This window comes from Macrotis lagotis, chromosome 1 (genome assembly GCF_037893015.1).
Source record: "Macrotis lagotis isolate mMagLag1 chromosome 1, bilby.v1.9.chrom.fasta, whole genome shotgun sequence".
NCBI classification, from domain to species: domain Eukaryota; kingdom Metazoa; phylum Chordata; class Mammalia; order Peramelemorphia; family Peramelidae; genus Macrotis; species Macrotis lagotis.
Window position 1 is genome coordinate 863,708,789 of NC_133658.1, and position 108,639 is coordinate 863,817,427.

General features: G+C 47.8%; 6 protein-coding genes across 9 annotated transcripts; 3 read left to right on the forward strand and 3 right to left on the reverse strand.

The window, feature by feature from the left end:
* Positions 1 to 981: 981 nt before the first annotated feature.
* Positions 982 to 2,575, reverse strand: GPR3 (G protein-coupled receptor 3). The gene is made up of 2 exons (XM_074191545.1): positions 2,496 to 2,575; positions 982 to 2,018 (listed from the first exon to the last, which is right to left on the reverse strand). Exon 2 carries the CDS (start codon positions 2,005 to 2,007, stop codon positions 1,033 to 1,035), a length of 975 nt encoding a protein of 324 aa, XP_074047646.1. The 5' UTR covers positions 2,008 to 2,018; positions 2,496 to 2,575; the 3' UTR covers positions 982 to 1,032.
* Positions 2,576 to 28,429: 25,854 nt separating this feature from the next.
* Positions 28,430 to 31,728, forward strand: CD164L2 (CD164 molecule like 2). The gene is made up of 5 exons (XM_074191560.1): positions 28,430 to 28,517; positions 29,007 to 29,180; positions 29,911 to 29,988; positions 30,145 to 30,189; positions 31,571 to 31,728. Exons 1-5 carry the CDS (start codon positions 28,430 to 28,432, stop codon positions 31,726 to 31,728), a joined length of 543 nt encoding a protein of 180 aa, XP_074047661.1.
* Positions 31,729 to 49,394: 17,666 nt separating this feature from the next.
* Positions 49,395 to 59,019, forward strand: FCN3 (ficolin 3). Its single transcript, XM_074216689.1, has 8 exons — positions 49,395 to 49,497; positions 52,686 to 52,790; positions 52,944 to 52,988; positions 53,682 to 53,717; positions 54,243 to 54,370; positions 55,936 to 56,065; positions 57,865 to 57,999; positions 58,741 to 59,019. The coding sequence occupies exons 1-8, from the start codon at positions 49,395 to 49,397 to the stop codon at positions 58,980 to 58,982; spliced, it is 924 nt and encodes a 307-aa protein (XP_074072790.1). The 3' UTR covers positions 58,983 to 59,019.
* A 4,702-nt stretch (positions 59,020 to 63,721) lies between these two features.
* Positions 63,722 to 78,352, forward strand: MAP3K6 (mitogen-activated protein kinase kinase kinase 6). The gene is made up of 29 exons (XM_074216697.1): positions 63,722 to 64,010; positions 65,866 to 66,005; positions 66,908 to 66,931; positions 67,198 to 67,388; positions 67,528 to 67,696; positions 68,153 to 68,259; positions 68,783 to 68,950; positions 69,119 to 69,231; positions 69,488 to 69,647; positions 69,731 to 69,881; positions 69,973 to 70,080; positions 70,403 to 70,452; positions 70,591 to 70,686; positions 71,092 to 71,173; positions 71,255 to 71,388; positions 71,532 to 71,659; positions 72,056 to 72,192; positions 73,761 to 73,866; positions 74,132 to 74,289; positions 74,406 to 74,598; positions 74,690 to 74,825; positions 75,092 to 75,242; positions 75,507 to 75,692; positions 76,109 to 76,214; positions 76,412 to 76,592; positions 76,687 to 76,796; positions 77,067 to 77,149; positions 77,804 to 77,880; positions 78,042 to 78,352. The coding sequence occupies exons 1-29, from the start codon at positions 63,722 to 63,724 to the stop codon at positions 78,103 to 78,105; spliced, it is 3,798 nt and encodes a 1,265-aa protein (XP_074072798.1). The 3' UTR covers positions 78,106 to 78,352.
* SYTL1 (synaptotagmin like 1) lies at positions 72,191 to 88,343 on the reverse strand. Of its 4 annotated transcripts, none has more exons than XM_074217990.1 (14): positions 88,211 to 88,343; positions 85,713 to 85,861; positions 85,266 to 85,320; positions 85,114 to 85,165; positions 84,657 to 84,708; positions 82,294 to 82,508; positions 81,920 to 82,048; positions 81,592 to 81,758; positions 81,407 to 81,509; positions 80,820 to 80,978; positions 80,190 to 80,268; positions 79,932 to 80,031; positions 79,598 to 79,803; positions 72,197 to 79,114 (listed from the first exon to the last, which is right to left on the reverse strand). In XM_074217990.1, exons 1-14 carry the CDS (start codon positions 88,336 to 88,338, stop codon positions 78,975 to 78,977), a joined length of 1,734 nt encoding a protein of 577 aa, XP_074074091.1. In that variant the 5' UTR covers positions 88,339 to 88,343; the 3' UTR covers positions 72,197 to 78,974. The 4 variants fall into 4 exon arrangements, with proteins under 4 accessions (XP_074074093.1, XP_074074092.1, XP_074074091.1 ...); XM_074217989.1 differs by having other exon boundaries at positions 72,198 to 79,114; positions 84,657 to 84,732; XM_074217992.1 differs by lacking the exons at positions 85,114 to 85,165; positions 85,266 to 85,320 and having other exon boundaries at positions 72,191 to 79,114; positions 88,211 to 88,302.
* An 8,085-nt stretch (positions 88,344 to 96,428) lies between these two features.
* Positions 96,429 to 104,850, reverse strand: TMEM222 (transmembrane protein 222). Its single transcript, XM_074217993.1, has 6 exons — positions 104,645 to 104,850; positions 101,269 to 101,353; positions 99,217 to 99,248; positions 98,359 to 98,455; positions 98,141 to 98,271; positions 96,429 to 96,516 (listed from the first exon to the last, which is right to left on the reverse strand). Exons 1-6 carry the CDS (start codon positions 104,848 to 104,850, stop codon positions 96,429 to 96,431), a joined length of 639 nt encoding a protein of 212 aa, XP_074074094.1.
* Between the last annotated feature and the right edge of the window lie 3,789 nt (positions 104,851 to 108,639).

The following is a 108,639-nucleotide window of genomic DNA, read 5'->3' on the forward strand; positions in this document are numbered from 1 at the left end:
AACCCTGCAAGAGGGTGGGGTGTCCATCTGCCCACTATGGATGTGGAAGAGAGAAGAAATTTTGGGGGGGAGGGTGGGGAATAAGACGCCCATGTCAACTCTTGGTACTGCAGGCTGCAGTTTCCACTGGTGGACACCAGAGGACAGCACAAGCCCAAAGAAGACTGGAGCCAAGGAACTTGTCCAGAATTCTCCATTCCTTAGGAGGATGGCTTAAAAAAATAAACCCCTAGAAAGCTGGTGTGTGTGTGTGTGTGTGTGTGTGTGTGTGTGTGTGTGTGTGTGTGTGTGTGTGTGTGTGTGTGTGTGTGCTCCCCCTGGCCCTGCAGTCCCCTAGGGGTGGAGGGTGACAGGTCGAGTGATGAAGGGGGGGCTCTGGTGTCTCTGATCTATCTTTGTTTAAAAACATCAGAACTAACAAAATAAATAGTTTCTGTCTCCCTCCCCCCTCCCCCTTCCAAAGAATAAAGGTATATGGGTGATGGGGATTGGTTTGCAAGGTCAAGGTCCCTTCCCTCCATCCCTCCCCCCCAATAAATAGATCCACCGACACAAGCAAATAAATAAATAAATATCCAAATAAATAAATATTTAGGTAAATAAATAGGGTCTTTGTATGTGAATATCCATAAATCTCCTTCTCCCATTTCTTCTCCTTGTCTCACTGTCTGTCTCTCTCCAGCTGGTCCAGGGCCACAGGGTCTACCAAGGTCCATCACACACAAAACTTAAAAAGAGTTTCTAGCCTAGACACAGAAAAGGGGGTGGGGAGAGGACTAGACTAAGACACAGCATTTCCCAACTCCATTGGCTGGAGCTTTTGGGGGGGGTCCTGGGGAGAGCTGGGATTGGCAGAGAGGGAACCCTTCCCAATCAGACAAAGCATTCCAGCAGAATCCTGTGCCTGGAGGGGAGGGGGGCAGACTGAGGCTGGTACAGAACCGTCAGAGCCGCATCCTCCTGCAGGTACAGGCCCAGAAGGGAGGCAGGAGGGCAAGCAGACCAGCGGGGAGAGGCTGCAAGGGCCCCGGACTAGACGTCACTGGGGGAGCGGGAGCGGAAGGGGGACTTGGAGGAGGAGCAGCAGCAGCAGACGGCCCACAGGACTTTCTGGATGTCGTGATTTCGGAAGGCGTAGATGGCCGGGTTGAAGAGAGAGTTGGAGGTGGCCGGGAGCAAGGTGAGATAGGTGTAGAGCAGGGGCGAGTGGGAGTCACCCAGCAGGCAGTAGACGGCCAAGGGGAGCCAGCAGGCGGCAAAGGCCCCCAGGACCACGGCGAGGGTGGCGATGCCCTTGCGGGTGGCCACGTAGTGGGAGGCGGGCAGCAGGTGCCGTTGGAGGGCGATCTGCTGGGCGTGGCGGCAGACGATCCGGCAGATCTGGGCGTACAGCTGTAACATCACCCCGAACACCATGAAGAAGACCACGGCCAGGACCACCAGGTGGTTCTTGGTCAGGGGGCTCACCACGCCACAGGAGGCCGGCTCGTCCAGGCAGTTCCAGGCCAGCACGGGCAGCAGGCCCAGGCCCAGGGCCGCCCCCCACACCAGCACCAGCATGGCATAGGTCCTCGTCACCGTGGTCTCCGAGTAGTAGGTGAGCGCGTTGTAGAGGGACAGGTAGCGGTCCACGGTGATGGCCAACAGGCTGTAGATGCTGGCCGTGAAGGCCGTGACCAGGACGCCCACCAGGACCAGGCTCAGGACCGGGGAGCCGATGCAGTACTTGGAGGCGAAGTGCAGGATGAGGCCCAGGCCGGCCAGCAGGTCCGCGGAGGCCAGGCTCCCGATGAGCAGGAACATGGGGGCCCGGAAGGCCGGGGTGCCCACGATGATGGCCACCACCACGGCGTTCTCGCAGAACACCAGGGTCCCGGAGATGCACAGCGCCACGTCCCAGGCCGTGGGGAGGGGCAGAGGGGAGGCCGGGCCGGCGCCCCCGGGGGCCTCCACGCCGCTCTCGTTCCCGGGGGCCGGCCAGTCCGGGGGGCCTCCTCCCCCCTGCATCGCGGCCCCTGCTGGAAGAGAAGGTCAGATGAGACTCGGGGGTCCGGAGGGGGGAGGGGGAGGGGAGGAGGCGGGGTGCCCCCTCTTCCCGATGCCGGGGGCCAGCCCTCGCCCTGGCTTCCCTTGGGGGCGAGGGCAGAGTGCTCTTGGCGAGGGCTCCCCTCAGGTGAACTCGGGGTGTCCCCCCCCCCCGCCTCGCGCCTGGCCAAGGAAGGAGAAGGGGGGGTCCCCGAGGGAGGAGGCGGGGTGGGCGCCCCTCCTCGGCCCCCTCCCCGGGTGAGGATGCTCTGAGCGCAGCCCTGCCCCCTCCACCGGACCCCTGTGTTTCCAGGCCAGGCGCCCCCTCCCCTCGGCCCCGGCCCGACCCCCGGGTGCTGCCCCTCCTCGGCCGCCGCGGGCTCTGGGACCACCGCCCCCCGCACCTGTCCTGGCCGCCGGGGCGCCCTGGCCCCCCGCTGCCGGGGCTCCTGCGGAGCCGGGCCACTCACCAGTCCCGGGGTCCCCGCCGCTGCCGCCGCCGCCGCCGCCGCGGGCTCTGGGCTCGGGTCCGGGGGGCCCCCGCCTGGCGGAGCGGAGCGCGGCGTGACTCACCCGGCCCCGCCCGCGGCCGCCCGCTCGCTGACGTCAGCGCCCGGCCCGGCCAATGGGCTTCGCGGGAAGCGGCGCAGCGCGCGCCGCGCCGCGTGAGAGTGAGGCCGCGCGCCGGCGGCTCCCCATTCATAAAAAGGGCCCGGCCCCGCCCCCTCCCGCCGCGTCCTTGAGGCAGCGCCCTCTGCGGGCCGGGCCAGGGGGCGGGGCGGGGCGCGCGGGGGCGGGGGCGCGCGGGGGGGCGCGGAGCCCGTGACGTCACGGTGACGCCACTGCGGGCTCCGCACCTGGGGGGCGCGGGGGGGGGGGGGCAGGACGGAGAGCCGGAGCGCCGAACCTGGGGGACCCTCCAGGGCAAGGTCAAGGAGAGGGGGGCCCTGGGACGTCAACGACGTCGGAGCCGCGAGAGCCCCCAGAACCCAAATGTCAACGACAGCAGAGACTGTCAGGACTGGGAGCGACCTTAGCACACAAGGTCAAAGACGTGAGGGACCCGGGACCCCAGAATGTCAAAGCCGAGAGATGTGGGGGCTGGAAGCGGCCCCAGAACTGATAGTGTTAGAGCTGGGGGGGGTCCTGGAACCCAGAAAGTCGGAGCTGGGGGCACCCTCCGAGCTAAGGTCAAAGAGGAGAACGGACAATGACGCCAGAGCCAGGAGGGGTCCTGGAACCCAGAAAGTCGGAGCCGGGAGAACTCTGTTTTTTTTATTGTTTGGGTTTTTTTGCAAGGCAATGGGGTTAAGTGACTTGCCCAAGGTCACACAGCCTGGTCATTATGAAGTGTCTGAGGTCGGATTTGAACTCAGGTCCTCCCGACTCCAGGGCCGGTGCTCTATCCACTGCGCCACCTAGCCGCCCCTGGGGAGATCTCTTAGAACCCAAGATGTCAAAGATAGGAGAGACTTTAGAACAGAGAATGTCAGAACTGGGAGCAGCCTTACAATACAAGGTCAAAGATACCTTAGAACCCAGAATATCAAAGGTGAGAGAATATGAGAGCTGGCAGTGGCCCTAGAACTGACAATGTTAGAGCTGGGAGGGGTCTTAGAACCCAGAATGTCAGAGATAGGAGAGTCCTTAGAACCCAGGATGCCAAAGTGGAAAGGGTCTTTAGAACAGAGAACCTGAGAGCCAGTAGGGCCTTTAGAACACAGAATGTCAGAGATGGGAAGGTCCTTAGAACAGAGAATGTTAAAATCGGGAGGACTTTAGAGCAGAGCATCAGAACTGGAAGAAACCTTAGAATACAATGTCAAAGGGGTGACTAGGTGGCGCAGTGGATAGACCACCGGCCCTGGAGTCGGGAGAACCTGAGTTCAAATCCAGCCTCAGACACTTAATAATTACCTAACTGTGTGGCCCTGGGCAAGCCACTTAATCCCATTTCCTTGCAAAAAACTGAAAAAAAAAATACATCAAAGATGAAAGGTACCTTAAAACCCAGAAAGTCAGAGCTGGGAGAACCCCTAGAATCCAGGATGTCAAAACCGAAAAGGTCCTTAGACAATGTGGGAACATGTTTGACCAGTGCCAGAGCTGGTAGGGCCTTTAGAGCATAGAATGTCAAAACTGGGAGGAACCCTAGAACAGAGAATGTCAGAGCTGGGGGGAGCTTTAGAACACAGACTATCAAAGGTGGGAGACCCTTAGAACATGGAATGTTAAAACATAGAAAGTCAGAACCAGAAAGAACTTTGGGATGTAGAATATCATCTGTTTCATTCCTGTCATTTTACAAAATGAGCACATCTTGAAGGAAGGAATGACTTAAATTAGTTCACAAGAACAGGTTAACAGAGAGCCAGAACTAGACCCCAGGTCTCTCAAGCCCAGATCCTGATTTTTATGAGATAATAAAGTGTAGGCTGGGGTAAAGGGAAGATGGGAGAAGAAACGGAAGTGAGCTTCTGGGAAGATTCACAAACCACACCCCTGTTCCTGTCCTCGGCTGGGAGAGTAGAGAGGGGCTCACCAATCCTGATAATTCTTTTGTTTTTAGATTTTTTTTTTCAAGGCAATGGGGTTAAGTGACTTGCCCAAGGCCACACAACTAGTTAATTATTAAGTGGCTGAGGCCAGATTTGAACTCAGGTACTCCTGATTCCAAGGCCAGTGCTCCTTCCACTGTGCCACTTAGCCACCCCATAATCCTGATAATTCTTGACCATAACTGGCGCTAGAATAAATCTCCTCATCTTACAGATGAGGACAAAGAAATAATAATTGACATTTACAAGTTTTAAGGTTCCTAATGCATCTTACACACACTATTCTGTTTCATAGAACATTCCTGAGAGATAAGTAAAACTAGAATGTTTTTATTTTCCCCATTTTACAGAAGAATTGTAGTCTGAGACTCAGAAAAAACAGAAGGTACTTAACCAAGGTCACTGAGTTAGCAAATGATAAAAACCAAGACTAGGATCAATAAAGTGAATTGTTAAGAGGCAAATATGGCAAAATAAAAAGAGCTTTGGATTTTTTTTTACTTTGATCTTGACTGTTCCTTAGTAACCTCCATAGGACTCAGTTTCCTTATCTATAAAATAAGAGGCATAGAATTAGGATTATTGATCTAGAGACAGAAGGGACTTTATTGGTCATCTAGTCCAACTCGCTTATTATATACTGCCTACTGTATTTTCAGGGGCACTCTACTAAGCACTTTACAAATATGATCTTATTTGATCCTTGAAATATCCCTGAGAAGTAAATGCTGTTATTATGCCCTTTTACATTTGAGGAAACTGAGGCAGACAAGAGGTTAAATGATTTGCCCATGGTCACATTGCTATTAAGTGTCTGAGCATGATTTGCACTCAGGTCTTTCTGATTCAAGCCCAGAAATCTAAGAATCAGAGATAATTAAATGACTTCCCACAGTTACAGTGGGGAGTGATATGGTCAGATCCATGCTTACATCATTTTCAGTTCCAAATTTTATAATTCTGTGGCTTCTACCACTCCCTAATTAGTTCCCAAGGTAGGACACTATGTCAATGAGGTCTGATGGGCCACAATGCCAGTCACAGGGTGACAGTATGATCAATAAAGGTGACCCAGAGTGATGGCAATAGTGATGAAAGGTGCCCAGTTGTTCCCCACACTCTTTTCCCTCCTCATCTCACTTCTCTCAATGAGCAGCTGCCTTCAAACCAATAACCCTAGTGCTTTCCCATATAAGCCTTCCCTGCCCTCTCTGAGTCCCTGTGAGGCAGGGCATCCCTATGGATTAAAGCCAGGCTGACAGTCAAGAAGACCAGGGTTTGAATCTTCCCAGGGACAATATTACCTTGACCTTACCAAGTCAACTTTGTTTCCTCATCTGTAAAATGAAGGGGTTAGATTATGACCTCTAACGTCCAGCTCAGAATCTTGAAGTTACTCTCCATTTCCTCATTTAGAGACTAACTACCTTAATGTGTCGTTTTTTGGAGGGCAGGGTCTGTTTTGATTTGAATCTCCAAGGCTTGGCATGTTAGAGATTTGAGCTTAGATCTTTCTGACTGCAGTAGGTCTGGCAACACTCTTCAAATGCTTGTAGAATTGAGCTGATAGGGTCCCTGGAATGACGGTGGCAGTGAACTTCTGAGATGGTATTATGAATAAGGCAATAATGATGCTGCCTGGGGGAGGTGGGGAGTCATGGAGCTGACAGATGCTGTGGGATGGCTGCTGCTGGTGACATCACTCCTTTGGCACCTGTACATTGGATAGTCCTAGAAGAATTCCGGCCTTTCTTCCCTTCTTCCCTTCCTCCCCTTGGCCCTTGGTCTGGGCAAGATTTCAGGGACTCAATTATTCATGGTCTTGGAAAGCCAGTATTGTTGGGGAGAAAGAGGGAAAGGCCACTTCCCCGAAGGAGCTAGCTAGATGGGAAAAGGGTGTATATCAGGGAAGGAAGCTGAGAAGAGCATGAGAACCCAGAATCCTGATTCTCTCTGGCTGAAGATGGGGAATCTAAAGACCCAAGATTCTGCAGTTATTCTTTTTGACATGTCTGTGTGGAAGAAGTGGGGCTGGAGGGGACCAAAATGAATCTTACTTTGGCACTCCTAGCATTTAGGAAACTCATTCTGATGTCCCCCACCTCCCCCCATACACAGTTTCCCAGCTGTCCCAGAAGTGGCCAAACCCTTCGCCTTTCCTGCTGCCCCAGAGTTCAGCCTTGGCCTCAGTCCCCAGGGAGTTGGGGGTGGGGGTGGGCAGGAGACAAAACAGCAGTGACTCCCTTGGTCCTGGCTCACCAGCTAGCTTCCTTCCCCACTAGTTCACCATAGCCTCAGCCCCTGTCCTATATGGATGGGGGAGGGGGGTGGGGAAAACAGAAAGGCAGAAGGAGAGGTGATGCTTTCTGTGCCCAAGGCAGTAATATTTCTCCCGGGGACAATGGGGCACATAGTAATATTATAATACTACAATGAACATGATAATTTATATACCAAAAAAACCCTTAAGGATATTTGCAGTCCTCAAACAACCCTGTGATTTAGGTTCTATTATTTGCCCTATTTGACATGTGGGGAAACTGAGGCTCAGAGAGATTAAAATAGTAGTTAAGTATTTAATGATAAATATTAAACACTTACTATGTGCAAAGCATTTAGTCTAAGTACTGGGGATACAAGACAGTCCCCTGCCCTCAATAATCTTACGTTTGAATGAGGAAAAAGTAGCATGTACAAGGGAGTTAAAATAGTTATGAATAGTGGATAGGTAGTGTAGTAGATAGAGCACTGGGTCTGGAGTCAGGAAGACCTGAGTTCCAATCCAGATTCAGAATCTTACTAGCTGTGCGATCCTGGGCAAGTCACTTCAACATGTTTGTCTCAGTTTCCTCATCTGTAAAATGAACTGGAGAAGGAAATGGCAAACTTTTCCAGTATCTTTGTCAAGGAAACCCTAAATGGAGTCACAGAGAGTCAGACGTAACTGAACAACATGATTTGGAAATGGCCAGGAAGTGTTTTGAATGCCTGTTTTCCCAAAAGATAAGGGTTGAAAGTTCACAGCCTCCCAAGGGAAAGAGTCCAAGAACTGGCGGGAAGGGAAGGAGAAGACAGTCAAGGGCAGCCAGGGTATAAGTAGCATCTTTTCAAAATGAAGTTTCTAAGAAAGGATTTTAACCCAGTCTTCCTGATTCCAAATCTAGAACTCTACCCCACTATGCCCCAGTGTTATGGGATATACAAGGGGTAGATTCAAGAGGGGTGAGTCTACCTTTGTATGCTTGACTGCATCCGGCCAGAAAGAATCTCCTGCTCTTCTCAGCTTCCTTGACTGCATCTCTGTATCTCTGCTGGTCTCTTCCTGGCCATTAGCAATTCACATCTTTCAGTACATAAGATTTGCCAAGCATTTCCCTCATGACAACCATATGAGACAGGTTGTACGATACACAGTCCTCATCTCTTTGGGGACCTAACAGTCCTCAGAAGCTCTCACACAGAGGGAGACGGAAAGAAGAAAATTTGTGAACTGCCACCAAGAGAAAATTGTCCTGATCTCTGGCAGAACAGAGAGGACAGGTAAGTCAGATTACTTAGAGAAGACCTTCACGAAAGACCGGAAGGTACACAATAGGACAGAGATGTGTCAGTATCTATATACAAAAATATAGTCCTGAAATCCCTTTTCTCCCTGGTTGCCTTCTGGGAAATGAGGAATGCACAGTCACTGACATTAGACAGAGTCTAGGATTTTTGAGACTTCATGACCAAGGTGGTTCCAGGTGGTTGAGGTCCAAGATTCTATCTGCTAGTGAACAAGGCAAGAAGTGCCTATCTGCTAGTGAAGTGCCTCACTAAAGCTGAGACTTTATCTATGGCATCCAAAGATCTCTCTGTTCTTATGCCAGAAGGAGAAAAACAGTAGTGGTCCCCTTTGGCCTAGACTACCCACCTCCCTTCAACACCGAGCCTCAGCCTGACCAATATGGTGGAGGGATTAGGGAGTGTAGAACCCGGAGCAGAGAGACAGGACCAGAACAGCAGAGACTGGCAGCTATTGAAAATTCCACTGGCTGGTGAGGTGAGGGGAAAATGGCGCTCTGCCACCATGTTTCTTTTGCTTCCCCTTGCTCACAGTCTTTGATCCTAAGGTAGAGTCCTCAAAATGCAACCTCTTTATTCTGGAACAGAGATGAGCGTTGTGATCATTCTCCACTGCACCCCACCCTATCCTTAAAATCTGGGAGGAGAAACAGAAGGTTTAGGAGATGGTTGTGGACAAATGATTCCATATATTTTTTCAATATTTAATAAATGGTGTGGCCACAGTATGTTGAGTCCCTGTGTACTGTTTATGGAGGGGTGATTGACTGAGAGAAGGGATTTCAGAAGTGGGTGAGGATACTCTATTTGTATACAGACTGTACATATTTTTGTTATTTGGAGCAATATTCTAAATCATCCCTCAGCTTAAATTATGAAACCATTAAATGACTGCTAATTATTTGAATGATTAATGAATGATAAATATTAAGTAACAGGCACTATGTAGCAGCAAGGGAGAATGGAGAAGGGAGTTGTTCAGATAGTGGTTCTCTAACTTTTTGGTCTCAAGACCCCTTTATATTCTTAGAAATTATTGAGAGGGACAGTGAGGTGGTGCCATAATGCCTAGAGTACTGGGCCTGGAGCCAGGAAGACTCATCTTCCTGAGTTCAAATCTGGCCTCAGGCACTTATTTCCTGTGGCAACTCACTACCCTGTTTGCCTTGGTTTCCTCATCTGTAAAATGAGTTGGAGAAGGAAATGCCAAATCACTCCAGTATCTTTGCTGAGATATCTCTAAATGGGGCCACTAAAAGTCAGACATGTCTGAAATGACTCAACAACAACTCCCAAGAACTTTTTTAAGGTGGTTTATACTATAGGTATAATAGGTAGATACCATAGGTAGATAATTGAAATATTAGATTTGCTCCATAGACATAATTACTATAGTTACATACTGGCCTTCCATAGATTTACAGAAGCCAACTTGATGAAGTGAACTTCCTATCACATTGTCTTTACTGCAGTATCCTCAAAGGTCTCAAGGGATACTCACAATATTTCACTTGTCATCCTCAGGTGACAATTTTAATCCTTATTGTTCAGACAAGACAATAGACTCAGGGAGGACAGTTCATCTATGTTGACAGTGCTAGGCATTGTTTGAAGCAGAATTTAAACACATGGTCTACTGACTTCAAGTTTGTCATTCAGCACATTACACTCAAGCTTCCCCTCCTCATCTAAGGCACTGTCACCTTCCCAAACCAGGAGAGGAGAGTAAAGGGCCTGACCTGCGCTTCTGGAGTGGACCCACCTTCTAGGGAGCTGGATATTGGAAAATCTTGGGACCTAAGGCATTCTCTATCCATTTCCCTTTCTATCCTGGCAGCTCAAGGGCAGTAACAGAGAGGAGAAAAAAGAATGAAAGGGAGAGAGAAAGACAAAGAGACAGACAAATGAAGGTAGAACCAGAGACAAATGAAAGAGAAAGGAAGGAAGGAAGGAAGGAAGGAAGGAAGGAAGGAAGGAAGGAAGGAAGGAAGGAAGGAAGGAAGGAAGGAGAAAAGAAAGAGTAAGAAGGAAGAAAAAGAAAGAAAGCAAGGAAGGAAGAAAGAAAGAAAGGAAGAAAAAAAGAAAGAAAGAAAGAAAGAAAAGGAAGGAATGAAAGAGAAAGAAAAGGAGGAAGGAAGAAAAGGAAAGAAAGAAAGAACAGAAGCGTTTGGTTTTAGACATATATTCATAGGATTGTTGGGCTTTAGTTTCTTTGTATAGTAAATGGGGGGTCAGAGTTGGGCTTTGAGCCAGGGCCATAAATATAGGATTAGACTTTGAGTTAAGACCTGAGTCCAGATGAAGCCTTGTGATTCAGCAAAGTAAGGAACTGCAGCTTTAGCTCATCCTGAGATGCTCCATAGCCTGATATATCTTCAACACTATGGACAGCAGCCATGGAGCATTGAGGCTAGACAGGACTTGATTCTGGCTAGGACAGAGTTTCTGAAAGTTCTCTTTCTGCCAGAGAAATGGGAATTGGGGCATATACTACTTCCAATGTCTCCTCTAAGTTCTTGGAGCCCTGAGTAGAGAGAATAATGGAAGGGGACAAAAGACCTGGGTTCAAATCCCTGCTCTAATTATTTAGAGGTTGAGTCATCTTAGGCAAATCCCTTTCCCTCTCTAGGTCTTATTTTTTTATTTGTAAGAGGAGCAGGTTGTTCATGTTCCAAAATATTAAAAATATTCATAGCAGCTCTTTTTGTAGTGGCCAAGAATGGGAAATTGAGGGGATGCCCATCAATTGGGGAATGGCTAAACAAGTTATGGTACATGAATATTATGGAATATTATTGTTTTATAAGAAACTATAAATGATTGGATTCTAGAGAAGCATGGAAGGAATTACAGGATCTGATGCTGAGCGAAGAGAGAACAATGTACACTATCAACAACACTGTGAGATGATTAACTCTGATGGAAGCAGCTCCTCTCAGCAGTTCAGAAAGCTAGGACGACTGTATTAGACTGGCTATGGACAATGTTATCCCCATCCAGAGGAAGAAAAATAAACCAAAACAAACAAACAAAAAACTCTTCCAAATTTGATGAACACTACATTCATTTCTTTCCTATCTCATGGTTTTCTCTTTCTCCTTAATCTTAATTCCTGATACTGAAAATGACTAATCTGTAAACATGTTTAACATAAATGTGTATGTACAATATTCACCTGATTGTTTATTGTTGAGGGGAGTGGGGTGGGAAGGGAGGGTGGCAGGAAACTATGTAAACTAAAAATATCCTATGCAAAAAAAAAAAAAGAGGAGGGGATTGAACAAGATGATCTCTGAGATAATTTCCAGTTGGAACTCAGGAGGATCTTAGAGGTCATCTAGGTAAGCCCCATTGTTTAATTTACAAGGAAACTAAAACCCACGAATCAATCTATGTCTGAAACTATGTTTGTCTCTCTGTGTCTCTGTGTCTCTCTCTCTCTCTCTCTCTCTCTCTCTCTCTCTCTTCACTCTGCTCTTTCTCTTATTCTTTTCATCTCAGTGTCAAATATGCAAAGATCTATTTCTCTCTTCCTCTCTTTCTCTGTCTCTCTCCTTTCTTTTTCTTTTTATTAATCATTCCCTTTCTCCATTTGTGTCTGTCTAGGTCTCTCTCTTGGTGTGTCTCTCTGTCTCTGTCGCTCTTCCTTCTCTCCCCCTCTTTACCTCTCTTTCTCTGAGCTCATGAACTTTCAAAATTCCCTTCTACTGTCTGCCATTCTTTTCTCCTTTGGTTTAGTCTCTGAAGGAAAGGTGACCTTCTGGCTAAGGTCAACTTTCTGCTTGTGCCTTTGGTTGCGTCTCCTCCGGTTCTTTTTGTTTCCTCCTTTGATCTGTATTTCATCTTCAGTCTCTCCTTATCCATTGAATCCTTCCTCACTGCCTTCAAATATACTTCTGCTCTTAAAAACCCTAGTCACTTCATCTTTCCATCCTCTCAAGCTATCATTCCATATCTTTCTTCCCTTTACCAGAAGAAATCCCTCAGTTGTCTCTATTTATCTACCTCCTTGCAGCTGACTCCCAAATTGACCTAGCCTGTCCTGATTTCTCTTGTGAATTCCATACCCAAAAGACACCTGCCTCCTGGACATCACCATCCGGAGACAACTTGAACTCAATACATTTGTCCAATATTTGTCCATTTTCATTCTCCCTAGCTCCGCCCAACATCCTAACTTCTTGATTTTATTTGAATATTATCCAAGCAAGTTTGCTATCTCAGAGTTATTCTTGATTTTTAAAAAAATAGTTTTTATGACTTTTGTTTTTATATCAAAATAATTTTCCAACATATCACATCTTCAAAGGATCTTTCCCCCACCCTGTAATATAGAAAATTAGTTTGCAACCAGGGACAATTTGGGGCTGTCTGCAATGGAGAATACCATCTGTATCCAGAGAAAGAATTGTAGAGTTTGAACAAAGACCAAGGACTATTACCTTTAATTTAGGAAAAAACCTGATATCTTATTGTCTGATCTTGTTATCTCTTAAATTTCATGTTTCTTCCTTAAGGATATGATTTCTCTCTCATCACATTCAATTTGGATCAATGCATACCATGGAAGCAATGTAAAGAGTAACAGACTGCCTTCTGTGAGGGGTGGGGGAAAGGAAGTAAGATCAGGGGGGAAATTGTAAAACTCCAAATAAATAAGATCTTAAAAAAAAAAGAAAATTAGTTTGCAAAACCAACTAACATAGCACTCAGGTCTGCCAACATTTGCAATGTTGCCGCTGTTACTACTGTTGCTGCTGTTGTTGAAGAGGACTGTAACATCAGGAAGATGATGCCATGAAATGAAAGTGAATAGGATTTGCAGCTGTAGCCCCCTGCCTTCACCAAGAGAAGAGAAATGGGTTTTTTTAACCTCTTCCCCAGGAGTGATATTGGTAATTATAACTAATAAAATTCTGGTAGCCTTGCAATGCTGTTTTCATTTACATTATATATACTTACTGTGTAGGTTGTTTTCTTGGTTCTGCTTCCTTTGCGCTGCATCAGTTTTCCCAATGATTATCTGAATTTTTCATCTTTGTTATTTCTTATGGTTTCAAAAACTTCCATTACATTCCTGTTTGTTCAGCCATTCCCCAGTTATTTATGGGCATCTATGTTACTTACATTTTCTTCACTCCAAAATCCCTTGGTATCACTCTTGACTCTTCTCTCTCCCTCCCCCCCAATCCAATCATTTGCCTAGAACTCCTAGTCTTAGAGCCCCCAAAGCCCTAAGCTAAAGTTTAATGATAAATTCAGTACTGCTTGTTAACCCCACAGTCTCAACATTGACTATAGAGTCCAACCTCCTCAATTTTCAGATGAGGAAACTGAGGCATGGAGATGAGAAGTGAGAAGATGGGAAGCACAAAGTCATGAAAGCTAGCAAATGTTAGAGGTAAGATTTGAGCCCAGGAAGACCCTTCTCTCTTCTCACATGGCTCTCATTCTTGTTCAGGTCTTACCACCTTTCACCTGGACTACAGTACTGAGATAGCCTTCAACTTAACCTCCCTGCTTCTGATTTTTCCCTTCTCTCTTCTCCAATCAATCTTCCACCCAACTACTGGATTAATATTCCTAAATCTACATTTGACTCTCCTACTCAAAAAACTTCAATGGCTCCCTAGTGCCTCTCCTATCCTTAAATTACGAGTATCCCTAGGACTCTGTCCTTGAGTTCTGACAAAACTTAGGCTAAAGTATGAACTACTCCTCTCTTTGGTACCTAAAGACCTTCATAATCTGACTTCTACCTACCTTTCCACACTTATTTCATATTGATCCCCTTAATTTACTCAGTAAGCATTAAGCATTTATTATGCCAACTATGTCTCAGACAGTGTGATGAGTTTTAGGGATACAAATTTCTTTTGCCTTGAAGGGGCTTATGATCTAGCTTTTTATCCAATAGATATAGGCTCCTTGAAGGCAGGAATTGTTTCATTTCTGTCTTTGCAGACCCTGTGCATAGCATCTGGCATATTATTAGTATTGAATTAATGGAACGCTATTCTGGATTCGTTCTCCCACATTGAATCTGGCTACATCTATACCTCAGGGTTCTAGGACTAGTCCAGATGGATGGTGGAATCTCTAATGCTAAAGCCCCCCATGCCAGTGTTCTATCCCCTCTATTAGCCACCAGGAATTAGTGTTCTCCCTTCCATTTAACTAATTGACATCAATTGGATTTTACAAAAAAGATATTTCCTTTAAAGATAGAGTAAGAACAGAAATCTATCCCTTCCCCCCCAGCCCCTGATGGCTCACTCTTCCCTATACCACCTTAATCCCTGGGGAGAGTGGGCTCACTTCACAGAGTTTTGATGGAGTTTTCTTCCCAGTAAGTTCACTTCCAAATGCAGCATGACTAATGGATAAATGAGTTTGCATCTCTCCCTACTGCTGCTAGACTAGGCCAGGAAGGTCACTGGAGACTTTGTTCCTCACCATCTGGCTTCCCTGTTAAATCCCAGCATGGACTCTAGCTCCTGGATTTCTGGTAACTCGCTCTCCTGACCTTTGGAAGTTCACAAAATTACAATCGTTCTCACTCTTCCCTCCCCCCAAAAAAACAGAAAAGGACAAATGGAAAGAGGCAAAGAACAGAGCTGTATTCACAGACTGCTTGTTGACTCCAGATGTCTCTCCCTGCCCAAGGTTCCAATGTGCATCTTCCCTGAAGTGCTGTGGGGGAGGAAGAGAATGGCATCCCTTCCCTTTGGCTGGTTAGTTGTGTCTTTTCAATGTGCCCCAATTCTGGCTTTTGGCTTCCCAGGCAGTCAACAGTCAGTCTCCATCACATGATCAACCGAGCAGAGCCAGTGTGGGTGTACATGCGCCACACGAGTCTTTTCTACCTAAGACTTGTTCCCCATTACATCAATATACACAGAGGTTCCTGCAAATCTGGCACCCTCCTGGGTCTTCAATTTCTCTAGCTCCTATGGTATGGATCTTCACTGCATCTCAGTCCTATACTACCTTATCTCAATATCATCCCTAATTGTTCTTTCTCTAGGATCCATAACTTTGAAATTTCTCCCTCATGACAACCTTCCATTCTTTCATCTCTCTCTTAGGCTCATTTCCCTTAATCTCATTTCCATCCTTTCCTTAACTTGTGCTCCCTCCATGGAGGTATGGAGCATGACAGACCTTGATTCAAATCCTGCTTCTGACAGTAGTTGTGTGACCTTGAGTTAGGTGCTCAACCCTCTAAGCCTCAGTTTACTATCTAGCAAACTGTACTAGATGGAGCCTTAGGTTCTTTTCAGTTTGAAACTGATGATTCCTCTCTGTTTCCCCAACCTACTAGCTCTGGGCTCAGTTCCAATCTTGACCCTCCTTTTCCCCCCGGGCTTCTCCTTTCAGATCTGTGCCATCTACTTGCTTCTTTCCTATTCTCATACTGCTGAGCAAAGAAAGATAAGGGAAGTGACGCACTTCACACATAGTAATGGGGAAGTCAAACAACTTCATACACAGTGATGGGATGTCACAGGTCACACATAAAGATGGGGAAGTGACACAATTTCTTTTTTTTTTTTTAGTTTTTTTGCAAGGCAATGGGGTTAAGTGGCTTGCCCAAGGCCATACGGCTAGGTAATTATTAAGTGTCTGAGACTGGATTTGAACTCAGGTACTCCTCACTCCAAGGCCAGTGGTCTATCCACTGCGCCACCTGAAGTGACACAATTTCACACACAATGATGATGGGAAAGTCACGCATCTGAGCAGACTGATCCCCTCTAATTTTTTGTTAGCTAAGCCTATTGACTCCTAAAGCTGCCCAGAAACCCCTACATTCTTCCATCTTTCACTGGCCCCAGACAGCTCTTCCAAATGTTGCTCCTTTAGTGGCATGTGCCACCTCTTCCCTTTCAGCAAAAGATCTCACCCTCCTGTTTAAGAAAATGGAATCCAGGCGCAGCTAGGTGGTGCAGTGGATAGTGCACCAGCCCTGGAGTCAGGAGGACCTGAGTCCAAATGTGGCCTCAGACACTTAATAATTACCTAGCCGTATGGCCTTGGGCAAGCCACTTAACTCCATTGCCTTGCAAAAACCTAAAAAAGAAAAAAGAAAATGGAATCCAGGGGCAACTAGAGGTGTTACAGTGGATAGAGTACTGGTCCCAGTTATCAAATTCGGCCTTAGACACTTAAGAATTACCTAGCTGTGTGATTTGGGGCAAGTCACTTAACCCCATTGCCTTGCCAAAAAAAACAAACAAACCCCAAAATGGAATCCATCCATCCCAAACCTGCTCTTAGTCTCAGTTACACTCCAAATTCTACTATGTCATTTTCCATTCTCTCCTGTTTGGTTCAGTCTCTCCTTATCAATCAAACATATCCTATCTTTAATCTTTTTATATGAGGTAGCTAGGGGAAGCACTAGATCTAGAGTCAGAAAGACCTGAGTTCAAATATGAGCTCAGATACTTCCCATTTATGTGACCTTGGGCAGATCACTTAACTACTGCCTTCCTTAGTTTCACCCTTTGTAAAATGGGGATAATAATAGCAGCTACCTAATAGGCATGATGGAGGCATAAAGGGAGATAGTACTTGTAAAACACTATATAAATACTAGATATTATTAGCTCCCTCCCTGCTTCCAAAAACATGTCCACGTCTTCCCTAACCTTAGGGACTTGATTCAGTCATCCACTTAAGCTCCTTTGCCCATAGGAGCTAACAGAAAAAAACGTTCTGTCTCCATGACTCCCAAGTCATCCTTGATTCTTTTCTCTCCCTCACTGTTCCCAGCCCCCTCCATAGATAATGACTTGCCAAGTCTTGTCAATTCTGCCTCCACCACATCCCTCACATCTGTTCCCTTTTACACACACACACACACACACACACACACACATACACACACACACACAGAGCCAACACCAGCCTATGATAGGTTCCCATCAGCTCTTGCTACAAATATTATAATAGACTCCTACCTGGACCCTGTGCTTGCAGCTCTTCCCTCTCAGATCTATCCTCTCCATAGTTCCCAATCAATCAATTAATCAATGAACATTTATTAAACACCAAGCTCTGTGACAAATGCTAGTCTAGATAGTATGACAGAAGTGAAACTTACATTCTGATGGGGAAGATAGCACATGTGTGTATGCACATGGACATATATGTAGACAGAAAAAAAATATATACAGAAGATATAAAATAACCTTGACAAAAAAAGTTACCAGCAGTTCTGATGATCAAGATAGCTCTCCTAATACAAGTGACACATTACCTGAGTTCTGAAGGAATATAAGAATTCTAAGGAGAAGAGGTGAGGAGGGAATGCATTCCAGGCATGCAAGAACACAGAAACGGGAGGAATGTCATGGATAAGGAAGTTAAGGCAAACCAAAAACACATAGTTAAAAGCAGACCTGTCACTCTGCCAGCTCAAAAATCTTCAGAGGTTCCCTATTGCCTCTGGGATAAAATATAGTCCTATATTTAGAGCTGGAAGGAACCTTAGAGTCCATCAAGTCCAACCACCCCATTTTACAGATGAAGAAACTGAAGCTCCAAGAGCTTACCTAACTTGTTCACAGTTACACAATTAGTCAGCCTCTCAAGCAGGATGAGATATCAGGTCTTTCTGACTCCTTTGAGCAAGCACAATGCCTCTCAGCTCTTCAGTTTGTCATTTATTTATTTTTTTTGGAAGGCAAACGGGGTTAAGTGGCTTGCCCAAGGCCACACAGCTAGGTAATTATTAAGTGTCTGAGACCGGATTTGAACCCAGGTACTCCTGACTCCAGGGCCGGTGCTTTATCCACTATGCCACCTAGCCGCCCCTCAGTTTGTCATTTAAAGTTCTTCACAATGCATTTCAAGTCTACTCTTGCCAGATTTGTTTCACATCACTCTTTTAACATAGATTTGATGTTCCACGTCAAGTTGGACTCCTTGCTATTCACCAAACTGGCATCTCCCTTTGGAGAGCCTTCACGCAGATGGGCTCCTATGGCAAGAATATATCACCTCAGCCTCCTTCCTAGGAAAGGACCTCTAGCTTTCCTCAAATCTCAACTAGGAGTCCAGTTTCTCTTTCTTGATACATGGAGCCTTTCCTGAAGCCCCTTCCCCCATATTTGTTTGTGACCTCTTTCTCCCAATTAATCTTATTTTTTTTGCATATATATATATATATGAGAGTCTACTCCACATTGATTAATCACAGGAAGCCAGACATTTCAATTGAAGCTATAAATCCATTAAAATTATCCTGTTATGGTGGATTGAGCACTGGCCCTGGAATCAGGAGGACCTGAGTTCAAATCCAGCTTCAGACACTTAATAATTACCTAGCTCTGTGTGGCCTTGGGCAAGCCACTTAACCCCACTGCCTTGCAAAAAAATTATCCTGTTATGCATATATATATATGATGAGTTTGAAAGGAGCATAATGGCTTTGGGTCATTGGATAAAGGCAGATAATATCACAGACACTATTTTGTCATTGACTTAAAGATAGTCAAAGATAGCAAGCTAGTTCAGAGTCAGTTGAGTGAAACTCCAAGGTCAGAAGTTGAGGCTTCTCAGCCTCTGGGAGGGAATTGCTTTGGGAGGAAAGAGACAGTGACCATGTAGAGAGTGGACAATGAATCCAGCTGCAAGTAGAGACATGATGAAGGATAAAAGGAAAAAAATCATAGAGATGGAATCACCAGGAGATGTATCAACTAGCAGAGCCAGCAGCAGCATACTGGAGCAAACAATGGTTAAACGACAGCTTTGGCATCAGGAGCTAGGACTTGTTTTTTGTTTTGGTTTGGTTTTTTAGATTTTTTTTTTGGTAAGGCAGTGTTAAGTGACTTGCCCAAGATCACACTGTTAGGCGATTAATAAGTGTCTGAAGTCAGATTTGGACTCAGGTCTTCCTGAGTCCAGGACCGGTGCTCTATCCACTGTGTCACCTAACTGCCCCCTAGGACTTGTTTTTACATAGAGGACAAACTAGGCCCCAAGGAAAGTCCACTTCAGGAGTCTCCAAGGGCATTGACCCCAAGAGTCCAGCTGAGAGCTATATACCTAAGGGAAATTCTTGAGGAACTCACAAAGGGAGAAAAGGAATTGTAGTAACTTGGGGCCTTGATATCTTTTGACACATGAGTTCTTTCCACACATACCTTATTGCTTAGTATGAGCCCATGTGTGTGCAAGGGGAGAACGTACTCACAGGTTTAGGGGTATCTCTTTTTTTCTTTTGGTAACAAGTGCCCTTGTATATATACCTAGTAACGTCCTAAGGATGTCTGTTTGATAATCAATGAGAAACACACCAGTGAGGGATTGTGAGCAACAATCCAAGAAAAATCCAGTCCCTAAGCTTGGGACCAATGGGACTGGGAGTGAGTGAAGAAGAGTTGAAAGGGTTTCGATACTTACATGATACATACAGACATTCATCCATCCATACACACATATTTTATATGTAAATTTATATAAATAAATAAATTTATATAAATATACATGCACATACATGTCTCCCATTTAGACCCTAAGCACCCTAAGAGCAGAACTGATTTTCACTTTATATCTCTAGCATTACCAACTAGTACAAAAAGGGAGCTTAACAAATGTTTATTTCTTGATTAATTTTCTGATTCTTCCCCCCCACCCTGTTCCCTTGTTATTAATATTCTCTCATTCCTCAAATTGTTATGTTGAATTATCTATTTATATGTTGTGTCTCTTGATAGAATGAGAGCTCCTTCTGGCACAGGTTACTTTACTTAGTAACCCTTTCTTAGCTTTGTTGAGTTGAGTGTGGAGTCTGTCGGCCCCCTCCCCGGACTAGTCAGAGGCTTTGGTGGGGATTCCTTGAGCCAGGTAAGAAGGATCTTGGGTGTCCGATTGGGACTTTCCTGGCTTAGCCATCCTAGCAGTTCTTCAGATGGCCACTAGATGGAATTCAGCTCCAAGAGTCCATTTGGGAATTTCAACTGCCCAGGTTATGGAAATAGAAAGGGAGAGAGAGAAAGGGAGTGAGGGAGAAAGGAGAGAAAGAGAGAGTCACAGACAGAGATAGACAAGACACAGAGAGACAGAGACACAGGGAGAAACAGAGATAGAGAAGCAGTGAGAAATAGAACTAGAGAATGATGCACAGAGAGACAGAAAGAGCTAGAGAGCTAGAGACGGAGAAACTGAGACAGAGAGATGGAGAGAAATAGAGATAGAGAGACAGAGAGAAAATGGAATCCAGGACCTCTCCACTGGGGACTCAGGCTTTGGGTAAGAGGTACCAGATGCCCAGAGTTTGAATCCTCTCCCAGTCCTCCTCCGGGGGGTGGGGGGTGGAAGCAGCTGAGCTGCTAGAGGACAAGCTGGACCAGACTCGGAGCTGTGGCCAGATTTCATCCCTATGTGAAGGCCAGAACTGGATCTCATTAAGGAACAGTAACAAAATGTACCTTTAGCTTATTGATTTGTATATACTGGAAAACAAGAGGCTAAATCCCTCCAGATATTTGGCAGAAGATGTAGACTATCTAGTCCCCATTGTTCATGTGTACTTGGTCCCTAGGAACCCTGAGGGACCCACACTGCTACAATGAAGCTTTGAGATGGCACTAAGGAGATCTGTATGCTTCGTGGTCTGAGCATGAGCTGGGGTGGGGGGGCGGGAAGACAAGGCTAAGCCCCATATGAAGAATAAGTAAGGGCATGTAAGTGGCACAGTAGACAGAACAACATCATGGAGTCAGAAGGACCTGAATTCAAATGCAACCTCAGAGACTAGCTGTGTGACCCAGGACAAGTCATTTCACCTTGACTGCTTCAAAACGAATAAGTAGATGTATCAAGGTGTGGCTGTACATAGGAAGAATGGTTCTGAGTGAGAAACCTGGCCTGAAGGGTTAGTGGTAAGGAACTTTGTAAGAAGCGAAAGAGAGATGGAAGGGAAGGGCTGTGGGCAAGGCCAAGAAATCAAACCATGGAGCTGGAAATTGATTCAGTAGGTAGCAGGGAGCCCTGGAAGTTTTGAAGCAGGGGAGCTCTGTGTAATCATAGCCTAGTGTGCAGGACAATTGGAATCATCTATTCCCATAATAGATGAAAGAGATGAAAGACTGCAGTAGGGATGGGCCATGTGGGAGAAAAAGGAGAGAAGGAACTAGAAGGGGAGGAAGAGTTGGGGCTTAGTGATCTAGAAGAGAAAGGGTTTAGCTGAGAGGAGCCGGAGCTTAGTTGCAAGAAGGTCTGGCTTTGGGGGGAAGATGATGAGTTTGGGTCCAAAGCTGACAGGGACCATATCGAATCCCGCTTCCCCACACAGACACATGTACCATTTTTCTTGAAGTCTGGTCCAGTGTTTTAAGCTCCAGATGAGCACAGACTAGTCCCAAACTTGGGAGTCTACCCCCCCAACCCGGTTACTCCCCTATAGGTGTCTGTAGATGAAGATAAGGGGGTTTCCCAGCTCAAGGTAACAATTCATCTGAGTAGAGGACAAGCAACCTTTATTTCTCCCCACCGAAGCTCACAAACTATGCAGGAAACACAAAAGACTCACAGGGGCCAATAAACCATCAAAAACAACTTTCTGTTTCCATTGGGTTTCCCCTCCTTTGTAGGATCTTAAAGTCCTTCAGACTTGTAATATTTACTGACTGGATTCTCCTTAGGAGAGAAACATGTGTGGGGCTCCAGAAAGCACATTCCTGTCCCCATTGTAAAAAGGGACACAGTTCATATGATTCACAGGAAAATCAGAGTACAAAGGTCAGGTCTCTTTCTCCCCCCTCCCTCCTCCCCCCACCCTGGACATCACTGTTCCTCCAAGCACCAGGGGCCATATGGGAAATTCTCTTCACAAGAGTCATATTGCCTAGGAAATTCCCTTTCTCTCCAAGAGAAATTTGAATCCCTGAATTCTAGAAACTGGAATTCCAAAGGAATCCCTTTGTTTTGCTACAGACCCTCTTACTGTTCTGGTCATGTAATTTCCCTCTCTTTATAGCTGCTGCTTGGCTGAGAGATTATGCCTGGGGCTCTCCAAGGCTAGAGAATTGGGATACAGGATGAGCCTTTCAGCTAGGTGGCTCTTTGGAGTAGGGGGTAAGGGGTGGGGAGAAGGACCAGAGACCGCCCCCCCTGCCCCAGATCTAATTTCATTGTTGGCTCTGCTTTGCTCCCAGGCTTTCTGGGGAAGAAAGATAGACATGGAGGGAGAGGGGAGTTCTGGCAGCTCCTTTTTTATAGGCCAGCACAATGATGACCTAGCCAGATGGTGTGGGCTCTTCTCACACCGTCTGTCTGTTCTGCAAGAGCAGGGTCCAACTGAAGTCACCTCCGAGAAAGCCATCAGTAGTAAAATAGTGGCCGTAACTCAAGGGCATGTGCACAGATCCTCCATAAGGAGATCCACTCAAAACCCTAAACAGAAGCTCCAACTCAAGAAGCTAATGAGAGAACTCCTTGCATCATTCACTCTCTCACCCTTCTTGTGAGCCATGACACTGGTGGACCCAGGGAGGCCTGAGCTCACCCCATGTTCCTTCAGTACAGAAGTCACAAGTGCAGGCCTTGAGTAGTTTGAGTTCATTCTGCCCCCAGGTAGGTTGGTCTGCGTCCAAGTTGCCCTTCTGGGCCCCATTTAAGTCAAAGAATAAAAAGTCAGTTCTAAGACTTTCAGTCTTAAAACAGTGAAGAACTTCCTTCCAGCTTATTATATTTTTTTAAATGATTTTTCCAAGGCAATGGGGTTAAGTGACTTGCCCAAAGTCACACAGTTAAGTATTGTGTCTGAGGCCAAATTTGAACTCAGGTCCTCCTGACTCCAGGGTCACTGTGCCACCTAGCTGCCCCCAGCTCACTACTTTTTGACCTTTTTCTTGCTTTTGTTCTCTGTCCTGCTCATAACTGCCTAGGTTAATTATGGTATATACTTATAGTACAGTATATTATACAATATACTACTATATACCTATATTATAGGAGGTATAGTAAAGTTTTTCTGGAAAAAGCCAGTTTATTTGAATCCTCAGACTCTGAGGGATGTCTAGCATCAGGCATTGAGATCCCCCCCACTCCCACCCCTCCTGACCACCTCAGCTCTAGCTGAGGAATCCAAAGTGCCATTATTCAAGGAGCTGGCCACTTCTTGCAGATGCTAAGTGGCAACATAGCTGAGTAGGAATTCAGGATTTGGAAGCAGGAATGAAGACCCTCAGACTCCAAATTCTGTGTTCTTGCCTTTTCCCTGTCTTTGTGGAGGGCAGGACCATCTTTCTGCTGTTCTGGGAGGATCCTGTTAACCTTTGCCCTCCCAGGGATCATGTGAACCCATTTTCATACATCAAAGATACACATACTCACAAGCATACACACTCACACCACATACACACTCACAGACACACACACGCACACATAAATACTCCCACAGACACACTGACATAAATACACACACAGAAACACACACTCAAAACACAAACACATACACAGTCATGCACCTCCAAACCTGGCTGCCATTTTTGTATCCTCCAACTCTCTGACTATCCTGTCAAGTCTATCCTCAGAATACTTCCCCTATGCCCCCTTCTTTCTGACACAGCTACCCCTGGAGTTGGACCCTCACCATCTCACACCTAGACTATTGCAATAACCTTTACTGCTTTTCCTGCCTTGTCTCTCCCCACTCCAGTCCACCCTCTGCTCATCTGTCATAGGGCTCACTTGAAGTGGGGCTGGGCAGGATGGGAGTAGGTAACATGGGGAGATGTACACAGAGATACAGATATTCCTTAAGACCAAGAGTCCCAGAGAGAAAGATCCAGACCCATTTTCCACTTCTTCTATCTTCTCAGAGTTAGTCTTATGACTCCACCCTTAGAAAAGGTCCTGAGTTCTACTGCCCATCCTGGGACTTACCAGATCCAAACCCTGCTCCCAGGGCCACCAGTTTCCTTTGCATGGTCTTCCTATTACAATGTAAACTTCTTGAAGTTGGGATTGTCTTGATTTTTTTTTAATTTGTATCAGTAATCCTTAGCACAAGTCAAAGCAACAGGTATTTTTTAAGCCCCTACTATGTTCCAAGGTATTAAGTGCTGGGAATACAAAGAAAGGCACGAGACAGCCCATGCCCGCCAGGATTTCCAGTAATGGGGGAGAAACTCTGTACAAGCAAGTTAGAGTCAGGGTAAACTAGAGATAACGCAATAGAATAAAGGGATGAGCACTATGGAGGGTTGGGAAAGGCAGGATTCTAGTTGGGACTTGAAAATGAGGAAGCCAGGACAGAGAGGTCAGGAGAAAGAGCATTTCAAATCTGGGAGACAATCTGAGAAAATGCCCAGAGCCAAGAAATGGGAGTACCTTGTTGGTGGAGCAGCAAAAGGTCAGTATGCAGAGGGATATGAGAAGACTTTAGTTTTTTTTGTTTGGGGGTTTTTTTTGGCAAGGCAATGGGGTTAAGTGGCTTGCCCAAGGCCATACAGCAAGGTAATTATTAAGCATGTGAGACCAGATTTGAACCCAGGTATTCCTGACTCCAGGGCCAGTGCTTTATCCACTGCACCACCTAGCCACCCCCGTGAGAAGACTTTAAAGGCAGAAGGAGGTTAAATGGTTGTGGATGTTCAGTTGTATCTGATTTTGTGCTGGGGTTTTTTTTGGCACAGATACTAGAGGGTTTTTTCATTTCTTTTTTCAACTTATTTTATAGAAGAGGAAACTTAGGCAAACCTGGGTGAAGTGACTTACCCAGGATCACAGTTAGTGTCTGAGGTCAAATTTAAATTTAGGTCTGTCTTCCTGACTCTACACTCTAGCCAGCTGACCCTGGGGGCTAGGTTACTGATGGGCTTCGAATGGCAGAGGATTTTTATATTGATCCTAAAGGTAATAGGGAGCCACCGAAGTTTAGACTTTAGTTTTAAGAGGATCACTTTGACAGATGAGCAGGAGAATGGATTGTAATGGGGGGAAAGACTCAAGGCAGGAAGAGAAAAGGAGGCTATGGCAATAGTCCAGGCATGAGTTGATGAGGGTCCACCCTAGGGGATAGTTGTATCAGAGAGAAGGGGGTAACATAGGGGAAATGTTCTTGACAGGACTGAACAGATATGGTGAGTGAGTGGAAGGAGCTGAAGATGGTACCTTGATTTCTAGTTTGGATGACTAGGAGGGTGGAGGTATAATCAATGGTAATAGGGAAGCTAGGAAGAGAAAGATGAAAAAAGCATTTATTAATATATACCAAGCACACTATTCAACATTTTACAAATTTTATGGGTGCTACCATTTTACAGATGAGGAAATTGAGATAACTAAGGGTTAAGTGACTGGCCCAGGATCACATAGCTAGCAACTAGTATCTGGGAAACTGGATTTGAACTCAAATCTTCCAAACTCCTAGCGTGCTTTCTGCACTTGTGCCACCTATCTGTCAAGTGGAGAGGGATTTGGGGGAAAGATAAGAAGTTTTGAACATGATGAATTTAAGATAGCTATATCTAGTTCAATTTGTTCAATAGGCAGTTGGAGATGCAGATTGGAGGTTAGGAGAGGGATTAGACCTGAATAAGTAGATCTTAGAAGAAAGAGATGATGGGCGGCTAGGTGGCGTAGTGGATAAAGCACCGGCCTTGGAGTCAGGAGTACCTGGGTTCAAATCTGGTCTCAGACACTTAATAATTACCTAGCTGTGTGGCCTTGGGCAAGCCACTTAACCCTGTTTGCCTTGCAAAAACCTAAAAAAAAAAAAAAAGAAGAAGAAGAAAGAGATGCATAGAGATGATAAATAGATGAATGAAAGGAGGAAAAGCAAAGTTAGGAAAGAAGATCCAGGACAGAGCCATGGGGGATGCCCATGGGCAGCATGGAAGGCCTGGATGAAGATCCTGAAGTGGTCAGACAGAAGAGTGTGTCCTGACCTATTGCTGTTTCCTTGTGTCTGACTCTTTGTGACCCTGTACACCCTATTATCCACAGGCATAGATACTAGAGTGGTTGCAATTTCCTTTTCCAGCTCATTTTATAGATGAAGAAACTGAGGCAAACAGGGCTAAATGCCCAGGGTCACACAGCTAGTAAGTATCTGAGGTTGCATTTGAACTCAGGTCTTCCAGACCCAGAACTCTAACCACTGTGATACCTAACTGCCTCTGTAAACATGGTAACTGGTAGCTCTCATCCAAAGAATTAAATAAGCCTTCCATATTTAGAGTTCCTGACAAACATTAAGTACCCAATACCTATTTTTTCATTCAAGCATTCTTCCCTCCCCTTCTGTCTAGTCACACACCTATCACCTGAATTTAGATTCTCATCACCTTTTCCCTGGTCTATTCAATTATCTAATCGTTCTACCTGCCTCCACTTTTCCCATTCTAATCTGGTCTCCAGAGATGTAGCGGACAAACCCCAAATCTGTCCATATGTCTTCATTCCTTAAGAAGCCTCAGTGGCTCACTATCACCCCTAAGAAGTATAAACTAATCTGACATTTTAAATCCTTCACAACATGGTCCTAGTCTTATCTTTCCAAGCACTTTACTCATACATACATGTGTGTGCATATAAACAGACATGTATATATTTTACCAAACTTCTTGTTGTTCCCTAATATCTTGGACCCATAAAGAGAATTTTTCCTCTCTCCTCACCTCTAAACACACACACACACACACACACACACACACACACACACACACACACTCATGGGTCAGCTCAAAGGCCACCTCCTACAGGAAGGTTTTCCTGAATATTCCAGTTGTTGCCTCCTGTGGAAATGACTTTGTATACACATCTGCGTATGTGTTTCTCCATCATAACCCAGTAGATTTGACATTATTTCGGGACAGGGACTCTCACTTCTGCCCTGATCCCCAGAGCTCTAAGACTTGAACATTACTTTAAGCAGACCAGGACAGTGAGAGGATGATGTGAACAAATCTCCCTCTTCTAATGAAGATGGCTAACTCCTTTGTAATTTATAGTCTTGAGTTGCTTGCACTTCAGAGGAAAGACTTCCATTCAGGTCTCTTTCTAGAGGTGAACCTTGATTATCAAAACACACTTCCTCTCCTGAGTTATTTGTGGGCAGTGATACTTTTGAATTAAATTGTGAATTGGGTTCCAGGAGGTGTTCTGTGACTAACGTGCCCCAGGATGAGTAGGAGCAAGATTTTGCTTTCATTCCTAGCACCTAGCACATTTGGGGAGATAAAGCAGGCCCTTAATAAGTGCTATTGATCAATGGAAATTCCTCACCCTCTCTGGGCCTCAGATTCCCAATCTGTAAAGTGAAGGGCCCATGTTTTTTGTCTTTCTTTGTATCTCCCCAGGGCTTAGCAAACTATCTCACACATAGTAGGTGACTAATAAATGTTTATTTGATTGATTGAAAATCCCATTTTGTGGGGAACGAAGGACTCCTTAGGAGGAAGACTCTCCTCAGGATGGCAGAGACCAGACTTATTCCCCCTCTTATTCAATGTCCCTCCCCTATGGTCCAACCTCAGATCTTCTACTCTAATGTCAGCCCTATTTTGATCCCTCCCAGGTATATCTGGTTCCTGGGGTTGCCACTGCATTCCAGGGACCCCCTTCCCATATGACCCCACTATGCTCCTTCATCTGTCTCCTCCTGGCCCCACCTTCAGCTGGCCCCAATCCCTGCCCTCAATCACCTTGAGCTCTTGGCCGCGCCCTTAGTTCTTGCCAGACCCCTCCCCACTCGGTGCTCCATCTTCTCCCTGCTGCCCATGGTGGTAATGGGGGTTTCTCACTCTGCCTTCCACTTTTCCCATTAACCATGCTCCCTCCACCTCGAGCTTTTGAATGGTGGCTCTGGAGTCAGAAGGATCTGAGTTCAAATTTGACCTCAGACACTTGCCACTTGCTGTGTGACCTTGGACAAGTCACTTCATCCTGATTAATCTCACATTCAGGGCCATCTCCAGTTGTCCTGATTCCTATCTGGCCCCTGGACCCAGATGGCTCTGGAGGAAAGTGAGCCTGTGGCTTAGCCCAGCAGCCCCTCACTCAGATCCAATTCCTGTGCTTGTCATGGCATCAGCTCCCTGATGTCTGGGTCTTCCTTTCGGTCCCTGCCTCCGCCCACACTCACCTGGCCCCGCCCCACCATGACTCCACCCCCTTCTTCACTGGGCCGCCTCAGGTTGCCCAGGTAGCCTGGGATTCGCCTGGTGCCGGCTTATTCCCCAGCTGCCCAGTGTTAGGCAGGGCCGCTCCACCAGCCCTCCCGTGCCCAGCGCCAGGAGCAGCCTCTTCCCCCTGCGTCCATGGCACCGCCAGGGCCCCGAGGCCTCCGGGCTGCCCTCTGCAGTAGCTGCTGCTGCCTCCTGCTTTGGGCCCAGCTCGCCACAGCCGGTGAGTGGGGGGGGGGGGGAACAGGTGGGCATGGCCAGGAGTGGGGACAGGTGGGCTCAGCCAGGTATGGGCGGGCTCTCCTTCCCAGCCAGGTCTGCCCAGGTATCAGCCCCCACAAGCTGCATGGTCCTCCCCTCTTCTTGCCAGGGTGAGGTAGACCCGACCTCAGAGCCCCTCCCTAGCTACTCAAGCCAAGCCTGCAGCTTGCCTCTATTTCCCTCATCCTCATAGAAAAATCTCCTTCCAGCTGGGCCCTGGGCCTATGGTTGCCCCAGGCCCACCTACCTGGTTGACCCAGTTAGGTCCTGCCGGCAGGTCCACAGCTCTGACTGGAGGATGAGAGTCAGAAAGAACCAACTGTTGGGTGTGGGGAGTTGGAAACAACTGGCCCCTACTCCTTTTGGCCACAGATAACAGACAGGTGTGTGTTGGGTGGGGGGGAAGCCTCTCCCTGACCTCTCACCCTTAGTCCTTCTTCCCTCATCCCAGGTAGAGGAGGCAGAGGTTTGGGCAGAAGGGGTCTGCTCCGCCTTAACATCTGGGGCTCTGCTGCTGCTGCTGCCGAATGCAAACAACTGGAATCCTGCAGGCGCTGCGTGGAGGGGGAGCGTGCTCGAAACCTCTCAGGCTGTGTGTGGGAGCACTGTGGGGGTGAGGAGCCAGGTAAGGGCCTGGGGAAAGGGAAGGGAGGTGGGGCGCCTGGAACTCTCAGCATGCACATCTGGAAGCCTCCCCCTCCCAGCTCCAACCCACTGGGCCACAGTTTGAAGCATTTTCTCAGTTATTACTTTTAGGAGTCATAAGTAACTTAAACGACATGTGATACAGTGAATCATGGAACCTGGAGAAATGGGACCATTCTGGCTGTGCCACTGTTTGATCTTGTCCAGGGCCTTTCCCTTCTCTGGGTCCCTATTTCCTCATCTATAAAATGATGAGCTGGGCCTACATCAGGGGCCTTCAGCCTTTCGTGTGCATGTAACAGACCCCATCCCAGAATGTGGTTTTTAAATGCATAAAGCAAAATTCATAGGATTACAAAAAGAAAACAATCCAATTAAAATACAGTTATCAAAATATTTTTAAAAACCCAAGTGAAGAAGCTCTGAGGTGGATGGTCTCTCTAAACTCCCTTGTAGCTCTCATATTCCACATTCCAAGATCTCATCTAATTGACAGCCTGCATTCTAAGGTCATTTCTTATCCCAGTCATTCCATAAACTTAGAAATCATCAGTGTTCCCCAAACCTCCAGGGATCTCCTTTAATCTCAGACTTTGTTCTGGACCCCTTGGGGCTCTGAAGGCTGGGGAGATCCTTGGAGACTTATTTCTAGGCTAAGTCTTTGGGGGATTTCCTGTTCCAAATTCTTCCTCCCTCCTTCTCTCCTCTAGGACATGGGCGCTGTGTAGCTCAGGAAGAGAGGGTCAAGGAAGGTTGCTCTATCTATAACCACACAGCTCTTTGTCCAGGTAATTTTAAGCAGGGATAAGGGGGTCCAGTACCCAGGGAAAGGGTGGTGGTGGTGGTGGTGGTGGTGAAGGGGAGAGCTCCCAGTAGCTTGGGCTGTTAGCAGGAGATTTCCCAGAGTCTTTTCCCCTGGATTATAACGAATTGTGTCTCCCCAGCTGTTCCACAGTCACCCACCCAGGAACCAAAGGCATTCACATCAGGTATGGGGTAAACCATGGGGGGGTAGTGGGTGGGAGGACCAGTTCTGGGGTAGCAGAGTTTAAAGTCCCAGAGAATAACCCAGTGTCAAGGAGGCCAAAGCTATTGGAAGTCTGCTTCAAGGGACCTTGAAAAAGAGGCAACCTTTTTCCTAACCTAACCCCAGCCTTCTTCCCCATTTTGGGAGGGGGGCTGGGGGGGCAGCATAGGCACTTGAAGAAGTCCCAAGGCTGAGCCTGTGATAACTGAGGTGGTGGTGGGGGCAAAGATCAGTGGGAGCTCTTGATTAATTACAATGGGTAATGAGATCTCCCTAAGGACTGAATTATTGATAGGTAGGCCAGCTCTCTCTACCAGCAGGCCCTTCTCTCAGATCCTGGTTTTCTTATGGTTTTTTCCTTATCTCCTCTTCCCCTCTTCAGGACTTCCCCATGTCTTCTCTTCTTTCTCTTTATGGCTAGTCTCCTTTTTCTTGCCCATCCTATCCCTGACCTCAAATGGGGAACTTCCGTACCGTGTCCTTTGTCCCAGGATAATCTTGCCCTGTTGAGCCCTACCTTTCCCCAAACCCTCAGTCCAAGAGATGAAACCTGATCCTAAGGGAGGGGAAGAGCCTCATGATGCCACTGCTCCCAGAGATATCTCTGCTTCTTAGAGGGATGATTTTCAAGATGAAGCAATCCACAGGAGAAGTTTAGGGACCTGCCTGAGACCAGGTTCCAGAATCTCTAAGGATGTCCCTATCTATCAAATGGAGATTCTTCTGCTTATCTTGCAGGAGACAGTGTCTCCTGAATTACAGTGACTTTACAAAGGATGAAGCTATATATAACCTTGGGATTATCAATAATGTTATAGGGCCACAGTGAAGGGCAATTAACTGAGCTGTCATTCATTGTGAGCTGGAGGGGTCCTTAAGACTTGGAAAGCTTAAAACAGGAGGGACTTGCCATCTCTCTCTAATTTTACAAAAGAAGAAACTGAGGTCTAGAAGATATGATTTGCCCACTTAGAAAGTGAATTCTAGTGGCAGATCTGACAGCCAGTCCTGTGCTCTTTCCATATCTCATATTCTAAACTGCTAACAGTTGCCTTGCCTCTCTTGAAAAGAGGGAGATCAGAGAGAACAGGTAAGAAAACTGAAGTGTGTTAAGGAGAAAAAAAAAACAGTAGATGTCCAGGAGTAAGAAGACCTAGGTTCGAATCCAAGCTCTGTCGTATATCCTCTTTGTTTGACTCTGGGGAAGTGGCCACATCTCTATGGGTTCAAATGAATTTGGAGGGGTGATCCTAGTCAACTCTGTTCTCTCCTGCCCTGACCATGTCCTTCTCTGCCAGGCACAGGGCCCAGGCCATGATAATACTCTCCTCTACCCTGTCCAGGCAGTCCTACCACTCTCCCACCTCTGGATTCCCACACACCCGGATTTGATGGGGCCAGCTTCATTGGGGGCATTGTGCTAGTGCTGAGTCTACAGGCTGTAACCTTCTTCCTCATCCGTTTTGTCCGGGCCAAGGACAGCACCTATCAGACGCTGTAAGATACTTGGGTCCCTGGGGAAGAAGGTGGGGTGAGCCCCTGGGTCCCTTCTTCCTCACTGCCCACCATGCTGCTTGCTCTGTCCTCTTACCACATATAGGCCCCAGAATCTGTCTGATCCCCTTGGGAAAGGATAAGGGGGAGGTTATTTTTCCCTCTCAACTGTGAAGTCCCTCTTTCCCCAAGGTAGGGAAGGGGATAGTACAGTGATGGCTTAGGTTTCCCATTACCACATCTCAATTTTTTTCCCCCAAGGCTTATGGAGAAGGGGCTTCAGTGGGGAGGGGACTAACCCTGGACCTGTGTCCTTGTCTCCTTCACGCTGCCAGAGAGGAGAACCAGTAGGTCTTGGCCCAAGGGACGGCCTGCCTAGTCCCTCCTAGTGGACCTGACCCTTCTCCTGGTTACTTGAGAGGAACTAAAGTTTGCAGTTTGCTTTGTTTTAGGTGTTGAAGGGAAGGAAGGCCCCACCTCCCTTCCCTGAACGCCTGTCCCGCTGAAGGAAGGGCCAATCTTTCCTAGTCACCCCCTTCAAAAAGTGGGGAAAGGTTGGAGACAGGAGAGGCCAGATCCCTCTCCTGTAGCCCCCAATGGGTACTCCCCATTCCTAACCTAGGCCTCGGTGGGGAGGGAGACAGGAGGGATGAATCTCAGTGTGTGGTGCTGTGTGCTGTGGTATGAAGTCAGACCCAAGGGGGGCTACCTGGCATGGGAAGTGTGGGGCAAGATCTGCTTCTGAAGCCCTGTACCCAGAGCCTGTATTATAACCTATCAGCTGACTCTGATAGGGGCCACCCCCTCTTTGCCCCAAGGTGGCCGTTGATCTTCTGGGGCTGAACTTTTACCTCCCAACAGGCTCAGGGTAAGGGTTAGAAGTGTCCCTCTCCTCTATCCCCTCCTCGATTGAATATTTTCTCCATCCCGTGATCTCCATCACAGGATCTGACCACCAGGACAAGATGGATTGGGGGGGAGGCGGAGGCAGTCGTAGTAGGCCTTCTGACCTCATGTGCCTTCAGTCCTGCTTCCGCTGGGAAAATGGGGCTGGGCCCCAACCCAAGGGAGAGGAAGGTCAAGCTTTGGAAGAAGGCTTCTGTCCACTCCTTCTGACTCTGATGCAGCCGAGGTGGCTCCCTCTTCCCTCCTGGCCCTCCCCAAAGGCCGCTATCTTCCAATAAAGGAACTCAACTCTAAGCCGTGATCACTCTTCCTGCATTCTGGGGTGGGGAGTCATCTGAGGGTGAGGTGGGATGGGGCATAGCTAACAGAAAGAAGGGAAAGACAACTGCTCACTCCAGGAAGAGGGACCTGGGCCTTTACCCTCTTGAAGGTCTAGTGGTTTGAGACCAGGGGGAGAACTGGAGGGTGAGGAGAGATTTTACCCTGAGGACCTAGAAGCATGAGGGGAGAGAAATATTGTAGGAACATAGGGGTAAAATAGAACGGCAGCCAAGACCAAAACTCAACCCTTCTAGGGTCAAGGATCCATGCTAGGCCCTCTTCTCAATTATTGTCCCCATGCAGAGATCTGACAGAGCCCTGACCTCTCCTTCCTAAACACTAATTTCACATTAAACTTAACTTTAAAAAACCTTTGAGATAAAGGGATGGCTCTGAGGAAAAGGTTCAGGGAGGAATCTAGACCATGTAAATACAAGATATCAATAAAGATATATTTAAAATAGCTCCATAACTAGCACTTAGGAAATTTGCAGAGCACCTTCTGAATTTCACAGTAACTCTTGGAGAGTGCTACAGGTTATCATCCTCAGATTATAAGAGCTCGGGGAAACTGAGGCTGTTGCCCAAGTGTCTTAGGTGGGACTTGAACACAGAGTCCTCCAATCCAAATTCTAACATTTTGCCTGTTATACCATGCTGCTACTTTGTTGTCAACTGCCTGCCAGATTACCATAAGTTTTCTCAAATTTAACTCGGCCAAAACAACTTGTTTTTCCCCTTAAACATCTTCCTTCTCCAAATTTCCCTAATTCAGTTGGTAATTACCTCTGGTCACCATCACTTGGTTCTCCTTCCAGATATAGTTCACGTTTTTCTTCCTGTTCCTCTATTGATTTTCTCTTCATTACCTACACATTGCATTCTAGTTCTCTTTCCCATATCTAGGCACTTTCTGTATCTGGACTGAATGCCCTCCCCACCTCCCCCTCTTAGCATCCCCAATTTCTTTCAAAGTATAGATCCCATATCACCATCTACACTTAAGCCATTCCAGTTACTAGAGTTCTCTTTGACTTGAAATCACCAAGCATTCACTTATCTGTGGATGTGCTATTTTGTCACTAGTTAAAATGGAAGCTCCTTGAAGACAGGTACTGTTTGGTTTTTGTCTTTGTATCCAGTGTCTATCATAGTAACTGGCATGTGAAAGGTGTTTAAGAAATCTTTGCAAAATGGGGCAGCTAGGTGGCACAGTGGATAGAGCACCAGCCCTGGAGTCAGGAGGACCTGAGTTCAAATCCGACCTCAGACACTTAATAATTACCTAGCTGTGTGGCCTTGGGCAAGCCACTTAACCCCATTTGCCTTGCAAAAAAACTAAAAAAAAAGAAATGTTTGCAAATTAAATTGAACTCAATTAAATTTAAACTTGAAATTAAATTGAATTCAAGGGCAAATTTTGGAAGGGGCTTAGCTATTTTCCTTCAGTTACCCCTCAGCTTAGCAACTAATGAAGGACTCCACTCCTTAACCCTTGAAGGATCACTTTCTCCTCCTCCAGGCTCATTTGAATTCTTCCCATCCTTCAAGACTTTCCCTTTAGGAAGTTTATCCTAATCACCTCAAATCCAGAAGTCTTCTTCCTTTGAACTCCCATAGTGCCTACTTTGTACTCTGGTAGTGCACAGCATATTAATTTTAATTTTCATACCTTTCCTCACAACATCCCTGTGAGGGGAATTCATTTTATAAAAAGGAACATGAAAGCTTCAGGAAACAGTGAGAAGTGAGAAGAGCACTAGATACATAGTCAGAGGATCGAAGTATGCATCCTGCCTCTGCCATTTACTATCCTGTGTCCTTGGATAAGTCATTTAATCTCTGGCTTTCATTTTCCTCATTGGAAAAATAAAGAGATTGTACTAATAATAATGTTTTTCCTTCTTTTGCAAAGACCACAGCATCAAGAGGTGATAGCCTGACAAACACATATATTGGATTTGAGTGAGGGATGCTGTGCTAAGTTACCAGCCTCACTTTCTCCTCCAGAGCCCTCTGGGGCCAATAGCCAGATATGAATCAGGATGACTGGGGTTGACCCTGGATGTGAGGCAATCAGGGCTAAGTTACTTGCCCAAGGTCACACAACTAGTGAGAGTCAAGTGTCTGAGACTGAATACAAACTCCTGTCCTCCTTACTCCAGGGCTAGTGCTCTATCCACTGGGCCATCTAGCTACCCCAAAGAGGTTGATCTAGATGATCTCTAAGATTCTTACACCTCTGTAATCCTATGATTTCATGTCAGAGAGCAGAAATGGATCTGAACTTAGAGGCAGAAGAGGTATGAGTTCCCAGCTCTGTCACTTAGCAGCCATGTGACCTTGGGCAGTCACAGGTGTCTCTGAACCTTAATTTCCTCATCTGAGAGATGAGAACAATAATTCTTGTGTGAATTCCCTGAGGATTGTTATTAAGGATCAAGTGAAATGCTTGTAAAGGATTTTGCAAATCAAAATGCAATAGGAATATGAGCTTCAGGGACTGTGTCTCTTGCCCCTCAACACTCCTCCTACCTCACATGTGGGTGGGCATCTCTTTCTCCTGTCTTTAGATTTCTAACTTGGAATTCTTTTATCTGTGAGAGTAGAGGGGTGAGAAGGAGGGGTGTGGGTGGCATATTGAACAGTCTAATCATGGCAGAATTATGCCCAAAAAGAAGTTGGCTCATCCCCTACTCCAGACTAGGAGAATATTTCAGCAAATCAGATAATGGAAATGAGACCCTGGGGTGGGGCAGAATGAAGGAGATGGATCCCAAGGAATAAGAAATGGTGATGGAGGACTTGAAGCATCCTGGGTTTTGTATTGTCTGGGAGGCATGAGATGGGGGCAGCACTCCTCCCCTGAGGATAAAGTATGCCCCCTTCAATGGCAGTGAAATGGGGCCTGGGCTTGTAGCCCCTATGCTGCTTTTCAACTTATCTGCCTTCCTCCTTCCCTTGAAACTCTCTTCCCTAGCTTCCATGATATGGTTTCCTTCCTACCTCTTATGCTTCCTCCGCTCCTCCCAAAGGTGTCCATTCCCCAAAAATCTGTCCTTATTTCTCTTCAATAAGCCCTGCAACATAAACTCGTTGAGATAGGAGTTGTTCCCTTCTCTGAATTGGTATCTCTAACACCTAACATAATGTTGCTCACATGGTAGGCACTTGGTAAGGCCTTGTGGATTAAAAAGCTATTATGTGCCAGACCCATTAGACTGTAAGCTCCTTGAAGGCAGGGATGGTCTACTGCCTCTTTTTGTATTCCCATTGCTTAGCACAATGCCTAGCAAAGAAGCAGGGCATAATAAATGTGAGGAAATGAGAATGTGAAGGGAAAAAATGGAAACATGCATCTGCTTATACACATATACATATACATATACATATACATATACATATACATATACACATACACATACATATACATATACACATTCTCCATGACTCAGAATGGATGATCATCCTTCCAGATGAGCAGACTGACCAAACCCTCAATTGCCTCCTTTCTGATTTTATTCCTCACAATTCCCCTTTCGTGTCCACTGTCTTCCAGCCCTTGATCTTGCTCTGCCCCCTTCCATTCTGCATTCCTCCCAGGCTATCCTTCCAGCCTGCCTGCTCTGTGGTACAGGGGCATGGTTAAGGGTTACCAGGTGACTCAGTGGATAGAGTTCTGGGTCTGGAGTCAGAAGACCTAAGTTCAAATCTTGTGACCTTAGACACTAGCTATGTAACCCTAATAAGCAAGTCACTTAACCTGTTTGCCTCAGTTTCCTCATCTGAAAAAAATGAGAATATAATAGAACCTATATTCCAGAGTTTGTTGTGAGGATTAAATGGAATAATTACTGGAAAGCACTCAGCACAGTGTCTAGAACAGAGCAAGCACTATATAAAGTCAGTTGCTATCATTATTAATTATTATTTTCCTGGTCTATCATAGTTATTTAAAAATCCTTCATGGTCCAACTGAGAAGCAGCTCCTCCAGGATGCTCACTTGCTTTTCCTACCCTAATCCTCTCAAGCTGGAAGGAATCTTCCCTTCCTCAGATTTCTCATAGCATTTTGTCTAGAGCTTTCCTTGACCCTACACATCCTCCTTTGAAACATACTTATTTGTTTATTCATCAGAGTCACAAACTATAATTCATTAAAAAAAAAAACTGAGTCTCAGGAAGGTTAGGTGATTTGCCCAAGGTCACACAGCTATTGTGATTATGGCCCAAGCATTTTGAATCCAAGATTTGAGCTCTTTCCATTACTTCTGCTTATTTTTTTCATGAAGGTGGGGACTGTAGGTTCATTAAAAATCTTTCTATCCCCTAGTTATGAGCACAGGACTGCATATAGTTTCAATTCATCAAGCATTTCTTAAGAGCTTATTGTGTAATGAAGGATAAATTTCAGAAAAACCTGGGGAAACTTGTAACTGAGGCAAAGTGAAATGAGCATAACCAGGAAAACAATATACACAATATCAGCAACATTTTATAATGATCAGCTGTAAATATCCCAGCTCTTCTCAGCAACACAATGATCCAAGACAAGTACAAAGGACTCACAAAGCATCATGCTATTCACATCCATTAAAGAATTGATTGACTTTGAATGCAAATCAAAGCATAGGTTTTTCAATTATTTTATTCTTTTTTTATGGTGATTTTTTTTCCTTTTAATGTTTCACAACTGAAACTAATATGAAAACATGTTATACAGGACAGCTCATGTATAAATTATATCAGACTATCTACCATTTTCAGAAGAGGGGAGGGGAAGGATGGGAAAAAATTTGGAACTCAAAAACTAATAAAAATGAGTGAAAAAATAATTGCAGGGAAAATAAAATAAAAATAAATTACATATTATGTATGTATGTATATATGTATATATATAACATTCATATATATAAATATATATAAAGGGTTTACTTTGTGCTATACTCTAGAGGTGAGAAGATAAAAAAATGAAATAGAACCTGCCCCCAAGAAGCTTACATGTCAGGGCAGCTAGATGGTGCAGTGGATAGAGCACTAGACCTGGAGTCAGGAGGACCTGAATTCAAATCCAGCCTCAGACACTTATTGCCTAACTGTGTGATCTTGGGCAAGTCACTTAACCCCATTGCCTTAAATAAATAATTTTTTTTAAAAAAGAAGCTTACATGTTGGGGGAGGGAAATCCCTCTCAGCTCTAAATCAGTGATGAGCCCATGTGCCTATGATCATGTAGCCAGTTAAGTGAATATAAAATATGAAAAAATTAATTTCTTCTTAAAATTTTCTTTTCTTTTTCATTAATGAGCATTATTTTTCTCCTACCCACTACTCTTTGAGAATTGAGAAAAGAGGGGGAGGAAAAACTTTACCAAATAAACAGTCAGAACAAATTCTTATGTCAACCAGGTCCAAAAATTAGAGTAACTTTAAGAAGAGAATGCACTTTCTTTGGAGCATTCTGTGCTCTCTTAGAAGGAATCAAAAAGGTCTAATGTAAGAAGTGGCAACTGAACTGAGCTTTGAAGGAAGCTGGAATGCTCAGAGACCCAAGTGAGGTGGGAAGGCAAAGAGATAGGACATGGAATTTTTGGATGGAGACCAATTATAATTATTTGTTGAAGTGCACTGGATTTCTATTTTTTTTAGAATAATTTATTTCTTATTATTAATTTATTTTTCCAATTACATGCAAAGATAATTTTCTACAATCATTTTAAATATGGTTTTGAGTTTCACATTTTTCTCCTCCCTCCATTCTTTCCCTCTCCCTCTGACAGAGAGCAGTCCAATATAGGTTGTACATGCACAACCAAGTTAAACAAATTTCCATATTAATCATGTTGCAAAAAGAAGAATAAGAACAAAAAAGAAAAATAACCATGAGAGGGGGGGAAAAACAAAAATGTAAAACAAATTTTAAAAATTGAAAATAGTATCTTTTGTCCTGGATTCAGACTCCATAGTCCCTTCTCTGGATGTGGATGATGTTTTCCATTACAAATCCTTTAGAATTATTTATGATCACTGTACTGCTGAGATGAGCAAGTCCCTCATAGTTGATCATCACACGTTACTGTTAGTGTGTACAATGTTCTTCTGGTTTTGCTCACTTTACTTGGTATTAGTCCATGCAAGTCTTTCCAGACTTTTCTGAAGTCCTGCCCCGCCCCATGATTTCTTATAGAATAATAATGTACCACAATTTGTTCAGCCATTCCCCAATTGATGGGCATCCCCTCAATTTCCAACTCTGCCACTACAAAAAGAGCTGCCATAAATATTTTTGTACATGTGGATTTTTTGCCCTTTCTTATAATATTTAGAATACAGATCTAGTAGTGGTATTGCTGGTCAAAGGGTATGCACAGTTAGGATATTGAATTTCTAATGATTTCTTCATCTTTATATCCAGTCAGTTGCTTGGTCCTATGGATTCTTTCTTTATATATCCTCTTCTCCATTCCCACCACTGCTGCTATTATAGATAATCAAACTCTGATAACCTCTAGCTTAGATTATTCCAATAGTCTTCTTATTGGCCTCCCTGCCTCCAGCCTCTCCTTTCTTCAGTCCACCCTCCACAGTGACCAAAGTCGTCTTCTATCATTCAACAAATATTTACTGAGTCCCAGCTTTGATTTTTGATGTTTCATCCAGCTTGAAACCCCATGATCGTGTGGATAAGGCACAGGCTTGGTTTGGAGGACCCCAACCAGTATAGACTCAGAAACCATTTATGAGGCTGGCACACGTACAATCATAACACAAGGCAAGACAAGATGGGTTAAATGTCAAAAGAGACGCAGAAGCAGAATTATAGGAAGGAATACAACACACCCAGGTAGAAATGTTGCTGCTGCTAATGGCAATTAATAATAAATAAGAATGTTCTAGTTGGTGTTTTCATGGATCTTGAGGGTTTATAAAATGCTTTACATATGTTTCATTTGAGGTACACCACATTCCCTGGTAAGTACTATCAATAGAGCTCCATTTTCCAGATGAGGAAATTGTATCTCAGAGAAGTTAAGTGATTTGCCCATGGGCACACAGTGAGTGAACAGCTGAAATTCAAAAGCTGTTATCTCTGGACTCAGGAAAGGTTTCTAGAGGAGGTCACACTTGAGTGGCCCTCTGAAGACTCAGGGGAGAAGGACAACATGAGCAAAGACATGGCAGCAGAAAAGCTTAGGCTCTATTCAGGGAACAGTGAGTCATCCAGTTTTGCTGGGGCACAAAGTCCCTGCCAGACAGTGACAGGAGTAAGAAAGACTGGTACGACAGGCTAGGGGCAGACTGTGGAGGATCTTGAATATAGGATTAGGAGCTAAGACTTTGTTTTCTAGAATATCTCTGAGGAGAAGAGACATGGTTAGAGCTCTGTGCTAAGAAGATGACTCTGGGAGCCAAGGTGAAATGGAGCCGAGTGGGACTGATTGGAGGTAGGGAGGCCAGTTAAGAGGCTACCTAAAGAATTCAAGTCAGAGGTGAGAAGTGAGCCAGGGTGGGACATGGAAGCAGAGAGAAGACATTACAAAGAAAAGAACCCAGAGGACATCTAAATGTAGAGGGTGAGGAAGATGGGAGAGCTAAAGGTCTGGAACCTAAAATTCAGAGTCTGTCTTAGTCACTGGGAAGATAATGAATCCTTTAGTTAGAAATTAAATTCACATAAACTCCAATTCAAGTGCAGTCCTCAAATTCAAGTCAGCAGACATGTCAAGCACCTACCATGTGCCAAGCTAATCCCTGGGGATGTAAAGGAAGGCAAAAGACAGTCCTTTGCTCTCAAGATTCTCACTGTCTAATGGGATAGACAACAGAAAAAGTTATGAATAATGAGATAATCAGAATAAGATGGAAATAATCTACAGAGGAAAGGCAATAAAATTAAAAAAAATTTCTCAATTATATATAAAATCAATTTTCAACATTTATATTGAAAAATTTTGAGTTCCAAATTCTCTCTTCCCTCCTGCTTCCTTGAAAAGGCAAGCAATTTGCTCTAGATTATTCATGTGCAGTTACGCAAATTTCCATATTAGCAATATTGCAAAAAGAAAACAGACAAAAAACTCAAGAAAAACGATGAAAGTAAAAAAAAATATGCATTCTGATTCTGTCTGTTCTTTCTCTGGAGGTGGATAGCATTTTTCATTATAAGTCCTATGGAACTGTCATTGGATGACTGAGAATTGCTTAGTCATTTACAGTTGATCATTGTACAGCATTAGTGTTTCCGTGTAAGCAGCTCACCTCAATTTGTATCAGTTCAGCTAAATCTTCTCAGGTTTTTCTGGTAGCATCCTGCTCATCTTTTTTTTAGGTTTTTTTTTTTTGCAAGGCAAATGGGGCTAAATGGCTTGCCCAAGGCCACACAGCTAGATAATTATTAAGTGTCTGAGACCGGATTTGAACCCAGGTACTCCTGACTCCAAGACCTGTGCTTTATCACTATGCCACCTAGCCACCCCATGCTCATCTTTTCTTACAGCACAATAGTATTCTATCACAGTCATACCACAGACCCAGATGGACCCAAATGACTCCAGAAGAGAAAAGTTAGGCTGGTCATTTTGCACAGTCCTTTCTCACTTAAATTTAGCTCTCTTGTATATCATAACATCACCTCCCTGAGGTCATGATTCTCTTTGAGAATGAAGGACAAATAGCACTCCATCACAATCATATACCATTCCCCAATTGTTCCCTCAATTCCCAATTCTTTGCACCACAAAAAGAGCTGCTATAAATATTTTTGGTCCTTTTCAAAGAGGTCCTTAATATTTCTTGTAGAAGGCAGGATTTTATCTGGGACTGAAAGAAACAGAGAAAACAGGAAACAGAGGAGAAAGAGGAGAGGATTTCTGCTATGAGGGACAGTCAGTGAAAAAGCACAGAGTATACAGATGGAGTGTTTTATGTGAGGAACAGCAAGGAGATCAATAATAATAGCTGGTACTTTAGGGTTTGCAAAGTGCTTTTCATATGTTATCTTATTTGGACCTCATAATAATATCATATTATTCTCTTTTACAGATGAGAAAACTGAGGTTAAATGACTTCCCCAGGGTCACTCAACTGACTGTCTGAGGGGATCTTTGAATTCTTCTATTTCTGCCTCCAAGTCCAACATTCTAGCTGCCACTCCATGGGTCAAATTCCCACTCAAAGCCATAGTTCCTGAGTTCCCACTGTAGCTTATTTTTTTTTCCAGTCAGAAGGCACACTATTTTATTTTTAAATATTTTATTTTGTTCAACTGTCACACACATTTAAATGGTTATAATAGTTCATATTAACATAGTGCTTTAAGATATACAAAGTACTTTCCATACATTCTCTCATTTGATTTTCCTTATTACTACATTAGGAAGTAGATGCTATTATTATATCTGTTTTACAGATGAAGAAACTGAGGAAAACAAAGTTAAGTGATTTACCCAGGGTCACCCAAAACATGGGTAAGATGGAATTCCACCTCAGTCCTTCTTTGTCCCTACATCTACCACTTTATCCAACCAGTAATCTGCAAGTTATCAATGAGAATAATCAGAGGATATATATATATATATATATATATATATATATATTTATATACATACATATAGACAAGGAACACACACAGGGATATGTGTAGTCAGAGTGCAGTGTATCCAGGTCAGCTCATGCTTTTGATTCCGCAAAGACAGCTTCATCAATATGATGTCTTCTTGTTCTCTCCTGGCCATTAAATCTCATGTCAATCAACTCCTCTCTGATGAAATAGCCTGACTTTCTGGGCTACCATCTGCTGTTGTATACAAGCTGATAAACCTCTTCCAAACTCTCTTAGTACATAGTCAAGGTCTATGGGCCATTCCCCCAGCCAGGCAGCCATCAGATTGGGAGTCACCTGACTTGTTGTGGTACATGCATATAATGGTCTGATACTATGCTGCAAGAAATGAAGCACATGAGAAATAGAGAGAAATTGGAGAAGATTTAGATGAACTGATGCAAAGTAAAGTAGGAAGAACCAGGAAACAATATGCACAATTGCTAAAATAATGTAAATGAAAGAATGACAAACTCAAAACTGAAGGCTGAGTAAATCTAATGATCAACCTAGTCCCCTAAGAGGAGATGTGAGAAGTTGCCAGTTCTTCCTCTTCAGCCACAATCCTCCATAGCCTCTTGACCATTCACTACACACAGGCCACCCTAGAATCCATGCCACCAAGGAACTTCCTGAAGCATTACTTGCCTGATTGGTGATTGCATCTTCTGAATCTTCATTTCAAGAAAGTTCTAAAACATCCTTCTTTTTCCTCTTTTTTTTTTTACCCAATGTATTCCTCTTTTTGTTCTTCCTCTTCAGTCACCTTTTCTCCTTGGTTGTGTTCTTTCCTTCACCAACTCCTCCATTTCTGGAATCAGGAACCATGATCAAATCAACTTTGCCATTGTTCCTCAATGTGGTGTTCTAGTCTATGCTCTCTCAACACTTTAGGTAACTTTTTGGTTTTCCTTTCTGGTCACTGCTTTCCTAGGTATGTTGTTTCCCTCACTAGAATATAAACCTAAATTTCCTTTTCAGATTTATATTCCCAAAACTAAGTCCAGTGTTTGTGACTTAGTAGGGGATTATGTTTGTTGAGCGTTGACTAATAAATAATTTTCTCACTCCATTTATTCTTTCCTTCACTCTCTGCTTTCCAGAGATAAGAAACTATGAGTGTGGAACCATGCTTATTATGTCAGACTTTTTCAATATAGTGAATGGTTTTACTGGATTTTTTTTAATCTTTTAGATTTAAAAAAAAAAATAATCACTTTCTGAAGAAGGGACCAGGAAGGGATTTAATAGCATAGTGGATAGAGTCCTGGGCCTGGCACCATTGTGCTTATTGTTTTCTGGTCCTTCATACTTCACTTTACACCAGTTCATCTAAGTCTTTCCAAGCATCTCTGTATTCCTTATAAGCCTCATTTCTTACACTAAGGGACAGAATTGTTCTGGTTGTTTCAGTCTTGTCTGACTCTTTGTGGCCCATTTTGCTGCTTTCTTGCAAAAGATACTGGAGTTTGGGTGGCTAGGTGGCGTAGTGGATAAAGCACCAGCCTTGGAGTCGGGAGTACCTGGGTTCAACTCTGGTCTCAGGCACTTAATAATTACCTAGCTGTGTGGCCTTGGGCAAACCACCTTAACCTCATTTGCCTTGCAAAAACCTAAAGATACTGGAGTGGGGGCAGCTAGGTGGCACAGTGGATAGAGCCACAGCTGTGGAATCAGGAATACCTGAGTTCAAATCTGATCTCCGACAATTAATAATTACCTAGCTGTGTGACCTTAGGCAAGCCACTTAACCCCATTTGCCTTACAAAAACAAAACAAAAAAAAAAAGATACTGGAGTGGTTTACCACTTTCTTCTCCAACTCATTTTACAGATGAGGAAGCTGAGGCAATCAGGGTCAAGTGATCTGTCCAGGGTCACACAACTAGTAAGTGTCTCAATCTGTATTTGAACTCAGGAAGATGACTCTTCTTGACTCCAGGGCTGGTGTTTTAGGCACTATGCCAACTAGCTGCACTACATGAAAGATCTGAGCTCAAATTCAGCCTCAGATACTTACTGCCTGTATAACCTTGGGCAAGTCATTTAATCTCTTTTTGCTTCAGTTTCCTTAATTGTAAAAAAGGAGATAATAACAACACCTACCTATAAGGATTGTTTTATTGATCAAAAATGAGATAATAATTGTACAATTATTGTAGCACATTGTAGGCATTATTTAAATGTTTATTCTCTTCCCCTCCCTTTCACCATACTGGAAACTTTCAATGATGAAATAACAAATATATCAATACAATGTGTCTTTAAAATTCTTTCAAAACATCAATGTGTTACTTTGGCCGTAGACATTGTCTGTTGGATATGAGAGATAGAAGATGAGGACCCTAAGAAATAACTTAACCCTACTCAAATCCATAGCACCAAAAGAACCTTATGGCCAAAATCAGCATAAAAGAGGCAGATCTTGATGCCAGCTTGCATCTAATGACAATCTCCTGGGCTAAAATCCAAGGGGCAAAGCTCCCTTTGATGACACATCCCTTGTTTTTCCTTTATGATAGTCACTGACCCCAAGAAAGGTTCCAGATATGAAATCCCTTCCTTAATCCCTTCCTCTGGATTGGTAGTTCAAGCCTATTCTCTAGGCACTCTCAAGGAGGAGTTACAGTTTCAGATGGAGAAGGGGGGAAGACGGTCAATTGGTTTACACAATGTTCCACAAACTGTATATTGAATCTTTGTCCTGCAAATGTTGGAATTGCTCAACTGAGAAAGAAGATTCCAGATTGGGGGGGAGGGATAGCATCATAATCTTCTATTTTTAATATTCTGAGCAGGATTTCCTATCATCTACCATTTCAACTCCTGAATCTAGCCAGTCTCACCTTTGGAAGGGCAGCTGCCCAGCTATTGGGTTGAATTTGGGAAAGGAAAAAGGGAATAAAGAGTTTAAAGACTGACTGCCCTCTGGTGGCCAATGGAGAGATTTGGGGGAAGTCTTACCACGTATAGGCCAACTGAATTGGGAATTGGACTGGTGGCCCAAGAACAGCGCCACTTTGTGGACATATTGAATTCCCTAATTAGATAATACTTTGCTACATCAGATCCTAGGAATATGGCCCAAAGGTAAATTTGCTGCAATTCCTTCAGGATCCCAGGTATCTTTTGGTGAGGCTGAGGATGTTGCAGGATCTTAAAAGAGAAGTCAGAGATCATCCAGTCCAAACTATATGACCCAAGGTTGAAGCTCTTGGATTAACCTGTGTAGCAATTACTCCGTCTTCTCTCTCTCTCAGAGAGAAGTTGGCTACATCTTCAAATGAAGTTCATAGGATCTGGACCTGACGTCAGGAAGATCTGAATTCAAATCTGGCCTTAGACACTCCCTAGATGTGTGACTTTGGCCAAATCTGATTTCTATTTGCCTTGTTTCTTCACCTGTAAAATGGGCATAATAGGAGCACCCACTTGCCAAAGTTATTGTGAGAATCAAAGGAGGTAATTTTTACACAGTGCTTAGCATAGTACCCAGCAAATAAATGCCAGCTCTTATTATTATTATCTCCCTCCAAAGTTCTAGGCTTATCCCTGAGGGATCTTCTCTACTTGTATCTCAAGTCTCCATCTTGGATATGTTCTTCCCTTTCAGCTACTAGTGACTGGCAGTTGGATTCCACTTTAAGCAATTAACATCAATTAGCTTTCACAAAGGGACATTTATTTCAAAGATATATTCAGAACTGAAGAATAAGCATCTCCAGGGGACATTTTGACTTTTATCCACTCAACCTCTGGGAAGAGTGGGATTGGATTCAATGCATTAACTATATAACATTGGTATCACCAAGTTCACATCCAAATAAAGCATCCTCTCATTGGTGCTGAGTCCTCTCTTCCTTGAGGCATTAATATTGGGTTGGCTGTGGATTCTACTCTCACAGTCCTGGACCTCATGTGGCTCACCTTTGCAACTCTCGAGATTGTGGCCTTCAGGTTAAGCTTCCTAGCCTAAAATCGAAGGATAGACACTGAGGCAAAAGAACTGTGGTCTGTGATCACTGAAGCTTGTCACTGGTTATATGTTGCAGCCTGCATCTATCCACCGAGTATTTATTTCTCCATGGTCCTTCCCCTGGATTGGTAGTTTGAGCCTATTCTGTATTAGGTGACTCAGTGAGTAGAGTCCTGTGGATATTGGGCCTGTAATCAGGGAAACAGCTCCAGACATTGATTACCTGTATGATCCTGGGCAAGTCGTTTCACCATAGTGGGACTCATTTCCCCATCTGAAGAACAGGGATAATAACAGCACCTGTGTGCATAAATATCACACAGATTGGAACACACATTGATTAAGCACATTCCTATGCCAGCCACTCTACTAAGTGATTTTAAAATAGTATCTCATTTGATTCCCAAAACAACCCTGGGAGGTTATTTTGTTCAGTGAATCTGACTCTTCATGACTTCTTTTAGGGTTTGCTTAGCAAAGATACTGGAGGGGTTTGATATTTTCTTCTCCAACCAATTTTGCAGAGGAAGAAACTGAGGCAAACAGGTTTAAGTGACTTGCCTAGGGCCACATAGCTAGGAAGTGTCTGAAGCCAGATTTGAACTCAGGAAGACTCATCTTCCTGACTTCAGGCCCTGGACTCATTACAATATGGTTCTACCCAGCTATCCTATTGATGTGGGAAAGACTTATCAGGTAAAGATGTCTGTTGTTCAGATTATGGTGGGCATTTGGAGGAGGACCTTAGAAGGCTGAGCTATATGTTTCTCTGGGACGGCAGTACAAATTGACAACTTGTGTTGCTGAAGTTCCTGGTTTGGCTCACAGTTCATTTCCACTCTCTTCATTGCCATCTTCAGGGCCACAGGGTTCCCTGATGGAGCTGAATGGATATGCAATGATCTCATTCAGGAAATTATGCTGATTCCCAGTATAGACCCTCTACTTTCTGTCCTTCTCAACTCTGGTATTCTCCAATTCTCTTCCAAAGGTCCAATCAGAGGGTTGCAGTTCATACATGTGAATTGGCCCAAAAATACTCAAAGGACCTAATGCAGAGTGCCTTGGACTGAGAATGGGTCCTGGGCTGACAAGGTAAGCTTAGAGTTAGAAAAATGGGAGGAGACTTTTGTGTTTTTAAAGCTATATCACTGAGTAAAGACCGACAAATTGCCTTCTGTGGGGGGGGAGGAGGGAAGTAAGATCGGGGAAAAATTATAAAACTCAAAATAAATAAAATCTTTAAAATAAAAAAAGCTATATCATTGAAAGGGATCATAGACTAATAGAGAAGGAAGGAATCTTACTAGTCATTGAGGCATCCTCATCGAACAGATATGTTAACTATGATCACACTGCTAATGTGGAGGCTAGATCTGAATTCAGAGCTTCCTGGCTCCAGATCTAGAGTTCTATCTTTTATCAGCACTTTAAAAACTGTGTTTAAGTCTTACTGTTGTATCCAAGTGACTCAATCTATCTCCCAACTGCACTCTCCCTTGTTATAATAAGTAATGTCTCTGGTGGTGCCAGTTCTTAATATCTTTAATACTGAGACAATGACTGTAGGTCATCAGGAAGGATTAACACTACTACCCTGATGTTAATGAGATTTGTTGTTGCTGTTGTTTCAATGAGTGAATAACTGATACGGAAATTGTTCAAGAAAAAAATAAAAAAATCAGCGTTTTTAAAAATGTATACTCTTGCCTAAACCTGTATTCCACCACCTGTTTGAGAGAGATCTCAAAGGCAACTTTCACCATCAAGTCTTCTGAGGTCTTACATTGATCAGAATTCTAAAGTCTTTCAAGTTTTTTACCTTTACATAATTGTGTAAATTGCCTACATATATCTTCCCAGATTTCCCTGAATGTTTCCTATTCCTCACTTCTTACACTCTTTGATTACACCCATATACCACAATTTGTTCAATTATGCCCCAACCAAAGAGTACCCATTTATTCTCCTGCCAGTTTCTTTCTCTCTGACATTGACCTCCTTTGGGCACATGGCCAGTGGTAGGATTAAAATGATTGCAAAAGAAAATGGGTGTGGGGAATAAATTGAATGCTAAAAATAAAGAAACATAGAACTGATTTTTGAATAGGAGGAGAATTTACAGCAAGGACAGTGAAGATCAGAAAGGTGAAGTGATTTGCCCAACATCACATAGTCTGGAAGGAGCAGGGCCAGGATTCTCTGGTTCCAGGCTGTCTAATCAGGACAGTTCAAGACCCAGGGCAGGCATTCCAGAGCACAGCTCCTATGGTCACTTTAGGGCACTGTCCATGGTTCAAGAGAAAAGTGATAGCATGGACAGTCTTTCCTTAGTAGTTTCCTCCTAGCCATGATCACCTTCTCTGAGAAGTGCTTAGAGAGTGCCAGGCAGCTGGCATCCAAACCCAGGAGCTCCTGATTTCTTGCACTCAAGAGGTTGACACCTGGAGCAAGAACGTACATCTCAGAATCATCATTCCATTACCTGTGCTAAGAGAAAGAAATATAAAGCAGAAGAGGCAGGTGGGTCCTTCAAGGCTCACCTAGATGAGCATTATTCAGAATATTACAGGTAAGTAGCCCCCTGGCTCAGCCTTGGGCAGGGAGCAGATAGCCTTTTCTTGTGCTTTCCTTCCCTGGAAGTCTGAGGAAGTTTGATATATTCAACAGCTAGATGGCAGACCTCCAGGATTTAAGATGAGGGGAAGACACAATTTGTTCCTTCTTGGGATACAAGGGTAGGGGCAATGCCCCTTTCCAAGGCCCACTGGCTCCAAGGCAAGGGTGTGACTCTCTGTGGGAACAATGAGAGGAAGTTCCCGTTTACATCTCCATAGTCTATAAGGGAATCTACCCCACAGTTTGATATCATGAGCACAGACAAGATGGAACTGCCAACGAAAGGAATCCTGTTCTTGCTTCTGCTCTCAGGATGTGGCTTCATTGAGACCCAGGAGCCTCTCACCTGCCCAGGTAGATATCTGCTCCTTGTACTGCACCTTCCTACCCCCCATTACCCCACCAGGACTACCTACCTGCCACTTCATTAGACACCTGTCACTGAAGATGGCGGCTCCAAGTGCAAAAAGAAAAGCAAAGGGGCAGCTAGGTGGTGCAGTGAATAGAGCACCGGCCTTGGAGTCAGGAGTACCTAGGTACAAATCCGACCTCATACACTTAGTAATTACCTAGAGCCATGTGGCCTTGGGCAAGCCACTTAACCCCATTGTCTTGAAAAATCTAAAAAAAAGAAAAAAGAAAAAAAGAAAAGAAAAGATCTTTGGGAGAAAGTAGCATTTGAGTTGGTCTTTTGGAGGATCAGGAAGACTTCTTCTGAGAATCTGAAGGGGCCTTGGAGATTATTCAAAATCCAATTCTTCCCTCCTGCAATGATTTCAGGAGGAAGGAAATTGAAAGGATATGATTTGCTGGAGTTCACCCAGCAAGTAAACTCAAGAGCTGGGATTAGACCCCTCATGTCCTGATTTAGCCAAGGTCTTTTCCGTTACAGCCTGATCATTGGCAGATAGGAGGAGGGCAAGGGAACAGGATAGGAAAGGTGCCTGAGATCTCCAGCTCATCAATGTTCTGACTTTAGGGAGTTTGAAGATCCTCCAAGCCCAACCCAAAACGGTCCATCGATCAACATTTGTTGCTGTGAGTTATTTTCAATCATATCTAATTCTTTGTGACCCTATTTGGGATTTTCTTGACAAAAATACTGGACTGGTTTGCCATTTCCTTGTCTAGTCCATTTTACAGATGAGGAAACTGAGGCAAACAGGGTTATATGATTTGCCCAGGGTCACACAACTAATAAGTTTCTGAGGCCTAACTTGACCTCTTGTCCTCCTCACTGCAGGGCCAGAGCTCTATCCACTGCACCACCTAGTCATCCTTCAGTAAATATTAGATACCTACTAAAAGAGATGAGGAGGAAGGGAGTTCCAGGCTGGGGACAGCTGGAGAAAATACCTAGAGTTAGGAATTGGAATATTTTGTTCAAGGACCAACCAAGAGACCAGTGTTACTGGATCAAAGTGTACATAGGGAAGTTGGGATAAATTAATGCCTCATTTTTAAGGTGTAAGAAGACCAGAAAGGTTGGGGAGGCAGGTTACACAGAGCTCTGAATGCCAGTAGATTTCATATTTGACCCTAGGGGTGATAGGGAGCCAGAGGGGGTTGATTGGCCAATTAGATGATGTGCTGAGACATGAACTTTAAGGAAGATCACTTTGACAGACAAGGGAAATTGAATTGGAGCAGAGAGAGACTTGAGGCAAGGGGACCCACCCCCACCCCAGCAGGCTGTTTCAATAGTCCAGGCAGGAGAGGATGAGGTCCTGCAACAGCAGGGGACCAGTGTCAAAGAAGAAGATATGGGTGAGAAATGTCACCAAGGTAAAATTGCTAGACCTCAGCCACAGAGTTTGGATATGGGGGGAACGAAAGAGGCAAGACTAGCATCTCAGTTGTGTGCCTAGGTGCCTGGGAGGATAGTGGGATCCTAAATAGGAAGAAGAAGAAGGAAGAGTTTTGGGGGAAAGATGAGTTCCACTTTGAACATCCTGCCCCTTTAGATCTTTTTTATCCCATAACATCAGGTGTGGATGGATGTGCTGGGCCCAGAAGATAAAAACACTGAAATCTGGGAGGGTAGGGGCTCAGGAAGGAAGGCACATACACTTGACCCTCTTCCTAGCCTGCTCCCAGGCCTCCCAGGCTCCCTCAGGCCCCTCCTTGAATCTTCTCAGCTTGACACTACACTCTCCTCCCACTCTCTCTTCCCCTTCTGTTTAATTTTTTAACTTCCCCTCCTTCCCCCTTGGAGGGAAGAGGATTTGAGCTGGGCCTTAATGAATGAATCACATATCAAATAGTGGAGATCATCTCATCCAAGTCCCTCAATCCTAGAGGGACCAAGTGACTTTTCCAGGAATAGCCAGGTAGTATTTGTTATTGCTGGGATCTATGGGGTTTTCTTGGAAAAGCCACTGGAGCTGTCTGCCATTTCTTTCTCCACTATGTCTCATTTTCTAAATGAAGAACTGAGGAAAGTGGGGGCTAAGTAACTTGCTCAGGGTCACACAACTAGTCAGCGTCTGGGGCAGGATTTAGATCACATCTTCCTGATTCCAAACCGGATGCTCCTGGCTACCCATGTTAGTAGTAGAACTCAGATATAAGGCAGTTTCTAGGATCAAATCTAGACCATGGCTCTCTCCACTAGGCCATACTGCCTCAGCAGAAGTGGTCTAATCGGTACTTTTTTTTTTTTTTAGATTTTTCAAGGCAATGGGGTTAAGTGGCTTGCCCAAGGCCACACGGCTAGGTAATTATTAAGTGTCTGAGGTTGGATTTGAACCCAGGTACTCCTGACTCCAAGGCCGGTGCTCTATCCACTGTGCCACCTAGCCACTCCAGCAGAAGTAGTCTAATTGGACTAAAGCAGATAATATGTGAAGGGGAGTTTGGGAACTAAGTCAGCATCTGCTTGTGGGAGACTGGTGAAGGTGAATGCCAGGTGAAGGAGCTCCACCCCGGGGGTAGCAAACAAGAGGCCTACTGGGGACCAGGCAGAAGGAAGCGGAGACTGTTTCACCGAGGGATACAATGAATACACAGTGATTTCAGCCCTGGGGAACCATAGAATGTTTCTCAAGCAGGGATGTGGTTTGGTAAGATCTGCCCACAAAGACTATTTTGGCAATTTGTGTGAAGGATAGCCTAGAGAGAGGAGAAGCTAAGAGATAGGGAGACCTATCTGGGGTCCCCCAGACCAGAGCTGATGAGGGTCTGAATGGGGGAAGGATCCACGTGTGATTGTCCAGTAGTAGATGAGTATGAGAGTTTGTTCAGGTATAGTTAATAACCATAACAATAATAATAATACTAGCAATACTAGCAATTATGTAGCACTTTAAAAAATTATCTTATTTGATCTTCACAACAATCCTGGAAGGTAAATATTATGGTTTCCATTTTATAGATGAGGAAACAGGCAGACAGGAGGGGAATGACTTACCCAGAGTCACACAGCTAGTTGTTTGAGGTCAAATTTGAATTCTAGTCTTTAACTTCCCCTCCTGTGGGAGCAGCTGACTAACCTGAGCATTCCTCCCCACCCCAACCATCCCCCCTTGTCTTTCCTTCTACAGAACCCAAAGTTCTGGATACTAGCAAAATGATCGTTCTGCAGGGCTGCTCAGGACCCATAGGGCCAGCTGGAAGCCCTGGGGAAAAGGGGGCACCAGGCCCTAGAGGTAAGAAAAGAAAAGTGGGGGAAGTAGAGAGCTTTCTCATTAACAGAGGTGGGGTTTGGGATTTGGGGGAGAGTCTTTGTCCTGAGACAGAAGGGTAAGATGCTAGGTAGTCCCAAGAGGTGCCAGATTCATGGCATTGTTACTTTCTTTCAGGAATACCAGGGCCACCAGGGAAAACAGGACCCAAGGGGGAAGCTGGTGAGTGAGTCCCCTCTTCCATAGTGGTTCCCAAACATCTCTACTATGGATTCCTCCCCTCCAAATACCAGGTGAAGCTTACAAGACCCTTTCCTCAGAAGGGAGCTGACGTGGCAGTGTTAAAGCCTGTTAAACCTCTTCCGTGGCCATTATCTCACCAGGTCCTTAAAACAGCCTTTCAAGTTAGTCACTACAAGAATTAACCTCATTTTACATGTGAGGAAACTGAGTTTTAGAGAAATAAAGAGGTTTAGCCCTAGTCCCATAAGATTAGGAGCAGGCATTGGACCTGGTTCTTCACTGAATCTAAATCCAACTACAATAATCTTTCCATTTCATTGATATAATTATTCTCATTTTGCAGTTGAGGAGATCATAGTAAGCCTCAGAAGAGAGTTTTGAACCTATTCTTTATGACTCCAAAGTTAGGGCTCCTCCCATCTCCTCCACCTCTCCCGTGCAGCCACTGGTCCTTCCCCTAATAGAAGTTGAATAGAAGGGGGTTTTAGGGAGAAGGACAAGGTTTGAATGAGTCTCCCACTCTCCTTACCCAAAGTCTTCAACTTTTCTGGGGTTCCCGGTAGACCTGCTTCACTGTTCACGCTAGCCCAACCTCACAGACTCCCTCTGCATAATCCTGACCAATAACTAGAGTCCCCTATAGTAACCAATGACTTATTTGCCTGGTGCCAGGAGATGCTGTGGACATGCTGAAGAAATGCTGGTCAGGTAAGGAGATCCTTGGAGGAAAAGAAAGATTGATTCCTAAGTGACCTTGGAGTCCACAACTGGGGAGCATGTGGGGTGGCGGGCAACCGTGCCAAGTCTAGGCGAGATGCCTTATCTGCTGAATGTCTAAAAAGACTCCATCTATTCTAAAATCTCTCCTTCTCTGAGACCCAAGACTATCTACACTGAAGGGTGGGAAACTGAGGAAGACCCAAGTATCCTGTGTCTCCAATCCCTTGAACTCAGCCCTGACTAACATCAATGGCTAGGTGGAGGCCAAGAAGGGAGTCTTTCAAGAGTTTGGGGGGTATAGTCCCAGGTAGGATTGGAGGGGATATGCTAGGAAGGGGATATACTGAGGAAGGTTTCTGGCCTAAGGAGGAGTTAGGGGGAGGGTTAATAATGGCTGACTAGGAAGGGACTGCTGGGGAAAGCCACTGGGTGGGACAGGATGAAGGAGGGGGGACATTTTGAGGAGAGGGAGCTGGAAGGGCATCACAGCCCTGGCACTTCTGATTCCCCCAGGACCCCAGGACTGCAGGGAGCTGCAGAGCCGAGGAGCCTCCCTGAGTGGCTGGTACCAGGTGTGCCTACCCAATGGCCAGGTCCTATCTGTCTTCTGTGACATGGACTCTGCTGAGGGGGGCTGGCTGGTGAGCAGGGCTCGGGGGGGGGGGGGGGTGAAGGCACCCTGGGCCTGCTCTTCTCTGACTTGACCCCAAGAGGGAGGTAGAGTCCCATAGATGGGACTAAGCCTTGTTTGGTTGCATTCAGCCTGGCACTGGGTGAGACTGGAAGCCACAGATACTGGTCCTACTCTTGGCGAAACTAAGTCTAGATGGAGACACAAGACATGGATCCATAAGAAATGGACTTAGAACACCCCAATCCATAGAAAGAGATACCTGTGGGCTGAAGGAGGGAGGGGAGTGAGGGTGGAGAGAATTACCTAGAGGAGCTAGGACCCAAGCAGAAGGCCCCTGAAAGATGAAGGAGGGAGGCTTTCACTAGGTGGAAGGGGAGTGAAAAAGAATCAGTCACTAAGTCAATCAACTAGCATTAAGGGCTTACTGCGTCAGGTTGGGCAATTAAGTGGCCAAGTAGATAGATTGCTGGGCCTGGAGTCAGGAAGACCTGAATTCAGATCCAGCCTCAGTTACAATCTATCTGTGTGACTCTAGGTAAGTCACTTCACCCTGCTTGCCTCAGTTCTTCAACTGTAAAATGAGTTGGAGAAGGAATGGACAAATCACCCCCAAATGAGATCACAAAAAGATGTGTAAATGGCAACAACAACATTGACAGGCATTATGTCAGTCTTGTGAGGATGGTAAAAGAAGTTACCCCTTTCCATGCCATCCTTTCTGGGTATGAAGTTACCCCAAAGTAATTTAGAGCTAGAAGAGTCCATTGAATAAGAGGGGGGCGGGGGGCAAGCACCACGGGCTATTCTCTCTAATCTTACCCACCCTTCCTCAACCCTCAATTATACTTTGGAGAGCTGCAGCTAGGTGACACAGTGGCTAGAGCACTGACCTTGGAGTCAGGAGGACCAGAGTTTGAATCCAGTCTCAGAAACTTTCTAGCTGTGATCTTGGGCAAGTCACCTAACCCTAACTGCCTTGCATTCATGTCCATTTCTAGTCATCCTGATTCATATCTGGCTATTGGACCCAGATGGTTCTGGAGAATAAAGTGAGGCTGGTGTTTAGCACAGCTCCCCCTCACTCAAATCCTCATGTGCTTACCATGGCATCACCTTCCCAATGTCATGGGCTTTTTTGAAAATGAAGGACAAAACGTCAGATCTGCTATCCACCAGGATCTTTTATGACAAACATTACTGAAGTTCTCAATCAAAATTTTTCCATGGGGTGTATGGGATTCATGTCAAATACTCCCCCAGAATCAATAGACTCTGTAGCCTTAAAACCATCCTTCCTCCTCACCTCTTTTTTTTTTTTGCAAGGCAAATGTGGTTAAGTGGCTTGCCCAAAGCCACACAGCTAGGTAATTATTAAGTGTCTGAGACTGGATTTGAACCCAGGTACTCCTGACTCCAAGGCCAGTGCTTTATCCACTACGCCACCTAGCCGTCCCCTCACCTCTTTTCTGAAGAAATAAGGACTGGGTCCCCTGAAGGTTATGGCGGGATGAGCTTTTCCCTTCTGGATAAGTCCTCAGCTCCTGGGCCCCTGGGCCCCTGACCCCTGATCAGGTATTCCAGAGACGTCAGGATGGCTCTGTGGATTTCTACCGACCTTGGGCATCCTACAAAGCCGGTTTTGGGAGCCAAGAATCCGAGTTCTGGCTTGGAAATGAGAACCTCTATCAACTTACCCATGAAGGTAACTTCTTAGGCCTTGGGACAGAGGGGGTTTAGGGCAGAACTCTAGTCCTTCTGCTCCATCACTTCTCTGATACTTGCTTCTCTTTCTCAGATCTCAAATCAACAAATATTTATTAAGTTCAACTGTGTGCAGGCATTATGTCTGGGGAGATGAAGAGAAATAAGCTGTAATTTTTGCCCTCAAAAGATTAGTCAAATGGGAGCAGCTAGGTGGCACAGTGGATAGAGTATTGACCCTGGAGTCAAGAGGACCTAAGTTCAAATCCATCCTTACCATCTGACACTGGCTGAGTGACCCTGGGCGAATCACTTAACCCCAATTGTCTCAAAAAAAAGTTGACTCATTGTCCAATGGAGGATGGAGTGAGTGTGTGTGGGAGGGGAATTGGGGAAAAGAGGAAATGAGAAATAACTATGTGGCAAGGACAAATAAGAGAAGAGAAAAGGTCATACTACGATAGATATCAATCTGGAAAGAACCTTAGCAGAGTTGCTAACTCCCCAGAACCAATTCTTTTTGCCCTAAATGAAAAAAAAATTCTCATTTGCCTTGGTTCTTGGTTCAATCTCCCCATTTTTACAGATGAGAAACTTGAGGTCCAGAGGACATGACTTTCTCAGACTCACAGATTTGAGCCTGATTCCAGATAGGAATTAAGAATGTTTAGTGTGAAAAAGAGCAGACCCACTATGTGAAGGATTGGCAAGCATATTCTGTTTGTCAGAATTCAGATGATGTTTGTCCTTCATTATCAAAGAAGACCATGAATCAGGGAGGTGATGCCATGACATGTATATGAATTGGATTTGAATGAGGGGGGCTGTACTAAGTCACAAGCTTCACTTTCTCCTCCAGAACCATCTGGGTCCAATGACCTGATATGAATCAGGAGGACTGGAGATGGCCCTAGATGTGAAGCAATCAGGGTTAAGTGACTTGCCCAGGATTACACAACTAGTTGCAGAGGAGCAACTCTAAGTTTGATGACAGGGAAAATCTTGCTAATAATCAGAGGTGTCCATAAGTCAAATGAGTTGCCTTCATGGATTCCCCATTTCTGGAGGGTCTTTAAAAGAAGATTAGATGGCCATTTGTTGGGAATGTTATGGTGGGATTTGGGTACAAGTTGAACTAAATATTCTCTGAAGTTCCTTCCAACCCTGGGATTTTGTGATTCTAAGAAGTTTGGAGTTGAGGAACAAGGTCACTTTGACTATAGCATGAAGGGGAAGAGGATGAGGCAAGGCAGCTAGGATCCAAGTTGTGAAAAGCCTTGGATCGGGAATTTATACTCTACTTGGTAGGCAATGGGGAGTCACTGATGATTTTTGAAAAGAGGGGAGACTTGGCAGCAGATTAAAAGATGGTATGAAGAGGGAAGAGACTGGAGAAAGGTCCAGTTCCCTCATTTTACAGATAAGGAAATAGGCTCAGAGGATGACTTGCTCAGACTCACCCTGATCAGAGTCAGGATTCGAGCCTGCTTCCAAATATAATGCTCTTTCTTACTACCATGCTACCAGGCAAAATGTGAGAAGTATAGCTAGGATTATAGTTTAGGAGAAAGGAGACGACTACGGTACCAGCAGTCCTGCTATGGCAGGAAAAGAACTGGCAAAAGGCTGACTATCTGTTTCTCCCATAACCCTAACTAGTTCAGAAAAAATAGGGCCTAAACCAAAAGTGCTGTCATTCATCCCCTTAAGGTAGGAAAATACCCACAATGTGATACATGACACATGAACATCATGTCTGAACTCAACTGTTTATACCTCTGCCTTTTCTCCACCTTGAAGCTTCCAAAGAACTCCGAGTAGAACTGGAAGACTTCAATGGGACCCAAACCTTTGCCCACTACCAAGGCTTCAAGATCCTGAGTGAGGCTGACAAATACCAGCTGGTTCTTGACAAGTTCCTGGAGGGCACTGCTGGTAGGTTAGCAGGGAGAGCAGAAGCTGAGGCCCCTAGAAGGAGAAACCAAGAAAGGATGTTCTAAGAAAAGAGGGCCATTAAGGAGGGATTGAAAAGAAGGAAGTGGGCATGGTGGGAGAGTCATCTCCTTCCTCAGAACCTTGGGAATGGACCTCCCAAAGTGGCAGAATCTTTTCATCCAGTTTTGATGGATGAGGTAGCTAAACAGAAAGGACTGGAGAACTGAAGAGCCTGGAAAGTAATGACAGGAGAGGCTAAAGTCATTGATCTGTAAAGTACCTTATAATCACTTAGACTCTAGTGTAGAGAGTTGGACAAGACCTTTCATAGCAGGCAGTAGGACATAATGGAAAGAACTCTGATTTGAAATCAGAGGGTCCTCCATTTAATTACTGATTCTGATACTTATGTCATTGAACTTCAATGGGCCTCAGTTTCCTCATCTGTAAAATGAAGTTGGCCACTGAGACCTCTACGTGCTCCAAATCCTACTGCCATCTGGATCAACTTTTTCCAGATGCAGAAAATGAAGCTCAGATGGAAGAAATCACTTCCTTGAGATGCAAATTAGCATCAGAGCCAGGATTAGAACCCAATTTCCTGACTCCTAGCCCATGACACCATACTACCTCATGTATCTGTTTTTGGCTAGAAGGGGGTGACCTAGAAACAAAGAATGAATGGGAAGGAAGAGAGACAGGCTGCCAGAGTGAGCTTTCTTTCTTGTTTGCTTCCTCCAGGGGATTCCTTGACTTATCATAGTGGAAAGCCCTTCTCTACCCATGATGCTGATAGTGACACCCACAAGGATAACTGCGCAGTCACTGTGCAAGGGGCCTGGTGGTACGGGAACTGTTATTACTCCAACCTCAATGGGCGCCATGTAAGCACTGAGGCTAAGGCATACAAATATGGCATTGACTGGTCCACTGGAAAGGGAGTGGGCCACCCCTACCGTCGAACCTTAATGATGCTCCGCTAGGGACCTGGCAGATGCATCAGCCTCCCATCAGACCATAGGCAAGTCATTTCCCCTCTGCAGGACTCTTGAAGGTCCCTCTAACACTGAAATTTTTTGCATACTAAAGTCCCTCTTCATTTTGATAGTCTGCATTCCTGAAGTGCTAACATTCCTAATATTTTATGTTCTAAAAGTCTATTATAAGGTCTCAGGTCCAAGATAACAAATATTTATAATAACTTATGTGTTAAATAAAAGTAAAAGCAAAAAGCCTAGGATCTCAAGGGGTTTCTATTTTATTTTGCAAGGCAATGGGGTTAAGTGACTTGCCCAAGGTCACACAGCTGGTACGTATCAGGTGTCTGAGCCTGGATTTGAACTCAAGTCTTCCTGACTCCAAGGCTGGGACTCTATCCAAATACACCATCTAGATACCCTTTTTTCTAATGGAAGAAGGAAACTGAAAAAGTGACATGAGGGGATGGGTGGGGAGAGCTGCCCTCACTCTTGGGCATAATAGAAAAGTCCAGAGAATGGATCTTTCCTCAAAATGGAGCTTTTGAGGGGCAGCTAGGTAGTGCAGTGGATAGAGCACTGCCCCTGGAGTTAGGAATACCTGAGTTCAAATGTGACCTCAGACACTTAATAATTACCCAACTGTGTGAACCTGGGCAAATCACTTCACTCCACTACCTTGAAAAAAAACAACCCCCAAAAAATCTTTTATGGAGCTTCTGAGAAGGACTCAGCAGAACATTTTATGTTCTGTCAAAGCATGATTCTCAAACTATATGCTTGGTTAAAAAGGGGGGGCAATGTTATTTCTTTAGAGAATACTCAGTCTTCCTCTCTCAGTCAACTTTGCCACTAGGTAAAAAGTCAAGGCCTGTAGCTATCTCCCCTCTGTTAATTACAAACTCAGACAAATGATTAGAAAACAAGAAAACTGGTCCTCTCTCATGAGGTATTAAGTCTGGGAAGAGATAGCAAGTTGTCAGATAGTACTGTATAAGGATGATAGTCTTTAAGGAGCAATTGGGCAATCTCTAATCGTAGATAGATCTCCAGGGAGTTTAGCAATTTCCCCATCCTCTGTTAGTCTGGGGAGTCATCTTGGACAAATGGCCTCCACCTATAAGTTTATGATAAATCCTAGAAAATAAAATTTCATGTCTAACCCATATTTTCTGTCATTTTATTTTAAACCTGTATTTTTAGGGTTTATAGTTCTAAGTTCTAATATTTAATACTTTCCTTCTGACTCTGACATTCTTTTCTTCTTTTTTTTCTATCTCCCACTAATGTTTATAAATGCATTACACTGACAAAAATACACTATCCCTCTTGCCTCACCCTGACCCCTAAATATGTTCTAGAGCACAGGTTCTAATCTGAAGCCTGTGAAAGGAGAGGGGGAGAGGGAGAGGGAGAGGGGGAGGAGGAGGGAGAGGGAGAGGGAGAGAATCAATGTCATTTCCGACTTTTCATATTTGGGGTTTTCCTTGCAGAGATGCTGGAGTGGCTTGCCATTTTCTTCTCCAACTCATTTTACAGATGAGGAAACCAAGGCAAACAGAGTAAAGCAACTTGCATAGGGTTATACAGCTAAACAATATCTGAGGTCAGATGTCTAGGTGTCTAGGCAACACCCAGTTTGCCCCCTTTATGTGGGTAATATCTATCATATTTACCATATTAGAAATTAAAACATCTTAGTATCATTATGAAAATGATTTTGAATTTGTGGACTTAGAGCTAAGTAGGGAGGAGTAGAAGAACTGCAATAGTGAGAGGCTAGTTGAGATTTGGAAACATAAATTTGTGGTGAACCTAAATGGTACATTTATATAACTTCATTGGCAGCTAGGTGGCACAGAGGATAGAGTGCTGGGCCTGAAGTCAGGAATACTCATCTTCCTGAGTTCAAATTTGACCTTAGACATTTCCTAGCTGTGTGTCCCTGGGCAAGCTACTTCACCCTGTTTGCCTCAATTTCCTCATTTGTAAATTGAGCTGGAGAAGGAAATGGCAAATCACTCTGGTATCTTTGCCAAGAAAACCCCAAATGGGATCAAGAAGGATTGAATATGACTGCACAACAAACATATACAAAAGCCTTTTGGGGAGGAGGGGTCTTTAATAAATTTTAAGAACATAAAGGAATCTTGAGACCAAATAATTTGTGGACTTCTGTTTTTTCACAGTCTCCTCTCAGTTCATGAGGTAGCTAAATGACATGCTGGACAGCACTTAGAGTCAGGAGGATTTAAGTTCAAATCTGTCCTCACACACTTACTAGCTAGGTGACCCTGGGCAGTTCACTTCACCCTGTTTATCTCATCTGTAAAATGAACTGAAGAGGGAAATGGCAAACCACTCTGGGTATCACTGCCAAGAAAACTCCAAATGGGTCATGTCATGACTGAAAAAACAACTCAAGAACAACAACAAATGACTTCACTGATGTTTAAAAGTCCCAGAATAGAGACAGCTATCCAGAATTTGGTATCTGGAAAGGGACACACATCCATATGACAAAGGAATTTCAAGAGAAAGGAGAGTGTTGAAATGAATTGATGAATATGTTCTAAGATTGTGGATAGAAGAAAATGTGGCCAGAACAGAACTGGCAAAGCTCGTAGGGTGGAGTAACTAGACATTCTAATGAAGATAAATAATAGGTTTAAGAGGGATGAGGCACAGAGAGAGATGGCAGATTGGAAGATCTTGGTCAGATACAGAAGTTTCTGAGTTAAGGATTGTGGAACACACTGGCAGGTACAGACATTCAGAGCATGACCATGCCTGTGTAGGACTATGATGGAGAGGGGATGCAGATTATGACAAATTGTTCAATGGAAGCAACATTCAAGGCTTCCAAGTAAAAGAGCAGGGATTTGGGGACAGGACTGTGAGCTTGGCAACTACTGACTGAAAATTGAGAGGAAATTGATAGATAACTAGCTGCCCCCCCACCCAGGTTCTAAAGAGGGTAGTATAGAGACTGGGTGACCTTGAAGTGAAGTAAGATGATCCCTGGTGGGGGAGGAGGAAGATTTGGAAATAGAAGTGAAGAGAATAGAGAATGTCTACACCTCCTGGTTCAGTGATGGGAGGTAGGAAGATGGGGAGCTGAAGGACAGGGAGTGATGAATGACCTAGAGACCAAAGCCAGAGATGTAGCATCTTTGGGGGGATGGGGTGGGGAGAAGGACTTTTTCCGCAAATAAAAGATAGAATTATGAGAAGTCTGATGGGGAAAAAAAGCTTATGAATGAGGGGAGGCACAAAACATGCTGGAATGTGTCTTCAAATTCTTGATCATGAAACTGTGTAGTAGGTCTTGAGTGCTGAATAAATAAATATCTTGCATCTCCTTCCTCCTCCCTGGGCACACAACTTCCCCAACTCTTATCCCAGACGTCTATTTTCTTAGGGAGGGAGAGGAAGCTGTAGCTGGCAACCACAGGCCAGGAACAGGCTCTGACTTGTGTGTAAAGACTCCTCCCTACCCTAGAGGATGGGGAGATCAGCCCTGTCAAGAGTGGGCAGGCCATGCCCCACAACGTGTCTAATTTGGAGACTTGGGAGGAGGAAAAATGAGATGGGCACGGCCATCTCCAGCCACCAGAATAGGGCCAAGCTGTCCTTGCCTGATTCTCCATTATCAATGTCATAAAGGGAGAGAGTTAGGGCTGGTTTTTCAGAGCTGCCACAGCCTGGCTAGTTCAAAGTACCTGCCCTCCCTCACAAGTATCTATCTGCCCCTGCAAACACATATAGTCCTATACATTCAAGGATATGTGTGGCTGATTCTGTAAACAAAACACACACACACACACACACACACACACACACACACACACACACACACACTTAAATTCCTAGTTCAGTTTAATTTCCAAAGCATGCTCATTTGACATTAGAGGAGGCAGCAAGGTACCTCCATTTCACAAAAGAGAGAGGATGGCTTGCCCATGACTACACATATAATAGGCGCTTAGTAAATGTATGTTGACTCATCATCATCCACACCATCATTAGCATTTATATAGTCCTTTAGAGCATTTTCCATCTGGAATCTCGTTTAATAATCACAAACATTTGGAGATTAGTGCTATTATCCCTAATAATGTTTTGTCCTTGGTTCTCCAAGAAGACCAGGGATCAGGGAAGTGATCTGGGACAATCATTTGACTTGGATTTGAGTGGGGGGCGGCTGGCGGGGCTGTGCTAAGTCACCAGCCTCGCTTTGTCCTCCAGAGCCCCTTTATTATTCGTATTTTACAGATGAGGAAACTGAGGCTGAAAGAGTGACTTGGCCAGGGTCATAGGGCTGGCTGCCGAGGAGGAGAGTGTTGGGCCTGGAGTCGGGAAATGAGGTCAAGTGCAGACACTTTCCTTGGACAAGTCATTCCACCTCCGTTTCCTCACCCGTGGGATGGGGGCGCTGAGATCGAAGGTGGCAGGACACTCGGTGTGCAGCTCCTAACTGGCACGGTCCGAGGATCCGCATCCAGATCCCGGCGCTGGCCCAGGCTGCCAGGGTCCGCCAGGGCTGACCCCCGAGGGCACTGAGCCGGGGCGGAGCGGGCCGGGGGCGGGCCGGGGCCGGGGCCGGGGCGGAGCGGGCCGGGGGCGGGCCGGGGGCGGGGCCGGGCGGGGCGGGGCGGGGCCCCACGTGGGGGCGGCAGCAGCGGCCGAGCCCAGCCGAGCCCGGAGCCGCGGGAGCCACGGCGCGGCCAGCGCGGGGGGCGGCCATGGCAGGCGCCGGCAGCTGCTGGCAGGACCCGCTGGCCACGGCGCCGAGCCCCCCGCGGCCGCCGGCCCCCGGCCGGGGCTGGGGCCGCAGCCGGCCGCTCCGCGTGGTCTACGTGCTGACCCGGGAGCCCGAGGCCGAGGCCGAGGCCGAGCCGCTGCCCCTGCGCTGCCTGCGCGACGCCTGCGCCCAAGTGCCCGGGCCGCGCCCGGCGCCGCAGCTGCGCACGCTGCCCTTCGGGCCCGTGGCGCTGGGGGAGCCCGCCGCCCTGGACGCCTTCTACAACGCGGGTGAGCCGTCTGGGGGGCGGCGCCCGGGGGCGGGGCCGAGGGGCGGAGCTCGGGATAGGAGGAAGGAGGGGCGGGGCCTGATGGCGGGGCGGGGCCTGATGGCGGGGCGGGGCCTGATGGCGGGGCGGGGCTCGAATGAGACTGAAGGCCCACCGCGGTGGGATTCAAGGGGAGCGGGGGGCGGGGCCGGGGTGCAGGGGCGGGGCTAACGCGGCCGGGTCCGAGGGGGAGAGGCCCGGGACAGGGCGGTAATGCAGGGCCAAGGGGTGGGGGCCTGGAGGGGGCGGAGCTCAGAGGCCGAAAACAAGGAGGCGATTGTGCGATGGGGCGTGGCTGGGGAAGGGGCGTGGCCGCAAGAACCTATCAGAGTAAGCTCCAGAGATGGCAATCAAGGAGAGGCGGGCCCAGAGCCCAGGGGCGGGGCTAGTGGGGGCGGAGCTTAAGAGGGTGGAGCCCAGAAAGCTCCGAGGTAGAGGTCACCAGGAGAGGGCTGAGGGGCGGGGCTAGAGAGGGGGAGGAGGTGGAGTGGATGTCTGAGAGGGGGCTTCCCAGGTGGGGCCCCCCGCAGTTTGGGGGAGTAAAACCCCCACCCTGAGTCCGCCTCACCTGCCCTAGGTCTGGAACCAGGCTCCGGTTCTGATAAACAGACACTTGTTAAGCAACCTCTGTGACCGTGATGGGCCCGCACAGGACCGCAGACAGACAGACAGGCAGACAAACAGACAGACAGGCAGGAAGGCAGACAGACAGGCAGACAGACAGATAGACAGAGGACCTCGGACAGACAGACAGGCAGACAGGCAGACAGACAGACAGACAGACAGACAGACAGACAGACGACCTCGGACAGACAGACAGGCAGACAGGCAGGAAGGCAGACAGACAGGCAGACAGACAGAGGACCTCGGACAGACAGACAGGCAGGAAGGCAGACAGACAGGCAGACAGACAGGCAGACAGACAGAGGCCCGCAGACAGACACGATGGAACCTGCAAAGCCTCGAGCCTGCACTGGGACCTGGGGTGGGGGGGAGGGGCTGCAGGCTTTGCTGCCAGGACGACAGCTTCTCCCAGGACGGGGCCTGGCCTGGTCGCCTTCTCCATGCTCTGCTTGGATAGAGAGGCCTCTCTGATGATGGCAGACCCTAAACCTTGGGACCCGGAGGGTCAGGACCCAGTGGAATTGAGATGGGAGGTCAGGAATCCTGGCTCCCGGCCCAGAACCCTGTTCCCAGGGCCTCCTCCCCCTGCTTCAGGGTTGGGCTTCCTGCTGGGAAGAGGCAGCCTCTTGCACAAGCCCAGGAAAGGGCTGACAGCAGTTTGAAGGGAGGGGCCCTCGAGGTCCAGGCCTGGGGAGCTGGGGCAGGGTGGAGGTGGGGCTAACATTTGTCTCCTCTAAAATGTGTGGGTTAGACAGGATCATCTCTCCAGCTCTACCCAGTGTTGACACTGGGTTCTAAGATTCCTCTTGGTTCTAATATTCTATATGCTAAAGCCCCTCCAACCTCTGACCTCCTGGGTTATAAGGGCCTTCCCAGTTCTGACATTGTATTCTAAGGACCCTCCAACCTCTGACATTCTGGGGTCAAAGGACCCTCCCAGCTCTGACATTCGGGTTCAGTGCCAGTTAAGGAATCCAACTGAAGGGAAGACTGCATGAATCTCTTTACCCTCCTTGGGGAGACAAACACGTTGTTTCTGTCCTAAAGATGGCATGACTTTTTTATTTCTTTCTAATTTCTCCCCATATTTATCACCTTCGAACCAAATTGGGAAAAGGGGTGTGGGGGTTCCCTGAATGGTCCTCTATCAGGCCTCACCCCTCTCTCTCTCTCCCCCTCCCTCCCACCCCCAGATGTGATTGTGCTGGAAGTGAGTGGCTCCCTGGGCCAGCCCTCCCTGTTCTACCACCTTGGAGTGAGGGAGAGTTTCAGCATGACCAACAATGTGCTTCTCTGTGCCCAAGCTGACCTGCCAGACCTCCAGGCCCTCAGGGTAGGTGGGCATCCTCAGAGCCAGATTAGGTAAAAGGTGGGGGCAACTAGGACCTTGGGCAAGTCACACATCCCATCCTGAAACACTTGAAAGTTCAAGTCAAGTCCACACGCATACATGCATTATTGAGTATACCAGGTTTTCAGGTCATCTCCTGCCCGCTTCTCTCATTGGGCACCTTGACCTGGGACAAATGATTTAGTTTCTCAAGCTTCTATATCCTTCCTCATCAGTAAAAAAGAGAGAGCTGGCTTGTAAGCCCCATGAGGGCAGGCACTTTCACCTTTGGTTCAATGCTTTGTCAGTACTTGATACCTGAGGACTTCTGAGGCCCCTTCCAACTCTAGGGACCTGTGATCTCTCTGGACCAGTTTCCTATTAATAATAATGCTCACTAGCATTTAGATGTACTTTAACATCTGCAAAGCCCTCTAACATGAATTATCTCATTTGGTCTCTACAACAAGGAATTATTATGCCCATTTCACTGATGAGGAAACTGAGGCAGTCAGAGATTAAGTGACCTGCCCAAACTCATGCCCTTTAGTAAGGTGAAGAATTTGAACTCAGGACTTCCTGACTCCAAGTCTAGCAGTTTTGACCATTGGGTTACCTACTTGGGGGGAGAGGTGGGCTAGATGACTTGAAATTTAGGCACCAGGATTGCTCTGGACCTCAGTTTCCTTACCTGTAGGAGAAGAGGGTGGGGCTCAATGATCTCTAAGTCCCCTCCAGTTCTGAGTTCTAGCAGGTATCATTAAAGCCCTGGAGTAGGGGGGGGGGGACCAGGCAAGGAGTCAGGAAAGGGCACTGGGATCCCTTTGGTCCTTCCCAAGCGTAACTCTGAGTCTGGGGATGGGCTGGAGATTGAGACCCTTACTTTAGTGACCTTTTCTCTGCAGGAAGATGTCTTTCAGAAAAATGCTGTAAGTAGAAACCAAACTTCTTTCCCTGGTCCCAGCCTCAGTCCAACCCATCCCACAGTCCCCTTTTCCTTTGTTTCTTGCCCACCCCACCAAGCCTCTGCTGGCTTGTACAGATATACCCGTGAACACGTGAGCCCCTCAGCCAGTTTCCAGTGTCAGCTCACACTGGCCCTGAACAGACCCGCAGCCATGGGGGGGGGGGTGGCATCTGCAGGGGAAACACGCTGCTCCTTTTCCCTTCCCTCATGGCTGGGACTCCTTTGCAGGATTGTATTGGGGGCTACACCTTCATTCCCTACATGGTGACGGGCCAAGGACGGGTCCTGTGTGGCGATGCAGGCGTTATGAAGGGGCTGGCAGAGGGGCTGTTCCAATCGGGGGCAGGTGCTGAGGCCCTGCTTACCCCCCTAGTGGGCAGACTAGTCCGCCTGTTGGAGGCTATACCCACCAACTCTTGGTATCTAAGGTGGAGGCACAGGGAAGGGTAGGAGGGAGAGGGAGTACAATGAGGTGTTGGGAGGGAAGTCCCAGAGGACCATGGGAAGTGGGCCTTTAGGAGAAGAGGATGGGAGATCCATCCATCATCCCTCACCCAGTGGCTACTTCCGGGAGACCATGCGAAGGGACATCCGCCGGGCCCGGGAGCGCTTCTCTGGGGACCAGCTTCGGCATGAGCTAGGCCGGCTGCAGCGACGGCTGGACAGTGTGGAGCTGCTGACCCCCGACATCATCATGACTCTGCTGCTGTCCTACCGGGATGTGCAGGTGTGCCTGGACAGAAGCGGGTGGAGATCAAGCAACTTTACAGCTCATATCACCTGCACTGAGGGATATTAGCATTACAGCCCATTTTACAGAGAAGGAAACTGAGGCAGGGTGATACAATGGAAAGAGCCCTGGATTCAGAGTTAGAGAGCCTGGGTTCAAATCCCATCTCTTATTGCCAGTGTGATACAAGTCACTTCTCTTTGCCTCAATTTCCTCCTTTGGAATTTGCCTAGAGTTCAATGCTAGGACTCCCAAGTCCTGGGGTGGACAGGTTCTTAGAGAACCAGATTCTAGGAGCTGAAAGAGAGAGAGACAGACAGACAGACAGACACACACACACACACACACACACACACACACACACACACACAGAATGAATGTGTATGTGTCTGTGTAGGAGGAGAAGGTACCCACTGGAAGCTGCCATCTCTCCTTTGCCCTTTCCCCCCACAGGACTATGGAGCCATCATCTCCCTGGTGGAGACGTTGCAGGCCCTACCCACCTGTGATCTGGCTGAACAGCACAATATCTGTTTCCACTACACCTTCGCCCTCAACCAGTGAGGTCCAGAGGGCAGGTGGAAGGGAGGGACTTCTCAGGACGGTGGGGAGACACCCTGGGGTCCAGGCCACAGAAAAAGGGGCTCTATGGATGAGCAGTGCAGGGAGGCCAGAGTACACTGGCCAGGGAGTTTGAGCCCTGGGTCCAAATTCCAACGTTGCCAAGTATTTCCTGTGTGACTTGAGACAAGTCAATTGATTTTCTTCAGTTTCCTTATCTACAGCTGAGGAGTTGGGGTAGATGACCTCAGAAGTCTTTTCTAGTTCCAAATCTAGAATCCTATAATAATGGAATGGACAGTAAGGCAGATGCCCCAGGGCAGGCAGTGAGGGAGACACCCCTGGGGAAGGCAGTGGGGAAGAGGTCCTGGGTAGTGGGGGTGACTGAGGGGGCATCCCTTGCCTGGGCTGAACTTGGGCCCCTGAGGCTGCCACTTAGAGAAGCTGACTGTGGGGGCAGGGGCTGGAGGGCCCCGGGCACTCCTGCTCAGGGCTCACCCTCTCCTTGCCTGCTGACACTAGGAGGAACAGGCCTGGGGACCGAGACAAGGCCCTCTCCGTGCTGTTGCCCCTGGTGCATAGTGGGGCCGTGGCCCCCGACCTCTACTGCATGTGCGGCCGAATCTACAAGGACTTGTTTAACAGCTCTGGCTTCACTGATGCTGGTCACCGAGACCAGGCTTGTCACTGGTAAGAGCAGCTGCCAACCCCAGGTGCCTCTGGGAATACCAGGGTGGATACCAGAGTTGGTGAACCTGGCCCTTTTAGTATCCAGCTTGTGTGACCCTTTAGGCCGAGTCCAGGTCCCAAGCTGTAGTCTATCCACTTCTCCTTCACCCACTCTGCATTCACCAACAGGTATCAAAAGGCCTTTGAAACAGAGCCCAGCCTTCACTCAGGCATCAATGCGGCTGTCTTCCTCATAGCTGCAGGACACAAGTTTGAGAGCTCAGATGAGCTCCGACAGATAGGTGACTCCTCCCATACCCCCAGCCCCAGGAGAAACCTGTCCCTGTAACACAGGGGTGGGGGTGCCATGCTTCCAACCCCTAAGAAAGGTGGGGAGAGGGGTATCATTGAAAGAGCCTCTCTCCTCATTGGAGTAGAGGTGGTCAGATGGCCCTGTGCCCTTTACCCCATTCATGGGCATCCCTGTGCCCTGCTTTCATAGGTATCCCTAGCCTCCCACTCCATTCACGGGCATCCCTGTATCCCCCATGTGCTTAGGACTGAAATTGGGTTGCCTTCTGGGCCGCAAGGGCAGTGTGGAGAAGATGCAGTATTACTGGGATGTGGGCTTCTACCTGGGTGCCCAGGTCCTGGCCAATGACCCCACACAGGTGGCGCTGGCTGCTGAGCAGCTCTACAAGCTGAATGCTCCCCTCTGGTAGGTACCCAGGGTAACCCTGAGGGAGGTGGAGAGTTGACAGTCCTTGAGGCCTGAAGTCCTGGCATGTTCTGTGCTCATAGGTACCTGGCCTCAGTGATGGAGACCTTCCTTCTCTACCAGCACTTCTGCCCAGCCCCCCAGCCCTCAGGGCCCCTGGACCTTCGGGCTCTCTTCTGGCTCCGTTTCCTCCTTCAATCTTGCCAACCCTTTGCTGCTACGGATGAATGCCCAGTATGATAGATGCAGATCTAGGGAAGGAGAGGGGGCTGGAGCCAAGGCTGGTACCCTGATGCAGGGTGAGCCCTTTCTTCAACCCTGCCAGGTGCTGATCCTGGAGCAGAATAAGGTGCTGCAGCCAGCCAGGCTTCAGGTGCAAGAGGGGAGCCCCGATATGGCTGTGACCTTGAGCCTTCTAGAATATGAGACAGAGGTGGGGCTGCCGCCTAGACCCCTTGGTGCCCTGAGCCCCTACCCATACCCTGTCCTCCCCCATCACCACTGTACCCCATCACCCTATGCACCAACCTCTCTCTCCAGTCCCATCCTCCATGTCATGGACCTACATCCGATCCAATCTAACCTAACCTACTATGTGTATCTCTTATACTCTGGACCTTAAGCAGATCTACCCCCCTCCTCACTATCCTGAACCCCCTTCCCCACCTTCTATGGCCTAAAATCCCATCCTCCCAGGCCCTCTAGAATGCCCCATCTCCCCCATCGCCAGTCCCCCATCGCCCCCTTTCCCCCAGGCTGCCGGCTCTGGCTGGACCTTCCCCGCGGCCTCCATCCGGGGAGTCAGGTGAGACACTGGTCCCTGATGCCCCCTCCCCCTCATTCCCGGCAGAGGGCTCCCAGCTGGTGGGAGGGCAGGGCTGCCCCAAAGGGTTCTGAGGGATCCAAGCCCACCATAGCCCCTTCCCTGGCTCTCCCTGCCTAGTATCTCGAAGAGAGACGAGCGCTATTGCTTCCTGTATGTGTTCCACACAGCCCAGGACTTCCAGTTGGGCTTCCCCAGCCACCAGCACTGCCAATGGTGAGCCCCGAGGTCAGGAGCCTAGAGACTGAGACTCAGTGGAAGGTCCTGCTGAGAAGGAGCCAGGGATTCTGGGGCCTACTAAGCTTGAGGGATCCTAGAAGGGATAGGTGAGGCTAGGAGGTGGGAAGAGGAGGGGTACCCCAATCTCCATACCTGGCATCCCAGAAGACGGAATGTACTTTTGAGCTATTAAAATTGACACACTCTGTAGGGCTTGGGGTTCATGAAAGCCCTATTAGGGAAGAACTAGGAATAGGGCCAAAGGTGGTAGGTCCTGAGACTATCTTGGACAGAGCTTCCCATCGACCCTGTCAAGGACGAGGCAGATCTAAAGTCTCTGGCCAGGCCAGGGTGGGCATAGGCACAGGTGGAGGTCCAGGATAGTTGATTGGATCCACATAGGTTCTGCAGGAGGATCCAGGCCTTTGTGACCCAGCCAGTGCTGCCTGGAGATGAGGGCCTAGCCACCAAGGAGGTACTGGAGGTAAGATGCTGTGCAGGTGTGAGTGGGCAGCTAGGGGAAGGGCTGGGGAGGCTGACTAACCCTGCCTCCACTTTCTCCCAGTTTGATTATGAGTATACAGAGACAGGAGAGCGACTGGTCCTGGGAAAAGGTACCTATGGGGTGGTGTATGCTGGTCGGGACCGTAGCACCCGGGTACGGATTGCCATTAAGGAGATCCCTGAGAGGGACAGCAGGTATGGGGGCCTGGGTGAGGGCACTGGTACAGTCTCTGGGTACAGGCTGGGAGGGAGGTTGGGAAACCACAGGACCCACTGTTATGGATGCTCTGCCTGAGTCATTGCTTGAGGGTGATGCTATATATTGACCCCATCTCCAGGTTTTCCCAGCCCCTCCATGAAGAAATCGCCCTGCACAAGCGTTTACGCCATAAGAATATTGTCCAATATCTGGGCTCCATCAGCCAGGCTGGTTTTCTCAAGATTTTCATGGAGGAGGTGCCTGGAGGTAGCTAGGCCAGGGCACAGTGGGTGACTATGGGCCCAAGGTCCCAGGACTTGGGGTATCTATAAGATTAGAGTTTTGGGCTCAAGAGTGAAGGAGTTAACTGTGGGCCCAGGACCCCATTACTTGGGTGGGGCGGGTATCTGTGAAGTTGGGATGGTGGGCTCAGGACTGAAGGAGTTAACTGTAGGCCCAGAACCCTAGAACTCAGGATGGGAGGTGGGGTATCTGTGAAGTTGGGATGGTGGGCTTAAGCCTAGAACAGGAATGGTCATGGGTGGGTGGGTGGGGGAGGTTTAGAGCAGGGACTGTGGGCTCAGGGAAAAGGATGACTATGGGTCTGAATAGGGCTGGGCATGCTCGGTGGGCAGTGTGGCAGTGACCTGTCGCTGTTTGCAGGCAGCCTGTCCTCCCTGCTGCGGGCCGGGTGGGGGCCACTTCAGGATAATGAGAGCACCATCAGCTTTTACACCCGGCAGATCCTGCAGGGCCTGAGCTATCTCCATGACAACCACATCATACACCGCGACATCAAGGTGACAAGGGGTCTCTGTGTGAGAACATGTGTGTGTGTATATGTGTGTGTGTGTGTGTGTGCAGAGACACACATACACATCTAGGTGATCCTTAGGGGGTGGATGCTGAAACTGGACCCAAAGGGAGTCATTAATGGTTGAATGGGGAGGTTCCCAGCAGGCTTTGCAGTGCTTTGTCTTTGACTTATTCTCTTGACCAGTGACCAGAGGGAAGGCATAGATGATAGATGAGCTACCACATTCACAGGGGAACACAAGGGCTTTGCAAGGTTGGGGACTGGCTCAGTTTTGTCCGGGCTTGAGTAGTTACCACAGTGCTTAACACATGGTGTGCTTTTAAATTGACATAAATTAATTTGAAAATTGGAAGACATAGGCAGTAGCTAAGCTGCTCTTAACAGACCAGAGGTTAAGCTGATGAGAAGCCCTACAGTGGTGCAGGCTCCACTTCTGAATGAAAAAATAGGATGGGGGACATATGGAGGAGCAGCAATTTATGGGGAAACCGACCTTGGGGCCTTAGTAGACTGCCGGCATGGTGAACATAGATGGCATGGCGTGGTGGCCCAAGGTGATTCTCTGAAGTTGACTTCCCCCATAGAGATAGCCAGAGTTAGGAGATGCCTCCTTAGTTCTGGTTAGACCCATGTCCAGGTTCTAGGAAGGACATTGATGAGTCAGAGGAGATGGGAGGTGGTGCCTCACGTTGAAGGAAGAGCAGCTCAGGATTTACACTGCCCAGAGAAGATTAGCAGACACATGACAGTCATCTTCAAGTGTCTGAAGGACTAAAGGGGGAAGAGGGATTAGAAGGCAATGTGGCGCCTTGGGTCGGCTCTCCATCCAGAGCCAGGAGGCACATCAAATCCCAGGTCTGCACAACATGGGACCTGTGTGCTCTGGGGCCTCCGTTTCTTCATCTGTAAAGACCATCAGCTGGTTTCTAAGGGCACTTGCAGCTCCAGCTTTAGACAACCTTCTCCAGCCAGGCTTCTTCTGCTTGACTCCAGAGGGTAGACGTTGCTACAGTGGTCATTGTAAGGTAGCTCAATGCTGGGCGGGCCAGCACATCTTGTGGACCTTTAGGGCTGTCTCCAATTCTAGTGACCTTTTTTATGACTGAGGGAGGGTCTTCAGGCAGATGCTCAATAACCCCAATTAAGGGCTGGACTGTTGGATTTGAGGTCACACAACTCTTAATGGTGCAAAAGGATCATAAAATGATGGAGTCAGAAGGGATTCCAGATAATATCTCATTTTACAGAGTAGGAAACCAAGGCCTTATAACATGAATTTATGATGGGGGGGAGAAAGTGGGGGGGGGAATAGAGGCACAGAGGAGATAGTGCTGGAAAAGGATGGAAATGGCATAGGACAACTGATCTGAGGACAGCAAGTTTATCCCCAGAGCAAGAGGGCTGAGATTGAGTGGTATGGGGGGACTCAGGCTTCCCTAGCACAGGACACCCAAACCTCCCTCTCCCTACCAAGGCAGGACATTAGTTCTAGGCCCTGGTCCTACCAGGTTCCAGCCTAGTACCTGCTGAACACCCATATTCTCTGCCTAGGGGGACAATGTCCTAATCAACACATACAGTGGGCTGCTCAAGATCTCCGACTTTGGCACCTCCAAGAGGCTGGCGGGCATCACTCCCTGCACTGAGACCTTCACAGGTAGTATGGGGAGGGGAGAGAAAGCCTGCCTTTCCTAGGCAATGAGGACTCTTAAGAACTCAGTAGTTATCTTGGAGTCTTCCAGATCATAGGTCATCTTGCCTAGAATGGTGACAGTGCCTGTGGTAAACAATGGTTCATGTAGTGGGTGGCAGTGCCCAATGTGAGTGGGTGTCTAGGGTGGGTCTATAATACGGTGGGAAGGCAGTGATAATACCTGGTCTGGGTCCCACTATACCCTTCAAGTCATAATCTATCCCAATAGGAACCCTGCAATACATGGCCCCTGAGATCATTGATCAAGGCCCCCGGGGCTATGGAAAGGCAGCCGACATCTGGTCCCTGGGCTGCACTGTCATTGAAATGGCCACTGGACGCCCACCCTTCCATGAACTAGGCAGCCCCCAAGCTGCCATGTTCCAGGTATTCCTCACCCTGCAGCCCAGGGAGAGGTGGGTCAACCAGGGCCTACCTGAAGTGGCTCTTGGTTTGGATCGACATACCCCAGTAACTTTCCCTACCTCTTGCTCTTTCCCTAGGTAGGGATGTACAAGATCCACCCCCCAGTGCCCAGCACCATGTCTGAGGAAGCCCGCGCCTTCATCCTACGTACCTTTGAACCTGAGCCTGAGCATCGTGCCAGTGCTGCTGCCCTTCTGGGTGATCCTTTCTTGCAGTCCCGGCGTAAAGCCCGAAACTCCATATCACCCCAGTCCACCCCTCACTCTACAGGTGGGTCCTGGGCCAGTGAAAGACTGTGGGGAGGGATGGCCAGTGGGAGGGGAACCTGGAAGAGCTCAGTCTGACAGCTCTTGGTCTCCAGGTGTTCCACCAATCAGTCCGGTATCCTCAACTGGCCAGTCACAGACAGTGCCGTGTCCGGGAGCCAGTCCCCAGATGAGCCCCATGCCCCCCAAGCGCTGCCTCAGTGAAGGCAGAGCCCCCAACAACCAGCTCCGGTAAGAACTGTAGACTGGGCAAAGAGAGGATAGGATGGGCATCTTCAAGACTGCCTTCTCCCAAACCTGGCAGTACAAGAGACCCCATATTGGGCCCCTTCTGGTCCCATTCCTGTAACTGGCAGCAAGTGTCCCCTGGTGCCCAGAAGAGGTTCTGTACCTTCATTCCAGTGCCAGCCCCCAGGGCTGCAGTGGCCTTGATCCTTTCCCCATTCTGGACCAGCCAGCAAGGGGCTTAGAAGCCAATGTACCCATGCCATGCTCAGGATACCCGAGGACTCTATCGCAGAGAGGACCTCATCCCCAGAGGAGAACCCACTCATGCATAAGGAGAAGGAGTGGAGGGCCATGCTGGAGCGAATACTCAGCCAGGAGCTGCCTACCATCGTGGAGAGCTTGCAGTGGGCCCTGGAGCAGGTGGGCACATACAGGCCTGGGATCTGGAGAATCTGGGTTTGTGGGAGACCTTGAGAAAGTCCCCCTGTCTGACCTCCAGAATAACACAGGCTCAATGCCATCTTGTGTTTGGGGTGCCACCCTCTTCCTCCACCTCAGCCCAACTCCCTTGCTGGCCTTGACAGTGACATATGGGCTGGGACCTGCCTTCATGGGAAGCATCCACTGGCTCTAGGCTGGGGCCTGAAGAACTAAATTTGCTTTCTTCCCCAACTTATTCCCTAGGGTCCCCCTGGACCACACTTGAGCCGGGAGCAGGTGGCCCAGCTGGTGAGAGGTCTCCGAAGCCACATTTGCTCTTCCAGTCGCCGACAGTTGACACAGGAACTTCGGGCCCTGCAAGAGCAGCTTCAGGCTCAGGGGCACAGTTTGGCATTACTACAGGGACCCCTCTTTGCTTTCCAGGATGCTGTGAGTGGGAACAGGGCCGGGGTTGGGGTCAACTAGTAGGGGTTGGGAGGGGCTTGCAAGCTGAACCACTCTCTACCTCTAACTCAGAAACTGCTCCTGTCCATGGGGAAATTCTTTCCCAGATCCCACCTGAATCCCTCAGGTAGCTTCTGCTCATTTCTCTGAGGGGAAGGGAAAAAAGACCAATGTCCCCTGGACACATAGAAACAATCTCCTCCCTTGGCTCCTATTCCCTTCTCATGCCATCTCCTGGATCTCAGACCATGCACCCTTACCCACCTTTCACCATAGGCCATATCCTAGTGGGCTCTACTCCTTCATCTGGGCTCCCAATGCTTCCCTTAGGCCCCCATCCCTGATCTCCAGCTCCTCCCCTTGACAAGCTGTCTCTCATCTGAAATCATCACCCTCCCCAGGTGAAACGTGTCCTCCGGAGGCATGAAATCCGACCCCACTGGATGTTTGCCCTGGATGGGCTGATGAGCCGGGCAGTACGGGCAGCCCTGACTGTGCTGGGGACAGGTTAGGCCTCAGCTGGAGCTTATGGCATAGGGTGGTCACCATGGTCAGTGATAAAGGAGATATTGAGGGAGGGGAAAAAGGTGCATCTTCTGACCCAGAGCTCATAGCAGAGGCCAGGCCAGGTCAGACTGGCACTGTTCTCCTGCTTAAGTCAAATATAAGTTGTGCTAGCTCCTGCCCATCTTTTGTACTTTCAGAGCTAAAGAAGCCGGCCACAGGAGGGAGCCACAGGGGGGAGCCTGAGGATGGAAGCGAAGAAGACGAGCAGGAACCTGGGCAAAGGTGTGTACCACCCAGGAGGAGTCACCCAAGGGCACCTGAAGAAGATTCCTTACCTCTGCTGGCACAGCTAAGCCTTCTAAGGACAGAGACAGGCAGGTGAGCACACCAGTGGATATTGTTCACCCCTCCTTTAATTCAGTATATGAGCATAGAATGATCAATCCCCTCACTATCACCCCTTGTCTTTCAGACTGCTTGGGCTGCTGGCAGAGAAGGAGAAGCAATGCCAAGCATTAGCCCTCAGGGCACTGCAGCATACAGAGAAGACTTCAGCTCTGACCTTAGGCTCTGGGCCTGCAGGTAACTGAGGGCACCAGTGGGACTGGTGGCTAGGGAGTTGGGACTTGTCCCTCAAATGGGCTGTGGCACATCCCTCCCTGGCGAGATGGTCAGCTAAATAACCAAAAATAACTCAAGTCTCCATGAGACTTGAAGGCCAGGCTCCTCTCTAAGATGCTTTCCATTTTTAGTGGAAAGCATTGTATCTTTGAGCCCAGGAGCAGGGAAGGAGGGTGACAGAAAGGGAGATGCCAGGCTCCTGGGGCCCATCAGGCTATTTCTTTCTCATAGATATCCTGCCAGTCTCCCCGGGGGACCCTGAGCTGGCCCAGTGGCTGCAGCAGCTGAATGTAGACTCAGACACCATCCAGACAGTGAGTAGTGGGGGGAGGGGGGAGATCAGGAGGGGAAAATGCCTCCTCAGTGCTCTGATGGCCCTTCTCTGGGGGGCAAAAAAGAGCCCTCTCTGGGCCCCTCTTCCTTTCTCTAGGGCTGTCACAGCCTTTTTTTTTTTGATATGAAGGGACCATTCTAGCGTAAGTGGGAAAGAGACTTTGGCTCTCTTCTTCACAGGAGAAGTAACAAGTCCAAGGCCATAGCTAGTAAGTGGCAGGCTCTCGAACCCCAAGCCCAGGGGGAACTTGTTCTATCCTCCAGTTGAAACTCTACTGATTCTTCCTTTTTGAGAAGAAAACCAAAGTCCAGAAAGAGTACCCTGACCCAAGGTCAGCCAGAGAGGGAACCAGGGACAGATTAGGGTTTCAAGCCAGAGAGCAGGGCATTTCTTGTCATTCTGGTGCTTCCTTTTGGGGCCTCTTTCTCTAAAGCAACTAGGTAGCAGAGGAGATAGAGTGCAGGGCTTGGCCTGTGAAAAACCAGAGTTCAAATCAGCCTTCTGACATCTCCTTATCTGTGTGACCTTGGTCAAGTCACTTAACCTCTCTGGGCCTCAAGGTCAGGGTAGTTGTGAGGGTGACCTTAAAATGCTATGTAAGTGCTAGCTACTGTTCTCTTCTCTGGGACCCTAGCTCCTGAGTCATGGCTTCACCTTTCACAAGCTCATCACCTGTGCCAGTCGAGATGACCTTGTCTACACTCGGATCAGGTATCTTCCTTGATTTACTCAGGCACAGATTCAATGGGCAACCCCATCCCCTCTCTGGCTCCAGCTTCCCTAGGCCCCCTGACACTGGCCAGCCAGGCCTTCCTGCCCGAGATGGGAAAGTGACCAGGCCATACTTACTGAACCTGCCCATCTCTCCAAAGAGGCGGAATGGTGTGCCGAATCTGGAGAGCCATCCTGGCCCAGAGGGCAGTGCCGGTGCCCTAGACCCCATCTCCCAAAAGACTCAGATGCAATGGGCACAAGGACAGACCCATGAACATCATGGCAGCAAGCAGCCACTCCTGCAGGGGCCCAGGAGGCAGCACAGCTCCTCGGTGGCCAGAGGCTCCCTTCTTTCACAGAGAGTGAAGGGAACAAACAGGGTGAATGGCCCTAGGAGCTGGCCTGCCCAGGAGAGGGCTTGGCCAAGGGCAGTGGCCAGGCCAGAATCATTAAAGAGGATACTTTGGTATGTATGTGTCTGTCATTACTGTGGGGCCTGAGAGAAGATGGGGGTTCCCTGGGACTTCTCCCTTTGGGTCTCAATCGATATTTTCCCATCATTCATCTGTCTTCCAGCCTGTCCATTTTTCTTTTTGGATCTGTGTTGCATAATGAATCTAAAATGTATTGATAAAGCCCTCACTAAGGGCAGAGCACTGGGGAGTGGGAGAAACAAAGAAGAGCCCCTGCCCTCAAGGACCTTATATTAGAAAAATGAGACAATGGTAGAAAGATGTATGAAGGGACGTTGACCCCATCCCCCAACACTGGCAGACAGAGAGACACACTTAGCTAGAAACAGACCCAGAGGACAGAAGCGGGAGAAGGGACTTGAGACTCAGGGCCGAAGATAATGGGCAACCAACAGCCTTAAGTGGCTCTTTTCCTCTCCCCTGCTGCCATAGTCCAAAGGTGCAGGGAGGCAGAACCCTTTTACCATACCCTAGGACTGTGGGTGGGTGAGAGAATCTGACCCCCCCCAATCTTTCAGGTCCCCAAGCAGTCCTCAGGGGCTTTTAGGCTGTGGTAGTGACTTTATTGTCCCTGCCCAATTCTCCTTCTGCCCCAGCACCTGGCAGGGACTAGTACAGCTATGTCCTGGGTACAAGGTTGGTCCTGAGGGGCAGGAGCCCATCCACCCACTCACAGGGCTGGGTCAACAGCATCTGCCACAGGTGCTTCTCTTCTGGAGTAGAGTCCATCCATGGCACCTGAAGCCCATAGCTGCTTCCTGATGGTAGAAGGTACTATCTCAAGGATGGGCACTGCCCTACCCAGCAATCAAGATGCTCAATCAAGTCAAAATGCATTAAGCACCTTTGTTGTATGGGGGGATTAGCTGACATCATTTCATACCCTCTGTTCCCTACACACCCTCTACCACCTGAGTGACACTTGGGTCTGAGAAGCATTTTGTTTGTTTTTTGCAAGGGTTAAGTGTCTTGCCCAAGGTCACACAGCTAAGTCGTTATAGTCTGAATTGCATTTGAACTCAGGTCCTCCTGACTCCAGGACTGGTGCTCTATCCACTGTGCCACTTAGCTGCCCTGAGGATCATTTTCAATCTACAAGCACCCACCTCCCTTCCATCACCCTGAGTCACCCTGTCCAAGTCTTCCCTTTCCTTCTCCCCAGTCACCCCCTCCCTGACTCTCTCCTAGTCCTGCCTCTTTACCTGCCCAGATTTTACTTTGCATGCCCCTGCCCTGCTCACCGGTGCCCAGGCTGAGACGAATGCCCCCTAGCAGGCGACTGCCCAGGGTGCCATGGTCCCAAAGGGACAGCTCAGCACAGGCCTGCTGCAAGTCCTCTGACTCAAAGCCATCATAGACCATAGTGTGGTTGAAGACCGGGTTCAGGCTGCGGCGGATGACCCTTGTCCTCTGACGGCTGGCTCGACTGTCATCAGGCAGCACGGAGCTGGGGGCACAGGTTGGGGGAGTGGGCATAGGCTGGGCAGCTGTGGCTGGTGAGGGTAGGGAGGAGATGCGTGGGAAGGAGGGGAAGCGGCAGGATGGTGAGTGGGGACGGGGGACGGGGACTCTCACCACTGAACATAGCAGTCCAGGGGGCCTGCTCGGAAGGGGACCAGGTTCTGAGCATCCTTCACCCAAAAGTGCAGCTCTCCACTGGCAGGGAGCCCGGCGCCTGCAGCCCCACCGAGAAGGGAGCAGAGCTCTGGTTACCGACCTCTGCCCCTCGCCCCCCCCTTGTGCTTCCTCCCCACCCCCAGGTCCTGAGGAAGGGTCCCATCGGGTTACGCCTCCAGGTCCTTCAGGGACGGACCGCGGCGAGGACTCCCTCACCTTCTGCGCCAGCTGGGATGAACTTGAGGGCCAAAGACAGCTGCCCCCGGCTCGGGAGCCCGTCCGGGGAAGGCGGGGCCTGCGGGGAAGGGAGGAGCCAGCAAGGGTGGCACCTGAGAGAAGGAAGCTTCAGGGGGTGGGGCCTGAGGGGGGCGACCACCTGGGTCGGGGCCTGAGAGGAGAGGGCTGGAGAATTGGAGTCCGGGGGGGGGGGGGCTACGATGCATGGCGGCGGGGACTGACAGACAAGCCATGGGAGGGGACTTCTCGGGAGGGGGCTCTGGGGAGGGTCGTGCCTAAGAGACCTTTGGAGGTTGGGGGGGATTGAGGCTCGGGAGGGGGCGATGTCTGGGAGGCTGGAGCTTGGGGTGAGTGAGGGGTGCGAGACGAGCGACCCCAAAAGTCTGGACTGAAATTGTGGTGAGGGGCGGCTGAGGAGTCTGGGGGCCGGGGCCGGATCGGGGAGCGCCTGGGAGTGGGAGCCGAGAGCTGGAGCGTGGGGGGCCTGCGAGGAGGCGGCATCGGGGGGCGGGGGCGGGGCGGGGTCCCAGAGCACTTGGGGGGGGGGCTGGCCTGAGAGGAAGGCGGCACGGCCCCACTGGGCTGGCGGGGGGTCTGGGGCCTCCTTACCCGGGGCTGCAGGGGCAGCCAGGCGGACTCGGAAGCCCAGTCCCACGTGCCCAAGGGCACCTCGACCTCGCCCAGGAAGAGGTTGCGGCCGAGGCTCTCGTGGTGCCACACGGAGAGGTGGAGCACGCGGCCGCCCAGCTCCGAGGGCGGCACCGAGTACTGGGGGCGGAGAGCCGGGTCAGGGGGCGGGAGGTGCCACCCCGCTGCTGCCGCAGCCCCGCCCGGCCCCGCCCCTCCCCCGCCAGGCCCCGCCCAGGTCAGCCCCCAGGACCGCCCCGCTCCTCCCGGCCGGCCCCGCCCCTCCCACCGCCCCGGCCCCGCCCAGGTCCGCCCCGCCCTGCCCCGCCCAGGTCCGCCCCCAGGTCCGCCCCCAGGTCCGCCCCCAGGTCCGCCCCGCCCCTCCCACCGCCCCGGCCCCGCCCAGGTCCGCCCCCAGGTCCGCCCCGCCCGGCCCCGCCCCCTCCCACCGCCCCGGCCCCGCCCCGGCCCCGCCCAGGTCCGCCCCGCCCGGCCCCGCCCCTCCCACCGCCCCGGCCCCGCCCAGGCCCGCCCCGCCCGGCCCCGCCCCTCCCACCGCCCCGCCTCACCCGCAGGACCTCGTTGAACACCGGGTTCAGGTTGCGCTTCTTCACCGCGGTCTTGCGCTTGCTCTGCGGGGACTTGTCGGGGAGGAGGTAGCTCTTCACGTAGCTGCGGGGGGCGCGGGCGGGTGAGGGCGCAGGCGGGGCCGGCGAGGCCCGCCCCGGCCCGCCCTCGGCCGCCCCTCACTCACGGGTCGGAGCGGCGTTTCCGGGCCGGGGCCAGCCCCTGGCACTGGATCACCTGCACCCGCAGCTCCCCGGGGCCCGGCTGGTAGAGCAGCGAGAACTGGATGGAGCCGCGCACGGGCACCGCGCCCGCCTCGCCCTCGCTGTGCAGGCTCAGCTGGCTGCCGCTCAGCTGCGGGCACGGCGGGGCGGTCAGGGCCGGCGCCGGGGCCCGAGGCGCTGGGGCAAGGGGCACGGGGCGGGGGGGACCGGGGGCACAACCCTCGGGGACGCGCACGGGGCGGGGCCGGGGGGACTCCCCTGGGGTCGCCCCCCCAGGACCCCGCCCCTCACCGTGGAGGAACTGAGGCTGGACACCGAGGAGCCGCTGCTCATGCGGTAGAAGGGGGGGGCCGGGCCCCGCCCCGGGGAACTGGAGCGCTCCTCCTCCCCGTTCTCCAGGCTCCGCAGACCCCGCTGGTCCTGAGGAAGAGGGGGGGCACTGAGCACCGCCCGGACCCCCTTGGGCTGCTGAGTCCTCCGAAGAAGCCCCCTCCTCGCGTGGCTCCCTGGCCCCTGACTTGGGGGGGGGCAGGTAGCTCGGACTTCCCTCCCTGGGGCCCCCGAGAGCCCCCGAGCCCTGAGGAAAGGCCGGGCAGGGAGTGGGGTGAAGGGTGCTCCAGGCCGTGGCCTCCGCGCCGCATTTTGGGAGCAGCCTGCTGGCCTACCTGGACTTGGGCAGGGCTGGGCTCCACCTTCTCCTTCTCCTCCTTTCCCTGCCATTCGGGCTCCGACTCGGGCTCCGGCCCCAGCTCCGGCTCCGGCTCCGGTTCCTGGACCTCTCTGGCCCTAGCCTCCGCCTCCGCCGCCTCCTTTTCCTCTTTCTCCTCCTCCTCCTCCTCCTCTTCCTTCCAGCTCTCTACGCCGGGGCTGGGGTCGGCACCTGGAGCCACAAGGAACAGTGTGGGCTGTGGAACGCTGCCCCCTCCCCTCTCCCTTCAAACCAACTCAAGTTACCACCCCAGCCTGGACACTTCCAAAGCCGGGGGAGAGTCCGACCCCCCCCAAAAAAACAAACAGAAACCTTGGGCAAAGTTTGAGCCTGTGCGGCCAGGGCGGACCATCGTCTGGGGGTCGCATCTGGCATCCCTAGCGCTTAGCACACAGCAGGCCCTTCATAAATGATTGTTGACTGACCAGCTCTCAGCGCATACATGTGTGCACACAGTGAATGATCCCAGGGATATTATGCACATTTCTAGCAATCTCAAGTTGGGAAAGGATTTCATAGCTGTGTTCTCTCTGTATTCTAGGGTCTCTGACACTTAATCACTTAACATTTATTGGGCTCCATCTAAGTACAGAACATCCTGCTGGGAAGAGATACAAAGTTCAGATAGGATTTGGTCCACAACCCTCAATTTGCACCCTATCAAGGAGATAAGAGACCGAGGCAGATAGCTGAACTACACAATACCAAGTGATAAAGGCTTAGAACTAAGAGGCACCAGGGTATAGTATTGAAGCTCCAGATAGGAAGGTGTGGACCCTTGGGGGCAGGAGATGTTTATCTCATAGAATTTTAAAACAGGAAGGAACTTTAGAACATAAAATGTCAGAACTAGGGAGAGACCTTAGAAGACTGAACATCAGAGCCAGAAACTCTTAGAGCATAGAACACAGAATGTCCCAAACTCAAAGCTGGAAGGAAGGTGTTAAAAACATTACATAATATTGTTAGACACATAGGTTGTCAATTTAAGGTTTGCAAAGCACTTTACATTATCTCCTGAGTTTCACAATAATCCTCTCAAGTACTAACACAGCATCTTGTCTGATTCACAGATAGGAAACCAACTGAGAGAGGCTGTGACAAATCCAAGGACATGAGGGGAAGCCAGAGTCAAGAAGACCTGAGTTCAAATGTGACCACAGCCCCTACCTGTGTGAAATACTACCTGTGTGACCCTGAACAAGTCATCTGACCTCTGCCTCCATTTCCTCAAATGTAAAATGGGGACAATAAACACCTACCTCCCAGGGTTGTCATGAAAATTATATAAGATAATATTTGTAAAGCATCTGACATATAAACAATGAAATGCTTATTTCCTTCCTTCTATGGTCATACACTCCCATCTGATAGAGGCATGATTTGGGTCCACACCTTCCTATCTGGAGCTTCAATACTATACCCTGGTGCCTCTTAGTTCTAAGCCTTTATCACTTGGTATTGTGTAGTTCAGCTATCTGCCTGGGTCTCTTATCTCCTTGATAGGGTGCAAATTGAGGGCTGAGGACAAAATTCTGTCTGTATAGGTACTTTGTATCTCTTCCCAGCAGGATGTTCTGTACTTAGATGGAGCCCAATAAATGTTAACTGATTAACTGTCAGAGATCCTAGAATATAGAAAGTTAGAATACAGGCTGGCCTATCTGGAATTTAGAACAACAGTAACAATAAAAGAGCTGGGGAAAGCCTTGATTCATCTAGTCCAGGTATTCTTAACTTGAGGTCCACAGATTTGGGGAAAATCTGTTATTTAAAAAATTTATAACATTTTATTAATAATTTAAATAATGTTTAAATAATTGGTTTCCTTTGTGAGCCTTCTTATTTTATGCATTTTAAAATCTTATTCTGAAAAACGGATCCAGCGATTCTACTAGCCCGCCAGAGCAGTCCATGAAACAAAAAAGACCATCTAATGAGCTAATACTTGGGGAGAAATTATTTAGCACCATGTCTAGCAGCATAGTAGTAGATTTACAAATAGAGTCTTCCCTTATCTCTTTGGCTCACAATTTTTCCACATTTAAAATAAGGAAGGAGGGTCTCACAAACTTTAAGGGTTCTCCCAGCTTTGACATTCTGTATTCTAAGGACTCTCTCAGCTCTAACAATCAGTTTATGAAAGGTAACTTACCCAAGATCACACAACATTGGTGGCAGAACTAGAATTAAAATACAGTCTCTTGACTCCCAGTTCAGATCTCTTACCCTGAACTGAGCTACCTGGATTTTTCATTTATTTTTCCTAGTACCAGAACTGCCTACTGCCCCCACTATTTTCTTTCTCTGGCTGCTCACCTGCCTGGACCTGGGAGTCCGGTTCTTCCTCAGTTGGGGCTGGAGCTGGAGCCTGAAGGGACAGAGAAGAGGAAGGCTGGGAGGGTGGGGAGTGAGGAGGAGAGAGTGAAGAATGAGAGGTCAGAGGTGAGGTCAGAGGTCAAATTATCACCCAGGTCCTGAGCCTGAGGGTAGAACTGAGAACCCTGAGCAGTGGAACCAGCTTAGCCAGTCTTAAAGCTTCTTCCTCCCACTCTCACTGAATAGCTTGCTTGACTCCCCCTCAGGCTCAGAGCTGACCTAAGGTTTGTGGGAGGAGGTGGTTGTGAGTCTGACTCAGGGACTTATAGGCTTAGGCTCCTGTCCCACAAAAAGCCAACCCTAGTCCAGGGTAATCATCTCCTTTATGACTTGCTTGATAAAACTGCCCCATTCACCACAGTTGTATCCCCAGGGATTCTCCCAACTCCTCACTCACCTGGGCTTCACTGTCCCTCTCTGGGGTGGACACCTCCAAGGAGAGCCTGAGACTGCAGGGAAAAGAATATCAGAGAAAGGACTCAGGTCTTCTGGGGCTCTCAGCCCCATCAGTGCCTCAGCCAACATCCCCTGGGACCCTTCCACTCTTACCTGGAGTCCACCTCCTCCTCCTCAGGCTCTCCTTCACTCCCCAGCTCTGGCTCACCTGTGCCAAAGCAAGGGCCTCAGTGTTCCCTACCCCCTATGTCCTTGCACCCATTGGGTGGGCTAGATGCAGTTTCCCAATCCTCCCAGCAGACACATTCTGCTCCTTCTGTCTAGGTCAAGGAAGAAATGAGTGGAAGTCCACAGGGACAATGTGGATGGACAACACAGTGCCCAGGAGGTTGACTTCATGCTAAGCCACAAGGAGGATTCAGGTGGGGGTAGGAGATTTGTGCCAGACTAATCAGGTCCAGGGCAACAAGGCCTACAAACTGGGGACCCCAAATGCCTACTTCCTGCCTGAAATTGTTCAGAGTCAGTAGGGTGGGACTCCCAATCTAAACTCCTAGGGGCTTCTTAGGGGCCTTGGTCCCCAAAGCAGTGACTTCTCACCCTTGGACCTCTTCTTCCGGCGAATGGAGGCTCGAACAAGGTCAGAGCCCAGGCGGGCATGACGGTGCCGCTGGGAGCGGGCATCTCTGAACCAGTCACCTGTCAGTGTCTTTAATTGCCCAGGGTCCACCAGTGAAGCTCGAAGCTTGCTAAAGAGATTGCAACGTGAGCAGATTATTGCTGTCCCTGTTAGATTCTTAGCAACACTTCCTAATAACTAGCTGCATCCCTCCAGCCTCCTCTCCCCTTTCCCAAGGCTTCTCTCCTCAGTTATATTAAATAATTAGATGCTCACAGAATTACAGAACCTTAGAGCCAGAGGGGACCTCAGCAATCATCTACAACTTATATCCAATAAGGGAACCCACTCCCTACTAAAGCCACCTTGGACAGCTCCCAATGCAGTTTAGAAGGATCTCCTAACAATTTGAACCCTGGACTTCAAAAACTTAACCCCTCTTTTACATGATACATGAGAAACTGGTTGGAATAAGAGCTGGTTGAAGAAACAGAAAAACCTAAGTTCAAATCCTAATTGATATATCCTGGCTCAGAGGCTTGGGGAAATCACTTTACCTCTTACAGTTATCTAAGACCCAAAGTGTGTGTGGGGGGGAAGCACAGCTGTTTGCCTCAGTCCCATGCTTGGTCTCCCCCTTCTCCTACTCCCCTGTCCAACTGATCTTCCTAAAGTTCAGATCTAACCACATCCCTTTCCTCTACAATAAATTCCAGTGGCTCCCTATTATCTCCAGGATCAAATAATACATGGCAGGAAATCCTCTGTATGTTAATAACAATCAGAACAACTACTAACTGGTATTTAGCATCTATTATTTGCTAGTGATAGTCTCATTTGGTCTTCACAACACCCCACCCCCACCCCGATGGTTGGAGTCCCATTTTGTGGCCTTTAGAGCCCTTCTGAACTTGATTTCTTCCTACCTTCCAGTCTTCTTACACCTTACTCTAGGCATCCAGGCCTCCTGGCTGATCCTCACAGAAGACATTCCAGTTCCCAACTCTGGGCATTGACTCTGACTGCTCCCCTGCCTGGAACTCTCTCCCTCCAACATCTTTGCCTCCCTGGTTTTCTTCAAGTCTCAGTGAAAAATCCCACCTTCTAAAGAAGAAACCTGGTTCCTTGAAAAGTTAGTGCCTTCCCTGTTGAATTATCTTCAGTTTGTCCTACCCAGATCTTGCATTAGTGATTTAGACTGGGAGCTCACTATTTGTGCCCTTCTTTCTATTCCCTGGGACTTCCCCCAGTTCTTGGCCCATAGTAGGCACTTAATGAATGCTTGATGATCAAAAGTTCTCTATAACAAGGAAATCCCATCCAGGACCATCTCTTCTCTAGATGACAGACTATCATGTCTCCCCTCCTACTCAGTTATCTCTTCTCGTGGTCCTTCAGTCCCCTGGATTCTAAGGTGGGCAAGTTCTAACTGGTCAACTATGGCACACAGAACTCAACCCAGTACTCCACATGCCATCAGACCAGGGCCAAATAAACCCATCTTAATGTAGCATCTGTTCTCTACCACACTACTGTGTTTGTCCTCTAATTCTCTTTCTTTTCATAGGAACTAATCTTTAGCTATACTTCCCTGCCCCTTGTGCTGGTGGAGTTTATGGTTTGAACCTTTTTTTAAAAAATCTATCTTAAATTTTACATTGTTGCAGCCTGCTGGGTACTTTCATATACTGATTCTGCCATCTAACATCCCTCCCAGCTGCATATCATTCAAAAGTTGGACCACTATTCCTTTTACGATTTGATCTAAATCATTGATAAGAATGTTGAACAGTTCTGGACAGTCACTTCCCTATAGAATTTTCTCCAAGTTGATATCAGTACATTAATGACTACTATTTGACCATTCACTGAATCCCGAATCCCCATAACTGAGTGATAACTGAACCCACAAAGCTCCATCTTATCCACTAGGATAACATAAAAGATATTCTCAAGTCCTTTACTGAAATCTAGGTACACTATGATCTCTGAGATGATTTGCTATAGAATGTTCAAGTTTCTAGGTGCTAAGGTCCCTTCCCTCTTTGACAATCTATATTCAAATCCCTCTCTGACTTTCCATATTCTAAGACTCCTCCCAGCTCTGACATTCTCTGTTCTAACTTTTTTTTCTAAGCCCACATTCTATGTTCTAAGTTACTTATTAGTTTATATCTTTTGTTCTAAGTCCTCTTGCAGCTCTTATATTCTCTGGTTTGGGGTTTTTTTTAGGTTTTTGGGGTTTTTTGTTTTTTTTTTTTTTACAAGGCAAATGGGGTTAAATGGCTTGAAGACCACACAGCTAGGTAATGATTAAGTGTCTGAGGTCGGATTTGAACTCAGGGACTCCTGACTCCAGGGCCGGTGCTTTATCCACTGCGCCACCTAGCTGCCCCAAGCTCTTATATTCCCTGAAGCTAAGGTTCTATTCCATCCACCTCTGATCCCTGCTCTTACTATTCCATGCTTCCATTCTCACCTGATCCTTCCCTCTTCCAGCTGGCGCAGACGGGCATCCCTGCTCAGGACATTGGAGATGGCATCCTGCTCCTCCTCGGTAAGGAAACTGAGATCCAGTAGTGTATCTCCCTCTACTTCATACGCCATGGGATGGCAGAGCTGAGCAACCCCCAGAACCACTGGTGGCAGAGGGGCCTTCTGACGTCCTAGGTATGCTCAGTGACATCAGCTGGTAGTGGTGACCAGGCTGCCAGTGGGCAGCTTTTTCCTAAGGAGATTGCCACTGGGTTTAGCAACAAGCATTGCCTCTTCCCACAAGCTGCCCACTCAGACCTAAGCTTTTCCCTGAGTCACTTGCCTTTCTAACTTCCTGTCTGCTAGCCTGACATGATCCTGACTCTCTTGCCTCTACTGGAGCGGGGTTCAGAAAGACAACAGAGGGGGTCAGTAGCATTGATGCCAGCAGCAGTAGGGTCAGTATAGACCAGGCAAGCCAAGTGGAAGATCAGAGAGTACAGACACACACATATTACATACGTATATACATGTGTCTCAAAACAGGGGAGCATATGTATGCAGGTAGACGAGAGGACAAAGGCAGAGGCAGGGCAGGTGTCCCCGTATGTAAGGTCCATATATGTAAACACTGGACACGTGGATACAACTGGCTTAAACAGTGGCAAGTACATAATGCAGCAGACACATACACACACCCCTAGCCATAGACTATACACACACATGTGGGCAGGCCCACACATAAATTCACTTCCCCACATCCGCTCGGTCCCCACCCTGGAAGGCTCTGGCCCTGGGTCTTCCCTGCCCCCCATCTCTCCCCCGATCTGGCCTCTGCCTTCCTGTATGAGGCAACCTCCCCCAACTTCCTCCCCAGTCTTCTTCCACACCCACTCCCTCCCTTTGCCCCCAGCCCTGGCCTAGGGCGCACTCCAGTAAGTTCCCTAGTTCCCCTAGTAGTGCTGCTCAGGACTCCCCACCTGCCCCCCTCCAGGGTCCCTGGCTTCAGGATTGTCTCTGGAGCCCATCTGTTCCTGGCAGGGCCCCAGGGGCCTCTCATGGCAGCAACTGGTGCCAGACAGAACACTGTCCTGCGACTTCATTCAGTATATGTTTGTTAGGGGGTGTAAAGCCTGAAGAAACAGCATGAGGCTTTCTCAATTTCCTTAGGCATAAGACACCAGGGTGGTATCCCTATCCAAGAGGAAAACATTTGTTTGGTGACAGGTTGGGAAGAATGAGGCCCAGGGACCGGCAGGAAGAGAGACAAAGAAAGGTACCTGTTGCTTTGGCACTGGTGGTCTCAGGATCCACCAAACCTTCCCAAGGCTTGTTGGCTTGCCCTTTCCTATACTTGGGGTTCCAGGGTGTGCTAGAGACAGCAGGCAGGTCTTGTCCTGTGTCTTCCCTCACCTACACACCTCCAATTCTGAGTCACCACCCAATATATGGGCCCTGGGCTCCTTCCCCCTTGCTATCATTTCTGGGGAGGGAACCTTTTCCCCAACTCTCTCCTACAAGAAAGGATCTATCTCGGGCACACCAAAACTTTCAGATGGTGAGGTTGAGGGAGATAGAAGGTTTCTTTAAAAAGAAGAGGGTGGGGTTAGGAATAAAGGATGATAAAATGCTCGAAGGGGTTGGGGTAGGAACACCTAGGAAACTAAGACAGGCAGACCCCAGAAGCTCAGGTATTGTTTATTGTTTTCTGGATCACACAGATAATCAGACACACTGGAATTGTACCTAGGAGACAGGGAACCCAGGGGAGAGCCAAATGCCATGGATCCAAGCAGGATGGGAGGCTGGGGAAGATCCTCTGGACCAGACTAGCCCTGGTCTGTGTGCATAGTGGACTGTACTGTTTGGGTTGTTTGTGTCTACTTTTCATCTTCAGGGTCGTATACCCATGTGTCTATGTCTATTATGTGGATTTTCTGTGTCTCTCCAAGATACTCATAGACTCTCGGGTATGGTATGCTGTGAATCTGTGAGATGGCCTGACTTTGTGTGGTCCCGTATTTGGTGTGTATACAGGATCTGGACCTCTGTGGGAAGGTTGGCTGGCACGATCTCTGCATATTGCCTGGACTGTATTGTACACCCTTGTTTGTGGCATATCCCTGGATTATATAGGTTAGGACACACCAGCCAGAAGAGTGCTGGTGCCACCTGTGTGTGAAAGTATGTGTTGGGGAAAGTTATGACCCCAGGCCTGGCTGGTGCCATGGGAAAAGGAAAAGGAAGGTGGGTTCCCCATCCCCAATACCCTCTCCTACTCTGATCCCTCTTCAGAGAAGGCAGGGAAAAAAAAGAAAAAAATTCAGGCATTCCCACTCTTCTGCAAAGTCTCCAGGACAGAAGCTCCAGACACATCTGTCTGTCTGGCAGTCAGTCCCAGTCCCCAGACACACACACATTCAGCCCCCCACATGCACACACCAAGATCCATCACTGGTAGTTTTGGGAGAGGGACAGAAGAGGCACCCCATAGTTTGTGGAGGCCCTGGGACAGCCACAGAAGATAGTCCCCACCTGTGCCCTGCCCAAAGAGGAGCACAGTCTCTCTATTGGAGGTCCCCTCTGGCCCTGAGGGACATTACCTGTTGGGATTCCAGGCTGGGAATCTTGGTGTTGAGGTGACCCCAATTCCTCTGTTGTGTTGGCCAGAGCAAGCCGAGCAGCCAGATCACAGTCAGAGAAGGAGCGACTAAAGTTCTAAAGCTGACTCAACCTGGGGAGGAGGAAACACCTACAGAGTCTGCTGCAAAACCGGGCCTGGAGCTTGTCCCTGCCCAGCCTGGACTCTTTGCTCCCCAGAGAACCTCTGCTCTCTGACTAAGTGGGGCACCAAGGTCTGGAGCCCCAAATTCAGACACGTGGATCCTAGCTCCAGTCCTCAGACTTAATGTCTACTTACTGAGGAATTCACTTCATTTTTCTGGGTCTTAGTGACTTATGGGAAGACCTTGCCCGGCCCTGCCCACTCCACTGGAAGGAAAGTCAGACTTGGTAAAGGTTTGTATCTCCCTTAAGTGATTATTAAGTGCCTCCTCAAAGACTGGAGAAGAGACTAGAACATCAAGCAAGGTAGCTCTCTTTCCCCCCACTCCCCTCTAAATCCTTCTGTCTCCCTGATAGATTGGAATTCCCTCAGAGAGACTCAATTGACCTTAGCTTACCCCAATATACCCAGTGATAGCTTCTTATAAGAAGCAGTTGTGTTTCAAGGTAGGATGGAGGTTCCACTTGGTAGGGGAAACTCCTCTAGGATGGAGATACTGGAATGCTACCCATGAAGTCAGGAAGACTCATCTTCTTGAGTTTCAATCTGGCCTCAGACATGTCTAGCCATGTGACTCTGGGCAAATCATTTCACCTTGTTTGCCCCAGTTTCCTCATCTGTAAAATGAGCTGGAGAAGGAAATGGCAAACCACTCTTGTATCTTTGCCAAGAAAAACCCAAATAGTGCCTCAGAAAGTTGAATACGACTGAAGAAATGTAAGGGAGACCACAAAAAGAGCAATAATTTGGGGCAACAGGATTTGTGGGTCTAGTCCTGACTCAGTCACTGCCTACATGACAATGTGCAAATCATTACTTTCTTCTAGGCCTCAGTTTCCTCACTTCAAAAATGAGAGAATGGGGCGGCTAGGTGGTATAGTGGATAAAGCACTGGCCTTGGAGTCAGGAGTACCTGGGTTCAAATCCGCCATCAGACACTTAATAATTACCTAGCCATGTGGCCTGGGGCAAGCCACTTAACCCCATTTGCCTTGCAAAAACCTAAAAAAAAACGAGAGGATGTAAATAAGCTCTAGGAAGGTGTTCAACTTAAAATTGATTTTACTGAACCCACCTGTTTGCAGTTCCCATCATTGCCACAAGAGGTTGCCCCGAAGCTGTCTGGTTTTTCTGGTATCAGACTTGACTGGCACTACGCCCACTCCCAATGCCTCCGATAGCCTCTTATCACAGTGGGCACGGCATAGCTAGGTAAGGACCACACCACCTGACACAATGTTTCCTTCTAAAGGAGCCCCGATTGACGTCGTTTCCCTCTCAAAGGTAGTGGGACAAGGAGAAAGGGAAATTTAGGTGCAATGGATTTTTCTCTCCATGGAGATCTTTAATACTACAAAGGGCAGTCAACCAAAGCAAAAGTTTTATTATCACTTTACTTTGAAGTAATAAAGTGAGACTGGTGACTTAGCACAGCATTCCTCCCTCCCACCCCCCACTCAAATCCAATTTATGTCCTTGCCATGGAATCACTTCCCTGATGTCATGGTCTTCTTTGGAAAGGACAAAAAACATCACAAACCTAAAACAGAACTCAACCTCTGTTCCTTTTTCTTCCCATCTGGCAGGATGTTGGGGTGAGAAGGGGCTTTAGAAGTCATCGAATTTGACTTGTATATTAGCAGGAACTATGATATCAAGTGGTCATTAAACCTCCCCTTGAAGACCTCCAGCGATGGGAGCTCACTATCATTTTTGGACAGCTTATTAAGAAGGGGAAGGGAGTCAGGGACGGTTAGGTGGTGCAGTGCATAGAGCACCGACTCTAGTATCAGGAGGACCTGAGTTCAAATCCAAACTTGGACAATTACCTAGCTGTGTGATGTTGGGCAAGTCACTTAACCCCAATTCCTTGCAAAACCAGGAAATAAAGTGGGGGGGGGTGCAGAGAGAAGGTGGAGTAGATAGTGCTAGACCTGGAGTCAGGGAAATTCATCTTCTTGAGTTCAAATCATGACTGACACTAGTTGCATGATCCTAGGAAAGACATTTAACCCTATTTTCTCATCTGTCAAATGAACTGGAGAAGGAAATGGCAAACCACTCCAATCTTTGCCACAAAAACCTCAAATGGAGTCACAAAGATCAGACGTGACTGAAGTAAGACTGAACAATATAATTGTCATTTTTTTTTTCTTACATTAAGCCCTCATTTGCTTCACTTTACCCCTAGTTCTCCACCCAGAACAAACAGAATAAATCTGATCCTTCTCTGGAACAGCCCTTCAGGTATTTTATGGCAGGGATCACACCCTCACCACACCAAGTCTGGCTAAACATTTCAGGTGCCTTTGATCAGTCATCTCTTGGGCTTGTCTTTAGTCCATGTTCACCAACATGCTTAAACACGTTATGTCCTGCCTAATGTCCAACCCGTGTTTCACTGCATTCCTTTGGCACCCTCCCTCATCTGGATTATTTCAACAGCAGCCTCACCAGCCTCTCCTTCAATCCCTCGTAGTCTCTGCTGAGATATTTCTAGTGATGGGGAGCTTACAGCCTCATAAAGCAGCTCAATCATAGATTCTTAGAACTTATTGCTGGAAGAAATCTAAAAGGTCATATGGGCCAATCCCTTCATTTTACAGAGTAGGAAACTGGTGAGAGAAATGATTTTCTCAGTCACCCAGGCAAGAGCATTACTTTTTTCAAATGGATTGACAATTTAAATAGAGCTAGCTCTAATCTGTTTTTCTGGCTTCTGTTGCAGTTAAACCAGCTTCACCATGTCCTCAAAGAGTAGTACACCTTTCATTCTCTTGCCTCTCCCATTTTGCTCTCACTAGCATCTTGAATGTCCCTTTCACTTCTATTAACCCAAATCTGTTTCTCTTCCTGTCTAAAAATTCGACATATTTTTCAGGATTCAGCTAAGACCTGCAAGCCCCCAGGTCTTCCCAGATGATCATGTCCTCCTAAATGTCTATGGTCAATGACTATATTGTAGAGATTAATTTACCACTCGCATTACGAACTTCCTTGTGACAGTTGGTCCAAACTAGGCTATAAGACCTATAGGACCTACTCATTCCATAGATCCTTAGCTGCCTGAGCTCAGAGGTATGTCCTGGAGGATGCAGAGACTGTGCTCCCAACCCTGGTTAAGTCTTGGGTCTTCCCAATAGTTAGGTGTATGTCAGCTCAAGCTTCTATTCCTGGCCCTTCGATTCACCAGGCCTAATGCTGGGAACTGACCAGACCCTGTTCTACAACTTGTTCTGGGTCTCACATTCTGGGACTCCCAAGCTGTGCACAAAGCAGCAGCCAGGGTCATGAGAGTCAGTTTTGACCAGGGAAGCATGCTATTGGAGGAGGATTGTCTGCAGGCTGTTTGTAGCCTGAAGACTTGAGAATGCGACAGGTCAAGGATTCAAAGGGCTGTCACGTTGGAGGTTTAGACATATTTGGTTTGGCTATGGAGGGAAGATGGAGCAGCAAGGTTCCTATTAACAAGGAAATCATAGAGGCTGGACTTGCAATTTCAATAGGAAGCCCCTTCTCTTTTTGAGGTGTCTGGGCCACTGAGAAGTGACAAACCCTGGCTCACACAGGATGTTCCAAGACGTGTGACTAGATAGGCTCAGAGGCCAACTGTCTCTAGCAACGATCTGGGCTTTTGCACCAAATAACAACTGTCTAAATTAGGAGGACCGGTCTCAGGAGGCAGTGAACTGTCAGTAGAAGTGCTCAGGCAGAGGCTAGAGGAACCCTTGTTGTGGTTATAAAGAAAACACTATGCTTCCAATTCAGATTCTATGATCTTCCCCAGGATGGGACCAAATTCAAAAGCTAACCCACTCCCCTCTCCTTTCCCAGACAGACCTCAGCCCTCCCCAACCCCCACTCCACATTAGGGCTAAAGCTAGGAGTACATGAAGGGGAGGAGTGTCCTCTGCTTTTAAGAATGAGTGCAAGATGCTCCAGGGATTCCTTTGCAATCTTCACCCTTCCTGGAAATGGGCTGATCACATCCCAGGAATGAGGAGACTGCTCTGGTGGTCCAGGTCTCTGGCTCCAAACCCAGGAGGGCTCAGACCTCTTGAAGTCCAGTCTCTTCACTGGCCCTGCCTGGTGAACCCCCTTTCTATCAGAGCTTGGTTACCCTTTAGAGGGCTAGGGACCCAGTAGTCAAGGACTGGAGGGGTCAGTTCCCAATCACATAACAAGAAAAGGGGCAATTACATTGAGAGTTGCCACAGAGAGGAAGTCTCCCTAGTGCATGTCCTTCCAGGAAAGGCTCACAAGACCTGGCTCCCACTGTGTGAGGTTCTGTCCCCCTGCCCTCCCACCAGGGTTAAGGGGAGGAACTATTAGCCTGCAGAAGGGCACCTATTGGGGCAGCTAGGTGGTGCAGAGACTAGAGCACCAGCGCAGGAGACAGGAGGACCCGAGTTCAAATGAGGTTTCAGACACTTAATACTTACCTAGCTAAGTGATCTTGGGCCAGTCACTTAACCCCATTGCCTTGTAAAAAAAAAGAAATGGCACCTCCTGTTTGGGCTAGGAATTGCTACTATTTATCTCCCTCCAGGCTAAAATAGACAAGGAAGAGGTAGAGGCAGTTAATGATCCTCTATCCTAAAGTTGAGGGGAAGGCCCTGAACAAGGGAAGGGACCATGACTCTGAGGTGGGGGTAAAGGTGGGGCATCTGCCTCTCCATTTTTTGGCTATCCTAGCAGGTATTAGCCCAACCCTTCAATTATACACAATTTATTACCTACTCCAGGCATAAAAGAGGAACCAGAGGTTAGAAGTGTTGAAATCAGGGCACCCCATTCCCAAAGCCAGGCCCTGTCATACTGCCTTTGGAGGGGCATCTTGGTTAACACTGGGCCTCAATTAAGCTAGAGTAACTGGATCTATGTACTTCTGTCCCTCCCCTGAGGCAGGGATCTAGGCTATGTAGAGGAGTTGGGGGGAGAGAGAGGAGTACAGGGATGAGAAGGAAAGGCCCAGAAAGCCTGTGATGGGGGCAGAGGCAAGTTGAGCCAGGCTGCAGGGCTCAATGGGAAGGATCAGGAAGGGGAGGGAAGGATTCTGGCTTTGAAAGGAGAGCCAGTCTCTTTCCCTGAGAGCATCCTGAAAGGACCCACAAGGTGAGGAGAGTATAGCCGCTCCATCCTGGAGAGTGGGGGAGAAGGATCCCAGTTTGATTACAATAGCACTAGGAGTAACTGGCCCCTTCCAGGGTCATCATCTCAGTCTCTGAAGTTTTGGCTGTTCAGAACACTGGCTCCTGGCTCACAGGCAGGCTTCGATAGTTTTGGGAGGGAGTGGCATCTGCAACCAAAGGAGGTAGGAGTCTAGGTCCAGCAGCCAGCTCTGGGAGAGTGGGGCAGGGAGGGTGTTAATGTCAGGCCCAGTCTCCTTCCAGCTGAGGCTTCCAAACTTCAGGGGCCAGGTTGTAGGGTGCAGCCATCACCGCAGGTTGAAGACGAAGGCAGTAGTGACAATGATACCCAAGAGGAGAACAAAGGGAAGCCAGGTCTTCACAAATGCCCCAAAACTGTAGTAGAGACAGAATGAAGAATGGGGTAATAAAGACAGAAGACCCTGGTCCCAAATTAGTTTGGTCCTGGGTCCCATCTAGCTTTTTAGACCTATGATAAAGGATGAAGGCTATTCACAGTATGGGAAGTGAGACAAATGAGACTTGGGGAATTCAATGCCCTCCTCGACCCCCTGATCGTCAAAACTCACAACTGTCCTGGACACCAGCCTTGCCAGTGTCTGCAGCCTGTGCTGGGCTTTAGCTTCCATGTACATCCTCTAGAGGGAATGACCATGTGCATCCAAGTTCTGAGCTCTACAGGGTCAATCCAACCAATCCTCAGTTCTGGCTCAGCTGAGACCTTGAAGTGTTAGCTAGGGAGGCACCTGGGCCTTTGGACCTCCTGCTGTTGTAATGCCTAAGAAGAGTCTCTAATAAAGACCCATGGAAGCCACAGCAGCAAGGTACACACTGCAAGCAAGGGTACACCAGTCATGCTCCCCTTCCTCACAATGGCCTGTGAGCTAGGGAGGTCAGGCCCTCAGGGCCTAGCCCAAGGTTGGCCTGCTGAGGCCTCTGGTTGACATTCATGGGTGAGCTCACCTCTCTCTTGCCTAGGACTCTCCCTCCCTGGAGTGAGGCTGGTCTTACCTCAGAGCAGTGATGGTCCCTGGGTACCCCCATGACAGGAGACGCAGTCACAGAGGAATGGATCTGAGCTCTGCTGGGGCAGGCAGGGGCAAGGTGCCCAGATGATCCCATGGAATTCCAGGAGCTGAGTGTTCCCCCTGCCTCTGCCCTCACTAACCTGTCAGGACTCTGGACAAGGCACTACAGAATTGAAAGCACTTTCATCAACTGTGAAGTGATGGACAACTGGGTGCTCTCTTTGGCAGGGATACTTTTGCACCTCATTTCAGACATCAACCATCTCATGCACACACTGGCCACAGTAGGGTCAAAGCCAACATTTGTTCAGATTTCTAGGTTCCTTAGGGGCGGCTAGGTGGCACAGTGGATAAAGCATCGGCCTTGGAGTCAGGAGTACCTGGGTTCAAATCCGTTCTCAGACACTTAATAATTACCTAGCCGTGTGGCCTTGGGCAAGCCACTTAACCCCATTTGCCTTGCAAAAAAGCCCTAAAAAAACAAAAAAACAAAAATCAGATTTCTAGGTTCCTGACAGTCAAATAAGTCCCCTGCCCTGCACCTCCTGATGTCAGTGCCTCTTCAGAATCCTTTGGGGGGTTTGGAAATCCTATCTAGAGTCAGGTCTAGACTAGTGAGGACAGAGGCAGGGGCATAGCACCACTTGCCCTTTCTGCCCTGGCAGAGCTCAGATGCATTCCTATATGATGTAGGAGGGAGACCGTGACTGTCACTGCAGCCTGAGGTAAGACCAGTATCCCCCTGAGGTTGGTATTATCATGGCATTTTCCCTGAGGTAACACAGTCCTGAGAAGACAGGGAAAGGCCTTGTTGCCCTTGTTTTACTAACAAGGACACAAAGAAGAAGTGACTTTTCAGGATCACTCAGCTCCAACAATACTAACTGAATTCACAGCAGAAACTAGGTTTCCAGAGCCTTCCAGGTCAGAGCTCTGCCTGCCATGACCTGAAGGTGCCCGGCCTGTCTTACCTGACATACTTCCCGTAGATCAGACAGAAGAGGCAGACCTTCACCATGTTCCAATGAGTGCTGTTGTTGTAGCGCATCAGATTCAGGGCCAGAGCCACATGGGAATGGCAATTGTCACAGCAGAGGTTGTGCTGTAGAAGGGAGGGATGGCAGGCCTCAGGCGCTGGCCTTGGGATGCACAGGAGGCTGAGCCGTCACCACCACTCCCACCCACCTACCATTCGATGTTTGTATTCCTCAGATGCCTCATGGACTGCAGTGTCCCAGGCGTTGGGCCGGCTGGCCTGCACTTTGGAGGGATCCAGTTTCCAGTATCTGAGGGGAGAAGGACCTAAGGGCTCCAGTATCTCCAAGGCCTATCTGACCTCTTCTCCACTAAGGTTGCCCAGAGAGGCACTGCGTATCTCAGGGCTCACACCTGGAGTCTTTGAGATAAAGGCAGCCCTGCCTCATCTACCCCTCCAAAGGTCAGTGTGGACCAGGACAGACCCAATGCCACAATTCCACTCTGAAGAAATGGCAGATGAAAACCTCTGCCCATCCTTTGGTGATTCCCTTAGGTGGACTGCTAATTCTCTCCCCAGAAGTCCCAAAACCACCATTATAAGTCCATAGTTTAGTCCAATTCCCTTCCAAAGCAAAGTTAGCTTTATTTGGGGGCAGGTAGGCCATGCTAGGCTCCAGCTCTACAGAACAGGACCCAATCATATGGGTCCCAATGGCAGGGATGACATTCCCCATAGAAAAATGAAAATGTGAACTCCTCCCCACCTCCCTGGCAAGGGCCCTGAAGCTGGTATTATCATCTTTGCCTGGGTCCCAGGTTCCCTGCTAGCTGCTTGCCCTGTCTGCCCACTTCTAGTCTTTTCCTGTAGTTCCATCCTCTCAAGTTTAATAAAGCCATGGGGTAGAAACAATACTTCTCCTGATAAGGAAAGCGCTAGTAACCCCAGGGACTAGCAGAACTGCCGGGGTGACCTCCAGAATGGCAGCCCATGGCTGTGGGAGACAGGTACACCCTCAGGCCCCCTCTGTCCTCCCTGCTGGACCAGCCTCCTCAGTTTTAAGTAACTTACTTCACAGGCTTCCCAAAGGCCATATTGTCTTCCTGTAGGGAGAGAAGAGAAAATCCTACATTCAAATATCATTAAAAGCCAAGAGGGGGCCAGCTGGCTCAGGGAATAAACAACAGCTCAGTGTTCTGGCCTGTGGCCATCAGGAAGGAAGACATCCCAGTCCTGGTGCTACAGTGGTAGGTCAGGCTAAAGACCCAGAGGACAAATGGGGCACAAATATACACTAAATGAATCAAAGTTCAGGTGCCTCCCTAAGTCACCTAACATTGACTGACTAGAGAAAGAACATAAAGAAAGTAGAATTGGCCTAGGCTGAAGTACAGAGCTGAGGGGAAGAGGGGAAGGTTGATCACTATCCCTTTCCCCTAAAGGGGCCCTGGGAAAGATGAAGAAGCTAGAGCTAAGTATGCCTGTAAGGAACCAAGAGAGAAGAAGAGGGGAACTCATTTGTAATCACGGCAGGAGACCCAAGGACAGTTTTTCTGGGACCTTCGGGGGAAGCCGTACTGAGATCTGTAGTCTTCCTCCTTTGGCCTAGTGTTTCTCTGCTGGCAACAAAAATCCTTCCACAATTCAAAGGCTAGAGTTCCTGGGGGATGGTTCAAAGAAGAGCAAACCTTTCTGACAGTGGCATGGTTTGCCTTGCAAAGGGTAGGGCCTACATTCCTGGAAGTGTCTGGACAAGGGTAGATGAGCATCTGCTGGTTGGCCTGCAGAAGTTTCTTGCAAAGAGCAAGAAGTTGTACTAGAGAAATCCAAGATTTTTTTCTAGGTCTAAGGGGGAGCTACTGAGTGTTAGATCTCTAGTGAACCAGGGCAAAAAAGAATCCTGCATGAAAACATTTTTAAGAGTGGTGAAGTCACTTTTTAAAATTTCTTTTATATTTTTCTTTCTTTCTCATAGTTTTTTTCCCCCTTTAGTTCTAATTCCTTTTTCATAACAAGACTAATATGGAAATATATTAAACATGATTGTACAAATGCAATGTATATCGGATTGTTTACTGCCATGGTGAAGGGGGAAGAAGTGAGGGTGGTAGAAAAATGTGGAACTCATAAACTTGCAAATGGATGAATGCTGAAAACTATCCTTGCAAGTAATTGAAAAAAAATTTTTTTCTAAGAGTGGGGAAATCAGAAGTCAGAGCTACCAGGATCTAATGTGCCCAAGGGAAAAAAAAGGATGTCCTGGCTGAGAATCAAAGACTAGTAACCAGGGATTCAAGGAAGGATTGGAGGGCATCCCTGGCACCACACATGCCCATCCATTGGCATGACCACTCAAGGAATGGGTCATCCCTTGGCTGATGAAGGAGCTGGGGAGAGGACAAGAGAAAGGCTATTTCCAAGGCTCCTCTCATGGCCCTCCCCTCACCAACACCCTACTGAAGCTGACTGATTGCTGACACCATGGGTCAATGCGGTGTGACCAATGACATGATGTCATTTGATCTTCTAATTAAACTAGACCCACACTGGTAAATGCAGACTGTCATTCTCAGGAGCCTTGAGATTCCTGATCTGAATGGTCACACATTAGTCTTCTCCTCAAATCTACATCTAAAGGATGATTTTCTAGGTGCCCCTTCCATGATCTCGTCACCTCTACTTTTCAGAAGAAGGAAAAGTAAGACATGGAGTGGTTAATTGGAATTCTAATTCTGTAAGCTGGGTGGGGAAGAGAAGGAATGCAAGAGATCATTGTTTGTGAACATTATCCTCAGTATCTTATTTGCATCTAATGTTTAGCATCAAATGCCTTGTCACTGGCTATCTTTTTATGTTTTCCTGTCCTGTTCTTGCTTTCTCTGCAAGGGAGCCCTAAAGGGAATGGAGATGACTGCCCAATGGTACTGGCCTCTGTCATTCTCCTGGACAATGTCCTTGGGACAAGAGGTGCTGGTGCTAATATTGAAACAATACACCATTTGCTAATTGCCAGCTTTGTTCTAACTTCGTTTCATGAAGTCAGGATGGATAAAAAGATAAGACAATCCACTGATTTAGAAGTAGATCCCTGTGCCTTCCAGAGCTCAAGATCTGGGGACTCACCGAGACATAGTAGGGGCCTGCGAAATCCCGAATGATGCCCGTGGAAGTACAGATACCCATGTGGCCAATAATGGGGAAAACCCACCTGCAAAACAAAGGTTTAACTCAATTCAACAACCATTCATTAAGCAACCATGGCTGTATAAGACATGGTGTTAGGGGTGGGAATAAAAGCCAAAGGATTAAGATCTTCCAAGAATCTACACAGGGGTGGGAGTGGGGGAGAGGGTGGAGAGATGCTGTGTGTCCACAGAGATTGATTTACAAAGTATTCTGAAGGGGAAAGTGGAAGCTTATAGGTCACTTCCCCTTGGGGGGGGCTCCATTTCCTCATGTGTAAAATGAGGATAACACTTGTGCTCTTTAATTCACCAGTTTGTTAGGAAGAAACTAGAATCAATTAACAAGTATCTCTGATATGCCTTCCCTGGGCCAGGCCTTGGGCAAGTGCTGGGGTACAAAAGCAAAGGGAAACAGTCCCTGCCCTAAAGGGGAAGACACCATATGTAGCTGTAAGTTTATAGAGTAGACACAGTAGTTTGGGGAGGGAGGATGCTAGTTGTGGGGGAGGATCAGGAAGACTCCCTGGAGAACGTGGTGCTTGAGTTAAAGGTGAGAAGAAGTGCATTCTAGAAATGGGACAAACAGTGCAAAGATACAGAAATAAGAAGTGTTGTGTTCTATGTAAGTAGAACAGGAAAATGACCACTGCAGTATATGGGAGGCCATAATATGTAGGGAGGATTAGGTAAAGCAGAGATATGAAGACTCATCTTCATGAGTTTAAATCCAATCTCAAACACTTACTAGCTGTGTGACACTGGACAAGTCATGTCATCCTGTTTGCCTCAGTTTTCTCATCTGTAAAATGAACTGGAGAAGAAAATGGCAAACCATTCTAATATCTCTGCCAGAAAAACCCCAATAGGGGTCACAAAGAAGCAAATATGACTAACACAGCTAAACAACCACCAAAGAAGTAATACAGAGTGCCAGTTAAGTTTGCTGAGAAGGGGATGATATGTTCACAAATGTACTTTGATTTTTATTTGGAAGATTGATTAAAGTAGGGAGATCGACAGGAGGCAACTGCAATAGTCCAGGTGCAGGGTACTGAGGCTGGAGCTGAGGGGAGAATCATGTGGGACAGAAAAGCTAAGATATGGAGACTGATTTGGCTGAGTAGGATGAGCGAAAGCAAGACATCAAGGATGACACTGAGGTTGGGAGCCTAGAGATTGGAAAGACTGTAGTATCCTCAAGAGTAATGGGAGAGGGGTGTTTGGGAGTATAGTTGGGTTTTTTTAGGTTTTTTTCAAGGCAAAGGGGGTTAAGTGGCTTGCCCAAGGCCACACAGCTAGGTAATTATTAAGTGTCTGATGCCACATTTGAACTCAGTTACTCCTGACTCCAGGGCCGGTGCTCTATCCACTGCGCCACCTAGCTGCCCCTTGGGAGTATAGCTAATGATGTTGTGAATAGGTTTGAACATGTTGAGATGTCCGTGGGCCAATCCATCCACTAAGTAGTTTAGAATGTGGGCCCAGAGCCCTGAGAGTCTAGGACTAGACACAGAGATCTGAAAGTCATTGGCAAAGAGATGGTCACTGAAATAAAGATGCAGATGAGTTCACCATGTGACTTTGTAGACTTTAAAACACTTGCTCACTGAGCTTTGTCCCATCATTCCCTTGCCCAAACACATCCAATAGATGCCCTCTCCCTACATGCCTTGGCCAGGTTTTCAGGAAAGCCTTCCACAATAGCATTGTGAAACTTGCCAGTCAGTTATTCTTCCAAATAGAGTCGGGAGTCTAGCCAGACTGATCGATTCATGGTTCTGAGAACCATGTCTATGCATTCTCACCTTTGTCAACACCATATGACCAGAGAGATGGCATGTTAAGAGTAAAAAGGGAAATGGTCACACAGGTAGCATCTATGACCGAATTGGAACCCAGGTCTTCCTGATATCTCCGAGTTAGAAGGAACTTTCCAAAGTCATTGAAGTCCATCTAACCAAAGAATCCCTTTTCTGATATATTGAAAAATTAACCCCCATTCCACCTTTGCTTGAAGACCTTCGCTGAAGAGCATCCTTCTTCCTGAGGCATCTCATCACATTTTTGGATTCTCTTTCAGCAGGAATCAAAGGTAAGATTGGATGAAGGCTTGCACAAGGGAGTGGGCAGGTTCTCCAAACTTACAGCATCTCAGTTGGAAAGAATTTTAAGACTTCAAGGAGCTTATCCCTCTCCATGAAGCTCAGAAAAGGAAAGTAGAAGAGCTTTATCTAAACCAGAAGTCTCCTGAGTTCCACTCCAGGGCATCTCTGGTGGGTTAGCCTCAGGCAAAGATTGAAAATGGAATAGGGAAAAAGGACCTGGAAGTTTGGGTTGATGAGGAGAAAGGGAAAGGGTCCCTAGAGTTAGAGATTCACAGAAGACAAAAATAGTGGGTGTCTCCCCTCAAGGAGATGCTCATTTGGAAGGTATAGTCCCAAATCTCCCACTTTCTGGTAGGGAAGGGAGTGATGGTATAGTTGCTCCTTCCCATGTCCAGGCTAAGATTCTGGATCCCAAAGGGACCCAAGGAATGGGAAGGCCTAAATGGAGGTGGGGGCCACAGACATGCGCTTATGGATGGGAGGCTCCAAGAAAGAAGTTCAAAAGAGACAATGGGGGCGGCTAGGTGGCGCAGTGGATAGAGCATCGACCCTGGAGTCAGGAGGACCTGAGTTCAAATCCAACCTCAGACACTTAATTACCTAGCTGTGTGGCCTTGGGCAAGCCACTTAACCCCATTGCCCTGAAAAAACTAAAAACAAACCAAAATGGAGAATGCAGGGACTAGAGCAGCTGGCAGGAGGTGGGGCCTGGGGGTGGGTATAGTCAGGGAGCAGCAGGATGCAAACTGGAGGAGGAGGAGCCGGTGCCCTGGCCCAGCACCCCCTCATCTCTCCTCACCCCAGGCGGGGGCCTGATTATCCGCGTGTGGCAGATACACAAGGCAGCCCTTTTATCACGGCCAAGGGCAGGGGCAAGGCTCGGAGGGGCCTAGGAGACCCGGAAGGGGGAGGAGCTGGGGGCGGGGCCAGGCCTCGCTAGTGGCTGAGAGGCGGAGGGGGGCGGAGCTGGGGGAGGGGCCGGACTGGCGGAGCGCTCAGGGGGCGGGGCCGAGAGCTGGAGGCGGCGGGTGGGAGGGGCCGCGCGCAGGAGCTCCTCTCGCGGGCCCATGAGGGTGGCGGGGCGGGGCTATGAGGAAGGGGGCGGGACCATGAGGGTGGGGCGGGGCCATGAGGGTGGTGAGGGCGGGGCCCGGCGCGGGCCGGAGGAGGCCTGGGGGCGGGGAGGGCCCCAGCGGGTCGGACACTCACGTGAGCAAGGGAATGGGCGTCCAGACCACGCAGTGCGGGAAGCGGCTCCGCTCCACGTCCATGCCCGCGACCCCGCCGCCGCCGCCGCCGCCGCCTCCTCGGAACTGCTTCATGCCCGCCTCGTCAGCCGCCTCCACTTCCGCCATCCCCTGAGGGGGCATTGGCGGCAGCAGCAGGGAGCATCCTTCCGCTTCCGCCTCTGCCATGGCTCTCCCTACGTCCGGCCGCCCGGAGCCGCTCTGGGCTGCGTCACTTCCTGCGCGCTCCCGTAACCGTCCCCCCGGAACAGCGGCCTCGCCTCTGGGGGGCCTAGGCCGGAGGCGGCCGGGGCATAGCAGCGCGCAAGCGCAGTCTCCGCGCCGCTTGCTGGCCGCGGGGGTCCGCTCCAGGCGCTTCCTCGGCTCCCTGTTGCCGGTGGGCAAAGCAAAGCTCGGCTTGGGGGAGCCCCGCCGGCGTCTCGCCTCCTCCTCCTCATTTCCTTCCTCCTCCTACACAGCGGTTAGCGTGTGGCCTTGAGTTCGAATCTAACCGCAGGCACTTCCCCCTCCCCCAGGACCGCTGTGAAGATCTAAGGAGAGAATGACTGTCAGGGGGCGCCCCCTCAGCTGCTCCTCCTTGCCCCCTGCCCCAGCCTGGCACCAGCCCGCTCCATCCATCCAACTTGGCAGCCTGCGAGCCACGGGGCTGGTGTGATGCCGCCGCCGCCTCCTCCTCCTCCTCCTCCTCCTCCTCCTCCTCCTCCTCCTCCTCCTCCTCCTCCTCCTCCTCCTCCTCCTCCTCCCCCCCCCCAGGTTTGGACCTAGAGGCCTTGCCCCCTCCTTACCCATCCAGAGGGCACCGCAGCTTGTTAGATCCTTGGAGCCTTGGATCCACCCACAGAATGGAAGCTTCTTGAGAATAAACAGCCGGAGCAGCAAGGCGGATAGCGCCCGGGCCCTGGAGTCGGAGTACCTGAGTTCAAATCCAGCCTCAGACACTTCATAATCACCTAGCTGTGTGGCCTTGGGCAAGCCACTTAACCCCATTGCCTTGAAAATTTTAAAAAAAAAAAGAGTAAACAGTGGATTCCATTCCCTTTCCCTAGTAACTACTAGAATGTATTTAGAAAAAAAAATATTTATTTTTCCAACTACATGCAACAGTAGTTTTCAACGATTTTTTTTTGCAAGGTTGAGTTTTCCATCTTTCTCATCCCTTTTCCATCCCCCATACTCCTTACAGAAAGCAATTTAATATAGACTCTACATATATAACCATGGGCAAGTCTCTTAAACCCATTGCCTTGCAAAAATCAAACAAACAAACAAAAAAAAAGAATTGGACTTTTAGCTCCTCCAGGACAGTCTTTTGCTTCTTCCTGGTCCATGGTAAGTACATAATAAATGCTATTGTTGATCAGTCTAGTCCAACTCTTTGAGACCCCATGGCAAAGATACTGGAATGGTTTGTCATTTCCTTCTCCAACTCATTTTACAGATGAGGAAACTGAGGCAAAAAAGGCTAATTGTTTTATCCAAATGCATGCAACCAATAAGCGTCCTTAAGGCCAAACAAATTTGAACCCAAGAAGATGAGTCTTCCTGACCCAGGCCCAGCACTCTTATCCACTGTACTTAGTGACTGCTTAAAGAAGCATAGTCCGGAAGCCTCAACTATATAACACAAACTTATAATGAAAGGTCACTTTCTATAATAAAACAATCGATCCCCAAACATGGGCCCTTGGCTGCAGATCAAGAAAAATCTTAAGTGCCATGACAAAGTTATTGAAAGGAACTAGAATATACTAGATCAGAGGCAGGAAAATTCTATAGTCTTGAAATTCAATAAATATAGTAGCTAGTTTAGGGGTAAATTAAATATGTTTGACCAAATGAATGATGATATAAATATCCAAATGACCCTCAGCAGAAAAAAGCCCCCCCCCCCTTGTACTAGATAATCTGGGACTATGACAGGATAGAAAAACCTCCTGTGGTAAACGTAAAATTAGGTCTCTGGTTCTTAATCTCTTCCTCCCAGAGTCCTGGAAATTACTGTCTACAGATTTGGCATGTTATTACACTAAAAACATCTTTCAATTGTTTTATCTTTGCCGTTCAGTTGTTTCAGTCATGTCCAACTCTTCATGACCCCATTAGGACTTCGCAGAAATACTGGAGTGGTTTGGCATTTCTTTTTCCAGCTCATTTGATAGATGAAATTGAGACAGTCAAGTAACTTGCCCAAGGTCACACAACTAGTAAGTGTCTGAGATTATATTTGAATTCAGGTCCTTCTGTTCTAGGGCTGGGGCTCTATCTGCTCTACCACTTAGTTGCTCCCTGCCTCCCCAGCACCATGTATAACTTTTAATGTATATGTGTAGCTAGAGAGAATCCCTTAGTTCCTCCTGGCAAAGATATCTAAACTCCCAGACTTTGTTAGGCTAATTTTCCTGGGAATAGCTAGAAATACTCATTTCTGTGGATCTAATCCTTAAAGGTAAACCCAAGAGCATTTTTGTGTTGACATCGATCTTCCTTACTCTTTTAATTAGAACATAATATTCTCCAGAAAAAAACTTAAATTTGATGGGGGGAATCTGTGGATTGATCCATTGGAATCAGGGATAGTAAAGTGAATCAAAAACGAAGAAGCAAGATCTGTGTATCTTTGGGAGAGAAACTGATGAACCAGAGTGGGAAGAGTAGTAGAGAAAGTGCTTGAGTCCTGTTCCCCACCCACCCACCACCTAGTCATTTTGATTCATATCTGGCCACTGGACCCAGATGACTCTGGAGGAGAAAATGAAGCTGTCAACTTAGCATAGCTCCCCTTACTCAAATCCAATTTATGTGCTTGTCATGGCATCACCTCCCTAATGACATGGTCTTCTTTGAGAATGAAGGATAAATGTCATCATCTCATCATCATGTTCGTGGAGTTGAAAAAGGCCCTCAGATTCTTCTCTTACTGGATGCAGAAGTGGAGGGAGTTCTTGAACTCCCCTGAATACCTCTGAAACTGAACAGATTTGTCTGTATATTTCTGAAGTCCGACAGAAAACTGATCCTTCGCCACATGCTTAGACAAGTGGAACCAAGCTACGGAATGTCCACACATGTCCACACATATTCTCCACTATAGTCTCTCCAAGGCATTTCCTATCACATTTTTTTCTCAGGAAGTCATCTCCACAACTGATAAGTCTGAGCAGGCTCTAGACCTTCATTGCATGTGGAAGGGTGCTCAAAACCTTTTTTTTATTATTAATAGAGGTGTGGGATCAAGAAAGTGACTATCACATTCTTTTTTTTTTTAGATTTTTGCAAGGCAATGGGGTTGAGTGGCTTGCCCAAGGCCACAAGGCTAGGTAATTATTAAGTGTCTTAGTCTGGGTTTGAACTCAGGTACTCCAGACTCCAGGGCCGGTGCTTTATCCACTGCGCCACCTAGCTGCCTCTATCACATTCTTTCAATTGTCTCATTATCTACAGGTTCCTTGCCAGAAACCTTCACTGGATCTTGTCCTACCTTAAAATTATCATTCAATAATGCATTCTACAGCCAAATGTAACACAAAGGAAAGACACTGAATTTGAAGTCATTGCACTTAAATTTAAAGTCTCTTTGCCCTTTATTGCTGATGTGGCCTTGGGCACATCAAAGTTCTATATGCCTCAGTTTCCTCATCTGTAAATTGAGGGTAATAATAGCACCTGCCTCTCAGTGTTGTAGTTGTGAGGATCCAATGACATAATATTTGTCAAGTGTTTAGTACATGAAGCCTGGTCCATATCAGGTGCTTGATAAATGTTAGCTATTAATGATAATAAAAACAATAATAGGTGTTTATAATCTTTTTGTATCATGAATCCCTTTGGCAAGCAGCCTAGTAAGTCCCAAGTTCCCCTTCTCAGTATAATGTTGGTAAATGTATAAAATAAAATATATAAGTGACAAAAAAGGAAACCAAAGGCTAGTGAAAATAAAAATGTACTCCCCTCCCCCCC

What these genes read in the sequence shown, in the direction of transcription:
- GPR3 (XM_074191545.1), bottom strand. Translation starts at nt 2,007, where the DNA reads ATGCAGGGGGGAGGAGGCCCCCCGGACTGGCCGGCCCCCGGGAACGAG.
- SYTL1 (XM_074217989.1), bottom strand. Translation starts at nt 88,338, where the DNA reads ATGGCGTATGAAGTAGAGGGAGATACACTACTGGATCTCAGTTTCCTT. An exon ending in CTGGAAGAGGGAAGGATCAG is followed by an intron (nt 85,862 to 88,210) that starts GTGAGAATGGAA and finishes CAATCTCTTTAG; the next exon opens with CAAGCTTCGAGCTTCACTGG. An exon ending in GGACTCCCAGGTCCAGGCAG is followed by an intron (nt 82,509 to 84,656) that starts GTGAGCAGCCAG and finishes TTGTGGCTCCAG; the next exon opens with GTGCCGACCCCAGCCCCGGC.
- TMEM222 (XM_074217993.1), bottom strand. Translation starts at nt 104,850, where the DNA reads ATGGCAGAGGCGGAAGCGGAAGGATGCTCCCTGCTGCTGCCGCCAATG. An exon ending in CAGGCCCCTACTATGTCTCG is followed by an intron (nt 99,249 to 101,268) that starts GTGAGTCCCCAG and finishes CTCTCCCTACAG; the next exon opens with GAAGACAATATGGCCTTTGG. An exon ending in GCCTTTGGGAAGCCTGTGAA is followed by an intron (nt 98,456 to 99,216) that starts GTAAGTTACTTA and finishes TTCTCCCCTCAG; the next exon opens with ATACTGGAAACTGGATCCCT.
- CD164L2 (XM_074191560.1), top strand. Translation starts at nt 28,430, where the DNA reads ATGGCACCGCCAGGGCCCCGAGGCCTCCGGGCTGCCCTCTGCAGTAGC. An exon ending in CCACACAGCTCTTTGTCCAG is followed by an intron (nt 29,989 to 30,144) that starts GTAATTTTAAGC and finishes GTGTCTCCCCAG; the next exon opens with CTGTTCCACAGTCACCCACC. An exon ending in ACCAAAGGCATTCACATCAG is followed by an intron (nt 30,190 to 31,570) that starts GTATGGGGTAAA and finishes TACCCTGTCCAG; the next exon opens with GCAGTCCTACCACTCTCCCA.
- MAP3K6 (XM_074216697.1), top strand. Translation starts at nt 63,722, where the DNA reads ATGGCAGGCGCCGGCAGCTGCTGGCAGGACCCGCTGGCCACGGCGCCG. An exon ending in AGCCACCAGCACTGCCAATG is followed by an intron (nt 70,687 to 71,091) that starts GTGAGCCCCGAG and finishes GGATCCACATAG; the next exon opens with GTTCTGCAGGAGGATCCAGG. An exon ending in CCTGACTGTGCTGGGGACAG is followed by an intron (nt 76,215 to 76,411) that starts GTTAGGCCTCAG and finishes TTGTACTTTCAG; the next exon opens with AGCTAAAGAAGCCGGCCACA.
- FCN3 (XM_074216689.1), top strand. Translation starts at nt 49,395, where the DNA reads ATGAGCACAGACAAGATGGAACTGCCAACGAAAGGAATCCTGTTCTTG. An exon ending in GGGGGCACCAGGCCCTAGAG is followed by an intron (nt 52,791 to 52,943) that starts GTAAGAAAAGAA and finishes ACTTTCTTTCAG; the next exon opens with GAATACCAGGGCCACCAGGG. An exon ending in CTATCAACTTACCCATGAAG is followed by an intron (nt 56,066 to 57,864) that starts GTAACTTCTTAG and finishes TCCACCTTGAAG; the next exon opens with CTTCCAAAGAACTCCGAGTA.